The 144,179-nt window shown below is 43.8% G+C and overlaps 2 protein-coding genes and 1 long non-coding RNA gene across 5 annotated transcripts; 1 reads left to right on the top strand and 2 right to left on the bottom strand.

The window, feature by feature from the left end:
• Nucleotides 1–33,486: 33,486 nt before the first annotated feature.
• patl1 (PAT1 homolog 1, processing body mRNA decay factor) lies at nucleotides 33,487–68,389 on the bottom strand. Of its 3 annotated transcripts, none has more exons than XM_011620067.2 (21): nucleotides 67,927–68,389; nucleotides 64,313–64,418; nucleotides 62,152–62,361; nucleotides 61,693–61,959; nucleotides 51,649–51,737; nucleotides 49,394–49,474; nucleotides 46,345–46,542; nucleotides 45,632–45,733; nucleotides 45,141–45,227; nucleotides 44,770–44,790; nucleotides 43,971–44,185; nucleotides 43,690–43,834; nucleotides 43,452–43,569; nucleotides 43,268–43,365; nucleotides 40,766–40,825; nucleotides 40,504–40,649; nucleotides 35,824–35,983; nucleotides 35,034–35,159; nucleotides 34,710–34,801; nucleotides 33,751–33,944; nucleotides 33,487–33,660 (listed from the first exon to the last, which is right to left on the bottom strand). In XM_011620067.2, the coding sequence occupies exons 1-20, from the start codon at nucleotides 67,939–67,941 to the stop codon at nucleotides 33,791–33,793; spliced, it is 2,490 nt and encodes an 829-aa protein (XP_011618369.1). In that variant the 5' UTR covers nucleotides 67,942–68,389; the 3' UTR covers nucleotides 33,487–33,660; nucleotides 33,751–33,790. The 3 variants fall into 3 exon arrangements, with proteins under 3 accessions (XP_011618369.1, XP_011618368.1, XP_011618370.1); XM_011620066.2 differs by having other exon boundaries at nucleotides 33,795–33,944; nucleotides 67,927–68,388; XM_011620068.2 differs by lacking the exon at nucleotides 44,770–44,790 and having other exon boundaries at nucleotides 33,795–33,944; nucleotides 67,927–68,387.
• Nucleotides 68,390–69,773: 1,384 nt separating this feature from the next.
• Nucleotides 69,774–83,094, top strand: suclg1 (succinate-CoA ligase GDP/ADP-forming subunit alph). The gene is made up of 9 exons (XM_003978700.3): nucleotides 69,774–69,928; nucleotides 71,380–71,480; nucleotides 72,241–72,357; nucleotides 72,447–72,659; nucleotides 72,965–73,022; nucleotides 73,349–73,432; nucleotides 76,922–77,073; nucleotides 79,753–79,941; nucleotides 82,874–83,094. Exons 1-9 carry the CDS (start codon nucleotides 69,895–69,897, stop codon nucleotides 82,898–82,900), a joined length of 975 nt encoding a protein of 324 aa, XP_003978749.1. The 5' UTR covers nucleotides 69,774–69,894; the 3' UTR covers nucleotides 82,901–83,094.
• A 57,432-nt stretch (nucleotides 83,095–140,526) lies between these two features.
• On the bottom strand, nucleotides 140,527–141,844 carry LOC105418909 (uncharacterized). Its single transcript, XR_965905.2, has 2 exons — nucleotides 140,994–141,844; nucleotides 140,527–140,906 (listed from the first exon to the last, which is right to left on the bottom strand). It is a non-coding gene; the product is annotated as an uncharacterized lncRNA (long non-coding RNA).
• Between the last annotated feature and the right edge of the window lie 2,335 nt (nucleotides 141,845–144,179).

The raw sequence follows: 144,179 nt of genomic DNA, 5'->3' as shown, positions 1-144,179 counted from the left end.
ATGTGACTGCAGCATAAGTTTTCAGATGATCATGTTGCATTTACCTCTGTTTTGAGAAAAATGTGTCTCCTGACCAAAAGTGACGTTTTATAGATGAGCAAACGTCAAATATGCATAATGTGACTGCAGCATAAGTTTTCAGATGATCATGTTGCATTCACCTCTGTTTTAGAAAAATGTGTCTCCTGACCAAAAGTGACGTTTTCTCCACGAGCAAACGTTAAAATAGGCATAATGTGACTGCAGCATAGGTTTTCAGATTATCATGTTGCATTCACCTCTGTTTTGAGAAAAATGTGTCTCCTGACCAAAAGTGACGTTTTTCTCCACGAGCAAACGTCAAAATAGGCATAATGTGACTGCAGCATAGGTTTTCAGATGATCATGTTGCATTCACCTCTGTTTTGAGAAAAATGTGTCTCCTGACCAAAAGTGACGTTTTCTCCATGAGTAAACGTCAAAATAGGCATAGTGTGACTGCAGCATAAGTTTTCAGATGATAAATTGCATTCATCTGTTTTGAGAAAAATGTGTCTCCTGACCAAAAGTGACGTTTTCTCCACGAGCAAACGTCAAAATAGGCATAATGTGACTGCAGCATAGGTTTTCAGATGATCATGTTGCATTCACCTCTGTTTTGAGAAAAATGTGTCTCCTGACCAAAAGTGACGTTTTCTCCATGAGCAAACGTCAAAATAGGCATAATGTGACTGCAGCATAAGTTTTCAGATGATCATGTTGCATTTACCTCTGTTTTGAGAAAAAATGTGTCTCCTGACCAAAAGTGACGTTTTCTCCATGAGCAAACGTCAAAATATGCATAAAGTGACTGCAGCATAAGTTTTCAGATGATCATGTTGCATTCACCTCTGTTTTTAGAAAAATGTGTCTCCTGACCAAAAGTGACGTTTTCTCCACGGGCAAACGTTAAAATAGGCATAATGTGACTGCAGCATAGGTTTTCAGATGATCATGTTGCATTCACCTCTGTTTGAGAAAAATGTGTCTCCTGACCAAAAGTGACGTTTTCTCCATGAGCAAACGTCAAAATAGGCATAATGTGACTGCAGCATAAGTTTTCAGATGATCAATGTTGCATTCACTCTGTTTTGAGAAAAATGTGTCTCCTGACCAAAAGTGACGTTTTCTCCATGAGCAAACGTTCAAAATAGGCATAATGTGACTGCAGCATAAGTTTTCAGATGATCATGTTGCATTCACCTCTGTTTTTAGAAAAATGTGTCTCCTGACCAAAAGTGACGTTTTCTCCATGAGCAAACGTCAAAATAGGCATAATGTGACTGCAGCATAAGTTTTCAGATGATCATGTTGCATTCACCTCTGTTTTGAGAAAAATGTGTCTCCTGACCAAAAGTGACGTTTTCTCCATGAGCAAACGTCTAAAATAGGCATAATGTGACTGCAGCATAGGTTTTCAGATGATCATGTTGCATTCACCTCTGTTTTGAGAAAAATGTGTCTCCTGACCAAAAGTGACGTTTTCTCCACTGAGCAAACGTTAAAATAGGCATAATGTGACTGCAGCATAAGTTTTCAGATGATCATGTTGCATTTACCTCTGTTTTGAGAAAAATGTGTCTCCTGACCAAAAGTGACGTTTTCTCCATGAGCAAACGTCAAAATATGCATAAATGTGACTGCAGCATAAGTTTTCAGATGATCATGTTGCATTCACCTCTGTTTTTAGAAAAATGTGTCTCCTGACCAAAAGTGACGTTTTCTCCACGAGCAAACGTTAAAATAGGCATAATGTGACTGCAGCATAGGTTTTCAGATGATCATGTTGCATTCACCTCTGTTTTGAGAAAAATGTGTCTCCTGACCAAAAGTGACGTTTTCTCCATGAGCAAACGTTAAAATAGGCATAATGTGACTGCAGCATAGGTTTTCAGATGATCATGTTGCATTCACCTCTGTTTTGAGAAAAATGTGTCTCCTGACCAAAAGTGACGTTTTCTCCACGAGCAAACGTTAAAATAGGCATAATGTGACTGCAGCATAGGTTTTCAGATGATCATGTTGCATTCACCTCTGTTTTGAGAAAAATGTGTCTCCTGACCAAAAGTGACGTTTTCTCCATGAGCAAACGTCAAAATAGGCATAATGTGACTGCAGCATAAGTTTTCAGATGATCATGTTGCATTTACCTCTGTTTTGAGAAAAATGTGTCTCCTGACCAAAAGTGACGTTTTCTCCATGAGCAAACGTCAAAATATGTATAACGTGACTGCAGCATAAGTTTTCACATGATCATGTTGCATTCACCTCTGTTTTTAGAAAAATGTGTCTCCTGACCAAAAGTGACGTTTTCTCCACGGGCAAACGTTAAAATAGGCATAATGTGACTGCAGCATAGGTTTTCAGATGATCATGTTGCATTCACCTCTGTTTTGAGAAAAATGTGTCTCCTGACCAAAAGTGACGTTTTCTCCATGAGCAAACGTCAAAATAGGCATAATGTGACTGCAGCATAAGTTTTCAGATGATCATGTTGCATTTACCTCTGTTTTGAGAAAAATGTGTCTCCTGACCAAAAGTGACGTTTTATAGATGAGCAAACGTCAAAATATGCATAATGTGACTGCAGCATAAGTTTTCAGATGATCATGTTGCATTCACCTCTGTTTTTAGAAAAATGTGTCTCCTGACCAAAAGTGACGTTTTCTCCATGAGCAAACGTCAAAATAGGCATAATGTGACTGCAGCATAAGTTTTCAGATGATCATGTTGCATTTACCTCTGTTTTGAGAAAAATGTGTCTCCTGACCAAAAGTGACGTTTTCTCCATGAGCAAACGTCAAAATATGCATAATGTGACTGCAGCATAAGTTTTCAGATGATCATGTTGCATTCACCTCTGTTTTTAGAAAAATGTGTCTCCTGACCAAAAGTGACGTTTTCTCCACTGAGCAAACGTTAAAATAGGCATAATGTGACTGCAGCATAGGTTTTCAGATGATCATGTTGCATTCACCTCTGTTTTGAGAAAAATGTGTCTCCTGACCAAAAGTGACGTTTTCTCCACGAGCAAACGTCAAAATAGGCATAATGTGACTGCAGCATAGGTTTTCAGATGATCATGTTGCATTCACCTCTGTTTTGAGAAAAATGTGTCTCCTGACCAAAAGTGACGTTTTCTCCATGAGTAAACGTCAAAATAGGCATAATGTGACTGCAGCATAAGTTTTCAGATGATAAATTGCATTCATCTGTTTTGAGAAAAATGTGTCTCCTGACCAAAAGTGACGTTTTCTCCATGAGCAAACGTCAAAATAGGCATAATGTGACTGCAGCATAAGTTTTCAGATGATAAATTGCATTCATCTGTTTTGAGAAAAATGTGTCTCCTGACCAAAAGTGACGTTTTCTCCACGAGCAAACGTCAAAATAGGCATAATGTGACTGCAGCATAAGTTTTCAAATGATCATGTTGCATTCACCTCTGTTTTGAGAAAAATGTGTCTCCTGACCAAAAGTGACGTTTTCTCCACGAGCAAACGTTAAAATAGGCATAATGTGACTGCAGCATAAGTTTTCAAATGATCATGTTGCATTCACCTCTGTTTTGAGAAAAATGTGTCTCCTGACCAAAAGTGACGTTTTCTCCATGAGCAAACGTCAAAATATGCATAATGTGACTGCAGCATAAGTTTTCAGATGATAAATTGCATTCATCTGTTTTGAGAAAAATGTGTCTCCTGACCAAAAGTGACGTTTTCTCCATGAGCAAACGTCAAAATATGCATAATGTGACTGCAGCATAAGTTTTCAGATGATCATGTTGCATTCACCTCTGTTTTTAGAAAAATGTGTCTCCTGACCAAAAGTGACGTTTTCTCCATGAGCAAACGTCAAAATAGGCATAATGTGACTGCAGCATAAGTTTTCAGATGATAAATTGCATTCATCTGTTTTGAGAAAAATGTGTCTCCTGACCAAAAGTGACATTTTCTCCATGAGCAAACGTCAAAATATGCATAATGTGACTGCACCATAAGTTTTCAGATGATCATGTTGCATTCACCTGTGTTTTGAGAAAAATGTGTCTCCTGACCAAAAGTGACGTTTTCTCCACTGGCAAACGTTAAAATAGGCATAATGTGACTGCAGCATAAGTTTTCAGATGATCATGTTGCATTTACCTCTGTTTTGAGAAAAATGTGTCTCCTGACCAAAAGTGACGTTTTCTCCATGAGCAAACGTCAAAATATGCATAAAGTGACTGCAGCATAAGTTTTCAGATGATCATGTTGCATTCACCTCTGTTTTTAGAAAAATGTGTCTCCTGACCAAAAGTGACGTTTTCTCCACGGGCAAACGTTAAAATAGGCATAATGTGACTGCAGCATAGGTTTTCAGATGATCATGTTGCATTCACCTCTGTTTTGAGAAAAATGTGTCTCCTGACCAAAAGTGACGTTTTCTCCATGAGCAAACGTTAAAATAGGCATAATGTGACTGCAGCATAGGTTTTCAGATGATCATGTTGCATTCACCTCTGTTTTGAGAAAAATGTGTCTCCTGACCAAAAGTGACGTTTTCTCCACGAGCAAACGTTAAAATAGGCATAATGTGACTGCAGCATAGGTTTTCAGATGATCATGTTGCATTCACCTCTGTTTTGAGAAAAATGTGTCTCCTGACCAAAAGTGACGTTTTCTCCATGAGCAAACGTCAAAATAGGCATAATGTGACTGCAGCATAAGTTTTCAGATGATCATGTTGCATTTACCTCTGTTTTGAGAAAAATGTGTCTCCTGACCAAAAGTGACGTTTTCTCCATGAGCAAACGTCAAAATATGTATAATGTGACTGCAGCATAAGTTTTCAGATGATCATGTTGCATTCACCTCTGTTTTGAGAAAAATGTGTCTCCTGACCAAAAGTGACGTTTTCTCCACGAGCAAACGTTAAAATAGGCATAATGTGACTGCAGCATAGGTTTTCAGATGATCATGTTGCATTCACCTCTGTTTTGAGAAAAATGTGTCTCCTGACCAAAAGTGACGTTTTCTCCACGAGCAAACGTCAAAATAGGCATAATGTGACTGCAGCATAAGTTTTCAGATGATCATGTTGCATTCACCTCTGTTTTGAGAAAAATGTGTCTCCTGACCAAAAGTGACGTTTTCTCCATGAGCAAACGTCAAAATAGGCATAATGTGACTGCAGCATAAGTTTTCAGATGATCATGTTGCATTCACCTCTGTTTTGAGAAAAATGTGTCTCCTGACCAAAAGTGACGTTTTCTCCATGAGCAAACGTCAAAATAGGCATAATGTGACTGCAGCATAAGTTTTCAGATGATCAATGTTGCATTCACCTCTGTTTTGAGAAAAATGTGTCTCCTGACCAAAAGTGACGTTTTCTCCACGAGCAAACGTCAAAATAGGCATAATGTGACTGCAGCATAAGTTTTCAGATGATCATGTTGCATTCACCTCTGTTTTGAGAAAAATGTGTCTCCTGACCAAAAGTGACGTTTTCTCCATGAGCAAACGTCAAAATAGGCATAATGTGACTGCAGCATAAGTTTTCAGATGATCATGTTGCATTCACCTCTGTTTTGAGAAAAATGTGTCTCCTGACCAAAAGTGACGTTTTCTCCATGAGCAAACGTCAAAATATGCATAATGTGACTGCAGCATAAGTTTTCAGATGATCATGTTGCATTCACCTCTGTTTTGAGAAAAATGTGTCTCCTGACCAAAAGTGACGTTTTCTCCACTGAGCAAACGTCAAAATAGGCATAATGTGACTGCAGCATAAGTTTTCAGATGATCATGTTGCATTCACCTCTGTTTTGAGAAAAATGTGTCTCCTGACCAAAAGTGACGTTTTCTCCATGAGCAAACGTCAAAATAGGCATAATGTGACTGCAGCATAAGTTTTCAGATGATCATGTTGCATTCACCTCTGTTTTGAGAAAAATGTGTCTCCTGACCAAAAGTGACGTTTTCTCCATGAGCAAACGTCAAAATATGCATAATGTGACTGCAGCATAAGTTTTCAGATGATCATGTTGCATTCACCTCTGTTTTGAGAAAAATGTGTCTCCTGACCAAAAGTGACGTTTTCTCCACTGAGCAAACGTCAAAATAGGCATAATGTGACTGCAGCATAAGTTTTCAGATGATCATGTTGCATTCACCTCTGTTTTGAGAAAAATGTGTCTCCTGACCAAAAGTGACGTTTTCTCCATGAGCAAACGTCAAAATAGGCATAATGTGACTGCAGCATAAGTTTTCAGATGATCATGTTGCATTCACCTCTGTTTTGAGAAAAATGTGTCTCCTGACCAAAAGTGACGTTTTCTCCACGAGCAAACGTTAAAATAGGCATAATGTGACTGCAGCATAGGTTTTCAGATGATCATGTTGCATTCACCTCTGTTTTGAGAAAAATGTGTCTCCTGACCAAAAGTGACGTTTTCTCCATGAGCAAACGTCAAAATAGGCATAATGTGACTGCAGCATAAGTTTTCAGATGATCATGTTGCATTCACCTCTGTTTTGAGAAAAATGTGTCTCCTGACCAAAAGTGACGTTTTCTCCACGAGCAAACGTTAAAATAGGCATAATGTGACTGCAGCATAGGTTTTCAGATGATCATGTTGCATTCACCTCTGTTTTGAGAAAAATGTGTCTCCTGACCAAAAGTGACGTTTTCTCCATGAGCAAACGTCAAAATAGGCATAATGTGACTGCAGCATAAGTTTTCAGATGATCATGTTGCATTCACCTCTGTTTTGAGAAAAATGTGTCTCCTGACCAAAAGTGACGTTTTCTCCATGAGCAAACGTCAAAATATGCATAATGTGACTGCAGCATAAGTTTTCAGATGATCATGTTGCATTCACCTCTGTTTTTAGAAAAATGTGTCTCCTGACCAAAAGTGACGTTTTCTCCACGGGCAAACGTTAAAATAGGCATAATGTGACTGCAGCATAGGTTTTCAGATGATCATGTTGCATTCACCTCTGTTTTGAGAAAAATGTGTCTCCTGACCAAAAGTGACGTTTTCTCCACTGGCAAACGTCAAAATAGGCATAATGTGACTGCAGCATAGTTTTCAGATGATCATGTTGCATTCACCTCTGTTTTGAGAAAAATGTGTCTCCTGACCAAAAGTGACGTTTTCTCCACGAGCAAACGTCAAAATAGGCATAATGTGACTGCAGCATAGGTTTTCAGATGATCATGTTGCATTCACCTCTGTTTTGAGAAAAATGTGTCTCCTGACCAAAAGTGACGTTTTCTCCATGAGCAAACGTCAAAATAGGCATAATGTGACTGCAGCATAAGTTTTCAGATGATCATGTTGCATTCACCTCTGTTTTGAGAAAAATGTGTCTCCTGACCAAAAGTGACGTTTTCTCCACGAGCAAACGTTCAAAATAGGCATAATGTGACTGCAGCATAAGTTTTCAGATGATCATGTTGCATTCACCTCTGTTTTGAGAAAAATGTGTCTCCTGACCAAAAGTGACGTTTTCTCCATGAGCAAACGTCAAAATAGGCATAATGTGACTGCAGCATAGGTTTTCAGATGATCATGTTGCATTCACCTCTGTTTTGAGAAAAATGTGTCTCCTGACCAAAAGTGACGTTTTCTCCACTGAGCAAACGTCAAAATATGCATAATGTGACTGCAGCATAAGTTTTCAGATGATCATGTTGCATTCACCTCTGTTTTTAGAAAAATGTGTCTCCTGACCAAAAGTGACGTTTTCTCCACTGGCAAACGTTAAAATAGGCATAATGTGACTGCAGCATAGGTTTTCAGATGATCATGTTGCATTCACCTCTGTTTTGAGAAAAATGTGTCTCCTGACCAAAAGTGACGTTTTCTCCATGAGCAAACGTCAAAATATGCATAATGTGACTGCAGCATAAGTTTTCAGATGATCATGTTGCATTCACCTCTGTTTTTAGAAAAATGTGTCTCCTGACCAAAAGTGACGTTTTCTCCACGGGCAAACGTTAAAATAGGCATAATGTGACTGCAGCATAGGTTTTCAGATGATCATGTTGCATTCACCTCTGTTTTGAGAAAAATGTGTCTCCTGACCAAAAGTGACGTTTTCTCCATGAGCAAACGTCAAAATAGGCATAATGTGACTGCAGCATAAGTTTTCAGATGATAAATTGCATTCATCTGTTTTGAGAAAAATGTGTCTCCTGACCAAAAGTGACGTTTTCTCCACGAGCAAACGTCAAAATAGGCATAATGTGACTGCAGCATAAGTTTTCAAATGATCATGTTGCATTCACCTCTGTTTTGAGAAAAATGTGTCTCCTGACCAAAAGTGACGTTTTCTCCACGAGCAAACGTTAAAATAGGCATAATGTGACTGCAGCATAGGTTTTCAGATGATCATGTTGCATTCACCTCTGTTTTGAGAAAAATGTGTCTCCTGACCAAAAGTGACATTTTCTCCATGAGCAAACGTCAAAATATGCATAATGTGACTGCACCATAAGTTTTCAGATGATCATGTTGCATTCACCTCTGTTTTTAGAAAAATGTGTCTCCTGACCAAAAGTGACGTTTTCTCCACTGGCAAACGTTAAAATAGGCATAATGTGACTGCAGCATAGGTTTTCAGATGATCATGTTGCATTCACCTCTGTTTTGAGAAAAATGTGTCTCCTGACCAAAAGTGACGTTTTCTCCATGAGCAAACGTCAAAATAGGCATAATGTGACTGCAGCATAGGTTTTCAGATGATCATGTTGCATTCACCTCTGTTTTGAGAAAAATGTGTCTCCTGACCAAAAGTGACGTTTTCTCCACGAGCAAACGTTAAAATAGGCATAATGTGACTGCAGCATAGGTTTTCAGATGATCATGTTGCATTCACCTCTGTTTTTAGAAAAATGTGTCTCCTGACCAAAAGTGACGTTTTCTCCACGGGCAAACGTTAAAATAGGCATAATGTGACTGCAGCATAGGTTTTCAGATTATCATGTTGCATTCACCTCTGTTTTGAGAAAAATGTGTCTCCTGACCAAAAGTGACGTTTTCTCCACGAGCAAACGTCAAAATAGGCATAATGTGACTGCAGCATAAGTTTTCAAATGATCATGTTGCATTCACCTCTGTTTTGAGAAAAATGTGTCTCCTGACCAAAAGTGACGTTTTCTCCACGAGCAAACGTTAAAATAGGCATAATGTGACTGCAGCATAGGTTTTCAGATGATCATGTTGCATTCACCTCTGTTTTGAGAAAAATGTGTCTCCTGACCAAAAGTGACATTTTCTCCATGAGCAAACGTCAAAATATGCATAATGTGACTGCACCATAAGTTTTCAGATGATCATGTTGCATTCACCTCTGTTTTTAGAAAAATGTGTCTCCTGACCAAAAGTGACGTTTTCTCCACTGGCAAACGTTAAAATAGGCATAATGTGACTGCAGCATAGGTTTTCAGATGATCATGTTGCATTCACCTCTGTTTTGAGAAAAATGTGTCTCCTGACCAAAAGTGACGTTTTCTCCATGAGCAAACGTCAAAATAGGCATAATGTGACTGCAGCATAGGTTTTCAGATGATCATGTTGCGTTCACCTCTGTTTTGAGAAAATTATGTCTCCTGACCAAAAGTGACGTTTTCTACACGGGCAAACGTTAAAATAGGCATAATGTGACTGCACCATAGGTTTTCAGATTATCATGTTGCATTCACCTCTGTTTTGAGAAAAATGTGTCTCCTGACCAAAAGTGATGTTTTCTCCACGAGCAAACGTCAAAATAGGCATAATGTGACTGCAGCATAGGTTTTCAGATGATCATGTTGCATTCACCTCTGTTTTGAGAAAAATGTGTCTCCTGACCAAAAGTGACGTTTTCTCCATGAGCAAACGTCAAAATAGGCATAATGTGACTGCAGCATAAGTTTTCAGATGATAAATTGCATTCATCTGTTTTGAGAAAAATGTGTCTCCTGACCAAAAGTGACGTTTTCTCCACTGGCAAACGTTAAAATAGGCATAATGTGACTGCAGCATAAGTTTTCAGATGATCATGTTGCATTCACCTCTGTTTTGAGAAAAATGTGTCTCCTGACCAAAAGTGACGTTTTCTCCATGAGCAAACGTCAAAATAGGCATAATGTGACTGCAGCATAAGTTTTCAGATGATCATGTTGCATTCACCTCTGTTTTGAGAAAAATGTGTCTCCTGACCAAAAGTGACGTTTTCTCCATGAGCAAACGTCAAAATAGGCATAATGTGACTGCAGCATAAGTTTTCAGATGATCATGTTGCATTCACCTCTGTTTTGAGAAAAATGTGTCTCCTGACCAAAAGTGACGTTTTCTCCATGAGCAAACGTCAAAATAGGCATAATGTGACTGCAGCATAAGTTTTCAGATGATCATGTTGCATTCACCTCTGTTTTGAGAAAAATGTGTCTCCTGACCAAAAGTGACGTTTTCTCCATGAGCAAACGTCAAAATAGGCATAATGTGACTGCAGCATAAGTTTTCAGATGATCATGTTGCATTCACCTCTGTTTTGAGAAAAATGTGTCTCCTGACCAAAAGTGACGTTTTCTCCACGAGCAAACGTCAAAATAGGCATAATGTGACTGCAGCATAAGTTTTCAGATGATCATGTTGCATTCACCTCTGTTTTGAGAAAAATGTGTCTCCTGACCAAAAGTGACGTTTTCTCCACGAGCAAACGTTAAAATAGGCATAATGTGACTGCAGCATAAGTTTTCAGATGATCATGTTGCATTCACCTCTGTTTTGAGAAAAATGTGTCTCCTGACCAAAAGTGACGTTTTCTCCACTGGCAAACGTTAAAATAGGCATAATGTGACTGCAGCATAGGTTTTCAGATGATCATGTTGCATTCACCTCTGTTTTGAGAAAAATGTGTCTCCTGACCAAAAGTGACGTTTTCTCCATGAGCAAACGTCAAAATATGCATAATGTGACTGCAGCATAAGTTTTCAGATGATCATGTTGCATTCACCTCTGTTTTTAGAAAAATGTGTCTCCTGACCAAAAGTGACGTTTTCTCCACGGGCAAACGTTAAAATAGGCATAATGTGACTGCAGCATAGGTTTTCAGATGATCATGTTGCATTCACCTGTTTTGAGAAAAATGTGTCTCCTGACCAAAAGTGACGTTTTCTCCATGAGCAAACGTCAAAATAGGCATAATGTGACTGCAGCATAAGTTTTCAGATGATAAATTGCATTCATCTGTTTTGAGAAAAATGTGTCTCCTGACCAAAAGTGACGTTTTCTCCACGAGCAAACGTCAAAATAGGCATAATGTGACTGCAGCATAAGTTTTCAAATGATCATGTTGCATTCACCTCTGTTTTGAGAAAAATGTGTCTCCTGACCAAAAGTGACGTTTTCTCCACGAGCAAACGTTAAAATAGGCATAATGTGACTGCAGCATAGGTTTTCAGATGATCATGTTGCATTCACCTCTGTTTTGAAAAAAATGTGTCTCCTGACCAAAAGTGACATTTTCTCCATGAGCAAACGTCAAAATATGCATAATGTGACTGCACCATAAGTTTTCAGATGATCATGTTGCATTCACCTCTGTTTTTAGAAAAATGTGTCTCCTGACCAAAAGTGACGTTTTCTCCACTGGCAAACGTTAAAATAGGCATAATGTGACTGCAGCATAGGTTTTCAGATGATCATGTTGCATTCACCTCTGTTTTGAGAAAAATGTGTCTCCTGACCAAAAGTGACGTTTTCTCCATGAGCAAACGTCAAAATAGGCATAATGTGACTGCAGCATAGGTTTTCAGATGATCATGTTGCATTCACCTCTGTTTTGAGAAAATTATGTCTCCTGACCAAAAGTGACGTTTTCTCCACGAGCAAACGTTAAAATAGGCATAATGTGACTGCAGCATAGGTTTTCAGATGATCATGTTGCATTCACCTCTGTTTTTAGAAAAATGTGTCTCCTGACCAAAAGTGACGTTTTCTCCACGGGCAAACGTTAAAATAGGCATAATGTGACTGCAGCATAGGTTTTCAGATTATCATGTTGCATTCACCTCTGTTTTGAGAAAAATGTGTCTCCTGACCAAAAGTGACGTTTTCTCCACGAGCAAACGTCAAAATAGGCATAATGTGACTGCAGCATAAGTTTTCAAATGATCATGTTGCATTCACCTCTGTTTTGAGAAAAATGTGTCTCCTGACCAAAAGTGACGTTTTCTCCACGAGCAAACGTTAAAATAGGCATAATGTGACTGCAGCATAGGTTTTCAGATTATCATGTTGCATTCACCTCTGTTTTGAGAAAAATGTGTCTCCTGACCAAAAGTGACATTTTCTCCATGAGCAAACGTCAAAATATGCATAATGTGACTGCACCATAAGTTTTCAGATGATCATGTTGCATTCACCTCTGTTTTTAGAAAAATGTGTCTCCTGACCAAAAGTGACGTTTTCTCCACTGGCAAATGTTAAAATAGGCATAATGTGACTGCAGCATAGGTTTTCAGATGATCATGTTGCATTCACCTCTGTTTTGAGAAAAATGTGTCTCCTGACCAAAAGTGACGTTTTCTCCATGAGCAAACGTCAAAATAGGCATAATGTGACTGCAGCATAGGTTTTCAGATGATCATGTTGCGTTCACCTCTGTTTTGAGAAAATTATGTCTCCTGACCAAAAGTGACGTTTTCTACACGGGCAAACGTTAAAATAGGCATAATGTGACTGCACCATAGGTTTTCAGATTATCATGTTGCATTCACCTCTGTTTTGAGAAAAATGTGTCTCCTGACCAAAAGTGATGTTTTCTCCACGAGCAAACGTCAAAATAGGCATAATGTGACTGCAGCATAGGTTTTCAGATGATCATGTTGCATTCACCTCTGTTTTGAGAAAAATGTGTCTCCTGACCAAAAGTGACGTTTTCTCCATGAGCAAACGTCAAAATAGGCATAATGTGACTGCAGCATAAGTTTTCAGATGATAAATTGCATTCATCTGTTTTGAGAAAAATGTGTCTCCTGACCAAAAGTGACGTTTTCTCCACGAGCAAACGTTAAAATAGGCATAATGTGACTGCAGCATAAGTTTTCAGATGATCATGTTGCATTTACCTCTGTTTTGAGAAAAATGTGTCTCCTGACCAAAAGTGACGTTTTCTCCATGAGCAAACGTCAAAATATGTATAATGTGACTGCAGCATAAGTTTTCACATGATCATGTTGCATTCACCTCTGTTTTTAGAAAAATGTGTCTCCTGACCAAAAGTGACGTTTTCTCCACGGGCAAACGTTAAAATAGGCATAATGTGACTGCAGCATAGGTTTTCAGATGATCATGTTGCATTCACCTCTGTTTTGAGAAAAATGTGTCTCCTGACCAAAAGTGACGTTTTCTCCATGAGCAAACGTCAAAATAGGCATAATGTGACTGCAGCATAAGTTTTCAGATGATCATGTTGCATTTACCTCTGTTTTGAGAAAAATGTGTCTCCTGACCAAAAGTGACGTTTTATAGATGAGCAAACGTCAAAATATGCATAATGTGACTGCAGCATAAGTTTTCAGATGATCATGTTGCATTCACCTCTGTTTTTAGAAAAATGTGTCTCCTGACCAAAAGTGACGTTTTCTCCACGAGCAAACGTTAAAATAGGCATAATGTGACTGCAGCATAGGTTTTCAGATTATCATGTTGCATTCACCTCTGTTTTGAGAAAAATGTGTCTCCTGACCAAAAGTGACGTTTTCTCCACGAGCAAACGTTAAAATAGGCATAATGTGACTGCAGCATAAGTTTTCAGATGATCATGTTGCATTTACCTCTGTTTTGAGAAAAATGTGTCTCCTGACCAAAAGTGACGTTTTATAGATGAGCAAACGTCAAAATATGCATAAAGTGACTGCAGCATAAGTTTTCAGATGATCATGTTGCATTCACCTCTGTTTTTAGAAAAATGTGTCTCCTGACCAAAAGTGACGTTTTCTCCACGGGCAAACGTTAAAATAGGCATAATGTGACTGCAGCATAGGTTTTCAGATTATCATGTTGCATTCACCTCTGTTTTGAGAAAAATGTGTCTCCTGACCAAAAGTGACGTTTTCTCCATGAGCAAACGTCAAAATAGGCATAATGTGACTGCAGCATAGGTTTTCAGATGATCATGTTGCATTCACCTCTGTTTTGAGAAAAATGTGTCTCCTGACCAAAAGTGACGTTTTCTCCATGAGCAAACGTCAAAATATGCATAAGGTGACTGCAGCATAAGTTTTCAGATGATCATGTTGCATTCACCTCTGTTTTTAGAAAAATGTGTCTCCTGACCAAAAGTGACGTTTTCTCCACGGGCAAACGTTAAAATAGGCATAATGTGACTGCAGCATAGGTTTTCAGATGATCATGTTGCATTCACCTCTGTTTTGAGAAAAATGTGTCTCCTGACCAAAAGTGACGTTTTCTCCACGAGCAAACGTCAAAATATGCATAATGTGACTGCACCATAAGTTTTCAGATGATCATGTTGCATTCACCTCTGTTTTTAGAAAAATGTGTCTCCTGACCAAAAGTGACGTTTTCTCCACGAGCAAACGTTAAAATAGGCATAATGTGACTGCAGCATAAGTTTTCAGATGATCATGTTGCATTTACCTCTGTTTTGAGAAAAATGTGTCTCCTGACCAAAAGTGACGTTTTATAGATGAGCAAACGTCAAAATAGGCATAATGTGACTGCAGCATAAGTTTTCAGATGATCATGTTGCATTCACCTCTGTTTTTAGAAAAATGTGTCTCCTGACCAAAAGTGACGTTTTCTCCACGGGCAAACGTTAAAATAGGCATAATGTGACTGCAGCATAGGTTTTCAGATTATCATGTTGCATTCACCTCTGTTTTGAGAAAAATGTGTCTCCTGACCAAAAGTGACGTTTTCTCCATGAGTAAACGTCAAAATAGGCATAATGTGACTGCAGCATAAGTTTTCAGATGATAAATTGCATTCATCTGTTTTGAGAAAAATGTGTCTCCTGACCAAAAGTGACGTTTTCTCCATGAGTAAACGTCAAAATAGGCATAGTGTGACTGCAGCATAAGTTTTCAGATGATCATGTTGCATTCACCTCTGTTTTGAACTAAATGTGTCTCCTGACCAAAAGTGATGTTTCCTCCATGAGCAAACGTCAAAATATGCATAAGGTGACTGCAGCATAAGGTTTCAGATGATCATGTTGCATTCACCTCTGTTTTTAGAAAAATGTGTCTCCTGACCAAAAGTGACGTTTTCTCCACGAGCAAACGTTAAAATAGGCATAATGTGACTGCAGCATAGGTTTTCAGATGATCATGTTGCATTCACCTCTGTTTTGAGAAAAATGTGTCTCCTGACCAAAAGTGACGTTTTCTCATGAGCAAACGTCAAAATAGGCATAATGTGACTGCAGCATAAGTTTTCAGATGATCATGTTGCATTTACCTCTGTTTTGAGAAAAATGTGTCTCCTGACCAAAAGTGACGTTTTCTCCACGAGCAAACGTTAAAATAGGCATAATGTGACTGCAGCATAGGTTTTCAGATGATCATGTTGCATTCACCTCTGTTTTGAGAAAAATGTGTCTCCTGACCAAAAGTGACGTTTTCTCATGAGCAAACGTCAAAATAGGCATAATGTGACTGCAGCATAAGTTTTCAGATGATCATGTTGCATTTACCTCTGTTTTGAGAAAAATGTGTCTCCTGACCAAAAGTGACGTTTTATAGATGAGCAAACGTCAAAATATGCATAATGTGACTGCAGCATAAGTTTTCAGATGATCATGTTGCATTCACCTCTGTTTTTAGAAAAATGTGTCTCCTGACCAAAAGTGACGTTTTCTCCACGAGCAAACGTTAAAATAGGCATAATGTGACTGCAGCATAGGTTTTCAGATTATCATGTTGCATTCACCTCTGTTTTGAGAAAAATGTGTCTCCTGACCAAAAGTGACGTTTTCTCCACGAGCAAACGTTAAAATAGGCATAATGTGACTGCAGCATAAGTTTTCAGATGATCATGTTGCATTTACCTCTGTTTTGAGAAAAATGTGTCTCCTGACCAAAAGTGACGTTTTATAGATGAGCAAACGTCAAAATATGCATAAAGTGACTGCAGCATAAGTTTTCAGATGATCATGTTGCATTCACCTCTGTTTTTAGAAAAATGTGTCTCCTGACCAAAAGTGACGTTTTCTCCACGGGCAAACGTTAAAATAGGCATAATGTGACTGCAGCATAGGTTTTCAGATTATCATGTTGCATTCACCTCTGTTTTGAGAAAAATGTGTCTCCTGACCAAAAGTGACGTTTTCTCCATGAGCAAACGTCAAAATAGGCATAATGTGACTGCAGCATAGGTTTTCAGATGATCATGTTGCATTCACCTCTGTTTTGAGAAAAATGTGTCTCCTGACCAAAAGTGACGTTTTCTCCATGAGCAAACGTCAAAATATGCATAAGGTGACTGCAGCATAAGTTTTCAGATGATCATGTTGCATTCACCTCTGTTTTTAGAAAAATGTGTCTCCTGACCAAAAGTGACGTTTTCTCCACGGGCAAACGTTAAAATAGGCATAATGTGACTGCAGCATAGGTTTTCAGATGATCATGTTGCATTCACCTCTGTTTTGAGAAAAATGTGTCTCCTGACCAAAAGTGACGTTTTCTCCACGAGCAAACGTCAAAATATGCATAATGTGACTGCAGCATAAGTTTTCAGATGATCATGTTGCATTCACCTCTGTTTTTAGAAAAATGTGTCTCCTGACCAAAAGTGACGTTTTCTCCACGAGCAAACGTTAAAATAGGCATAATGTGACTACAGCATAAGCTTTCAGATGATCATGTTGCATTTACCTCTGTTTTGAGAAAAATGTGTCTCCTGACCAAAAGTGACGTTTTATAGATGAGGAAACGTCAAAATAGGCATAATGTGACTGCAGCATAAGTTTTCAGATGATCATGTTGCATTCACCTCTGTTTTTAGAAAAATGTGTCTCCTGACCAAAAGTGACGTTTTCTCCACGGGCAAACGTTAAAATAGGCATAATGTGACTGCAGCATAGGTTTTCAGATTATCATGTTGCATTCACCTCTGTTTTGAGAAAAATGTGTCTCCTGACCAAAAGTGACGTTTTCTCCATGAGTAAACGTCAAAATAGGCATAATGTGACTGCAGCATAAGTTTTCAGATGATAAATTGCATTCATCTGTTTTGAGAAAAATGTGTCTCCTGACCAAAAGTGACGTTTTCTCCATGAGTAAACGTCAAAATAGGCATAGTGTGACTGCAGCATAAGTTTTCAGATGATCATGTTGCATTCACCTCTGTTTTGAACTAAATGTGTCTCCTGACCAAAAGTGATGTTTCCTCCATGAGCAAACGTCAAAATATGCATAAGGTGACTGCAGCATAAGGTTTCAGATGATCATGTTGCATTCACCTCTGTTTTTAGAAAAATGTGTCTCCTGACCAAAAGTGACGTTTTCTCCACGGGCAAACGTTAAAATAGGCATAATGTGACTGCAGCATAGGTTTTCAGATTATCATGTTGCATTCACCTCTGTTTTGAGAAAAATGTGTCTCCTGACCAAAAGTGACGTTTTCTCCACGAGCAAACGTCAAAATAGGCATAATGTGACTGCAGCATAGGTTTTCAGATGATCATGTTGCATTCACCTCTGTTTTGAGAAAAATGTGTCTCCTGACCAAAAGTGACGTTTTCTCCACGAGCAAACGTCAAAATAGGCATAATGTGACTGCAGCATAAGTTTTCAAATGATCATGTTGCATTCACCTCTGTTTTGAGAAAAATGTGTCTCCTGACCAAAAGTGACGTTTTCTCCACGAGCAAATGTTAAAATAGGCATAATGTGACTGCAGCATAGGTTTTCAGATGATCATGTTGCATTCACCTGTTTTGAGAAAAATGTGTCTCCTGACCAAAAGTGACGTTTTCTCCACGGGCAAACGTTAAAATAGGCATAATGTGACTGCAGCATAGGTTTTCAGATGATCATGTTGCATTCACCTCTGTTTTGAGAAAAATGTGTCTCCTGACCAACAGTGACGTTTTCTCCATGAGCAAACGTCAAAATAGGCATAATGTGACTGCAGCATAAGTTTTCAGATGATCATGTTGCATTCACCTCTGTTTTTAGAAAAATGTGTCTCCTGACCAAAAGTGACGTTTTCTCCACGAGCAAACGTTAAAATAGGCATAATGTGACTGCAGCATAGGTTTTCAGATGATCATGTTGCATTCACCTCTGTTTTGAGAAAAATGTGTCTCCTGACCAACAGTGACGTTTTCTCCATGAGCAAACGTCAACATATGTGTAATGTGACTGCAGCATAAGTTTTCAGATGATCATGTTGCATTCACCTCTGTTTTGAGAAAAATGTGTCTCCTGACCAAAAGTGACGTTTTCTCCACGAGCAAACGTTAAAATAGGCATAATGTGACTGCAGCATAGGTTTTCAGATGATCATGTTGCATTCACCTCTGTTTTGAGAAAAATGTGTCTCCTGACCAACAGTGACGTTTTCTCCATGAGCAAACGTCAACATATGTGTAATGTGACTGCAGCATAAGTTTTCAGATGATCATGTTGCATTCATCTCTGTTTTGAGAAAAATGTGTCGCTTGACCAAAATTGACGTTTTGTCCACGAGCAAACGTCATAAAAGTCATAATGTGACTGGAGCATACGTTTTCAGATGATCATGTTGCATTCACCTCTGTTTTGAGAAAAATGTGTCTCCTGACCAAAAGCGACGTTTTCATGTCGCCCCATGCCTCCTCTCCAAATCATTGATGTCCCTGGCCAGCCTCAGCTGACAAGCACTTCATCCGGCCAACATCAACCACACACGTCTGCTTCATCAACACTGCCTGTCTCCAGTTCTCAGTCTACTGAACCTGCAGTTCTGCAGATGGCCGACATGTCTGTTAGAGCCCTGTCTCTGTGCACTGCATCTCTCACCACGGGCCGTGGATATCAGCAGCGTTCTGGCCGTCCACAAAGCCGTCAGAGCCTTCAGCATGCCGCATGCATAGTCTGTGGATCTAGTGATCACACAACCCACGCACACTGTAGACTGTTTAAATTGTGTCTCATCTGTTTTGGCTCTGGACACATGAAACGTGACTGCACACAGACTTCTGAGCACGCACAGACGTCTGCCCCTGTTCCCTCTAGCGCTGGTTTAAACTAGTCAGCCCATGTGGCGAGAGGGGTAACATGGGCAACGCAGACAATACCTTCACCAATGAACCTGATGTATGCTCTGTGTATACAAATTGCTGTGAAAAATTAAGTGACGATAAGACTGTGATCTTAGTGGGGTCACAGAGGGTTGAAGAGGCTACTGAGCTGTTTTATACACCCGTCCTGATTGGTGACCAGGTCACACTGAGGGGGATGCTTGATTCAGGTAGCATGTCTTGCACATTAAGCGAGGAAGCGGAGTGGAGGCTAAGGGAAAATGGTGTTGTTCTTAACCCTGTGCCTGTCCCAGAGAGTGTGGTCCTTGTGGGTTGTGGTGGCCTTCTCACACAACCAAGATGCATCTATGGATGGGTTGGGTGCAGTTTTATCCCAAGTTCCGGCCGGTGAGGAGAGAGTGAGACCACTGGCCTTCGCAAGCAAATCTCTCAGCCGCAGCCAAGCCAAGTACCCTGCCCATAGACTTGAATTCTTAGCGCTAAAGTTGGCTGTGTGTGATAAGTTCAGTCATTGGCTGAAAGGTCATAAGTTTACTGTCTGGACTGATAACAATCCTCTCACATACATCCTGACTAAGCCAAAGCTGGATACCTTTGAGCAGCGCTGGGTTTCCAAGCTTGCACCATACTGCTTCGAGATCAAGTATGTTCCTGGCAAGCTGAATGTTGTTGCAGATGCCTTAAGCAGGAGTCCGTTTGTGAAGCCACTGGTCCAATGTCTCCTGTCAGAACCTTACCCTGAGCTGTTGGAGCGGGCATGTGGCATGAAGGATGATGCTGTGCAGGATGTTTTCCGGTTGACATGTCAGCCCCAGTTGTTGGATGGTCCCCCCCTCTCCACTGCTGCCAATGTGTCTATGTCAGAAGAGGATGTCTCCTCAGTCCTGTCCTCCATCAGTGACTGGGACTCAGCTCCCCAACTGCGTGCAGCATCTCTGGTTGACCACCTCCCAGACATGGCCATTCCGAGCTTAGATGCTTTCACCGCTCTGTCTGCTGCAGGGTCCCACCAAACACAGGACCCTGCTGTCTCTAGGGTGCTGTGTTTTGTTGAGCGGAAGCGCCGGCCATCTAGGCGTGAGCGTTGCCATGAGAGTCGGGAGACCCTGCACCTTTTGAGGCACTGTGACAAACTAATTCTTCTGGATGGCATCCTCTATCGGGTCTCAAAGGACCCTCTGAGTAAACGCAAGAGGTTCCAGTTTGTTGTCCCCAGGTCTCTGAAGTCTGTGGTGTTGTCTGGTGTTCATGACAATGCAGGTCATCAGGGTCAGCCACGCACCCTCTCATTGGCTCGACAGAGCTTCTTCTGGCACGATATGGAGAAGGATGTACGCAGTCACGTCAAGAACTGTCACAGATGTGTCCTCAGTAAAACCGCGGAACCAGCCGTTAGAGCCCCTTTGGAGAGCATCAAGACCACTGCGCCATTGGAGCTTGTATGCATAGACTTTTGGTCAGCTGAGAACAACAACAACAAATCTGTGGATGTCCTTGTGATCACTGATCATTTTACCAAGCTGGCCCATGCTTTCCAGTGTCAGGACCAGACTGCGAAGAGAGTGGCTAAGAAACTCTGGGATGGATTCTTCTGCGTTTATGGATTTCCCCAGCGCATCCACACTGACCAGGGAGCAAATTTTGAGAGTGAGCTGCTGGCTGAACTTTTGATGCTGAGTGGTGTCAGCAAGTCCCACACCTCCCCTTATCACCCGATGGGTAATGGGGCCGCAGAGAGGTTTAACTGCACTCTGGGGAACATGTTGAGATCTTTACCCCCACAATCAAAACAGAAATGGCCGCAGATGATTCAATCACTGACATTTGCATATAACTAAACTGTCCATGAAACCACAGGGTTTGCGCCTTTCTATTTAATGTTTGGGAGGGTCCCCAGGCTGCCAGTTGACCGCATGTTCAAGAGTGTTCTCCAGGACGACACTGTTTGTGATTATGCCACTTACGTCAAGTCTCTGGTGGATGACCTGAGCTCGGCCATGCTTCAAGCTCAGCGTAGTAGCACCAAGGAGCGGAAACATCAGTCAGATCAGTATAACAAGAGAGCAAAAGGCCTGCCTCTGTGTGTTGGGGATCAGGTACTTGTGGCGAATAAAGGTGCCAGGGGAAAACGGAAGCTTGCTGACAAATAGAGGCCGGTTGTCTACACAGTGGTGGCTTCAAAACCTGCCCTGCACATCTACCGAATCAGAGATACGGATGGGAATGAGCGTGTGGTACACCGCAACCTCCTCCTCGAGGTGAACTTCTTGCCACTGGATGTGGCTTTGGATGGTGCGGCTGAACCTGTGGACTCTCTGCCTGGTGTTGCTTCTGGGCCTGATCTGCATGTAGCTAATGCATCAGTTGCTGACATGGATGCTGCATCAATGTGTCCCTCTTTGGCTGGGTCCGGCACTTCTTCCAGTAGCTCTGATCGCACATCAGCGTGGGTCCAGCAACTACCCCCGCCTGTGTTGGAATGTGATGCAGGAGGTGGATTTCCTGATGTCAGTGTCCCCCAGCATTCCCCCACTGAGCCCACTGTCCTCTCCCCTGCTGTCCCTGTAGAGTCACTTAGGGATAACCAACGTATTACACGATTTGGCAGGGTCATTAGGCCAGTTCCTCGCCTTATTGAATCTATGCCTCAGGTTACCTCACTTTTTGGCCTGTTCCATCTCCTGTCATGATTATGTAGTTTTCTGTTGTGAATTGTGTACTTTCATTGCATTTGGGCGACTGCCGTCTATGGCTGTATTGTTTGTTTGTTTTGCAACTGTACCTTGTATTATTGGTATGATGTGCACTGCCATGCCTTAAACCCCAGCCGCCTGTGGTTGGGCAGTCATATTTTCCCCTTGAGATGTAAAAGGCATCTCTATTGTGTCTATGGAGTTTTCTGAAGAGGTAGCTGTCTAGCTGATTGTGTGATTATGGCTGATCTTGTATTATGGTGCTGGGTGCTGGGGTGTTTTATTTTTTTACTACTCTTTTGGTTTTGTGATTTTGTGTAATTCTGAGGGGGTGAGTGTAACAGGGCCTTTGTGTCATGATATGTTATGGGGCGTTTAATTACACAAAATATGGTCCATACAGAATTTCCGGTGTCCTGCATTTCTTCTTCTGTGGTGTCCCCTATAAAAGTGATGGTGATCCTTCCGCCTCTCCCCTTTTGCAATATACTCTTGTGGGAGAGGTGGGTGTCTCATTTTCCATCACATCAATTTGGATTAGTTACGTTTGGTTCTCTGTTCATACATTTATGTATTCTAATTGATCGTTTAATGTGTTTGTTTATTCATGTTATAAATACAATAGAACATACCAGCACTTAAATATGAAGTTTAAACAGTTTTGACCGGAAGCGGGCTGTTAACTGTTTATTCGTATTTTTATTTGTTGCTGTCAGGTATGTAACTAGTTGTATTGCCCCTTTTGCAATATACTCTTGTGGGAGAGGAACGGAAGCGGGCTGTTAACTGTTTATTCGTATTTTTATTTGTTGCTGTCAGAATAAAAAGATAATCCTGGACACGAGAGTCTCATTAAAACACAACGCGGAGTTCCACCAGTTACACATGCAGGGATATAAAACTGCTTTACAAGGTGCGGCAAAAACATAAGAAATTTACGCTATTCCACCAAGGGCACGCACGAACAGGACAGCCAACGAGATTGAGATTTAATTTTGGAATTTCACTTGGATTGTTATTCCAGAAACGTTACGCAGACGTCGACGACTTTTAAGAGCTAATTGTTCGAGCAAGGAAAACACACACCTCCATCGCCTGTATTATGCATTTTGGGCATTGCTTTGCCGTAGAAAATATACTTACAATAATGTTGCGAAATTAAACTTAATCTTAATTCATTCAATTGAGTGTCAAATTTCAAATGGCCAGGAACTGTTAACGTTTAAGTGTAAATTATACTAGATTTTAATTTTTAAGTCTTTGTTTTAATAATTACTTATATTAAACCACTGTCTAACATGATTGTTCTGTTATCTGTACAACTAGTAAGCAGGGTGTTATTAAATGGCAGCAATATTCATTATATTATTTCCAACAAAATGTATTGCAAGAAATATCTTGTATATTTTTGCACAACCACAGTTATCCAATCCAAAAAGAAAACATTGTATTGTATTGAGTGTATTTAAAATAACAGAAGTTTTTGATGTCTATACATAGATTTCTAAAAGAAATGGTACCGGTAATTGTAATGAATCATGTATCCACAGATGGCGGGCTCAAAGATAACTTCATCCTTGTCGTCGTATCTCACAACAGTAAGTGATAAGAAGAGTAAAGGACGGTCCGGTTGGCCTCAACATGTCTGGGCTCTAGAACTCAATCAATAGTGTGGCCCTGAAAGCCTGTTTAATTGGACAATAATGATACACTGCTGCTAACTTCAGCTTGCTTCAGTGCTTTGCTGAAAATATCCTTTACTATTCACTTTTTTTCTTTCACTAAATGACTGTTTATATTTGTTTTGCTTTGTTTGCTTGTGTGCTTATTGATCCTAACTTCTCATTTATAACAGTGGCATTTAAAGGCCCACCCCCATATACCTGTGTATATGGATCTTTTGTCACACACATATATTGAAAGCATGCCTGCGCACTGTTTGTAACTATCCCCTTTTTCCCCTCCATGTTGGGAGTATATTATTATGTTTTGACCTTGCACAAAACTATTACATATAATTCAGTGTACAAAATATTTTTATAAGATATTTTTCTTATAGTGTTTATGTTATATACATTATTGTGAATTTTTGACTTTAACAGAAGTGCTAATATTGTTAAATCTTAATGTGCTCAAAGTAATGTTAACATACTGCATTTAAAATCAGAGGAAAGTTTGGGATAGGATAATACCCATAAAAAACTGCTAGTAGTAGTATTCAAACATATGTGTGTATCAAAATATTATTCCGAGAAACATAGACAGAATGGCTTTTTTGATCCTCCAAATCTCACTTGTTTTCTCATCTTTTTGTTTTAATGCTCTTTTGTCTGATTTCTATTCTTAAAGCAATTGTTTGAAGCCATGTGATTTACCAACTTGAAGGGTAACAAAAAATATTTATTTTTATGTATTTTGCCATAATTTGGAGTCACAATAATTTTGTGCCAGTATTGATAAATGTATTTTTTCTACAGCAATACTAAAATGTATTTCAACAACAAATAGTGTAATTGGAGAAGTTAATCTGACAGAAATGTTATGCAAATATATTTTGAAATTATTGTAATACGTATAGGTAAAGGTTAATGGAGCATCTGGATCATGTTCTGTTGTGGCCAGAGAGATATTTAGCCAACTGCAGGTTGTAAGGCTAGGCTATGACAATATCGTGAAATGATTAAAAAAAATGTGAAATAAGAGAGAGAAAACAAACAAGTGAATGCTAGCTTAAGAAGTCCAGCAAGCTAGCAGATTTTATCCATGGTCTATATGTTTCATCTTCTCAGGGTGTTCTGCCTGCCTGCCTGCCTGCCTGCCTGGATAAAAGTAGTCTATATTGAACAACATGTTTTTTAGCACAAACTGTTCCACAAATAGTTTAATTACTAACTTTGATGAAGAATTCAAACATTAACTTATGTTTGCATGACTTCAACATTCCAAAATTTCAATTTTTCTTTCCAGTCTCCTGGTGGTACAGCCAATGTTAATTTTCTTAAATGAAAGATAAAGAAATTGGAAATAAATAAATAAATATTTAAAAGAAGTCAACTGGGATACTCACCTTTGCCCATATTTCTTTGTTTCTGTTGCAGTCTCGATAAACATGACAGATGCCTATAGCTGAAATCAAATTTTCTGCAATAATAACAAAACATCTGGAAACCTTTACTTCTAGCGTCTAGCAGACCCCGCCCTCCTCTCCCCACTCACTCTCTTCCTGCTTTTTCTTCTTTCACCTCCACCACTAAGTGGTGCTGGTGTACTTTCCCTCTAGCAGGGGTTCCTATTATTTCTGAGGGGAATGAGGTAGGAGGAAGGCATAAACATCAAAAACTCTGACACAGTGATAAAAACGCCAATGCCAGAAAAATGTGTACCTCTGACATCCTTAATACGTGGAAGTATTGTCAAACTGGCCACTGGGATAAAATTCAGTGACAGTTTATGCAACTACAAACCAGACTTTTTTATTTTTCACTTCCCTTCTCCTCCTCCGTGAACCATCACCTTATGAAGAAGTTTGCGTACCCTAATGAGCCTGGGAGCTATGCTGTCCAGGGCAGTTTGCCCCTGGTAGGGTCTCACTAGGCAGATTGGTCCTAGGTGAAGGGTCAGACAAAGAATGGTTCATAAGACCCATCATGGAACAGCAAAGAGAGAAGCCGCTTACCCGGCCTGGAGGGTTACCGGGGCCCCACCCTGGAGCCAGGCCTGGGGCTGGGCCTCAATTGTGAGTGCCTGGTGGCCGTGCCTACGTCCATGGGGCTCGGCCAGGCCCAGCCCGAACCGGCTATGTGGACACTCCTGTCCCCAGTGGACCCACCACCCACAGGAGGAGCATGAAGGGTCCGGTGCAGTGTGGATTGGGCGGTAGACCTAGGCAGGGGCCTTGGCGGTCCGATCCTCGGTTATGGAAATTGGCTTTCGGAACATGGAACGTCACCTCTCTGGCGGGGAAAGAGCTGGAGCTTGTGGGGGAGGTTGAGCGCTACCGACTAGATATGGTCGGCCTCACCTCCACGCATAGCGTTGGCTCGGGAACCCAAGTCCTTGAGGGGGGTTGGACACTCTTCTATACTGGAGTTGCTCAGGGTGAGAGACGGAGAGCTGGGGGCGGGCTTTTTGCTTGCCCCTAGACTCTCTAGTTTGACGTTGGAGTTCTTGCGGTCGAGTGAAAGGGTCGCTTCCCTGTGCCTTCGGGTCGGGGAACGTGTTCTGACTGTTGTTTGTGCTTATGCACCGAACAATAGTTTGGAGTACTCGCCCTTTTTCGAGTACCTAGGACGGATGCTGGACAGTGTCCCGACTGGAGACTCCATCGTTCTGCTGGGAGACTTCAACACTCACGCGGGTAATGTCAGCATGACCTGGAAAGGCGTGATTGGGAGGAACAGTCTGCCCAATCAAAACCAGAGTGAGGTGCAGTTATTGGACTTCTGTGCTAGTCGCAGTTTGGTCATAACACCATGTTCGAGCATAAGGTTGTTCATCGGTACTCCTGGCACCATGACGGCCTGGGCCGTAGGTCAATGATTGACTTTATAGTCGTGTCATCTGATCTGCCATATGTTTTGGACACTCGGGTGAAGAGAGAAGCAGAGCTGTCAACTGATCACTACCTGGTGGTGAGTTGGATCAGGTGGGGGGGAAGCCACCGCAAAGACATGGCAGGCCCAAACGCTTAGTGAGGGTCTGTTGGGAACGCTTGGTGGAGGAACCCGTCAGGCTGGTCTTTACCTCCCACCTCCGACAGAGCTTTAATCGCCTTCTGGTGGCGTTCCGCCATTATCGAGGCGGCTGTTATGAGTTGCGGCTGGTGCTGGTCGTGGCGGTAATCCCCATACCCAATGGTGGACACCAGAGGTGAGGGGAGCCGTCAGGCTAAAGAAAGGCCTACATGGCTGGTCTATGGGTCTCATGGCTGGTCTGTGGGAAGCAGCTGACCAGTACAGGTTGGCTAAGCGGGCTGCAGCCGAGACGGTCACGGAGGCAAAAACTCGGGTGTGAGAGGAGTTCAGTGAGGCTATGGAGGAAGACTTTCGGTCGGCACTGAGAAGATTCTGGCAAACTGTCTGGCGTCTTAGGGGCGGCAGGCGGCAACTTGCTCACACCGTGCTAGGTGTGCGTGGGGAGCTGCTGACGTCTCCTGGGGCGATTATGCGGCGGTGGAAGAAATACTTTCGGGAGCTCCTCAATCCTACCAACACGTATCCAAAAGGAGGAACAGAGTCGGGAGACCAGGATGTGGACCATCCAATTTCCGGAGCTGAAGTTGCCGAGGTAGTGAAACAGCTGCCTGGCGGCAGAGCTCCAGGAGCAGCTGAGATCCGCCCGGGGTACCTTAAGGCTCTGGATGTTGTAGGGCTGTCCTGGCTGACACGCCTCTGCAACATTGCGTGGACATCGGGGGCAGTGCCCCTGGACTGGCAGACCGGGGTGGTGGTCTCTATTTTTAAGAGTGGGACCAGAGGGTGTGTTCACACTCCTCAGCCTTCCTGGGAAAGTCAGGGTGCTGGAAAAGAGGATCAGATCGATAGTCTAACCTCTGATCGAGGAGGAACAATGCGGGTTACGCCCTGGTCTTGGAACCACAAATTAGCTCTTTACCCTTGCTGGGGTGCTTGAGGAGAGTTGGGAGTTTGCCCAACCAGTCCACATGTGCTTTGTGGACTTGGAAAAGGCCTATGACTGGGTCCCAGGAGCATCCTGTCGAGGGTGCTCTAAGAGTATGGGATGGACAGAATTTCTAGGCGCAGCCGGGTGTTGAGTTTGGTGGGCAGAAGATCTCGTTGCTGCTTTTTGCGGATGACGTGGTTCTTCTGGCACCATTGAGCAAGGACCTCCAACAAATACTGGGATGGTTCGCGACCGAGTGTGAAGCGGCAGGGATGCGGATCAGCACCTCCAAGTCAGAGTCCATAGTCCTCGCTTGGAAAAAGGTACAGTGCCTTCTCCAGGTTGGGGAGGAGGTCCTGCCCCAGGTGGAGGAGTTCAAGTATCTCGGGATCTTGTTCACGAGGGTGAGGGTAGATCAACAGGCGGATCGGAGCGGCGTCAGCAGTGATGCGGGTGCTTAACCGATCCGTCGTGGTGAAGAAGGAGCTGAGCCGGAAGGCAAGGCTCTCGATTTACCGGTCGATCCACGTCCCAATCCTCACCTATGGCCATCAACGTTGGGTGATGACCGAAAGAACGAGATCACGGATACAAGCAGCTGAAATGAGTTTCCTCCTTAGAGATAGGGTGAGAAGCTCGGACATCTGGGAGGAGCTTGGAGTAGAACCGCTGCTTCTCCACATCAAGAGGAGTCAGCTGGGGTGGCTTGGGCATCTGGCTAGGATGCCTTCTGGATGCCTCCCTTTAGAGGTGTTCCGGACATGTCCCGCCGGGAGGCGGCCTTGTGGCTGGCCAAGGACTAGGTGGAGAGATTACTGTATTGGCCCGAATATAAGACAGTGTTTTTTGCGTTGAAATAAGACTGAAAAAGTGGGGGTCGTCTTACATTCGCGGTCTAGACGTTATACTCATTCGCAACGCTAGATGGCGCCAGATATCTTTAAAGCGAATGCTGAACTTAACTCCCCAGGCCAAAGCAACCCCTGTCACGAAGAAGAAAAATAGAAATAGCGGTAGCATGAAGAAGAAAAATAAAAAAATAGCGGTAAGAAAGAAAAGAGAAGACAATAAGAGAAGAGATAACAGAAAATAGAGAAACATAGTGACAATCTGGAGAAAAGCAGGTCGAAGATATAATCATTTGTTTCAGATGTACTGTAATTATTTTCTGTATAAAAATTAAATTTGGTGTTCAAAAAGTCTTTTTTCAAACTTGAGTCTTGAAAAAGAGGGGCCTGAAGCTGCTGTGGGAGAGTGGGAGAAAACGAGACGAGACAAGACTTCCCTTCTCATCCAATATAATAGAGTGCACATTTAGATAGCTCTACTAAAATGTTACATGCTATAACAGAAAAAATCTTTAATCTTTATGTCTGGAAAAATTACAAATGTGTAATTGGTAACCAGCAGTCAGGGTTTTGCCTCTCGTCTTTTGTTGGTCATGATGGTGTTGTTTGCTTTTAAATGCAAAAAAAAAATAAATCTAGTTCTTAGTTCAGTAGAAATAGAAAAAAATATTTAATTTCTGAAATAATCTTGAAAGTTTTAACTATTATATACACATGGCTGAGCAAAATAGACTGTGTGTGTGTGTGTGTGTGTAAGTGTGTGTGTGTGTGTGTTTGTGTTGAATCAGGACTGTATGTGACATAATATTCCAAGCCTAATCATTTTGATTTCAACTTTTAGTGATCTTTATTGTGATTGTTACTTTTACACAAGTTAAGGCACACTGAACAGTTGTTGTGCAAGGTGCCAGACATTACTTACACACTTGAAAATTACAATAAAACTATGATACTTAATCTCTCCCACTTTAGGCAATGGTGTTGATACAGTATGATCTAATATTACTTGTCTGTACCTACTGAAAAATGAAGTTATTTCCTCACTTACTAGGAGGCCAGTGATGACAAGGTCCTGCAATTATTTTTTTGTGTATTTCACCCTAAGGCAGCACACAAAAGTGCAAAGTGTAATTGTGTGGACTAGTGAGCATTGGAGTCACTACCCAGGATGAAACAGCCAAGATTGATGGATATTTTCTGCATTAATTTTACAGCTCCATGGTAGGGGAGTAAATGTTTGTTATAGGCATTCTACATCTAAGTGCATAGTAGTACATTAAAGTCAACTTTAAATGTTGGGGGGAAAAAAGAGAGAACCGAGCAGGCATTACATTTCAGCATATCTTATGTTTGCAATGTTGAAATGTTTTCTTTTAAACTTGTGAGATGTGAGACCTCAATCTGGACTAAACCAAGACTAGTCACCTCAGATTTAGCACAGAAAGGTAATTTTTGAAGATTTCTCAACAGTTTTTGTTTTTTACTATAGCGGAGGCTAAGATAATCCATCTTGTGTACATTTAGTTTTGGAAAATTATTGCTCTCCAATGTATTTACTGATGGCAGTTGGTCAACGATGGAACATCACTTAGTTCAGCAGAGATGTATAACTGTATGTCAGCTGTATGGAAGCTAAAATCATCAAAAAACATTACCCACCCACAGGACAGTAGATGAGTGGCAGTTGTGTCTGCAGGTAAACCTTATTGAGATGGCATCCTGATGTTGCACATTTGGGCTTTGTTTTCTCAATTGTCAGTGTCAGCTTTCTCATGCGTTACAATGTGCTTTGTGCTTGTTGAGTGGAAGACAGAATTTATTTTTGAGACATACCTTTATTGTAAGGTTTTACCAGCCCTTGTACTGTGTTTTAATTAGACATTAAAATTCTTTGATTTAATTTATTTATCCAGATGTAGCAATTGAGCAACAAATGTAATGATCAATGTCAAGGACCAGATGAGAACCCAAATGCGACACAGGAGTTTGGCTGAACACCGCTTTATTGTCAGACACAGACAACAGACAGGATTCACCGGGGAGCGAGCAGAATAAAATAGTAGGGGACAGGCAAGGTCAAGATCGGGCAGAAGGCAGACAGGGTTTACCCGGGAGCAGGCAAAACAGAATAGTCAGGAACAGGCAAGGTCGGAACCGGGCAGGCAGGCAAACAGGAATACGCTGGAAAGTCATCGGAACACGAATAACGATCTGGCAGGGAGCAGGGGTGCCTCGGTGTGCCTTAAGAAAGGGGCTCATTAAGTGTCCAGATGCACAACAGGTGTGCGGGGCGAAGTGACTCACGGGCATGATTGCCCACAGCTGTGACAGATCAACGCAGAATGGCCTAGTGCAGTCAGGGAACAAATCCACAGCTTTCTTGCAATAACACTAAATACTACACCACAGTGCCAAATACTCACACAGCTCGCAAATCTCTTTTGGAGCAGAGTGCAATGTAGACTGTAGACTGGGGGCGGTCTTGGCTCGTGATTGGCTCAGAGTCTACACTTGTGGGCAGGATGTAGACAGCCGGGCCCTCTGATTTGTCCGGAGTCTACACCTACGAGGCGAGGTGTAGACGGGGAAGTCTTCTGATTGGTCCCGAAGGCAGAAGGCGGGCCCCCGATCATCCGAGCCCAATAAGAGAGCCGCGCGCAAAGGCGTCTGGAATCGACCTGCGAAAATTTGGATTGAGGTAAGTCAGCCCATCTTTCCTACAGTGCATTCAATATTTGCGTGCTCGAAGCATATCTTTGCAATAGTATCTAGGGGTGGGCAAGTGTAGCCTCATGAAGCACTGAGGCTTTCCTAACAATTGTGTCAAAAGATTCAAAGCTTCGAGACTTCAGTGACGGTGACATCTGGTGGACAGCTGAAGCCACAGCAACCTCCAAAGAGCAGGACTGAAGCACTGGCACTGTTTCAATCCAATGACACTAATAAAACTTAATTGTGTGCTCATCCAGGGGTTTTGTTCATTCATACCAAATAATGATTATATCGTCTTTACAATAAAATATGCAGATGCTCTCCCCCTTACTCTAAAACACATTCAAGATTAACCCAATGAATAAATGCAAATTATATTAAGGGTTCAGTGTTGGTTAAGGGTTCATTGAACACTTTTTGAATTTATTTAAAAACTACTAAAAGTCCCTAACAGGATTAGAGATCCTTCCTACTTTGCAAATGATCATGGTGTTTGAATTCAGAAACATTATTTTTGTGTGTGTGAAGTGTTTTTTAAGGAAAACCTTTAAAGATAATGGTTTGTCATATGTTTGATTTGGAATGATTATTCACAGAAGCAGAAAAGTTATTTGTCTTCACAAACTCTAGAACGTCGATTATTGGTGGTACTCGCCATGAAACTTGCCAAAATACTCTCACTCTCCAAATCTCTATCTCCTCACGACCAAACAATTTTGAAGCAAAATAATGCATCTTCTATAGCTGGTATGCCATCAAACCACTCAAATCTGACTCAGAATGCACTGAAACGCCACGAGCCAATGACACACACTGAGAGGCTGAGCCAATGAAAAGCTTTGAAACATTTTGAAGCAATGAAGCGCGAAGCGAAACAGCGAAACATCGGTCACGTGACACTGGTGTTCCAAGCCGAGCCACAAAACGCAGCTATCATGCCCGAGAGCAGCAGTGTTTCGAATCACTCCGCTTCGGGAAGAGTGACACAAGCTCCGAAGCCTCGGTATCATTTGCCCATCACTAATAGTACCTGTAAATGTGCTCGAAAGCTAACGTTTGCCGTGAAAAGCAACTTTCTGCTAACTGGATAATGTCGCTAATCGCATCTATAGAAATTGTGTTATTGAGGTGCCTCCATACTCGAATTGCTTGTTTGCCTTCTTTGTTTCCGAATTAAATGTTTACGTTCAATGTTGTGACCTACATGCCTATTGAGTATTACAAACAAAAGAATGTCCATGAGTGTGCAGGGACAGTAGTGGGGAGTGAGGGGACAATACAGCCAAGAAAGGTGTGGGCAGCAAGTACCTGGGAAGTGCCTTGCTTGGTGACAGTAGTAATCTCTGGTTAGTTGTTTGCCTGCACATGACACTTTGCTTTGTTTGTTTGTTTTTTCCAGATAAACTTTCTGCAATAGACCCATTGATGCCATTGCTGTGTATTCTGCTGCATGGAACGGGCTCCATCTCCACAACCGATGCAGTCACCAGTTTGACAGCCTGTACTCTGCACGCTGGGGCAACGCTCTCTTCGGCCGCACCAACGGAGACCCCGCTGAATCGACTTTGGTGCAAAAGCTCAAGTTCAGTAAATGACATTCGGCTGCCCACCTGCTGGACTCCAGGAAGAACAGGCTGATGTACTGCTTCGTCAAACCGCTGTGGCTGCACCCGCACTGCCGCACAAACATCTCTTGACCAGATTATACCAGCGTGTCCAACAGAGAGTCACTGTGGATGATGCCGAGCTCAGCAAGCTGGGGATTCCTCTACTGAAAATAAACAGTAAATCCATTGCACACTTTCAGGCGACAGGAGGCCTTGTCATTTTGATGCAGGTTTGAGCTTCAGCAAGTCTTAATCATATCTACAGGTGTAGCAATGTGATTGGCTTGTTAGCTATTTGTGTGAACAGGTGTACCTAAATAAAGTGGTAATAGGTTCTCTTCATCCAGGTCATATCAATCCATATAGGTCTAATGAGTCAACTGGAGAGTTTAAAAGAACTGGAAGCCTTTCTGCATCTCATCTTAATCTGAAATGTTTAATTCTGTTTGTGGAGAGTTGAAAGCTAATGCAGTATGGAAGGCCTGAATGCCCCTCATAGGTGTTAAGAACATCTCTTGGTAAAACCTATCAGCGCTATGTAAGGTTAGGTATAATTTGTCCAATGAAGACTTCATGACTGGGTGCTTGACTTTGCACATCTGTGGCATGACTGAATAATCTGAATGTAAAAATATTTACAAATTAAAAATATTTGTTAAATGCCCATATTTCTATGCAAGATGTAGCCAGTAACATCTGTAATGCAAAACAGGAGTAATAGAAAGTCAAAGAGGCTGCAGTTTTTTTTTTTTTTTAATAGAAATACCTTTTAATTAGAATATTCAGATCACTTACACACACCCACACATATTCACAAAGCAGTATTATACATTTAAATGAATTATGATTCAGAAATGCAAAGACTGGTGAGAGATGTATTGTGATGTCTCTTCTACCTGGAGAAAGGAGTGATCCTGAGAAAAACAAAGACCATATTTACTTACTGTGCTATGAGAGCAGATTCTTGGTACATATTTCTATGACCTAATATGTATAACAAGTACCTAAAACACAATGCTTCGAATGACCATGTGCTCATGTAGCTTACTGTAACTTGTCATGCAAATACTCCAGGCTTTGCTGATCAACATAGCGAGAGAGGAGAGACTGCAGGTTGGGAGGGACGAAGAGAGGAGAGGAAAGAGAGGAGGATGGAATGCTCAGCAGCTCCCTTGACACAGAGAACACCAATTCAGTCCTGGGTAGCACACACAAAAAAGGAAAAGAAAATGTTACTTTTTTTTTTTTTAAATTGCTGGAAAGGTGTCAAATGCAAGGAGAATGAAAAAAGTTTGGATAATATGAACTACAAAAATTTCAAATAGGATTTTAGTCATTCCTTCTGTCTGGCCCCTTTACTCAGTACTACTTTGACATGCAGCATGATGTCTGGTTTAAAAATTAGATATGACTGCAGCACCAAATAATATATTAAAAACGTAATCTGAACTATGAAGTATGATGCATCATAAATTGGGTTCTGCTTTGCTGCATCAGATCCTAGCCTACAATGACTGAGGAGAGACTGGAGTTCCAAGTTTATGTCAGATTAATAAGTAATGGTCTGGACGTCAATTCATGCTCTGTAGAAGTTGCATGATGCAGGACAGGACAATGGCCTAAAATCCAACCCTAACCCTAAGTCAACAACAGAATGGACTCAGAGAAAGAAAATCCACCTATTATATTAGAGGTGCTTTTCATTATAAAAAGGACAGAGTACAGTAGTTCAGCTATGGCAAACGTTCCCTCTGAACTATGTGGTTGTTGAATCAATTTTCTTGTAGAGATGGTGGAAATAACACTAATAAAAATGTTTTTACTGAGAAATCAGTGACATGGTCATTACTTATTTTGCCTGTTGGCAGGAGAAGAAAGTATTTACTAGACAGGGTGGAAATAGAACAGAACCTAAAAATTTAGGTGGAGTTAAGATAAAAGTAATATGGGTGATGTAGCTTACCATCTGTTGTCCTCCATAAGCTGACAGTTTGGGTCCAAGGTTTGCATCCTCTCTCCTTCACTCAGGATCAGGTACAACAGAGTCACACCAAACTGAACAGAAGAAAGGTTTGTGTTTTGAGTTGGTTTTAGTACCTATAATATAATCAGCACTTCAGCAGAAGCCTAATGACAGCTCAGAGATTTAACTCAGTTGATTAGCTCTGTCGAAAACATGCAAATAGTAGTATATTTTCTTTTGATTTTACTCATGGACAAAACCTATAAATATGATGTGGCATGTATTGGGTTTCATATTGGTGTGTAGGTTTTATTGTTTTCATACCTTGTTGTGCAGTATAGATTCCAACTGTCCATCACTGCTCTGGAGCTCCTGGAGGAGGCCTATGAGGGCAGAGCTTGAGAGTGATGGGATCACTGCAGCGACTGGCTCCACCAAGGAACAAAGCACCTTAAAAAACAGAGAACAGGAAATATTTGCTAAGTGCGTTTCATTATAAAAACACAGAACAGCTATGTAAATAACCTTTAGTCATTTCCACAACCTTATTTACGCCTTTAAAATACCTTTTAATAAACTGTCTATCATAGTTTCAGTCTCCAGCAGACAAGGAATGAATTCTTTTAGAAAATATATAATGATCTTGTTCAGGAGGAACAACCTCCCCGTTCTGAAACCGAGAGGTGTTCTGTAACTGGACTTCTGTGCTCTTTACACCTTGTCTGTAACAAACTCCATATTTGAACATGAAGCTGGAAAATGCAACAGGCTCTAAAAGCTGCACAAGAAGAGCAACATCTTCCTCAGCATAAACTGAATTGCCAAGATGATGTATGTCTTGCATGTGGCCTGTTCCTAACCTGTGCAATCTTTTATTAGCAAGGTGAACTTTGTAACATGGTCAGTGAGCGTATATGTTCTTACTTGCTTATTATTTCATCTACCTGCTTTTATATTCCTACTGTTTTGTGTTTGCCTCTTTATCCTGCTTTGTGACCAGACTGTTATTGTAAATGACTGCAACTGATCAGTCTAGTATTGTCTGTGTAATGCAACCAAACCAAGAAAGGGGTACTTCCTGTACTTTATCTTAAGTAGAAGGGCTGGTGGGTACCTGGTCCTGTTTGTCCTTCTTGGCCAGGACAGGAAGGTTGCGGGCAATTGCCATGATAACTGCACCAGCTTGTTGTGATGGCAAAAAGGGGAGGAGCCTGGAGATAAGTCGCTTGCCCTTTCTCACCGACATAATCATCAAACACTGCTCATCACTAACTCTGAGGGAAAGAAAATGTAAAAATAAATACATTTATTTAAAAGCCTAAATTATAGTTCAAATTCATGTCATGGCTTTTTTGTTTCAGAAGAAACACCCCCAAATAATCTGAATCCCTCAAAAAGTTATGGATTTGTATCTGAGCTGACTTTCTTTTTGTTCAAAAAAAAATATAAAAATCTCTTCCTTCCCCCCTTGAGCTCCTTCAGACTTGGGTCCTCTACCAGAGGCCTGGGAGTCAAAGGGTTCTCCACAGGATCTTAGCTGTTCCTTGGCATGTGCTCTTCTGGACAGAGATCTCTGATGTGGTACCTGGTATCTGTTGGAGCAATCTACTCAGCAGGATATCTGATTACTGGCAGAGCGTAGGTGTTTATGGCCTGGACCTGATTCTTACCATTCAGCTGACTTTTCAGGACCTGCCTTAACCTCTGTAGGTATTTGGCTGTGGCTGACCTCCTACCTGCCTCCTCATGGTTACCATTTGGTTGCGGAATCGTCAAGTATCGTTCCCTTCAGGTAGGTCAACCCCATCAGTTGCGATCACCTTTCCTCTTCTAGATATCATCCATCCACATTTATCTAGTCCTAATCACATCCCGATGTCTTTGCTATAGATCCAAGTGAGGTGAATCAGGGAGTCAATGTCACGCTCATTCTTGGCATACAGCTTGATGTCATCCATGTAGAAGAGGTGGCTGATGGTTGTTCCACTTCGGAACTGGTACCTATAGCCACTCTTTTTGATGATCTGGCTGAGGGGGTTTAGGCTATGCAGAGCAGCAGGGGGCCAGGGCATCTCCTTGATATATGCCGCATCTGATGCTCACACATGCGATTGGCTTTGAGTTGGCCTCCAGAGTTGTGTTCCACAGCTTCATGGAGTTCTGGATGAACTCTCTTAGTGTCCTGTTGATGGTTTACAGCTTTAGGCACTCCAGTATTCAGGTGTGCTGCATTGAGTCATAGGCCTTCTTGTAATCAATCCAGGCACTGCACAGTTTGGTGTGCCGTGTCCTAGAGTCCTGGGCTACTTGCTCTGACAAATAGCTGGTGCTTGGCACCTCTGGTGTTGTTGCCTATACCTTTTTGTGCTTTGCTCATATATTGATCCATGTTCCTACAGATCTTAGTCACTATAACGCCTGATAGGACCTTCCATGTGGTGCTGAGGCAAGTTATGGGCTGGTTGATGGATCGTATTGTGCCCTTCTGGAGTCCATCATTATGAGGACTGTCTGTCCCTGGGTTAGCCACTCTGGGTGGTTCCCTGATGTTAGCAGTTCATTTGTTTGGATGTCTGCTAAGGTGATGACAACTGGGTTTTGTTCTGGACGTTGGCTGTGCTCTATCTGTAGGTCTTGCAGCCATTGGGCATTAGTGTTGTGCCTTTCCTCTTTCTCCCAGATACTCTTCCAGTATTGCTCAGTGACGGTAGGGGTTGATAGTGCCGCGTTCAAGTCCTCCAGTAGAGATTGGTCTGGCACTTTGTTTGTTAACCTTGTCAGGGAGGTAGTTGATTTGCCCCAGAACTTCATGATTCTCTCTCTCAGGTCAGCTGCCTTTGTGTTGAGTCTGTCTGACATAGGGGCTTTGTACCCAATCTCAATATTTGGGGGTGATGATGAAACCACCCCCAAGCTGACCTGGCTCCCCCTTGCCGTAGCATATTTGTACCGTGGATGAGGCACATCGCTGTACCTCATCAATCTCTAGCTGTGCAACTTCTTATTGCGGATATTCGAACACTGAGCTAAGAGCTGCTTCTTAGTCAGTGAGGATGTGGGGTTTCGAAGCACCCATTTCTCCCATGTCCTCTGCATGTACCCTCTCTCACTGGGGTTACTCTCATAGTAACACACACACACACACACACACACACACACATGTATGTGTTTTTACACTGCTCAAAAGAATTAAAAAACACTTCGAAAACACATCAAATCTAAACGGGGGGGGGGGGAAATGATCTTAAATATCTTTCCTGATAAAAAGTAGGTGATGTATTAGTAACAAAATGATGCCACATAATTTGATAGAAATGAAAATGATCACCCTATAGAGGGGGGAAATCAAAGACACCCCAAAAATGAAAGTGAAAAAATGATGCAGCAGACTGGTCCATTTTGCCAAAATGTCATTGTAGCAACTCAAAATGATTCTCAGTAGTTTGTGTGGCCCCCATGTGCTTGTACGCATGCCTGACAATGTCGGGGCATGCTCCTAATGAGACGATGAATGGTGTCCTGGGGGATCTCCTCCCAGATCTGGACTAGGGCATCACTGAGCTCCTGGACAGTCTGAGGATCAACCTGGCAGCGCTGAATGGACCTAAACATAATGAGATGTTATGTCCCCACGCTTTGAAACATGCGGCTTATGCCGCATTTCTGTGAATTTTTCTTCTGCCCTCAGGGATGCTCTAGCAGGAAGTGCAAAAATGAGACAGGCAGCGAAAGTCAGTGCAAACTAGAAAGCGCCAGTTTTTCTTCTTAGCACATGCAACCCAAGACTCACAACAGCAAAATATGGTAATAGTTTTACATCCTCACGCCCCTCCTAATAGAAAACACACAAAGAAATTCCTGTGATGCAGCTTTTAAGTAGAAGGCCATCGATCTGGCTTGGCATTAATGAATCTACGGTGAGACGTTCGAGGCGGCAGCAGGAAGAATTGAGTCAATGCCAAAAGACAAGAAAGGCTTTCAGAGGACACAAAAGCAGGTGGCCTGAACTTGAAGATATTCTTGAGGACTGGGCGAACACACAGAGAGCAGGTGGTTGATGTGTATCCACTGTGCAGATCCGGTTGTGGTTTCGGTGCACGGGAGAATTAAGCGACTTTAATAATTGCGCAGTTGCGCTTTAACAGTGATCAGAAAGAAAAAGTGACAGTGGTTTAGTGTTCAGTGGATTCAGTATGCAGGAGGAAGAAAAATAAAGCATCTTGGTTATAAAGCACAGGGAGGAAGATGAATAAAGCCATCAATTACGTTTCTGTTTTGTTTGATCAGCATTTTTACTGCCGTGACCTGACCTACCGTAATTTCCGGACTATAAGCCGCTACTTTTCTTCTACACTTTAAACACTGCGGCTTTTTCTACGGTGCGGCTTATTTATGTTTTTTTTCGTGGCGCACTATCACAACTATTGTGAATCATTCATTTTTAATAACCCTCATCAACATGGAAAATACTAGAAGAAAAGCATATGATGTGGCTTTTAAGTTAAAAGCGATCACTCTGGCGGTTGAAGAAGGAAATCGAACTGGCGCACGTAATCTTGGCATAAATTACTGTTATTGTTTCCGCTGTACAAATCAGACTAAAGGCAAAAGCAATCGCCACCGCGATGAAAATAGAAGATTTTAGAGGTGGGCCATTGGGGAGTTTTAGATTGTTCCTTGTTTGAGTAAAAAAGCATAAACAACGTAATTTGTGTGTAGCTGATACAAACGTATATTTCAAGGTAGCTGCATTACAGACACCGTTAGAAAAAAAAGCATTTACCGGTACAATATATTTATGTTGCTAAGCGGATTAAATTAAAAGAAAAGTTAAAAAACCCTGACGTGATGAAAATTGGATTTAAGGTCTCTGTATAAACATACAAGTGAAAAGAGTGGCTGTTGTTTCTTACCTGTCTGTCACTCGTCAGTGACTCGTCTCTTACGGTAATAAAAACATATACCGGTACTGAGTGTTTTCGATCTAATTTTTCATATTACTACGTGGGATACCTGCGGCTTAAAATCCGGTGCGGTTTATATAAATACAAGATTGATTTTCTTTCTAAAATTAGATTATGCGGCTTTTAATCAGGTGCGCTCTGCAGTCCAGAAATTCAGTTCAGACATATGAGTAAACACTTATGGTAAAAAACCTTTCTATACAAATATCTTATTTCTCAGCCTGGATATCAGCAGCTTATAGTCCAGTGCGGCTTGTATGTGAAAAAATATACATTTCTTTTAAATTTTAGTGGGTGCTGGTTATATGTCCTCTATAGTCTGGAAAATACTGTACACACACACACACACACACACACACACACACACACAGACACACACACAAACACATTTGTGTGTGCACACAATAGTGTTGAAAATTGAAGAAAATATTCAACCAATCAGTTAAAAGGTTCAGTCTGTTTTGCCAGCTGTAGAATTTATGAAAGGAGCCTAAAACAGTACTAAAACAGTACTGCAAGAAGCAGTTACTCTATAATTAAACCCCTAGCTTTTGGCTGACGTACATCTCAGCTGGAAATTAAAAAAATACACTGATTATAGGTGGGGCTCCAGGAGCAGTTAAGACACGCCAAGCCACTCTCCAACAGACTGAAATGTCAAGAGTTGAACCAAAATCAATCAACCTCTCTACTTTACTTCAGCCCCAATTACATTTGTTTTTAGACAGAAAAAAAAAACCCTAAATGTTTTTGGGGTTTAGTTACACTTTAAGTGTCACTAATGTACTGAAGTAATTACAGTTACTTTCAAATGTATCGACAAGGTTTACCTGTTTTCCCACTCTTTTTCCAACAGTGAGTTGCACAGCTGCGAAGTGTTTGCTTTATGCTGTTCAAGCAAAGCCTCCCGGTCCTCCTCTGAAGTTTGTACAAAATGCTTCTCGAAGTCTTGTACCTCCAGCAACAAGCTGTAGATCTAAAGGATGTCAGTGGTGGACAGAAGGAGCCAAACATGTATTAAGGATTCATCATGTAGGGTTCATATACTTTGATTTAGCTTGTTTTCAGAATGCATAGTGCTCTTATTCCAACCTTTTCAACTGTGTAAAGGATTTGTCTTCTCTTATTCCACACTTGCTTCTCTCGTTTCTCCTGCAAATAGGTGGAAAATCAATCACAAATACACCAACCTGACTTTTTTAAAATAAATGCTCAACAACAATGAGACAATAACACTGGACAGACGTTGGCTGAAAATATTTCCACCAAAGATGAGGGCAAGGAAAAGCAAAATCAGTGGCTACCTGCAGCAGCAGTCTTGGCAAAAAAAAACACCACCAAAACATGGTCTTCCCATACAGGTGCTGGTCATATAATTAGAATACTGTATCGTGAAAAAGTTGACTTATTTCAGAAATTCTATTCAAAATGTGGAATTCGTTTGTTATATTCATTCATTACAACCAGACTGATATATTTCAAGTGTTTATTTCTTTTAATTTTGATGATTATAACTGAAAACTAATGAAAAACCAAAATTCAGTACCTCGGAAAATTATAATACTTCAGAAAGGTTCAATATTGAAGAGACCTGGTGTCACATTCTAATCAGCTAATGAACTCAAAACACCTGTGAAGGCCTTTAAATGGTCTCTAAGTCTAGCTCTGAAGGCTACACAATCATGGGGAAGACTGCTGACCTGACAGTTGTCCAAAAAGATGACCATTGCAAGGACGGCGAAAAGTTCATTGCTAAAGAGGCTGGCTGTTCACAGAGCTCTGTGTTCAAGCACATTAATAGAGAGGTGAAGAGAAGGAAAAAATGCAGTAGAAAAAAAGTGTACAAGCAATAGGAATAACTGCAACCGTGAGAGGATAGTCAAAACAAAACACACTCAAAATTTTTGGGGAGATTCACAAAGAGTGGACTGCAGTTGGAGGTGCTTCAAGAATGACCACACCGATGTATGCAAGACATGAGTTTCAGCTGTCGCTTTTCTTGTGTCAAGCCACTCTTGAACATGAAACAGCTTCAGAAGCATCTCGCCTGGACTAGACACAAATGACTGGAGTGCTGATGAAAGGTCCAAGGTTATTTTCTCTGAAAGTAAATTTTGCATGTCACAGTGTCTGGAGGAAGAGATGAGAGGCACAGAATGTTTGTTGGTTGAGGTCAAGCGCTGTTTCCACAGTCACTGATGGTTTGGGGTGCCATGTCATTTGTCATCTGGTGTTGATCCACTGTGTTTTCTTAGGTCCAAGGTCAATGCAGCCATCTACTAGGACGTTTGAGAGCACTTCATGCTTCCTGCTGCTGACCAACTTTATGGAGATGCAGAATTCCTTTTCCAACAGAACTTGGCACCTGCACACAGTGCAAAATCTACCAGTACCTGGTTCAAGGACCACGGTATCCGTATGGAGTAATTCAGCCCCAAGGAGCCAACTAGTGCTGTACATTCTCATACTTTTCATGTCCATACCTTTCAGTTGGCCAACAAATGAAATCTAGAAATCTTTTTTGTATCAGTCTTAAGTAATATTCCAATTTTCTGAGACACTGAAATTGGGATTTTTATTAGTTGTCAGTTATAATCATAAGAATTAAAAGAAAAACACTTGAAATATATCAGCCTGTGTGTAATTAATGAATATAATATACAAATTTAAATTTTTGAATGGAATTACTGAAATAAATCAAGTTTTTCATGATATTCTAATTCTATGACCAGCAACTGTACATTACTGGTGTTTCTGAAAACACCCATAAAGAAATAGAACAATGTTGTGTATGCTGTAAAAGTAAATAAATAATCACTCCACAATTATCCAACACAGGAGCACCAACTCATCTGGACAGGATACAGTTGTTCACCTGCACCCAAAGTTTAAGTTCACTCATTCTAAAAGAACCATTCTCAAACAGAGCAGGAGGCCCAAGGTGCAACCTTGAGCTCTCGCCAACACTAACCAAAACAGCAAAAGTATGACTTACGAATAATCTCCCAAAAAGGAAAAGGGTTTAACGTATAAGAATGTAGAGTGCTTTTCACACAATCACATTTTATTTGATAATGAAATTATGTGAAGTTTTTAAATGCAAAAATAGAAAAGGTTCTTGCCACTGGAAAGATTGAATTTCTATGTTTTTAACTCAAACACTTCAGTACGTGCCCTCTGACTTTAGCTGCATTTTTGCAGTGTAATCCAAAATATTGTATATGTAAAATTCACAACAGTATATGTACCAATATATCTTTACCATTTTTAAGTGGATATGTATATATATATAATAGTAAGGTAGCAATAAATGTATTCAAAACTTTCAATTAGCAAATACAATACTATATAAAAGACAGAAATATGTTATATTCTACAAGTCAGAGCAACACCCTTTGTCAGAAAGGTTATTTGGCTTGTATCCATGATGTGATATGTTGGGCGGCAGTAGCTCAACATATCAACATGGAAAGTGTTCTGGTAGTAGTGAAAAATGCTCACTTATGGCCCTGCGATGAACTGCTGACTCTGTGTGTGTGTGTGTGTGTGCGTGCGTGTGTGTGTGTGTGTGCGGGGGGTGGGGGGGATACCAACCTCATCATCTGAGCGAGCTGTCACTACGGCATCAATCATCTTACGGGGGTTGTTGACGCTGGAGACTGTCAGCTTACCAAGAGAACCTGCAAACTGAACTGTTGACAAACATTCATCAACTTTCAAATTATGAACTTAGTGTAAGGGGTTGTTGATGTTGTGGTACAAAATTCTTGTCACTTGCCAGGTCTATAGGAATGTTCAACCTTGGCAATTTGGGGTGTTATTAGCTTGGTGGTATGCTCCTTCTTGCTGCTGTCCGTTTGTCTTTCCTGACGTTTTTCCATTTTTTCATAGTAGTTCTACATGTGGAAACATAGAGGTCAGTGAAAATATTATAATAAAGTAAAAAATGAAAGGATTGTAAAAACAATGTTTAATGTAGAGTGTGTGTGCACATGTACAAATACACACAAAAATACCTGATAATAGTAGTCATCCAGATAAGGATCTGTGCTCTGCAGCTGCATCATTTGGACTTTGGTCACCCACTCCTTTTCTTTTTGAGTCATCAAGTTACTGTAGGGATCTCTACTTCTGCGGTCCCCTCCAGTCCTGCTATGATTCCTGTGGAGCAGATGAATGTGACCTTTCTTTGATCAGGAGATATTTAAATAGAGCTCTAGTTATGGAAATTTTTCAGTCAACAACCAGTGAATTACTGCCCCACACAGTAGTCGCTTACAAATACGAATTAATTTACCCAGCCTGGTTCTGCATGCGCTGGGTGAGCATTCGATGGTGTTGTGGATGAAGATGAGTAGTATTGTGTCTAATCGCTGCTCCATGGCTTGTGAGGCCACGGGGGGGCAGTGATGCCATGCGCTGGCCAGATGGCACAGAGCCACCAAAAAACTGCCTGAAACCACCACCTGGTAATAAAGGGGGGGCTGGTCCAGTGCAGGGAAAACGAGCCACCTAACATCAGGAAGCAAGAAAATAGACCAAAGTTAAAGATGAACCTGTGGTACAGAAGTGAACTATTAAAACAGTAAAGCAGATTGGTTAGCACTTTATATGAACCAATTCCTGCCTTCTTTATCTATCTGCTCTTATCTCCATTTCTATTATGGACTTATTATTTTCTTCTTTAGAGTGAATTAATATATTTTCATTTACAGGATGGGGGTACTCCTGATAGAAAATAAAACTATAATTCACTATATTCATAGTGCTATCCACCACCTGGTGTTTAACCGGTGCTGTTTGGGTCGGATAAAATAAGTGTAATAGTATGGGATGATGCTTGTTAACAGAGTGTGTCTCACTATATCGCAAAAGAAATATGGTTACGTAACAGTTCTAAAAATGCTCCAAGACTTTGACAAATAACATGTATGGCCAAAATAACATGCATTTTAAAAACTGCAATCCAAAACACATTTAGCAAAGAGGTTGACTGTCAAGAAACTAAAATAATTTGGGTTTTACTCAGCCACAACTGATATGTGGTCAAGGTCAAACATGAGCCAAAACATGAGCTTATCAATACAGGAACTCACCACTGATGAGACCCCAAGTCCCTAGAAACAAGATATATGATGCTCTTATTCATTTTCAACGTGTATATATTATTAAACATGGCAATTACATATAAACAATTAATTAGCTAGGAAAAAATTACACAAATGTGACAGCTTTATTCCCTGCCATCATGGAGGAGTGTCATAAGCTGAGCACCTTCTGTAGGCTGCATGTAGCACCTCAAACTCAAGATGAAGGCTATGAAAAAATGCCAAGCTAGAAAAGAATTTTACAGAAATAATGTGGAGAAAGAATTTCTCTGTGGCCACCATTTACATACCTTCACAAGTGCATGATGTATGTGTGTGTGTGTATGTGCACACGTATGAGCGAAGAGCAAGTAACTCACCTGAGGGTTAAGAATCTGGGCTCGTTGAATCTGGGACAGCACTGGACCAACTCTGGGAGGGAAAGGACCACGACACAGTGGGGAATTCTGAAATACAAATAGACAGAAAAAACAAAAATCAACAAAAAAAGAGTAAACAGAGAAAACAAAAAAAAAGATTAAAAAGTAAAAGCAAAAAGTGTGCCACCAATGTAGGGTTGAAAAAAATGCTATTTGTTTATGCACGGTCCAACTCAACCCTTACACCAGCAGTTTGTTATAATTAATGTATTTCTCTGATCTCTGCCTATTCTCTCCTCTACCTGTCCTCCCCCTTCTCCTCAATCTCTACCCAGACGGCCATCAGCAGAAGGGTCCTCCTACCCAGTATATATGAGCCCAGTCCTGCTCAAGGTTTCTTCCTGTCAAATGGGAGTTTTTCCTTGCCACTGTTGCTTGTTGGGGATCAGGAACAGGGGGCATATAAACAATCAACTTTTCTAAAAACTCACAGCTATGTTGAGGAGGGTGTTTGGTGACAGACGCTCAGTGTAAGGAGGTGGGAATCTGTGCTGGCCCGGGGCTCTCACGTGAACTGCCAATGGATGTTGGATCTACACATGCACACAAAGATGGGAAAAATTTAAAATGTTACATGTTAAACAAGACTACACAGTATTTGTTCTGTAATTGTCTATTAGTACAACTGATGAATTAAGGTATATAAAAAAAACATGAACTCAACTGCTTAATATTATGTAAAAGTACAACAAAAATTACAACTATTAGTGCTTGATTACAGTATTAGGTGTAAAATGTTGATGGCAATAAGTGTGTTTACATGCACATTGAAATAGGACAACACTTGTTGCTTGACTAGCGAGCATAATTTATGCAATGAGACTTTGTTTACAAAGGAGTTTGCAGTAGCGTAATTATGGATCAGTCAAGCCACCTCCTCCTGTTTAGGTGGCAATTTGTTTGAATTTGTTGATGATGGGCCACACCGGCAAACCTATCTTGCAACAGGCTCAAAGGGAGTCCACCGGAATATTGGCCGATATAAAACTTAACTTAAAACTGTACTTTTCTAAGTCTTTTTGCATAGAATTTGGGCGTAATTGTATAGGAATGATACTATATAAGAACATTTATAATAACAATAGAAATAAATTAAGGAACCACAAAAATTGAATAATGGTTTGAAGATTTGTGTGCTCTTCACCTGATGATTTATGGTATGGCTCACTGGCTGTTTTGGTGGGGTCCCAATAGGTACGACCCTCACTGGAGGGGACCCAATCACCGGAGAGGAAGAGCGTGGAGGTGGGACTCTCTCTGATAAATCCTGACCATCATTACCAGCCTGAAGAAGTCGTTTAGGAAGTCCTGTTTCCTTGAAACCCGACAGGGGAGAACTATCCTGCAGAGGTGAAAGATAAACAGAATTATAAGTGGAAGATAACCTGTGTTTAACATGCTCTGTGAGGTTAATAAACATTGTAAGACACTATTTTTGAGATAAAGGAGAGAAGTAAGCGATGTGGCAACACAGAAACAATAATGAACAGCATTAAGTTTCCTTTCTCCTACTTTGCATGTCAAATGCTGAAAATGACACTACTTATGGATCTCCAGTCTCAAGAAAGTTCTTTATTCTTTAAGAGTCATAATTAGTTTAATATAGGCACTGTGTTTAGTGTTATCACATGAGGAATCAACATATATTGTACTGTATATCAGCGGTCCCCCAACCACTGGGTCATTTGGTGCCGGGCCGCACAGAAAGAATAAATAACTTACACTATTTCCATTTTATTTATAGTCTATCTCTGAACAATTTTTTATTTTGAAAAAATGACAGAATTCTCTCCGTTACATCCGTCTATAACTCACTCTCGACGCACGTCAAGATGCTTGCCTCGGTCATGTGTCACGGTAATATTAAACCCACAAGCTGGCAAAATGAGTGAAAAACAGATGGAAAGTTTCTTTACAAAAGGCCCAGTGAAGACAGAAGAAGGGCCTATGACCACTAAGACAAAGAAAGCTGCATTTAACAGACAATACCAGGAGAACTACTTAAAATATGGATTTACCATGACTGGTAATTCACACGCACCAAGCATAATATGCATAATATGCATAATATGCGGCGACCGGTTCTCCAGTGAGAAACAAAACAGCTTTGACACTTGGAGACCATGCCAGGAGGATGCTGCTAATAAAGTTACCTACCGTATTTTCACGACTATAAGGCGCACCTAAAAGCCTAGCATTTTCTAAAAAATCTACGGTGCGCCTTTTAACCCGGAGCGCCTTTTGTATGGATTACGGTAATATTGGTTAATCGCGGCTACCGTAGTCAGTAGGCGTGGCCGAGGTAACAGCAGTAAATTCAGTCCCAAACCATTTCTGTCTGTAAAGACCCCAAAATGGCTCCTTGCAAGAGACGCGCTTTTGACGCAGAGTTCAAACTGAAGGCTATCAGTCACGCAGTTAAACACGGAAATAGAGCAGCGGCAAGAGAATTTAACGTGAACGAATCAATGGTGCGGAAGTGGAGGAAGCAACAAGACGACCTGCGCCAGGTAAAGAAGACTCAACGGAGCTTCCGAGGAAACAAAGCAAGAAGTGGATTAACAAAGGAACTCCAGCCGCTAGATATTGGTGTTAACGGGGCATTCAAAACTAGACTGCGAACTGCGTGGGACCGGTGGATGACGAACGGCGAACACACGTTCAACAAGACGGGGAGACGGCCCCGAGCGTCATACGTCACTATCTGCCAGTGGATCGTAAATGCCTGGGCATCGACCGTGGTCCGAGCTTTCGGGAAGGCAGGGCTTGTCACTGAAATGCCAGACAACACCAGCGACACCGACCCTGATGACGACTTTGACGAGACGGAGCCGGCCATGTTGGACGCCGTATTCGCACAACTGTTCAATTCGGACACCGAAGAAGAAGAATTCGAGGGATTCCTGGATGAGGAATGAACTGATAAAGTGATCTTTACGTGTTTCTTTTGTGTGTTTACAACTTAACAAGGCTGGTCATACTGTGAATATGGAAATTACCGTTTGAACAACGTTGTTATATTGCTATTGTTATATTGCTATTGCTATCGCTTTGCACTACTTCGAGAGTTCGAGTTACCGTATATTGTGTTTGCACTAACGTTTGATTTACCGCAACGGTACTACGTGATAAAAATGTTGCACTAAATCGAATATTTATTAAACTCCACTATCCACTTGTGATAAAAATGTTGCGCTGCCTGTTATAACTCGCTGTTATTAAACAAACTGTGTTACGCGAAAACACTACGTCACTCGGGAAAAATAATAAAACAGCTGTTTATTCGTTTTGGGAGTGAATAGAGTTGTGAGAACGACGGTTTGTATTCTATTAATAAAGTTTGACTGACTTATCTGGCTGTTTTATTGACATTCCTTTTAGCGCAGCTCGATCTAGTGAACGCGTCATGAAACCACAGGCACTACGCAGTTTCTATGCTATGCGCCTTATAACACGGTGCGCCCTGTATATGAAAATATTTCTAAAATAGGCTGTTAATTGAAGGTGCGCCCTATAATACGGCACGCCTTATGGTTGTGAAAATACGGTACAAATACTACACAGTGGACTGACTTTTTTTAAAAAAAAATCATATATACAAAATACCCCAATTTTTAGTGTTGGATGTATTATTTTATTTTGTTGTATTTATCCGCCACACCTTAGTCTGACATTAATCCAGTCCCTGGTGCAAAAGAGGTTGGGGACCACTGCTATAAATGACATTGCCCAGCTTCTTGTCTATGTAGGACTCTACTGTGACTTTTGTTATTCACGGCTCATCTTTTTCGTGTAAGTTTGTGACTGAGCAGGAAATATTTCAGGCCTATTTTTAGTTATTGATGTACAGCAGGCATAGTAGCAGTTCTGAAATAATTAAATTGGACGATGAAGTTTGCAGACAATGCAATCTGGAGTGACAGCATAAACAAGTAAAGGAAAATCTGGAAAGGAGGTGTGAAGCTGAGAGGAATGAAGGTTAGTTGATGTGAGACATAAACAGATGAGTTGATTAAAATATCACAACCTGCAAGAATGAATTGAAAAGTGGACAAGACAGGGGTGTGCCCAAAGATTCTGCGTGACGGTGCGAATGAACACAAGGCAGAAAGCAGGGCTGGAGCTCTTGAGGTTCTCTTTGGGAATGAAACAGTTGGGCAGAATTTAATTTTATTACTAAATGAGTTCCCTACCTCCACGCATGAACCCAACCCAACAGTGATGCTCGCAGGACAAAAAGCCATGCTGTTCTCCCAGATACTGTGAGAATTCACCTGAAACAGATGATACATTTAGACATTAGACATTTTAGATACAATTAGACTTTCCAAATGCCATGAACAAAAATGTTTAAAATAAATCAGTTTCAAATGAATGCACTAAATGCATTAATTAATGCATCTAAATGTTATTTAAAAAAATGTAGATATGCTAGCAAGTGAAGGGAAAACCTTTCCCTTCCCTTGTGATTTTCTGTATTCATTTATCATAAAATGTAATCTGATAATCTTTACAGGAGCCATATGTAGGAAATGTATCTAAATATATAAAATTGCCCTGATATGTTACCAGACATTAGGGAATTATGATAATTTCCAACATTTACTGTATATCATTCACAACAGTAGTCCACCCAGAATATTCTCATTTTCAAAAGACCCTAAATAACATTGACGTTTACATTTAGTCTTTTGGTCTGCTGCTCCGCCCTCCACCAATCTACCAATCAAGAAGTCATCAGTGCATTGGTATCCAGGTTGCCAGTTAAGACATATCGTCCACATGAACACTTCAGATCACAATGGTCACAACGTTATTAAACCTTAAAGGTTTCATTTCAATTTCCAACCACATCATGTCAATTCATGAACAAAACAAAGATCTGTATGTTCAGGCGTTGACGATAACCAGGAAAAGAGATCACGTTAGTCCAGTATTGGCTTCTCCACATTGGCTCCCTGTGAAATTTAGCCGTAATTTTAAAAACCTCCTCCTTTGGAAGAAGCTGCCAGACTGGATCTGGGAGGCAGACTCAGTGTTTAAAGTCAGACTGAAAACCTTCAGTCTGACTTCCTGACCTTCCTTTTTGAAGGCTCATAATTAAGGTGAAGACAGAACTGTTCTTAGTTCTGCTGCTATAATAACACACCTGCATCTATACCCTCTTATCTATACAATCATGTCACATAAATGCTCATTTTCCTCAAGTCTGGCTGATCCTGGATATGGTCCATCAAGGCCTGAAGGTCTAGTGGCCCAGAGCTCCATATGAGGACATCTGAAGCTGCACCGAAGCAGAGATGCCCAGACTTCTATCTCCTCAGACACTTCCTCTGGCTCTTACTGAAAGATTTCAAGGTGTCCACAGGCCAGACAAGTGACAAAGTTACTTCAGCTTGTCTTGGATCTTCCCCAGGGGGACATTGCAGGAAAACTTCCTGAGGGAGGCATCCAGGGGGCTTCTAGGGGCATCTGTATCAGATGCCCAAGCCACCTCAGCTGGCTCCTCTTGATTTGGAGGAGTAACGACTCTACTCTGACCTCCTCCTGGGTGACAGAGCTTCTCACCAAATCTCTAAGAGAGTGCCCTGCAGAGGAAGCTCAGTTTGGCCGTGTATAGCTGCCACCTTCGTTCTTTTGGTCATGACAATAGGTGAGGCTCTCTGCAGTCATGGAGGGGTAAAGCCAGCTTAAGCTTACATAATCAACAAATGATAAACTTAAAGTGTATGACTCATTGCTTGCCATGGAAGCTCATTGGAGTAGACATTTTGGGTGGATCCAGCAACTTAACTGGCAACCTTTACTCTGGGGGAGGTGGAGGGAATATCATACTCTACAGCATTTTGAATTTTAAAACAATAACAAAAAAATATATTAATGCTATTTAATGCAGTAAGAGACTTGCTAGTGTACTATAACATACCAACAGATTACATGGAATGACTGACAAATTTTCAGTTTTAACCTGCAAGTGTTCATTCAATTTGATCAAATAATTGTAAAAAATTATTCATTTTCTGAACATTTCTGTCAATATAGATGATTATTAACTGCTTTCCAAAGGACTGGAATCTGTTTGTGGCAGTGAGTAGCAGGTGGGAGCTTCCAGCTATGTTACTATAGAGACAACTTCATATAACATGCTAAGTTAAAAGTTGTGCTGATTAAATTAACCCAGGTGTGTAAAAAAGTGAAGTTATGATGCATACCGAGTTTTCACAACAGGGTACCTTCTCGGACACTCCCATTATGTCTTTATTTATTGCAGGCCACCTTACACTCCATAATAGTAATAGTAATAATGCAAACCTAGACACAAACATTCTAAAACGTGTTGACTTTATGTATAGTATAATTCCTGACAGTATTCCAAAATTTTTTGCACACAGATTTTGAGATAGCAAATTTTGCCCAGTAAAAAAATGTGTGTAGCGATAAAACTCACCTGGCTCATATGACCACTCCCTCTGTGCATCACATGCTCCTGCGGGTAGAAGCCAAGTCTGGACGAGGGTTGTGAGAGAGATGAAAGGCCTGTAGCGGTGCACAGTAGATTAGAGCACAACACACTTGAGTCGATCAACCATGTTTTAATGTGACAGAAAGCACCGAAATGTAGTCTCAAAGGCCTAAATATAGATCTCATAGCCCAAAGAAGAGGACTATCTAAGGGCTAAAAATCCATCAAGACTCCGAGTTTTGTCACAACTGTAAACCCTAGGGCTAGGTACAGTGAGAGTAAAAAGTATTTGATCCCTTGCTGATTTTGTTGGTTTGTCCACTAATAAAGACATGATCATTCCATACTTTTAATGGTAGATGTATTCTAACATGGAGAGACATAATATCAAAAAGAAAATCAAGAAAATAACTTTAAAGAATTTATTTTAATTTATTTGTTTTTCATTGAGGGAAATAAGTATTTGATCCCCTAGTATGCATTAGGAGTTCTGGCTTTCACAGAACAGTTAGACGCTCCCAAACAACTTGTTACCTGAATTGAAGACACCAGGTCTAACTAATCACCTGTATGTAAGACAACTGTTCACAGAATCAGACAATCAGACAGATTCCAAACTCTCCACCATGGGTAAGACCAAAGAACTCTCTCAGGACCTCAGAGACAGGATTGTTGACCTGCATAAATCGGGAATGGGCTACAAAAACATTAGCAAATTGCTGGGTATTAAAGTAACAACTATTGGTGCAATTGTGAGAAAATTTAAGAAGTATAACATGACCATCAATAGACCTTGGTCTGGTGCTCCACATAAGATTTCACCTCGTGGGGTGGCAATTATCATGAGAACAGTGAGAAATCGGCCTGCAACCACACAGCAGGAGTTAGTGAATGACCTCCAGGCAGCTGGGACCAAAGTCACCAGGAAAACAATTGGCAACACTTTGCGCCGCAATGGATTAAAATCCTGCAGTGCCTGAAAGATACCCCTGCTTAAGAAGGCACATGTGGAGGCTCGCCTAAAGTATGCCAATGATCACCTCAAAGATGTACAAAGTGATTGGAAGAAGGTTCTGTGGTCAGACGAGACCAAAATTGAACTATTTGGCCTCAACTCTACTCATCATGTGTGGAGGAAGAAAAATGCTGCCTATGATCCCAGGAACACTGTGCCCACCGTCAAGCATGGAGGTGGAAACATTATGTTTTGGGGGTGTTTCTCTGCCAAGGGCACAGGGCTACTTCACCGCATCACTGGGAAGATGGACGGAGCCATGTACCGTGCAGTGCTGAGGGACAACCTCCTCCCCTCTGCTAGGAAGCTGAAAATGGGCCGTGGCTGGGTCTTCCAACATGACAACGACCCAAAGCATACAGCAAAGGCAACAAAGGAGTGGCTCAAGAAGAACCATATTAAGGTCATGGAGTGGCCCAGCCAGTCTTCGGACCTCAATCCAATTGAAAATCTATGGAGAGAGCTGAAGGTCCGAGTTGCCAAGCGACAGCCCACCAACCTTAATGATTTAGAGAGGATCTGCAAAGAAGAGTGGGCCAAAATTCCCCCTGATATGTGTGCTAACCTTGTGGTTAACTACAACAAACGTTTGACCGCTGTGCTTGCAAACAATGGCTTTGCCACCAAATATTAAGTGCTTTTGGAGGGATTCCGAGGGATTCCAGCTGTTCCGTGCCGACCGCGACCTGGCGCTCTCTGGCAAGAGACCAGGCAGTGGAGTCTGCTTCTACATCAACAGCGACTGGTGCACTGATGTGACTGATCTCTCAGCACTGTTCTCCTGCTTTGGAATACCTCTTCATCAACTGCAGACCCTTCTATTCTCCGCGTGAGTTTGCTTCATTCATTCTGGCCTCTGTTTACATCTCGACAGATGCGGACTGTATTCAACAAGTGGAGCGGACCTATCCCGACGCTCTGGTTATCGTGCTTGGCGACTTTAATCCGAGCAACCTGAGTTACGAGCTCCCCGGGTACAAACAGTTTATCAAATGCCCCACCAGAGCAGAGAACACGCTGGATTACTGTTACACCACAGTGAAGGACGCGTATTGGGCTATCCCCCGTGCTGCGCTAGGACTGTCTGATCACGTGATGGTCCACCTGATCCCCACATACAGACAGAAACTTAAACTAATAAAGCCATCCGTGAGCACCACGAAGAGATGGACCAGTGAGGCTGTGGAGGAGCTGCGCACGTGTTTGGATACAACTGACTGGGACATGTTTAAAGGGGCCACACATGATCTGGATGAGTACACGGACACTTGGACCTCATATATCCACTTTTGTGAGGAGCGCATTCTACCAACGCGCACTAGGGTGAGTTATTCCAATGACAAGCCCTGGTTCACACCGAAACTCAGACAGATCAGGAAAGAAAAGGAAGCAGCGCTGAAAAGTGGAGACAGAGACTGCTACAGAGAGGCCAAATACCGGTTTAGCAAGGAACTGAGGAGAGCTAAATCTGTGTATTCGGAGAAACTTCAGCAGCAGTTTACTGCTAACGACTCTGCTTCTGTGTGGAGAGGCCTGAGGCAGATTACCGACTACAGGCCTCAGGCTTCAAAGGGTCAGGACGACAAAGCCCTTTGTCAGAGTCTGTCCCTCCACTATGCCCGCTTTGACACCTCGTCAGCCATGCCCAACACCTCCCCTCCCCCCAGTGTCACTGCCCCCATGGACCTCACTCCATCAAAGGCAGTTCCCTCCCCCCCCCCCTCCACATCACTCACCATCAGTCCCCCCCTCCACATCACTTACCACCAGTTCCCCCCTCCTCCCCCCCTCCATTCACCAACAGTGAACAGGATGTGCGAAGGCAGTTCGCCAGGTTGAATCCGCGCAAGGCCCCTGGCCCAGACGGCGTGTCTCCTTCCACCCTGAGGCACTGCGCAGAGGAGCTGACTCCTGTCTTCACAGACATCTTCAACTCCTCCCTGGAGTCGTGCCAGGTGCCAGCCTGCCTCAAAACTTCAACCATCGTCCCTGTCCCCAAGAAGCCACGAATCACTGGGCTTAACGACTACAGACCTGTGGCGCTCACCTCTGTAGTCATGAAGTCCTTAGAGCGCCTGATCCTGCCACACCTCAAGTCCATCACCACCCCCCTCCTGGATCCACTGCAGTTCGCCTACAGAGCTAACAGATCTGTGGACGATGCGGTCAACCTGGCCCTTCATTCCATCCTGCAGCATCTGGACTCCCCGGGAACCTACGCGAGGATCCTGTTCGTGGACTTCAGCTCTGCATTCAACACCATCCGCCCCGCTCTGCTACAGGACAAGCTGTCCCAGCTAAGTGTGCCTGACTCCCTCTGCAGGTGGATCACTCACTTCCTGACGGATCGGAGGCAGTATGTGCGGCTGGGGAAGACTGTCTCGGACTCTGTCTCCATCAGCACTGGATCACCCCAGGGCTGTGTACTTTCCCCCCTCCTCTTCTCCCTGTATACAAACTGCTGCACCTCAAGCCACCAGTCTGTCAAGCTGATCAAGTTTGCGGATGACACCACCCTCATCGGGCTCATCTCCAATGGCGATGAGACTGCCTACAGGAGGGAGGTGGCTCGACTGGTGTCCTGGTGCGGACACAACAACCTGCAGCTGAACGCTCAGAAGACAGTGGAGATGATTGTGGACTTCAGGAAAGTCACAGCCCCTTTGCCCCCCCTTGCCCTCATGGACTCCCCCATCACCATCGCGGACTCCTTCCGCTTCCTGGGCACCACCATCACCCGGGACCTTAAGTGGGAGCCAACCATCAGCTCCCTCATCAAGAAGGCCCAGCAAAGGATGTTCTTCCTACGGAAGCTGAGGAAGCTCAAACTGCCTCCCAGGATGTTGGCGCAGTTTTATACGGCCATCATCGAGTCCATCCTCACCTCCTCCATCACCATGTGGTATGCTGACGCCACTGTCAGGGACAGACTAAGGCTGCAGCGCGTCGTGCGCGCTGCCGAGAAGGTGATCGGCTGCAGGCTTCCATCCATCCAGGACCTGTATATCTCCAGGACCCGGAGGCGTGCAGGTCGGATCACGGCCGACCCTTCCCACCCTGGTCACGGACTGTTTTCCCCCCTCCCCTCAGGCAGGAGACTACGGTCCATTCGGACCAAAACCTCCCGCTACACGAACAGCTTCTTCCCCTCTGCCATCAGGCTGCTGAACACCAAGTGACTTATCACTTAAGCACCATGTACAGCAGCCAGTCGGACTCACGAACAATACATCACATTACTCCTGCATTGACCTGCACTATTTCTTACTATTTATGTATATACTGTATATATGTCTTATTTTATTTTATTTATCTTATTCTAGTGTTGTCTTCTTTATGTTGAATGTCGCAGCGTCACACCAAGACAAATTCCTAGCTTGTGTAATTCTGTGTATTACATGAACAATGGCAATAAATCTGATTCTGATAGAGGGATCAAATACTTATTACCCTAAATGAAAAACAAATAAATTAAAATGAATTCTTTAAAGTTATTTTCTGGATTTTCTTTTTGATATTCTGTCTCTCCATGTTAGAATACATATACCATTAAAAGTATAGAATGATCATGTCTTTATTAGTGGACAAACCAACAAAATCAGTGTGATCAAGTGATCAAATACTTTTTACTCTCACTGTATATGGATGTGGGTTACACACCCAAAATTATGAGGGATGGAGCTACAGCCATGACAAGCAAGAACAATGGAACAGCATCTGTGATATGTGCCAAGGTAAAAGAAAGTGGAAATAAGGCTGATAAAATGCAGTTTTATCCACCACAATAGTCCTTGAAATAATTAGACCATGGCAGCTCTACCAATGAGAATTTGAAACTAGTGTTGCTTCTCATTACACCAAGTGTCAAGCTAATACTCTTGTAACATCCACAGCAACATCCATGTTATATCATCTTCATCAGTTGTGAGTTAATTTGATAACGCCTCACCTTCCCTTTATTGTTATTATCGTCAATACCACGACTAGTGTTATTTGAAGTTTTTTTTCTTGTTTTTTTTTAATATTTGTATCACTGTTTCTGTGCTTTCCTAGTTCCCTCCTTCCTTATTTCATTTCCAGCACATATTTGAACCTCCCACACAGAACACTGGGTGTTCAGACAAATTGATGCAACTGCCCAAATAGATCTAATAAAATTGCAGGATTAAAATATTGTCAAGGACAGTGGAATTGCCAAAGTTCTGTAGGTTGCAAATCAAGATTCAAGATTATCATTACTTTTTTATTTATTTAGATACAAAATCTGTTCAATTGAAACACATTTTGAGTTCATATATTGCCTGTCAATAAGCCTTTTTCCCAACAAAATTAAATGCAAACAAAGAAACGGGTTTATTACCCTATAATTGGTAATCTAAATTAATCCACAGTAGTCCTGTGATTAATTTGATAATCAAAATTAACCCAAAATTAACCTATAATTGTTTTGAAATAGTTTTAGTTTAGAAAATTATTCCTAATCACAATCCCTTTAAATGACCTAAATTTCATTTAAAACTGCACAAAAGTTAATTTCAGAGCATTTCTCCATTTTATCAGATCAGTGAAATCCAGTTATACTTGTCAGTGTTATGAATGCTAGGGTGGCATCTTGTGTATGTGCCATAGAAATTGGTGCTGCTCAATTATTTTTAGTTATTTCCAGTGTATCTGTAAAAAATATGAATATTCTTCCTATTGGTCAACTTTATCAGAGTTAAGGTGGCTTTTTTTCCCCTCTCCACTGACAAGAGGATCAATTTACCGTATTTTCACGACTATAAGGCGCACCTAAAACACTGAGATTTTCTCAAAAACCGACGGTGCGCCTTATAATATGGTGCGCCTTGTGTGTGGACTGAGTTCCAAAATCTGCTGTGCGCCTTTGGTGGGTGCACTACGGTAAACACTCCACAATCAATTAGCGGCACACCTACGTGTAAGGATGATTAAGAAGAGGAATTTGGGATGTTGGACATTGAAATAGTGCAGCTGTTTAATTCAGATACAGAAGATTTAAACTTTGATGGTTTTGTGGCGGAAGAATGAATATTTTGTTCAATAAATGTGTCGAAACTCACCGTTTTACTTCCGTTGTCACTTTTTACTGTATGTTTCAGCATGCGCCTAATAATAAGATGCGCCTTATGTATGTTTTAAATACAGAAATAGCACCCATAACTGAGATTGCGCCTTTTAATACAGTGCGCCTTATGGTCGTGAAAATACGGTATGTACATAAGTTTAGGAAGTAAGATGCTTAGAGAGGAGTATTCTAAGAGATTTGGTTGACAACATGGTTAGTAGGGTTTTATTGAGCTTTAAACAATGCATGGAATTTCAAACAGCGGGCTCTGATATCTAAAAGCGGTAGTTGCTATATTACCATCATCCATCATCATCAAGTTTGCCACTGTCTTTCTGTGAATATGATAGTGTGTGATCATTTTTGGGTGTAAAAAAATTAATGTTATCCTTCCTAAATAAATTTAATACAGAACATGAAATATAGTACACATGATATATTTCATGCTGTGCAAGAAATGTAAATTTTGCAATGAATAAGCTTAAGCAGGCTTTTAACTACGTACTTTTTGATAAGATTTGACTAAATTAATCTACTCCTCCCTGGGCTACCACCTTATCGTGGTGGAGGGGTTTGCCCTGGTAGGGCCACCCATGGCAAACAGGTCCTAGGTGAGGGATCAGACGAAGCGTAGCCCAGACCTCCTTATGATGAAGAACAGCATTGGTCCTACGTTTCCCTTGCCCGGATGCGGGTCACCGGGGCCCCCTCCTGGAGCCAGGCCTGGGGGTGGGGCACATTGGCGAGCGCCTGGTGGCCGGACCTCTGCCCATGGAGTCCGGCCGGGCACAGCCCGAAGAGGCAACATGGGACCCCCTTCCCGTGGGCTCACCACCTGCAGGAGCGGCCAAGGGGGTCGGGTGCATTGTATTTTGGGTAGCGGCCGGAGGCAGGGACCTTGGCGGTCTGATCCCCGGCTGCATAAACTGGCTCTAGGGACATGGAATGTCACCTCTCTGGTGGGAAAGGAGCCTGAGTTGGTGCGCGAGGTTGAGAAGTTCCGACTAGATATCTAGTTGGCCTCACCTCGACGCACAGCAAGGGCTCTGGAACCAGTCTTCTCGAGAGGGGTTGAACTCTCTACCACTCTGGAGTTGCCGATGGTGAGAGGCGACGGGCAGGGGTGGCAATTCTCGTTGCTCCCCAGCTCAGTGCCTGTATATTGGAGTTTACCCCGGTGGATGAGAGGGTAGCCTCCCTTCGCCTTCGGGTGGGGGGACGGATCCTGACTGTTGTTTGTGCCTATGGTCCAAACAGCAGTTCAGCGTATCCACCCTTTTTAGAGTCCTTAGAGGGAGTGCTGGAGAGTGCTCCTTCTGGGGGCTCCCTCGTCCTCCTGGGTGACTTCAATGCTCACGTTGGCAATGACAGTGTGACCTGGAGAGGGGTGATTGGGAAGAACGGCCCCCCTGATCTGAACCCGAGTGGTGTTTTGTTACTGGACTTCTGTGCTCGTCTCAGATTGTCCATAACAAACACCTTGTTCAGACATAAAGGCGTCCACATACTCTCGGAGAACCCCCCACAGGACCCACCGAGGGACACGGTCGAATGCCTTCTCCAAGTCCACAAAACACATGTGGACTGGTTGGGCAAACTCCCATGCACCCTCGAAGAACCTGCTGAGGGTGTAGAGCTGGTCCACTGTTCCACGCCCAGATGCCGTCAAGCTGAAAAAGGAGTCGTATCGGGCCTTACTGGCCTGTGGGACTCCTGAGGCAGCAGATGGGTACCAGCGTGCCAAGCGGAGTGCAGCTACGGCCGTTGCCGAGGCAAAGACCCGGGCATGGGAAGAGTTCGGTGAGGCCATGGAGAACGACTTTCGGACGGCCTCGAAAAGGTTCTGGACCACAATCCGGCGTCTGAGGAAGGGGAAGCAGTGCACTGTCAACACTGTGTATAGTGGTGATGGTGTGCTGCTGACCTCAACTCGGGATGTTGTGGATTGGTGGAAGGAATACTCCGAGGACCTCCTCAATCCCACCAACACGCCTTCCAGTGAGGAAGTAGGGCCTGGGGACCTGGAGATGGGCTCTCATATCTCCGGGGCTGAAGTTGCCGAGGTAGTCAAAACACTCCTCGGTGGCATGGCCCCGGGCGTGGATGAGATCCGCCCGGAGTTCCTTAAGGCTCTGGATGTTGTAGGGCTGTCATGGTTGACTCGACTGTGCAACATCGCGTGGACATCGGGGGCAGTGCCGCTGGATTGGCAAACCGGGGTGGTAGTCCCTCTTTTTAAGAAGGGGGACCGGAGGGTGTGTTCCAACTATATGGGGATCACACTCCTCAGCCTCCCTGGTAAGGTCTATTCAGGGGTACTGGAGAGGAGGATCCGCCGGACAGTCGAACCTCGGATTCAGGAGGAGCAATGTGGTTTTCGTCCTGGGCGTGGAACAGTGGACCAGCTCTACACCCTCAGCAGGTTCTTCGAGGGTGCATGGGAGTTTGCCCAACCAGTCCACATGTGTTTTGTGGACTTGGAGAAGGCATTCGACCGTGTCCCTCGGTGGGTCCTGTGGGGGGTTCTCCGAGAGTATGGGGTGTCGGGCCCGCTGATACAGGCCGTCCGCTCCCTGTACGATCAGTGCCAGAGTTTGGTCCGAATTGCTGGCAGTAAGTCGAACTCGTTTCCGGTGAGGGTTGGTCTCCGCCAGGGCTGCCCTTTGTCACCGATTCTGTTCATAATTTTTATTTCTAGGTGCAGTCATGGTGTTGAGGGGATCCGGTTTGGTGACCTCAGGATCGGGTCTCTGCTTTTTGCGGATGATGTGGTCCTGTTGGCGTCATCGGCCCGTGACCTCCAACTATCACTGGATCGGTTCGCCGCCGCATGTGAAGTGGCTGGGATGAAAATCAGCACCTCCAAATCCGAGGCCATGGTTCTCAACCGGAAAAAGGTGGAGTGCCTTCTCCGGGTCAAGGAGGAGATCCTGCCCCAAGTGGAGGAGTTCAAGTACCTCGGGGTCTTGTTCACGAGTGAGGGAAGAATGGAGCGGGAGATCAACAGGCGGATCGGTGCGGCGTCCGCAGTAATGCGGACTCTGCACCGGTCTGTAGTGGTGAAGAGAGAGCTGAGCCGAAAGGCGAAGCTCTCGATTTACAGGTCGATCTTCGTTCCTACCCTCACCTATGGTCATGAGCTTTGGGTAATGACCGAAAGAACAAGATCACGGGTACAAGCGGCTGAAATGAGCTTCCTCCGTAGGGTGGAGCTCGGAGTAGAGTCGCTGCTCCTCCGCGTTGAGAGGAGCCAGATGAGGTGGCTTGGGCATCTAGTTAGGATGCCCCCTGGACGCCTCCCTGGTGAGGTGTTCAGGGCATGTCCCTCCGGTAGGAGACCCCTGGGAAGACCCAGGACACGTTGGAGAGACTATGTCTCTCGACTGGCCTGGGGATCCCTCCAGATGAGCTGGAAGAAGTAGCTGGGGAGAGGGGAGTCTGGGCTTCTCTCCTTAGGCTGCTGCCCCCGCGACCCGACCCCGGATAAGCAGTAGAGAATGGATGGATGGATGGATAAATTAATCTAACAACTTTTTTTGATAGTCAATTAATCATAAGGTGACCAGAATGAAAAAGATATTTGTACAATGGGAGGACCCATCAGCAGGTGTGTGACTACTTTGTGAATGACATGATTAAACATGTTTGATGCTGTAATGTTTTCAATAAGAGGACAATTGCAGACAACAGAGAATGTCTAGTCACCCTAGAAAACACCATGAGCATAATTGATTGGCCCAAAAGTTCGTTTAGTTGCCAGTCAGCAAACTGCTGGTACGGAGCAAGTGACTGTCAGAAACAGTGTTGTAACAGAAACATGTTTTGCCTGGTGATAATTATGGGACAAAAAGGTCAACAATGGAAAATGTTGGCACACATTTTGTGATGTCGACGAATCGTCTCTGCCTAAAGCTTTAGCCATACTGACCTGTATTGTGTGACCTTGGAGACAGCGAGTGCTGGGGGTTATGGTGATAATGCACTTGAGTAGAATGTTCATTAGAGCAAGTCTGAACCATGACTTTGGGTTGCCCTGGACCTTGCAGGATTGCCCCAGTCAGGCTGGAGACTGAGGATCTGGGCGATAGGAAAGGCCTTTCTGCTGCCCCAACACCAGCAATGGCTGGGTCAGTCTCCTGAATGATTCTTGCAAGGGAATCAGCCAATTGTGAATCCCCTCCTCGAGCCTCTACATCTGAAACAAATATTTGTGTTTGTATTCTTTGTTATTCATAACATGGATGAGACAAGAAAATCAGTACATAAAGCAGTGATACAATGAATGTAATTAAGTGTCAAATTATTAAACTGACAGGAATATATCAAGCATTATTGTCATTATAATTCCACTGTATTTTACACTAACAATCCACTAAAAACAACTGACCTAGAGGCGGTGAGTCAAGGCAAATGGTGGAGAAATTTGGTAATGGAAGTGATGAAGGAAGAGGATGTCGTTTGGCAGAGGAAGGAAGATTTGAGGAGTTCTCAACATTCCCTAATTCAGACTCAGCTCTTATCCCTGCTCCTCCCAAACTCAATCCATCCTTCTCATCAAGCTCAGTGAGACGCTTGTGTTCCTCCTGCCAGTCATCATCTGGAAAAAGATAATAAACTTATCTGACAAAGTTACCATTTTGGATAGACCATGGCATCAACAATGCGTTCAAATCAAATCAATCTTTATTTATATAGCGTCTTATACAATCAAAATTGTTTCAAGGTGCTTTCCAGGATCCCAGGGCCTAACCCCAGACAAGCAACAGTGGCAAGGAAAAACTCCCCTTTAACAGGAAGAAACCTTGAGCAGGACCAGGCTCATGTAGGGGGGCCCTCCTGCTGATGGCCGGCTGGGGGGGGGGGGGGAGGAGAGGAGAGGAGAGGAGAGGAGAGGAGAGGAGAGGAGCACAGAAATACACACAAAAATACGCTATACAGCGGGTCAGCGGGGCCGGAGGTCATCATGCATCATGCGTTTGCGGAATGAGATGAACAAACAAAATAAAAACAGTCAAATGAATTAAACAAGCAGATCAACAGCAAACCTTTTAGCTGAGCTGCTTTATTTATTAATTATAATTATTGTAATTGCAGAGTTTTCTGAAGCCTTTTCCACAGTCATTGTGGTAATAACTGTCCAAGTAAAGTAATTAGAGATGTACAGATAAATTAAAACTGCACCATCTCTACCTTCTCTCCTAAAGATGATGTGTGTGCTCCAGTTCCTAAAATCTAAGACCAGTTATTTGGGTTTCTTGTGTGAAAATTATTTGCACTGCACCATCCTGTCAGTCTCCGAACCTCAGCACTATATATGCATTCCTTCTGAGATCAGTCTGGTAGTACAATGCGTACAATGTATGCACAGTGGGCTCTGCACAGAGCCCTGTGTACCACTTTTCTTGAGAATGATGGGGGAGATGTGGGGTCCAACCCTGAGTGAGGTTAGTCAGGGAGTTTTATAGGCAAACTGTATTAACTAAACGTTGTAGTAGTGTGGGCAAGAGGTATTTTAAGACTACTTTCTGTAAAATACTGAATAAATAGCACGTTTAAGCAGCTTTGGCAGCACTCGCAAATTCAATTTCAGTAGTGTATAAATAATTTTCTGGTCTCTTCAGAGATGAGATTGGTTCAAGTCAGAACTTGCTGGGCCATTCAAGGACATTTGCCGAGTTGTCCCTAAGCCACTCCCTTAGCATTGTCTTGGCTGTCTGCCTACACTGGATTCACACCGGATGGAAAAGCACCACAAAGCTCAGCACATTGAAAATCATGTGATCAAAATCATTGTGAACCCAGTGATCATTTCTTGTTGGAAGGTGAATCTTCAGTGCAGTCTGATGTCCTGAACACCCTAAATTGGGTTTTCAGTTAGTGTACTTTATTCCATCCAGCATTCAGCTTTAATGTGTTTTGCACTGACAAAAGGTTTCCTTCTGGCCAGCTATGGAAATAACTAAAGTTAAAGTGCCTGTCACTGTATTTTCTATTCATTCATTTTATCAGTCCTTCTGGAAATCAAGTGAATGTAAGATGGCAGAAATTGACAATGAACAAAAAAAAGACCACATTTAACAAGGTAACATGAGAACCCTATAAGACAAGAACTGATATTAGAACTGTAGTATTGATTGTTTTTAGAGCCAGAGCCATCAAATTGCTGGAATGTAACCATAGTCACTTAATTTGCTATGTCAATGGTGTGGCTTGAAAGATATTGGAGTGCTTAATTTGTGGGATCTTTTTTTAGGCATAATTTGATATTAGACACACAAATTTAATTTTTTTTTGGATAAAAACACTTACACACTATTTAAGAGGTAATTTTGGTGTGTTATTAGACTATGTTATGTGTGTCACATGTTAAATGGCCACCCAATGCATAACGACCAAACTATGTAGGCAGATTATAGAGCCGTTCTGTGGTTCAGTATCTTCAGGAAACTTTGAAATGTAGTTTGCAAATGTAACATAACTTGGAAAAGTATTATATAATGTCAATGTAAATAAGTAACAAATCAATGGTGATTTTCAGCAAAACTCACCAATAGCCCCAGCTCCAAAGGTGTCATCATTGTACTGATCAATTTCATCTTCATCCTCTACTGGTCCATCCTCCTCCTCCTCCAAAGTACAGTCTTCATCAATGAACTGAGACAACAGCAAAGGAAAATAAAGGACAAATTTCACTACATAAAATGGAAATAGGCAAGACAGTGAAATATTTGGTGCTTTATAATTCTACTGTGGAAAAAATACATTTAAAAATCTGAATTAAGTATAAATTAAATATATAAATAATAAATCAAATAAATATATTTTAAAAAATAAAAAAATATTTTTAAAAAAATCTCTTCCTCGCCCCTACTGGGCGGTGCCTCCTTCCTTCGGACTCAGGTCCTCTACCAGAGGCCTGGGAGTCTGAGGGTTCTGTGCAGGATCTTAGCTGTTCCTAGGACTGCGCTCTTCTGGACAGAGATCTCTGATGTGGTTCCTGGTATCTGTTGGAGCCATCTACTTAGCTTGGGCGCTACTGCCCCTAGTGTTCCAATCACTACTGGGACCACTGTTGCCTTCATACCCCACATTCTCTCTATCTCCTCTTTCAGCCCTTGGTATTTCTCCAGCTTCTCATGTTCCTTCTTTCTGATGTTGCTATCACTTGGGATTGCTACATCTATCACCACCACTGTCTTCTGGTCCTGACCCACAATAATCAACAGTGGCAAGGAAAAACTCCACTTTAACAGGAAGAAACCTTGAGCAGGACCAGGCTCATATGGGAAGACCCTCCTACTGGTGGCCAGCTTGGCAGAGCAAGAGAAAAAGGGGGAGGACAGGTAGAAGAGAGAATAGACATAAATCATGCAAAATACATTAATTACAACTATCAGTGTAAGAGCTGAGCAGGCCAATGGGGTCAGAGGTCAGCAGATCAGTGCATAGCTATGAAGTCGGTAATACCTGTAGATGGATACAAAGAAAGGGAGAGGTAGGAGGATGGAGTGAAGCACAAAAACTACACAAGAACATGCGTTAATGCCATCATCCAGTCAAGTCAAGGAGAGGAGAGAATCAGCAGGGTGCCTGCATGTTTACCGTATTTTCACGACTATAAGGCGCACCTAAAACACTGAGATTTTCTCAAAAATCGACAGTGCGGCTTATAATATGGTGCGCCTTATGTGTGGACTGAGTTCCAAAATCTGCTGTGCGCCTTTGGTGGGTGCACTAAATGCTCCGCCAATCGATTAGCGGCACACCTACGCGTAAGGATCCCCTAAAATGGCGCTGGTCAAGCGGGACGCGTATGAATGAGGCTTACTTTAAACTGTAGGCCATCGAATATGTGGCTGAAAATGGCAATCGAGCAATCTTAGTGTTTTCGCTTTATGAGGAGGAGGCATCTCTCCATACGCGCGAGGACAACTGTTGCGCAGCGGCTGCCAGCGGACTACCAGGAGAGGGTGGCCATCTTCCGCACCGACTGCCGCGACAAGATAACCGCACAAAGTGACCCACAAAGTGGAGAAAAAGGGACCAGCACGGTGGCGATACGCACAACGGGGCACGAGAAGTCGTCGTTCACCATGGTTCTCGGCTGCCACGGAAACGGACAGAGGATGACGGAACGCTGGATGATGGAAGGTGAACACTCCTTCACAAAGACTATGAGGCAGCGGCGGGCAGGTTATGCTACCATATGCGGGTGGATTGTAGACGCATGGGATATGATACCATCTTCATCTATTGTAAGAGCTTTCACCAAATCAACGCTGAACCAGAACCGGTCGGTGAGTCCGATTCAGATGATTAAGAAGAGGAATTCGGGATGTTGGACATTGAAATAGCTGTTTATTTCAGATACAGAAGATGAAAACTTTGGTTTTGTGGCGGAAGAATGAATATTTTGTTCAATAAATGTGTCGAACCTCACTGTTACTTCCTGTCATTTTTACTGTATGTTTCAGCATGCACCACATAATACGGTGCTCCTTATAATATGGTGCGCCTTATGTATGTTTTAAATACAGAAATAGCACCCATAACTGAGACTGCGTCTTTTAATACAGTGCGCCTTATGGTCGTGAAAATACGGTATATGTTTGTTTGTTTTTTGGGCGGGGGTGTTAGGGGTTTGTTTGTTTTTTTAAATGTCTTTGTGGCATTTATGTTTTCAGCTTGCCACTATATGATGCGCAATAAAGTTGTTTGAAACCTGAATCATTCTCTGGCAACATCGTCCCAAACAAACATGTCAGTGCAATGAAACTTCCTCGGAGTAAATGAAACAGATAAAACCCAAGCTGTCTCTCTATGCAACAGGAGCACTTGTAAAACACTTTCAAAATGACAAAGATGTCAAGTATTGGATTGAAGAAATAAAACATTACGGCTTAACGTACAAATTACATAAAATGCCAGATATCGGTTGATCCAACATAGACAATCGGATAGGCAGAAAGCCTAAAATGAACTGGTCTTCATACCCCCTCAGGACGTGATGATTTACTCTGGCGTCACACCACGGCACCACCATCTTCTCAAAAAGCATGACTCGACATAAGTTGGGTTTTTTTTTGCTTGGTAAATTGAAGTAATAAATATGCAAACTGAAGATGGTAAAGATTCTTAGACTCCAGGGAAAATGTATCTATTAGGTTCAAAACATATCCTAGAACAGCCAATTCTGTCCTCTGCAACCAGACACCCTACATGAGCACCTGTTGTAATGTATTATATAATAATCTCACATTGTTTTGTGAAAGCCTGTTCACACTGTACTATAATTTTAATGACATGTGTAATAATTTCACAAATATGAAATGACTGCTCAAAGGTTAAACAACACTGGACCTGTATTCAATGTAGGATCACTTTATGAACATGTCCAAATCTAAATGAAGATTGCCCGATCTTGTGCAGTTCAGATCACCATTAAAGGAATTGAACATTTGGGTTTGACTCTAATGACAAAATAGACCATTAAGCTACTGCGTTGTTACAACCTTTCCCCATGCAGTTAACCTAATTGGCAGATTAAGAGAGTTGTGTTTGTTTTTTTTAAATCTACTTTTGGCAAAATATGATTAAAATATTGATTGAGGCAGGATACTGTTAATTGCAGTACTTATTTTACTTGCCCCTCAGGATCACAACAATGACCATGATTCTGTATGTCATGTATAAGAGCGTATTATGCTTGCTCATTAATAGCCTCGATCTGACTTGCCAGAGTTAAATGGTAAACACAAATTAAAGGCAGGACGATGGTTCCTTGTAACGCTAGGTCGTAGTAGCCTTCGTTAAGCACTGTGCTAATGATGACGTTGTGTATATTTTACTGTATAGGGGGAAACTGTAAATCGGACCAATGCTTTTTAGAAAAGGGTCAACACACAGTCGTGTTCGTATTTAAGACCCGAATGTGAGGCTGTAAACTCATTTTAAGGAAAGAGCATGTCCATCGCCACTAAGCTCATATCACAGGCAAGCTGGCCGCGTAACAGGCCGCCAATCGTTCTGTGAGTGTAGCATAAACACACTTTAAATTTTCTCTACGAACCAATCACGAACCGTGATTTACAAACAGCTTCTTTCGAACCATTCAGAATTGTTTCCAAAAACGGTGTCTGAAATGTGAGGCCTGCATACTCACCTGAAATCGAAACATTTCTCTTTATCCTTTCGGAAGAATAGGCGTTGATGACGACATACAAACGTCCCCCAGAACGTGCGCGGAAGTCCGTACCCTACCCGACACGCCTCATCCTCCTCGCAACTTGGCGATTTTTATTTTCGTAAAAGACCGGAAACCTCTTAAAAATTCACAAGGAGCCGTCATCCGTGTGAGACGATGGCATCATAGGATGGAATTAGCAATACAACCTCGAACAAAAGCCTTAACGGGGAAGAGATCCCGCCTTTGACAGAAGAGTGCCAGAGTTGGATAGAAACAAAACAAAAAAAAAAAACAGTTTACACCAAGGCGCTACTGTGTATCAAACCATATCTAACTTTATCTTCGTTGGTGATGATAGTAATAAATGAACTTGCTAGTTTTAGTCAATAACTTATACTGATGGATATATTAATAAGCCAATGCTGCATCTATCAACTTGCAAGGAAAAGCTACAGCAGATAATTACGTAGCGCCTTAATCAGCCAATCAGATAACGGCTTCTCGTGAATATGTATGCGATTCCCGGATGTATACGAATAAATATTACCTCCCACTTGCGTCCGATTGTGACGCGTTCACTACAAGCGCCGCCATGTTAATGGTCACCCAACAATGCATTCGGTGGTAGACCAATTCACCCCAGACACTGCACGTCTTCTGGAAAGATCCTGAAACCCTCCCTCCACTATGTCCTGGACCTTTATTGGGAAGAGAAAACTCGTTTTGGCCACTTGTATCAGCAATCTTGTATTCTTGGTCATTGCCAAATGTTGTGGCCTTAGGTTTAAAACTGCTTTAAAAAGTTCAAGAATAAAAAAATATACATATAAATACAAAAAACAGATTAGGCTATAAACGAATAGCCAGACATTCCAAGACATACGAAGTAAGAACCCAAGAAAAGAAGTGGCATCAAATATAACAACTTATTAAATAAATGTCATGGCAAACATTTAAAACTAAAGAATTGGTAAGGATTTTTTTTAAATCTTATTTTCTATATATTTCAGCAACTCAAATAAAAATCAAAATTCAGTTGAAAATAACAAAAATGATGAAGTGACTCTGGATGTTTTTACTTTGTCGCTAAGTTTACTTAATTGAGTAAATCTCACCTACATCCTGTTTAATTCATTACCATCAGAGAAAACCCAAACATGTAATTTTTGGTTTAACAGTAAATTCCCATCTATGGAATTTCTAATTTATCGAATAAATATGTTTTTCTCTTTCAAAAAAAAATATAAAGGGGACATGTTTTTTTTAAAATAATAATCATTAAAAAGTTATGACTAGTACATTTATGCAGCTACAAAAAAAAAATAAAAAAATTGGCTGAGTTATAGTAATCTCTTCCACCATTTTAGGTTTAGGGTTACCCCATGGAAAAAAGTATTTTTGAGCTCAATGGATGCGCCTGACCGACGCCATCGTTGCAGTACTGCGGTATGACCAGCAGGGTTTTTGCTTCAAAATCAGAGGGGGAGGGGGTCAGTATACAGTACTCTTTATAGATCTATAGCGTACAGTACACAGTTCTATGCAAGCCTGTGTACACTGTATGCACGGGGATACTGAAACTGCCATTGTCTGTTCTTGCAATACTGAGTTGGTGAAGCACATTCCTTTGTAACCAATTGGCAACCGCCATCTGGAAACGTTTCCATCACGTCTCTGAAAAAAGAAAATACAGTACCCATAGTTCATTGTGAGTTGAATCTTTCCAACTATTTGCCTGTAGATATTTCAATAACCCATATAATTTATTATCTTCAGTGGACACAAAATAATTTACGAGGCAAACAATCAGAAATGCAAGAGAATAACAAGTGTGCGTTCCGAAACGTTACATGTTTTCGATGACTGATGTCGAGGGAGAATTTAGTCACCTAAACCGAGCGTGTCAGGACCCAAATCTCCGGTGTCATTGGTGAATGACCGAAGATGTCACACAGCAGATTCTTCGCTAGGCTGCTTTGTAAGTTGTATGATCTTTTAGCTATATGAAATGAATAGCCTTGGTGTATATAAATTAGGTAATGCTGTACACGGCACACTGCCCGATCCCCCATCGTCTTACATTAGCTATGTAGACGTCTATAGTCTGTGGCTTCTAGTCGTTAGCTTAATGTTCGCCAGCGTAACACACTAGGTCAGTGATACCTTCACAGTTAGTTAGCCCTAATGTGCTTCTGACGTATCTTAAATTCGATGAAATTTTGCAGACTAACACAAATAATACTATTTGCTCGTTGCTTTTTCCCGTTAGTGCAAAGTACGATGACGCTTTCGTAGTTTACGACTAAACCAAAGTGTGCAGCTGAACTTTGTACAAATGATTGATAAGGGAGTTTTTCTTTAGTTTTGAGACGTGGCTAATGTTCAGGCCTTGAGGGTCAGTTGTTTTAAAGTTTTAAAAATAAAAGATCCTACAGCTTAACTTTGTTTTTAATGTGATTGCTTTGATGCCATATGTTTGATGTATTTTCCTATTCACAATTTGTTAAAGAAAATTATTTTAAACTATTATTTGGTTGTAGGAACAACTAAAACTTGTAGGTGTTTTAACTGGTCTCTATTTTCAAGGTGCCTTTGACTGCAGTATTTTACTTGTTTGAACTTACTCCTTTTATTGTTGATAACAGCCATTGTAAAAACCTAATTTATTGCACCCACAACTGCATTTCATTTTAAATTGGATAGGACAAAATATATATATATATATTTTTTATTAGTGGAGATTTAAATATGAGTTGCCAAATTGATTTCTGCATTTTTATCTTTTAACCCATATATAACATAATGTCATTTCAACCCCTAGAGTCTTTTCCCTGATATGTAGATGGGGATTTCCACTGGTCCTTTGCAGGAAAAAAAAAACACAGAGCCACACGCAGGATGAATAATTGATTTGATAATTCTAAGGTCGATCTGTACACTTTCGTTTTTCAGCTTAAAATCATGAACAGCAGTCACATTTTTACACCCCTGCCATCGAAGTTCCTCTGATCATTTCCCCTGAGCTGTTTGGCCCACTAAAGTAGTGGTCCCTGCACTGTGAAATAGTTACCGTCTGACCTTATGCCCTGAAACATGAGTCGGCACCGTTAGGGTGCACTCACATATGGTCCACTTGTTTTGTTCAATTTGAATGCAGAAAGGCCCTGTTACCCTGTTCCTCATTGCCTTACATTTACATAAACCTAAGTGAATGCCCCTGTTCCTCATTGCCTTACAGTTACATAAACCTAAGTGAATGCACAGTTGCCCCCAACACCTACATTTACACATCGATATACATCATTAAAACTTGTGTATATATACAGTATGTAGTTGCAGCAGCATATAACATTTTACTTCATCCTGTTGTGAATATGAACAGTCACCTGTGAGGATATGTATACCCCTAAAAGTGAATCTGTTGTTCAGTTCAGCAGAGTGGAGTGAGGCACTGTTATACTGGAACTCGAAAAAATCTCTGTATCAACAAGAACACAAAGGTCATCTGCCAAGGGTTCACAGGGAAGCAGGTTGGTACAGACGTATATATATATATATATATTTGTTAAAAATTGCTTAAATCCAATTTGGTTCTGACACAAACACTTCTTCCTTAGTTGTTTCCTAAAAATGAATTGCTGTAAAAAAATGTTTTTGTCTCAGTCCATATTTCAGTCCATCAAAACATGTATTGAAAATATATCTTTTGTGTTTTTTTAACGAGAAAGAAAAAGCTCGTTTTCTGGCTAAAATCATGAAACAGAAAAACAGCATCAGTTTTTAATTGTAATACCATCCAAATAAGAGTAAATATAATAGATTTAGCCATCAGAAAGTTCCCCTTATCCCCTTAGTGATGGCATGCTTTTCTTTTCTGTTGTCTTTTTGTTTTAATAGGCATGCCAATTTTAAAATTTAATGTCCAGTGTTTGCCTTAAGGATTGGTAAATGCATTAGAGGTCTGATAAAAATGCTGATGAAATTCTTGATCTACATTCTGTGGTCTAAATTGTCACATGAATCCCAAGACACCATTAAGGGTCCTTTTTTGTGAACATACGGTCTTTGGCACATGCAGTTATGCTTTCCTTAATGACCTGCATTTTAACCATTGCAACAGCTATAACAACACTCTAATGCATTGGCTAATTGATATTTTCATTACACATTGTACTCGCTTTAATGATTGTAAGGCCTTTTTAATGGTCAAAAAGCACCTGGAAACATATTATTCACTATTGGAGACTATTGGTTGCACATGAACATTTTCACTGGCTTGTCTTCTCACAGGGAACATTTCACAGCCAGCAGTCTCTGGACTATGGCTCTCAGCTAGTTGGAGGTGTTTCTCCAGGCAAAGGTGGGAAGACTCACCTTGGCCTGCCTGTCTTTAATTCAGTCAAAGAGGTGTGTCCAACTTCATACTCACCTTAACATCTGTTGGAAACTACCTATTGTCATTTTTTAAGTAACATATACCATTTTTCTCTTTTCAGGCAAAGGAGAGCACAGGGGCAGATGCCACTGTCATTTATGTACCCCCTCCATTCGCTGCAGCGGCCATCATCGAGGCTATTGATGCAGAGGTGCCTCTGGTGGTGTGCATCACCGAAGGAATACCCCAGCAGGACATGGTGAGGGTAAAACACAGGCTCTTGCGCCAGAGCACCACCCGGCTCATTGGCCCCAACTGCCCAGGAGTCATCAATGTAAGTAGAGACACTCCCAATATGTTTATTTGACATATTACAGTGCAATTAATTTTACTGCAGTGATTTTCATCCCATGACCCCGAAAGGGATAAAGCGGTCAAGAAGATGAGACAAACAATACAATCTGATTTTGTTGTTTAGTGAACAACTGAGGACAGAGTAAGCAGGCCAGACATCTATCTGAATATTAACTTAAGTCCCTTTCAGACAAACTTAATGGAGCAGTGTTGTAAATATTAAAATCACTCTTTTCAACATTATGGTTGAAGTCTTTAATCTTTACTCAATTGAACGTTTTGCAGCCTGGAGAGTGCAAGATTGGGATCATGCCAGGCCACATTCATAAGAAAGGAAGAATTGGTGAGGCAACCCTAATTTGACTTTGAAAATGATTCGGTCGTGATTGCAGTGATTCTTTTTAATGCTGTGTATTTAAAGAGTTTGTGGTTACTGTGTTTTTATTCCATATTTAGTTGAGCTTTTGCATTTGTGAGCTTGATTAGCCTTGATTTGTGTTCACTGCAGGCCAGTAAACATTTACTGGAAAGGTTATGCTTCCATTATTCATAAAGGAAAATAAACAACTATTGTATCTGTGATCTCAAGTGTATGAATTTACAAGCTGTACCACTTTGTTAGAGAATTCTGCTGTGAAATTTATCATTTTTATTCATTTATCTTTTTAGGTATCGTTTCTCGATCAGGTACCCTCACATATGAAGCTGTGCACCAAACTACACAAGTGGGTCTGGGCCAGTCACTTTGCATTGGTAAGTTGCCCAGGGGTGCAATAACATCTATTATAGGTTGGGATAGTGGAAAAAATCAATACAGCATAATATATCAGTATTATGTATGGAAATATTGTATTGCTCTTTTATTTAATCATTTGCAAATGTAAATTTGACTGCCTGGCACTCTTAAATTGCTTGTTTAGCCCTCTAGATGGTGGTGTTTTTTCCCAAATCAGGTTGGCAAACATGACGTTGGTTTTAATTTTCCATTTATCATGTACTGTATATTTTAATATGAAATTGCAGATTGTACAGTGATCCCTCGTTTATTGCGGGAGTTGCGTTCCAAAAATAACACGCGAAAAGTGAAATCCATGAAGTAGTCAGCTTTATTTTTTTTTATTATTTTACAATGCAATACTGAACTACAGAATGAAACCAAAAACCAAAACCTGTTTTAAAGCCCAAAATTTGTTTAAAACAATAATTTTAATCTAGTAATACAAGGTTGGAAACATTGTCACTCGCGTATTTCCCAGTCCCAGCTGTGCCTCTTCGTCCTGACTCCGCTCCGCTGTAGCGTCTGTTTCTACTGAAGGCGCAGGAGTCTTTCTCCGAGAGAAGAACATTGTTATGGGTAGTTGTTGGCGCTCTTTCTTTTTCTGAGCAAGAAGATTTTTATAAACGGATATGCCACCTTCGATTATATTTGAGAACTGCAATGAACGACTCGCAAAAAAAATCCGTGAAGCAGCGAAGCCGTGAAAGATGAAACGCGATATAGCGAGGGATCACTGTATTCAATTTGATTTAAAATGAGCAATAATTTACTTTCACATAGACCACTTGTTAAAGGGCCTGCGCCACATTTTTTGCAAGTTGCATTGTATCTAAAACAGTTCCATTAGACGCATACATGATCAAATGAAGATACATTCATGTTCAACTATTCAGTAATTACAAATGTGCAATTGTCAACAACTGAAGGCTGTCCAGCTATGTTAAGTGGCACAATGGCATCATTGTAAACTGCTAAGCAGACCTTTTCCAGTTTAGCACTGTCCTCCAAGAGTTAGCAATACGTTACGGCAACTTGAGAAAATATTAGACTTGACCAAAATCACTAGCAAGCATGTCAGTAAGTAGAAGTTGCTGCAATTCACTTCACTGACTGACTGACTGACTGAGAACCTGTGAGGGTGAAGTTTTGATCACCCGCGCTGTTCGTTCACTAGACTCAGATCAACCACGCAAACAACAGGAGTTCCTTGCAAGGGAGAGCTGAGCAGCAGTTCAAGCTTCCTCTCTCAACTCCGCTCTTCTGCTGCTCACTCACCTCTTTTATTTGGTGCATACAAGATTTATGTCCATCAGGACCTCACGATTCCTTGTTTCCTATCTACTTTTCCCATCTTTACGACTTCCTCGTCTTCTCGAACATGGTACCTCCAAGTGCTGGTTATATAACAGCTCCAACACTTGATTTAAACATTTACACATTCCTTTTCTTAAACACTCCCTAAACACTCTAAATCTACTCATCCTAGCATTTAAACGATAACAACAATAATTCTTCTCACAAACCCTTTTGGATTACTAGGGTTTTTGCATAAGTTGGTCATAAAATGTCTTATAATCTTGAACTAAATCTCAACAATCAATCAACAAAGTCTGCTTAAACTAACACAGCACTAAAATTGTTTTCAGATTTGATTTTTCATATATCAAACACAACATGAAAAGATTTAAGTGCAGGGTGGAAAAAGTATAACTCCTAGGCTAATGATTTCTCCAAAAGCTAATTGGAGCCAGGAGTCGGCCAAACAGGAGTCCAATCAATGTGAGGAGATCAGAGGTGTTGGTAAAAGCTGATGTGCCCTATAAAAAGCATACACCAGTTTTGAGATTGTTGCTCTCAAGAAGCAGCAGCTGATGTGAAATGTGCCTCACAGAAGACCTACGTTCACAAATTGTTGACTTGCAGTTCGTGCATCAACGATAAGAGAGATTGTCTAAAAATGGAGAAAGTCCAGTACCATTGCTACTCTCTTTAGGCACGATCATCCTGTAAAGATGACTGCAAGACCACAGCACCTAGTGCTCAATGAGGTGAAGAAGAATCCACCTAGTGCCACCTAAAGACTTGCAGATCGCTCTGGTACTTGCTAACAGTTTTGTTGAGGAATCTACAAAAACAAGAAATAGAGTTGATGGGATAACTCCACGGAAAACACACTGCTGTTCAAAAAAACATTGTTGCAAAAGATCACCTGGATGTTCCTCAGCAATACTGTAAAGAAATATTCTGTAAAGAACACATCAAACATAAAAACCTCATCATAACTGTAAAATATGGTGGGCTGGGCATTGTTGTATGGGGCCACTTTGATGCCTTAGTATGAATTCACTTAAACTTTAAACTTAGCATGGATTCCTGTCATCGATGGAAATATGAAGTCTCAAGTTTATCACGACCCTTTGCAGGAAAATTGAAGACCAAGTGAAGCTCAACAGAGGATAGGTGAAGCAACAGGACAGACCCAAAGCAAAGAAGTAAATCAACAACAGGATGGATCCAGCCAGAGTCTTGACCTCAAACTCAAATTGAGATGCTGTGGCCTGACATTAAAGGAGCCATTCACACCAGATATCCCAAGAATATTGCTGAACTGAAATAGTTTTGCAAAGAGAAATGGTTTAAAACTCCTCCTTGACCTTGGTACAAGACTGACCTGTAACTGCAGGGAACATTTGTTTGAGATTATTGCTGCCAAGGAAGGTCAAACACTTATTGAATGTTTCACATACTTTTTCTACCTTGCATGTGAGTGCATTGCCATTTGTATTTCTTCTGCTCAATAGACCATTGTTAGGCTGGGAAGAAAAATTCAGATAGAAAGTGAATTAGTTAGGACTGGACAAAACAACAGTTTGATTTCTAAGAACAAAAGAGCACATCAGTGAGCTGGATGTCTACGCAAGACAACAGTGGAGAATGATCACAGGATCCTTCCCAGGGTGAACAACATTTTGAGGAAGTAGGTGTTTCAGCATCTAAACTCACCATGAAGACTTCATGAGACATGGTTAGGGCTAGGCCATCCCAGTTCTCAGACAGCATTCTTTGGAGTGATAAATTAACCAAAACCTAGTGACCCAAAACTTCCTGTGAAAATCAATGAGGAGTTTTTAAAGCAAAGAAGTGAAGTATTTACTTCTATACTTACTATACTAGGTTTGCTACTGGCTGCAGATACAAAAAATAGATTTCATTGTCCATTTTACGTTGCATACGGCTCATATTCACTTGAAAGTTGCTTCGGTTAAAAAGAGATTAATATTAATAATGGCTGGAAGCAAATCAAGTGAAAATTAATGTTCCCTCATCAGGAAATTAGGCGGTGCAGAATAATTTCTATGAAAACTATATAACATTGGGACCATCAGCCATTGTCAAGCTTAAAACTGCTTACATTTAAGCCTTTACTAAAAAATCTACCTTTTTATGTCTGTGTTTTGTATTAGGTATTGGAGGAGATCCTTTTAATGGCACAAACTTCATAGATTGTCTGGAGGTGTTTCTGCAGGATTCAAAGACTGAAGGCATCATCCTCATTGGAGAAATTGGAGGCAGTGCTGAGGAGAATGCAGCGGAGTATCTGAAAGAACACAACTCTGTAAGGAAAAATAATAGCATTTTACTCCACATCATTTTATTTACACTGGTTACATTTTACTTACACATTTACACCAGTGGCCAAAATTACTAAGGGACATGACATAGATAGATGCCGTAATCAAGAATAAAGAAGACTTTATTGTTCCCAAACTGGGAAATTGGCAATATCGTCCTCTGAACTATTGCTAAAACTGCTTACAACAGAAGTAATATACTGGACTACTGAAAATGGTGGACTGGCCCACTCACAGTGCAGACCTCTACCTTATTTAGCAAATTTGAGCCAAAGTTGGAAAATAAACCGAACAATCTCTTTTGCATTCAAAGGAGGTCTTTGGCTTGAGTTGCTGAGGACATGAGATAACTCTGAAGTCTTATGTTGATGTTCTTAGAAAATATATTGACACTCTACCAGGGAGATGTGCTGCTGTAATTTCTGCTGCTGTAAAAAGTTGGACATGACAAATATTAAACCTGAAAATGGCAAAATTGCCTATTCTTAAGTTATATTCTTATATCTTTATCTTTACATTATCTTCTTAGTGATAGATGATACATTTGGTCAAGTAGTAAGAAGAATCGGAAATTAATGTCGTTACAACTGACGATAGGGCTGCAGAAATGTAAAATATACGATATGGAAAGACATTTGACTTGATCTTGTGTGTTTTTTTCCCTGAAAAGATCCAATATATCAATTTAGTCCTTAAAATAATATCTTGGTCATATACTGGTAATTTTCATCAGCAATAAATGGCAGAAAATGTGTTTGCAGGAAGGACTTAATTTATTGGATTCAAAACCTAGTAGTTTTAATGGTGTAGTAATTGTGTCATTACTTGTTTTGATTGAGGAGACTTGTAGTTAAGGATTACCTTAACGACAAGACCAAGATCAAACATATTAATGTTTGATCAAAGGAGGACAACAATCAGTGATTATATTAGAATCTAGGTAGGGAGCGATTAAATGTATTTTGTTTGAAGTTTAGTCCAAGCTGCTTTGTTCACTGCCTGGGATAAACCAGGTCTTAAATATACCTGCTTATAGTATGTAATAATTATAAAAATGCCACAACTGGGTCTGCTCTCTCCAACATTTTGATAATGAATGTATTTTGATGTCTATCCTTGATTGATGTATGTCGAGTGAGCCTTCTTGAAATTAATCTTTAACTTGCATAGTGCATGCGAGCATTCCTCATATGATTACGTTTTTAATTATGAAATATGAGTATGTGCTCACCTGCTGAAAATCAATGGCTGCCTGTAGCTGCTTGCAGTGTTATTCTTAAATATCAAATTTTAGCTCTTTCACACTGAAATTGATCCAAACCAGAGGTGTCAAACTCAAATACCCTGTGGGCCAAAATTCAAAACTGGGGCCAACAAAGTCACGGGCCAACATTGATATTTATTGAAAAAAATCTTCCTCTAGCTATAACACGGAACCTTTTGGTATGGACCCAAACTAGTTTTGCTCAACAACTGAACATGGAACAAGCAAAGCTTAACACAATACAATATATAATTTATTATTGCACACATGCAAAATCGAAATTCAAATTAAAAAAAAAATCACTGGCATTCATTTCTTCTCTTTTAAATTTCAACAGTAATCTTTTGCCATTGTAAGTTAATGTAATGTAAATGTAATGCCTTTTCATCTCTTCTTTCTGGCACCTTTCAGTCATTTCCAGGTGTTTGTGCTTGTCTTGGTGTTGTGTTTTATATTGTCATCTGTTGTTGTTCGCCTTGTAATGCACATTGGCTCCACATACAAAACAGACAGGTCAGTCTTTTACATATCTAAACAGATATTCTGCCTCCTACCTGTTCAGAAAGGTCTTATTTTCTGCCTTTCTATTTATTTTTTTAGAGGGTAGTGCGGTGCCAGAATTATCATTAGCATATAAGGTCACTATGACTACTTCCTCTTTCTTGGTGGTTGGCAAGCCACATATTGATGAATTACCACCATCAACTGATGTGTAGTGTGGATTTTCACACCAAAACTCTAGCAGAGCATTCTGCATTTGTAGTATTGGCAAATGCGCTTTAAGCGATAATACCAGCGTGCCAGCTCTAATAGTCAATTGGTATGGCTTCACAGGCCAATAATAATTACATTACGGGCCAAATTTGGCCCACGGGCCAGAGTTTGACACCTCTCAATTAATCAATCAATCAATCTTTATTAATATAGCGTCTGTTACAATCAAAATTGTTTCTAGGCACTTTACAGAATCCCAAGGCCTGACTCCGTCAAGCAACAGTGACAAGGAAAACCTCCCCAGGAGGGGGAGAACAGGAAGAAACCTTGAGCAGGACCAGGCTCATATAGGGCGACCCTCCTGCTGATGGCCCTGAGCCTAAACCAGCCCATTCAATTAAATAGCTCAGTTGGCTCTTTTTTTAAGGATGCAGGCTTAGATCGACATTGCAACTTAGACATGCTTGCTACTGTTGGTGTTTTGAAATAAGAGAACAACTGAGTGTCTCATTTCTAATAACTGACAAAGGTGCAAAAATTGTTTGTTCTAATGCATTACTTCTTTGTCTTTTGCTTTGCTGTTTGCTGACCTTTTGCTGGCTCTACTTGTGTGCTCACCTGGACCTGACCTTTGGTTTCTGCTTTTTTCATTTCTAATTAACTTTTTGCAAACCTTTATGTCTAGGGTCCTAATGGAAAACCGGTGGTGTCCTTCATCGCTGGCTTAACTGCTCCCCCTGGCCGCAGAATGGGCCATGCTGGTGCCATCATTGCTGGTGGGAAGGGTGGGGCCAAAGAGAAGATCTCAGCCCTCCAGTCAGCTGGAGTTGTAGTCAGTATGTCCCCTGCCCAGCTGGGCAGCACTATTTTCAAGGTTAGTTCTTTGTAAAGTATTACATCAGAATTCAGAGTAACGCTAAAAGAAACTTTTGCCACAATTGTTGATCTCGTTTCCCTTTATTTACAGGGTATATATACTTAAAAATCAACATATCAATACACATTGAAAATACACATTTAAATATCCTTTACAGCTGGGGTCCCTATACAGTATTTGCTGCACTGGCATGGATAGAATGTACCAGTGGACCCACATTATAAATGACAAGAAGATTTAAGATCACAAATCTTAACTAATGGAGGAAAAGACCAAACACATTAAATGTATGCACAGATGCTGCCCATGTTTGTTACATTAGAAAATTAGTTGCTTCATTCAGTAACAACAATGTGTCAGATCACTCCATCAAAACGTGCTGGCATATGTGTGTTTTCAGAGTGAGAGAAAATGTCTTTTACAAACACATTTATAGTCGCTTTACGAAAGAGGTTATTTTTTGTTTTTTTGAAAAAGGATTTATTTATTTGGTAAAGTTATCAAAGTTTACTTTTGTGTTTGTCTGACTGAATTTTTGATGAGTATCTTAAAGACAATTGAGTTTTTTTCTAACATTCTCTTTGTTTCCCAGTGAAATAAATAACAAAACATAATGCAATCACAAAGATAAACAATACAGTTGCTATCATAGATATCAGTTTCTGGCCTATCTCTTATTTCAAAAATTGGTATCTGTATTGGCCCACATTTTCAAAATCCTTGCATCTTTCCAAACATCTTGTGATCAAGAGACCAAAGCAAATGTTTCTATTTCACAGAATAAACACAAAGGTCATATATTCACTATACAATGAATAAACAACCTATTTAAAGGAGACACCAAACTAATTAACATGTTTAGTAAAGAAATGCAGTTACCATTTGAGTTTCTTAATGAAATATCTTCTGGAACTACTTTAAAGGAAGACTTGACTGAGCATAACTGACTACCATATTTTCCGGACTATAAGCTGCTACTTTTTTTCCTACACTTTAAACACTGCGGCTTATTCTACGGTGCGGTTTATTTATTATTATTTATTTATTTATTTTATTGATGTATTTAATCACTGTTTTAATTACTGTTTGCACCTGCACACCATAAACCAGGTTATGTGTGTGATTGAAGACCTCCCTTCGTTGATGTATCTTCGGTTCAGTGTTTAATAGAGTGGCTCTTTCTGCAGTCAAACTGCAGAATAAGCTTGCAGAAGTCTGCGTCTGAGTTCTTCAGCGTCCTATGTTTCAATGCGGCTTATAGACAGGTGTGGCTTGTATAAGTACAAAATTGATTTTCTTTCTAAAATTAGATTATGCGGTTTATATACAGGTGCGGCTTATAGTCCAGACAATACGGTATTTGTCCTTATCACATAATTAAAATGACCAGTGCACAATTTCAATCTTGAATTCTTGTTTACCTACATCTGAATCAATGTAAAGAGAGTTGTACCATGGCTAACGCATTAAATGAATGAATGAATGAAGATTCCTATTCAATGACAGTTCTGTCCCTGTAGTTGTTTTGAAGGTCATTATAATTTAAAGTTTTTGTGATTTATTTGCACCTTCACCCCACCCAACAATAGACCCCTGCCATGGATTTTTTTGCTGCGGGGGGAGTTGTAATTCAACTCTATGCAGTTTCCAGATTTACTAAAAGAGCTGAAAAGTAACTTTTAATGAGGTTAAAAGGGAAGAGGTTAAAGAAAGAAATGAATAAACATTGACAGCACAAACACTGACTGTCTCACACAAGTGAGTGTCACTGTAACTTTATTTTAGTTTATGTTGGGGATAACACTTTTGGCAAGATAAAAATAGAATTGCATCCTGCCATCATTTATCATTTCAGACTTTGATTAGCAATACTGACACAGCTAATACTGACAAAGTTAATAAAGATTCAAACATGCACCGGGTTTAATGCATAATTATTCTATGTAATAATGAAAAAAACGAATTTGCTTGCAGAAGCAAATATCTGTTATAAATTCTAATGTGCTGTTTGAGGCGGCTCATGCACACATTTTGAACCTGAGTCCTGGTCCCCAGTGTCCTGAAGTCTTCACGTGTGTCTGGAAATGTGTCTCGCTTTTCTTTTCACATTCTTCACACACCCATTAAGCATGCAATTGTGCTCACTGTAGCTATTCCAAACTGCGGGGGGGAAAAACATTACACATGAAAGCTGAGTGAGTTGAGAGGCAACATGTGCATTTTGATTAAGTTCATGCCTTCGTTTTATGGTTTTCGTTAGCTGTATTTGCACCATTGCCCATTTTTTAATGTTTAAACGCTAAATTCAAAGACCATATCCAAAGGGTGTCCCATCTTGTCTCATATCTTTGGAGTTATTTCGGTCTCTTGAGAGCTGCTGTCCATGTTTCCTCCTGAAGGGGGCAGCAAAGCGTCATGCATCCGCAGTCACAGAGTACCGGTAACAGTGCTGTGTGTTCGTCTAATGGTATTTGAATTGTTATTTTTGCATCTAGACTTAGATAAAACAGCATCAGCATTGTCATCCTACATTTTGCAATATGAACTTGTTTTATATATGTTAAAAGCTATCTTTTTTAAATGAGGATGCATTTAATGCTCATTTGTAGTCTTTTGGTTGTGCTAGGAAACACCCCAGCTACAAAATAAACCACAAATTCATATGTAGAACTAAACTTTCAGGCAGTCAATCAAAAAAAAACTGTTTTCAAGCTTATAATCAGAAATTGGTGTCGTGGACAGTATCACACAGTTTTGAACTCTCAAGGAACCTCTCCAGGAAAACCAACTGGTTTTCTCCACTTATACAGCAGCAGCTCTGATACACAGGATCAACACAGAACACTGCTAATTCTACATGAATAAATCATTCTTTTATTTGACCTGTGGCTTGTTCATTTGCACCTTCTTCTCTCTTGTCAATCTGCAGGAGTTTGAGAAGAGGAAGATGTTGTAAACTGGCACCCAGTCTCTTGCCTCTCCTTTGTCCTGAAATTGAAATCAGCCGCTAAATTCTGGAAGTGGATAAACCCTACAGTGTCTGTAAAGTTAGATTATGTCATCCCTGGAACACACATCCACTGTTTATATTGTTATTTCTGCCATGAACATGTAACTTGCACATACAGAATAAAAGACTAAATCACAATATGCCAATGATTTCTCCTACTGCAATGCGTTTCTACGGTTAAACTTGCAAACATGTTTCCCCAGGGATCAGTCATTATAATCTTAGCCCTGCTGAGGTTGACTCTATTGCTGAAGGTGCAGCAACCTCACTGAGAATCACGCTTGATTCTGTTGCCCCCCTGAAAAAGAAAATAGTAAATCAGAGGAGGTGTGCCCCCTGGTATAATTCACATATCAGGACCCTCAAGCAGAAAGTGCGAAGACTGGAAAGGAAGTGGCATTCTTGTAAAATAGACAGCTACCATGTAGCCTGGAAAGACTGTCTATTAGTTTACAAAAAGGCCCTTCGCAAAGCTAGAACAGCTTATTTTTCTTCTTTGATTGAGGAAAATAAGAGCAACCCCAGGTTTCTTTTCAGCACTGTGGCCAAATTAACTAAGAGTCACAGTGTTTTAGATCCACGTATCCCTTCTTCCCTGAGTGGTGAAGACTTCATGAGCTTCTTCACTGATAAAGTTCTAGCTATCAGAGAGAAAGCTAACCAGGCCATCCCAACAACTGGACCATCACCAGATGTGCCAACTGTGGGAACATACAGGTTCTCCAAAGAGCCCTTAAACTCCTTCAGCCCTATATATTTTTCTGAGGCGTCGTCGCTAATTCAGAAATCCAAGACCACCACGTGTCTTTTAGATCCCATCCCAACACACCGGTTGAAGGATGTTCTACCACTGATAGGCAGTTCTATCCTGGACCAGATCAATGGTTCTTTAGTGTCAGGTTATGTACCCCGGTCCTACAAGGTGGCAGTGATTAAGCCGTTGCTTAAAAAAACATCACTGGATCCTGATGTCTTAGCAAATTATAGGCCAATATCCAACCTTCCTTTTATCTCTAAAGTTCTAGAGAAGGTGGTGGTGACTCAGTTACTGGAGCACATGCAGAGGAACAGCCTGTTTGAGATGTTTCAGTCAGGCTTTAGAGCTCACCACAGCACAGAAACAGCACTTCTTAAAGTCACTAATGATCTTCTCATAGCTTCCGATCATGGACTGGTCTCTATGCTGGTTCTGCTGGACCTCAGTGCTGCTTTTGATACAGTTGATCACAGCATCCTGTTACATAGACTGGAACATGTGATTGGGATTAAAGGGACAGCACTAGACTGGTTTAGATCATACTTATCTGATAGATACCAGTTTGCTTATGTCCATGGTGTTCCCTCCTCATACAGTAGGGTTAGCCATGGAGTTCCTCAAGGTTCTGTACTCGGACCAATCCTCTTCACATTGTACATGCTTCCCTTAGGGAACATTATTCGGCAGCATGGGATACATTTTCATTGTTATGCTGATGACACTCAGCTCTATTTATCCATGAAACCCGAGGAGACAGAGAAGTTAGTGAAGCTCCAGACCTGTCTTAAAGACATAAAGTCCTGGATGTCTTCAAATTTCCTCCTCCTTGACCCAGGAAAAACTGAGGTCATGGTGTTTGGTCCTGAACCTCTCTGGTATAGATTAGATCACATGATCACTCTAGATGGTATCTCATTAACATCTAGTCTCTCTGTGAGGAATCTAGGAGTAACTTTTGATCAAAATCTCTCCTTCAACTCACACATTAAATTAGTCTCTAGAAGTGCCTTTTTTCACTTGAGGAACATCACAAAGATCAGGAAGCTGCTGACACGGCATGATGCTGAAAAGTTAGTCCATGCATTTGCTACTTCCAGGCTGGACTACTGTAACTCTTTATTATCAGGGTGTCCAAACAACTCTTTAAGAGGCCTCCAGTTGATCCAAAATGCTGCAGCCAGAGTTCTGACAGGTATTGACAAAAGAGATCACATTACTCCTGTACTGGCGTCGCTTCATTGGCCGCCCGTTAAATTTAGAATAATTTTTAAAACCCTTCTTTTGACCTACAAGGTCCTCAGAGGCCTAGCTCCATCCTACCTGGAGGAGCTAGTGATACCTTATCAGCCCAATAGACCGCTCTGCTCTCAGAATGCTGGTCTACTTGTGGTTCCCAGAGTTTCTAGGAGTAGAATGGGGGGCCGAGCATTTAGCTACCAGGCGCCCCTGCTATGGAACCAGCTCCCTGTCCAGGTACGGGAGGCTGACTCCATCGCTACTTTTAAGATCAGACTCAAAACCTACCTCTTTGAAAAAGCTTATTGTTACTAATTCAGTAGTTCCAGTAACTATCATAGATAGCCAAATTATCATACTTAGGGGGTCGTCTAATCGTTAGGTCACATCTTAGTTATGCTGTTATAGGCCAAGGCTGCCGGGGTCCGGAAACATGATCACCTGACAGGCCTCTGTCACTCCACTGGGTCATGGTTTCCTCTCCTCTCCTCTCCTTTCCTCTCCTCATCAAGCAGACTAGTTCTTGTGTAGTTTTTCTGCTTCTGCCCCCCCCCCCCTCTAATTATTTACAGGTATCGCCGCCCTCGGAGCTGCATAATGACCTCCGGCCCCGCTGAAGTGATTGTATATCATATTTTTTGTGTGTGTTTCTGTGCTCAGTGCCTCTCCTCTCCTCTCCTCTCCTCTCCTCTCCTCTCCTCTCCTCTCCTCTCCCCCTCCTTCTCCTTCTCCTTCTCCTTTTCCTCTCCCTCTCCTCTCCCTTCCTCTCCTCTTTCCCCTCCTCCTCCTCCTCCTTCTCCTCTCCTCTACCTCCCCTTCACTCTACTTCTCCTCTCCTCTCCTCTACCCCTCCCCTCTCCTCTCCTCTCCTACCTATCCTATCCTATCTTCTACCTGTCCTCCCCCTTCTCCTCTCTCTTTACCCAGCCGGCCATCAGCAGGAGGGTCCCCCTACATGAGCCTGGTCCTGCTCAAGGTTTCTTCCTGTTAAAGGGAAGTTTTTCCTTGCCACTGTTGCTTGTCTGGGGTCAGGCCCTGGGATTCTGGAAAGCACCTTGAAACAATTTTGATTGTATAAGACGCTATATAGATAAAGATTGATTTGATTTTGATTTGATATGAATTATTTCTCCCTGTTGTTATCGAGTAACTAGAATTTCACGAGTATTCAATTTTAATAAAGTGATTCCAACACACACCGTGCCCAGTGCACCAACAAACTCTATTGAGAAGACAGGAAGTGATGTAATATGTTCCCCAACGGAAGTTCCTGTTGCTACGAGCACTATGTTTATTGTGCAGTCTGACAGAAGCCAGCAGGAAAGATCTGCAATATCGCTCCTTCACACAGCGAGGTTGGAGCAGCCGCTCACTGAAAGAGGTGTCCAGTGCTGTCAGAGTGTCCTGTAGGGGGTGGGACGTGTTGTTCAACATGGATGACAGCTTAGTCATCATCCTCCCATTTCCCATCACCTCGACTGAGTCCAGGGGGCATCCCAGGACAGAGCTGGCCCTCCTCACCAGTCTGTCCATCCTCCTCCTGTCCTCGTCCATGATGCTGCTGGACCAGCAGACTATTTATTTATGCCATTTTCAATGGACAGAGATACCACAAGGAGATTCTAAGGCCCATTGTTGTGCTATTTGTCCATGACCATTACCTCATGTTACAGCAAGATAATGCATGGCCCCATATTGCAAGGATCACTGCACAATTCATAGAAGCTGAAAACTTCCCAGTTTTTGCAAAGTGAGCAGAATCACCAAACATGAAGCAGAGTCAACTCTACTGTGGACCTTTTATCTTTATTCTGAAAGTCTTCCTCAGTACTCAACAGCTTGGTGAGAGTTTAGACTGTTAATGCCAGTCAAGGAAGAGAACAGACTAACATAATTCCTACTGTATATTACCAGTGTTTCTGATCTAACCTGAACAACCAACTACTCTTTAACCCTTGTGTGGTGTTCAGGTCTGTGGGATCCAGCTTGTGTTGTGCACCTGAATGGGTTAAATTTCAAGTTCAAAGAAATAAAAGTCAGTAGTTTTGAAAAACCTTGCTTCACTTGTAAATTTGTTTCCACTCATATCTTGATTTTAATTGATTTTCTTTATTATGTTTTAAATAATACAGTAAGTTACAAATGTGACCTAAAGGGCAAATATTAACCATATATATTGTTTATATTGCTTGTAATTGGGATAAGGTAAACATCTGTTCAGTATTTTAACATAAAAGTGTTTGATTGTGAGGCATTAAAAGCCACAAAATGCAACAGGTCCATCAGACCCACAAACGCTGGCTGAGTAACAACAATATGAAAATTACACAAGGGTTAAGTGCATGGCTCAACACAGGACAGTCAAGTCCTCTGGACAGGAATCACCCTGTTGCATCCACCCCAAGGAAACTGGTCAATCAATCAAGGACAGTAACATGAACATTTAGCCAAGGGAAATAAATATGGTTTAAATAGGATAAAAGTGTTATTTAAAAACATCCTTAAGCTAGGGGCAACCTAAGACATAACCTTTGTTCCACCTACAACATTGTGCTACCGTATTTTCACGACCACAAGGCGCACCGTATTATAGGGCGTTTTATTATTTTTCCCGAGTGACATAGTGTTTTCCTGTAACACAGTTCTTTTAATAACAGCAAGTTATAACAGGTAGTGCAACATTTTTATCACGTAGTGGATAGTGGAGTCTTCGATTTAGATTTAGAATCTTCGATTTAGTGCAACATTTCTATCAGTCCGATACCGTTGTGGTAAATCAAACGTGCAAACACAATATACAGTACAGTAACTCGAACTCTCGTAACTCTCGAAGTAGTGCAAAGCAATAGCAATATAACAACGTTGTTCAAACGTTAATGTCCATATTCACAGTATGACCAGCCTTGTTAAGTTGTAAACACACAAAAGAAACACGTAAAGCTCACTTTATCAGTTCATTCCTCATCCAGGAATCCCTCGAATTCCTCTTCTTCGGTGTCCGAATTGAACAGTTGTGCGAATACGGCATCCAACATGGCCGACTCCGTCTCTTCAAAGTCGTCATCAGGGTCAGTGTCGCTGGTGTTGTCTGGCATTTCAGTGACAATCCCTGCCTTCCTGAAAGCTCGGACCACGGTTGAGACTGATATATCAGCCCAGGCATTTACGATCCACAGGCAGATAATGGTGTATGTCGCTCAACGCTGTCTCCCTGTCTTGGTGAATGTGTGTTCGCCTTCCGTCATCCACCGCTCCACGCAGTTCGCAGTCTAGCTTTGAATGCCCTGTTGACACCAATATCTAGCGGCTGGAGTTCCTTTGTTAATCCACTTCTTGCTTTGTTTCCTCAGAAGCTCCGTTGAGTCTTCTTTACCTGGTGCAGGTCGTCTTGTTGCTTCCTCCACTTCCGCACCATTGATTCGTTCACGTTAAATTCTCTTGCCGCTGCTCTATTTCCGTGTTCAACTGCGTGACTGATAGCCTTCAGTTTGAACTCTGCATCGTAAGCGTGTCTCTTGTAAGGAGCCATTTTGGGGTCTTTACAGACAGAAATGGTTTGGGACTGAACTAGAATTCCTATTTATCGCTCTTACTGCTGTTACTTCGGCCACGCCTACTGACTACGGTAGCCGCGATTAACCAATATTAACGTAATCCATACAAAAGGCGCACCGGGTTAAAAGGCACACCGTTGTTTTTTTTTAGAAAATTCTAGGCTTTTGGGTGCGCCTTATAGTCGTGAAAATACGGTATGTTTAAAATACATTTGGTCGCAGTGACCTTGATTCATCATCTCTATTCCTCCCCAGTTCAACCCTGACTATTCTCTCAAGAAATTCTCTCAAGCCACTTCCGCGATATCAGGATCCTGAAATGAGGGGTGACAGTGACCTTTAACAACCAAAATTTAATCAGATCATCATCATTATGTCAAAATGTGGGTTTGTGCCAAACTTGACAAAAATCACTTCAGACATGATCACAGGCATAAGTTTGTTTGTTGTAGGGACAGAAATGAAAAGGTTAATTTAATAGCGTAGGTGGAGATTTAAAAACATATGTGCAGCTAGATTAGCAGTAGAACCCTCAGTCATTTTGTGCTTCCTTTTTGTACTTCCTACCTCTGTCTCTATGACTGAATCAGATTTTTTTTTTTTTTTTTTATATTTTGCCTTGTGTCTTGCTTTTGACCCCTGCTGGTCTCTCTTGTGTGAATGTTAAAACTTTTGAACACAATTTCAATTGCATGAGTTAGGTTGCCTGTACATTGTGATTAAAAAGATTAATTCAAAACTTCTTTGATTTTTTAACAATATTTTTGTTGTTCTATGGAGCATACTCTACTCTACTTAAAAAACTCAAAGTCTGACTGGTCCCCCTCGGGGCTGATAGCTTACAGGATATTCATATGCATTTATCATATTCAAACCTAGTCTAAGTTCTAATGTTCACAAGTCCAAATATGTATTTTAGTCCATTGTTAATGTATAAAATGACACCAAGAACATGCAATTCATTTCAATCAAATGGACAGGTGATATTTAGGATGCTTTGAACAGCAGTGTAAAAATTCATTAGAATATGTGTGAAGAATCAAAGCTTTTTCAGCTGCCTGAATGGTGGAGACATAGCCTGTCATATTTGGACAAGATTTGTATGTGTACGTTCCAGGTCAGATCCTTGGAGATTGCAGATACTTCGGGGTTCAACAGGGCAAATAGGATCCGCTGTGATCCATCACACCTCAGTCATAGCCTCTTTAACTTGCTGCCTCGAACAAAATTCATTCTATTCAAAATCTGAAGGTCTTTTAGTGTAAACAGTTAATTTATGTGTGGCTAAGTAGATTCAATCTGACGTACATGCAGTGGCTTGAAAGTTTGAATGAGATAATTAATTGGAATGACAAGTTAAGTATGTCATCTGCATATGAAATTACCAAAGTTTTGTGAATCAGAGGGGGAAACAGGAAAGCTTTAGTAAACAAAAAAATCAACTATGTCATAAGGTGGCAGGAAACCAAGAACAGCTTGAAGTTTACTTGGTGACCTAGTCACAGATTTTTTAACTTCTTGATTTTTTCTTTTTGAGTTTTTAAACTATATTTACTTTTTCAGATGAATGAGAAACACTGATGATGCATGTCAAATACATGTGGATGGGACTGGAGCTAAAGGGATGCAAAATTGTCAAAATTACCAAAGTCATTATACCCTAAAGCAGGGGTCACAAACACATTGCCCGCGGGCACCCGATCGCCCATAAGAACCACATGAGTCGCCCACCGGCCTGTTCTAAAAATAGCTTAAATAGCACCACTTACCAATGAGCTGCATCTAATTTATTTTGTTTGCTATTCTTGTTTAAATTACACTTACACATAAACTGGAAATAACAATATATTTTAAAAAAAATGCTTTGTTTTTTGTCATTTTTGAGTGAAATAAAAGAGTTCATGCAGTCCAGAGGGGAAGACACCACGCTGCTGGAGGACACTGACTGGACACTTGACCTTGCATTTTTAACGGACATTACTGGGAAACTGAACAGTTTGAACTGTGAGCTGCAAGGCAAAGGTAAGACTGTTGCTGATATGATAAGTGCTTTAAATGCATTTAAAGCCAAGATGAACATTTTCTCTATGCATTTACAGACATAAAAGGTGCTGCACTTTCCCTCTGTGCAGATGGTGCTGAAAGACAATACTTCTGCATGTGAGGCTTTTGACAAAAGTGCAGAAAAGTACTCTCAGGTCATAAAAAGACTTGGGCAACAGTTTGAGAACAGGTTTTGTGACCTGGATCAGCTTGAGCCATGTGTCTCATTCATTTCTAATCCTTTCATGAACGTGGATTTCTGAGCAGTTCATAATTTGTTAAATGTGTTTGTAAAATGTAACAATTGTTTATGTTAAAATGTTAATGTAAAAAATCTGCAGACTTACATAAAAAACGTAATCAGATTTATTTTAAAATCTGAGTTTATTTTTGTATTTTACATGATTTATTATTTGTACAAACGTGGTGCAAAGTAATTCACGATTTGTTAAAAACATGTTAGTGGCTAGTAAAAATGGGACATGATTTCCTAGGACTGTTGTAGAAGTGATCATTTTAAAATGTTTTTGAACATTTTTTTTTTCCAATATGAAAAACACTTGCACTAAGACAAAATATAGAAATAAAGTGTTGCATATTGATATTTATCTGTTCCCGATCTTGTTAAATCAATGTTGATATTCATTGTGAGAAATCATTAAAATGATCAGTGTCTTAGCAGAGATGAATATCATTAACTATTAATAATGACATTTAGTTAAAGGTAAATTGAGCAAATTGGCTATTTCAGAAGTGTGTATCAAACTGGTAGCCCTTCACATTATTCAGTACCCAGGAAGTAGCTCTTGGTTTCAAAAAGCTTGGTGACCCCTGATCTACAGCAAGGACATCGGGATGTCATTCGGTGCTAGACAAATGTGGGTGGATGGTATCTAGAAGAGGAAAGGTGATCGCAACTGATGGGGTTGACCTACCTGATGGGAACATCACAGATGTGCAGGACAGTTACAAATACCTGGGGATCCCGCAGGCAAATGGTAACCATCAGGAGGCAGCTAGGAGGTCAGCCTAAATACCTACAGAGGTTAAGGCAGGTCCTGAAAAGTCAGCAGAATGGTAAGCATAAGATCCAGGCCATAAACACCTATGCCCTGCCAGTAATCAGGTACCCTGCTGGTATAATACCCTGGCCACTGGAAGGAAGGACAAGGAAGCTCCTCACCATTCATGGAGGGTTTCACCCTAAGTCCAGTGTCCTGAGGCTGTACACAAAGCAAAAGGAAGGGGGGCGAGGACTAGTAAGTGTCTGAACTACTGTCCAGGAGGAAACAACAAGAGTACATCAAGAAGATGGCCCTGTGGTAAATTTTCTGGTTTGAGGACTAGCAGTTGTAATTGATATTATTAGCAAATTACTCCAATGTCGATCGTGACTGACTCACAGGGGGTTGTATCCCAATACAGCAACAGTGAAAGACCTCAGTACTGTCCAAACAGTCAAGCTTGCATTAAGCACCCAGTGTTATCCTAAAATTTCTCTTTATCTCTTCCTGCCAGCTGGCACCATATTTGTTTTACTGTTGTTTTAGAGATCTCGGGACTTACTGAATGAGCAGTTATGTTCTGATCTCCTTGCCAACGTAATAGCAGCAGCAAAGTTACAGTCTTGCTGGAATAAATTACCGAGAGAATCACAACGGAAGCTGGTCAGCAGAAGGTGACTGGGCAGCTACCTCTGGTGGTTTTGATTTTTATTACAATTTAAAAAAAAACAACCTCTCACTGATGTTTAAAGTAAGTGTGTGTGTGATTAGGTGATAGCACAGTCTGTTGGGGACTGAGCTGAGAAGCGGAGGGTTCTTGTCTCAAGCCCCAGGGCAGACAAAACATGGAAGGTGTTCTGTAGTAGGGGAAGGTGCCAGAACACCTTTGGAACACTGCCGAGGTACCCTTGAGCAAGGTACTGAATCCACAAATGCTCTATAGGGCCCTGCGATGAACTGCAACTGAGGTGGCCCCTGCCTTTGTCCTTACCTGTGACCCCAAAAGGGATAAAGTGGTTAAGAAGATGAGATGAAATGCAAGTTAAAAAATTGCAACATATCAGCTATGAAAAACTTCACTGACTATTAGCATTAGCATGGCCTCACCGTCTGTTTCACCCTGTGTCTTTGTTCAGCGTGTGAAATGTTTAGTTACTCTTCTGCCTCCCTTAGTGAAGGGAATAGGTGCAGAAAGTGAAGTTTATTTACGGCTATGGAGGCGAAACTTAGCGAGCTTGAGACGCGGTTCCGCAGCTTGGAGTTAGCTGGAGTTGCGCCAGGTAGCCAGGAGAAGCTAGCTGCTGCGGAGCCGCCTAGCGTAGCTTCAGCCAGCGGTCCCCCGGCAGAAGCCGAGCAGCTGGCTAGCCAGGGTGGCTGGGTGACGGTTCGCAGGAAGCATAGCCCAAAACAAAGGCCCACGGTGCACCACCAACCGCTTCCCGTGGCTAACCGTTTTTCCCCACTCGGCGACACACCCGCTGAGAAACCGACCCTGGTAATTGGCGACTCTGTTTTGCGCTACGTAAAGCCGACTCCAGCAACCATAGTCAAGTGCATTCTGGGGGCCAGAGCGGGCGACATAGAAGCAAATTTATGGCTGCTGGCGAGACGTAAACGTAAATTTGGTAAAGTTATTATTCACGTTGGAGCCAACGACACCCGGCTTCGTCAGTCGGAGGTCACCAAAATTAACATAGAGTCGGTGTTCAACTACGCAAAAACGATGTCGGACTCCGTAGCATTCTCTGGTCCCCTCCCCAATCTGGCCAGCGATGAGATGTTTAGCCGCATGTCGTCGCTTCGTCGCTGGCTGTCACGGTGGTGCCCCGAAAACCAGGTGGCCTTTATAGACAATTGGAACACTTTTTGGGGAAAACCTGGTCTGATTAGGAGAGACGGTGTCCATCCCACACGGGATGGTGCCTCTCTCATTTCTAGTAATTTGGCTAATTTTATTAGACCCAAAGTGACCTGACAATCCAGGATCCAGACCAGGATGCAGAGTTGTAGTCTTACACACCTCTCTGCTGCTTCCATAGAACCCTCATCCACCAACAATAACATATTTAACACTATAGAGGTAGTGTCTGTTCCACGGTTAAAAGTTCACCAAGCACAGAGCAGGGGAGCGGTCAATCACCAAAATCGTATTAAAAATAATACTAAAGCACAAGTTAGAGAAACTAATATCACAATTAAATGTGGACTGTTAAATATTAGATCTCTTTTGTGTAAATCCCTGTTAGTAAACGACCTGATAGCGGATCATCACATTGATTTATTTTGTCTTACTGAGACCTGGCTTCAGGAGGAGTATGTTAGCTTAAATGAATCTACTCCTCCTACCCATCTTAATTATCATATTCCTCGTGTTACTGGTCGAGGAAGGGGAGTGGCAGCAATCCAATGGCAGCATTGTGTTGTGGCTCAGCAGCACCTGTCCTTCCCACTCCTTCTCCCAGTCTGCTTCTATGCCGCAGTCGAGCTTGAGGGGTACAGGTCAATTTCCTGCCCGTCTGGCATTGTGCCGGACAGTTCGCTGCCGTCCGATATAGACTCGCAGTCGCTGGTTTCTGTGTCTTGATGAGAATTGTCTTTATCTTGTATTATGTGTTTTGCCATATGTTCCTGTCTTCTCTTAGAAGTTAGGCAAGGTAGATTCATTAGCAACGACTGTATAACAAGGATCAGAGACATTCCTTTCACAGGATTGTTGTTGTTGTTCCATTGTAATCTCAGGAGTCAGTCAGGCAGGGGGTGTTAAACACCCATCATAAATGGGGCATCAGGGTGGGGTTGATGATCTTATTTGCATAAAGAATGGGAACTTTGATCTGGCCACCGGGGAAGATAATGGAGAAGAAGGACTGTACCAACACCAAATGGGATTGGAAGAAGAGGACGAGGTCATCCCAGCAGGGGATCTGGATTGGATTGCATGAACATTGTGAATTTGCATGTGTGTTACTATAAAAGACTAGGCCAAGGGATAGTAAGTTTGTCAGACTTCATGCCCTGGCAATGGACTTTGTTATTGTAGGCTTATGAACTGGCCCGGAGCTTTGTAATATTTGTATCTCGAATTGGTTCTATTATAAATACATTTTGAAATTGGTATTTTCTGAAGTCTTCATTCAAAGAACACGCGGATTAGCAGCTACACTCAAGAGGTATTGCGAGCCAACAATTTGGTGACCCCGACGTGATGAAGACAGAGAAGTCATCTGAGGCAAAGAATTAAACAACGGTCACTTCAGAGGACAACTGACGACAAAGGGATCCCTAATAAAAAAGTAAGCAGACACCTGTTTAATCAAAGTTCTGCATATTGGCAATTTCCAAACATTTGTCGTCACTGTCAGTTGAAGTGTCCTAGTTGTAAATTCCAGATACAAATATAGTAAATATTGAAACGACTGCAGTAAGTACGGTTCGAGTCCGTAAATAAGTACGGTTCGAGTCCGTAGATAAGTACGGTTCGAGTCCGTAAATAAGTACGTTCGAGTCCGTTAGCAAGAACAGTTAGAGTCCGTAAATTCGGTTAGAGTAAACTGGAACTAGTACAGTGCTGTATCGCTGTATACACAGCACTGTGTATGAAAAAGATTTGGGTTGGGACTCGGAGTGCAGTTGACGGGACGGACACTCCCAACGCCCGAGATGTGTGTTTGTGTGTGGGTTGGAAAAGTGCCAGAGTGAATGTGAATTAAAAGGCTCTTTGTCCTTGGGAATTAACCCCCAGAGTGGAACCGGATCAACAAAGTTTGATCTAGAAGCTTGTTTCACTGAGGCATTGAGTTGACTGTTGGAGTCATTCACATTCAATCTCACTTGGGAGCATAGTTAGAGATGGAACTAGAATGTGGCAAAACGTGTTGAGATCAGGGAGAATGTTCTTCCTATCCTTGGTCTGTGGAAGAACAGTGGAAGTGGACTCTTGATCAGGTGGTGAGTGGAATGAAAGAAGAGGACAGGGAAAGAGAATTGCATGCAATAAAAAAGTTGTGGAAGGAAGCTCAGAAGCAAAAGATACTTCCCTCTCCAGAGGTGAAGGTTAACTTAGCTGAAGCATTGTGTAAGTGGGAGTCAGAAATTCACACCATATTACAGGATCATCTTGATAATCCAAAATTAGGTTTTATAGCAGGAAAATCATGGAAAAAACAGGGTAAGGAGTTGGAAGATAAGCGTCGAAGGATACATGTTGTGGCGGTGGCATGTGCAGCGGTGCACAATTGCAGATCTAGGGGGGTGACACGAGTGCCTAATGTCGAGAAGCCTCCATTAGAAGATCCAAATCAGACACTGACACTTAACACCACTCTTTATCCATCAATACCTACTACCACTTCCCCATCCCCATATCAATTGCCAGTTTTGACTATTAACAGTGGTCAGTTAGATGTGGAAAAGGATGAAGAACTGCAGGAGTTACGTGAGACAGTGTGGGAACTTCGGAGACAGGTCAGCAGGATTAAACAGGGACAGGAAGAGGATGGAGATAAGTTAAGAAAAAATTAATTTAGACAGGAAGCTCAGGTGGTTCGCCCTAAAATCTCCCAACAAACTACATTTAAAAAACAGGATAGTCAAAAATCTACATTAGATATTTTTAAAACACCTAGCAATCAAATAAAACAAGTAAAAAGAGTTGATCCCTCAGGAGGATTTGCCAGGGCTGAGCGCAGGGAGGAGAAGGCAAGATTAATTTATGGCAGTGATAAAGAGGAGAGTGAGTGTGAGGGATTTAGTGCAAATTATGAGAATTCCTCTCATAATTTGCCAGTCTCATCTGCAGTGGGCGCTCCGGTCAGAGAGTCACAGGACAGCAGGAGAGTGCACTCAATGGCTTTATTCAAGAACAAAGGCAGTCAAGTTTGGGTGTGGTATCTGAGATAACAAAGAATGTAGATTCAGGTTTACAGAATGGTTAAACTATACATTAAATGCAAACAAATCACCAACTGAACTCAAAAGGAAATTACTTACATACCGCATGGGCATCAACGCATCGCTGGCTGCCTTCTTCAGAAGTTCACAATACAACAGACCAAGAAGAAACAATGGCCGCCAAACATATTTATAGGGCCTGAGGACCTCCCCAGCTGCCCAAGCACTGCCCGAATAAAATAAAGATAAAAATAAGACAGAACGGGAAAAACAAGGAGGAATTCTGTACAGCCGCCCCCAGGATAGCAGGGCTATTCTGTAATGTGGAGGAATTCCTAAGGTGTTGCTGTAGTTGCCTCTTCCTGCTGATGGTCATCTTGTAGCGGTGGCAGTCGAACCAGTCGTGCTACAGGACGTAGATATGTTTGATTGTTGACCTTCACCTCCGCAGCCCGAATTCTTCGCTGACATTTAAATTCACAATCTTCCCGACCGGCCATTGGGCTCGTTGCAGTTGAGGATCCATAATCATCACCACAGTTCCTATTTCCAGATTGCTTGTAGGTATGCGCCACTTCTGACGTACTTGCAGGGTTGGCAGATATCCTTTGATGAAACTTGACCAGAAATGGTCTGCGATCATCTGGCTTTGTCGCCATCTTCTTCTGGTGAGGGCATCTGGGACATAGGACACTTGGGGTAATGACGCATCCCGCCGCCCCATCAGCAACATACTTGGCGTCACTGGATCAGGATCTGCTACATCAGAAGAGGACCCAAGTGGTTTGGCATTGAGGATTCCTTCAACTTCAATCAGAACGGTAAGTAGCACGTCTTCAGGCACTGCCTGGGCCCCAATCACCACTTGTAAGGCCCTCTTGAGCGAATCTCCCGCTCCCAGATCCCACCAAAGTGTGGGGATGCAGGTGGGTTGAATCTGAATATAATAAGTTGGTTCCTTGATCGGAATAAATTTCTGATGGGGTTCCTCGGCGAGCGATGAATCTCCTCAGAGCCTAAAGAAAGGCGTCTGTGTCCAGGCTATTTATTAGATCTAGATGCACACACTTCGTCGTCAGGCACTTGAAGATCAAGCCCCAGCGCTTCTCGTTACGGCGTCCAACCTTCACTTGATAAGGTCCGAAACAGTCGACTCCCGTGGAGTAGAATGGCGGTTTGAACAGTCGCAAGCGTGCTGCTGGAAGATCAGCCATAAGAGGTACGGTTGGCTTTCCTCTCCATTTCTTGCACTCTGTGCAGGTTCTCTGGATGTGTTTGACCGCCTGTCGTCCTCGCAACACCCAGTACTGTCGTCGGAGCTCTGCAAACACTCGATCAGACCCCGGATGCAACAGCCGATTGTCCACTTCTCTAATAAGGAGTTTCACCCACTTGTGATGAGGTTCCAGAACAATGGGATGAATGTCAACTGGGTGTGGTTCTTCCATGCGTCGGAAGCGGCCTCCAGCTCTAATCAATTCGGTTGCCAAGTCCCACTCCGGTGAGAGACAGCTTAGTCGGCTGTTACAAGACACCTGTTTCCCCTTCCGAAGAGCCTTGACCTCATCAGGGAAGCTGTCCGCTTGGCAGGTTCTCAAGACTTGTAGTCTTGAGAACTTGCAGAAGGTGCCATTGGGTCTTGCGAGACTGACCCAAGCATGGACTGTTGTGTGACATTCACCACTTCCGCCCAGGTCGTGAACTGAGTTGCCTCTGAAGTGGTAATTACTTCTGCTGTCCGAGTGAGGCCACAGAATGTGCTTCGCTTGAGTTCTTCAGTACCCTCTTTCTCCAAGTTCATTGAAGCTGACGGCCAATGTTTGGAAGACTGGCGGAGAAAAACTGGACCCTCTATCCACCAGTTTGGGAGAATAAGTTCAGCCACTGTCTTCCCGCATGTGACATCATCTGCTGGGTTGCTAGGGGAGTCGACATATCTCCACTCATAATTTTGGGTGAGCTCCTGGATTTCCGAGACTCTTGTGCCGACGAAAACCTTGAATCGACAGGACTCGGATCTCAGCCAGTTCAGGACCGTGGTGGAATCCGTCCAGAGAGAGGTGCTTGAGATGCTGACAGTGAGCTCTTTTAGAATCAGGGCTGCCAGTTGTGCTCCTGCTAAGGCCGCACATAGCTCAAGACGGGGCATGGATATCTGTCTTTTGGGGGCTACCCAAGATCTCGCCATCACAAAGGACACATGCTTGTGGTCTGAGCTCTCAGTGGTCACGTAAGCAACTGATCCATATGCTTGCTCCGAGGCGTCGCAAAAGACATGCAGATTGTAGGCCTCGGCCTGGCATGATAGCTCTGGTGGGAAATAAGCTCTGGGCAGGGATAATTCGGCTAGCCTTGGTAGCTCTTGTTCCCAACTTGTCCAAGCCTCAAGGAGGTCTGGAGGAAGGTTTGGGTCGTCTCCAACTTCTGCCTTTCACCCACAGTCTCTGGATGAGCACCTTTGCTCGCGTAGTGAAGGGGACAATTATGCCTAATGGGTCATACTGACTCGACATTACTCTGTAAATATTGCGCATTGTAGGAAGTTGACTCTGTACTGGTCTTAACCTGTAACTTAACCTGTCTGAGCGGCAGTGCCAGCTCAGTCCCAATGCATGCTCTTGTGGGTCTGGATGTTTTTGTGTTATCCATAATTCCGTGGTCTCAGCCTTGGCACTTGAGGGTAGATGAGCGACGGCGTCTGGATCATTGCTCGCCCACTGCCGAATCTCGAATCCTCCTTCCTGGAGGACCTGCCTCAGCTTATCTACCAACCGTCTGGCTGATGTTACCGTTGGGAGGCTCTGAAGACAATTATCAATATAGAATGACTGCTCCAGAGACTGAAGGATTTCTTCGCTGCCTCTCTTGTAATCCTTGACATGCTTCTGCATTGCAAAGGTTGCACAGCACGGGCTGCTTGTAGTGCCAAATGGTAAAACTTGCCATTCGTATACGTCAGGTGGTTCGTCTCGTCTCAGGTTCCGCCAGATGAATCTCAGCAGAGGCTGGTCCTCCGGTAACAGGCGCACCTGATGGAACATTGCGCGAATGTCTCCACTCACCGCTACAGGATGCTGTCGGAATCTCAGTAAAACTCCGTTACGTGTCAGGGGAGTTGTTGGTGTTTCTTTTTGTGTTCTTTGTTGCTGGTGACCTCCCAGAGTGGCGCCATCCAGAGGCTGAGAACTGGTGGAACACCGAAAGGCAGGCAGTGCTGGTGACGAGGAAGATAGACACCACCTGTGGACTCCGGGGGTATCTTAGGATTGGCTCCCCTGTGTTTATCTGACCAATCACCAGCGGAGTCCCGCTTTAAAGGCTCTCCCCTCTAATTTCATGGGGGCTCGCTCTCTCGCTCAGTGTTGGACAGGGAGAGTTTGTGGAGGGCAGGTGGGACGAGGTAAGGACGGGGTACCCCATACATTGCTGCACGTAGGTTTTGATTGTCAGTTACACTAGGTTATGGGCTGTGGCCACCATTGTGTTTTTGATGTTTTAAGATGCCCTGTTTTTTTACTTTTGTTTTGGCACAAACCTGTTTGTTCCACCTCTCCCTCCACTCTTGATGTATGCACGTGTGTTAAGAAATAAAGCACAATCTTGACAAACTGTTTCGGTCCTTCCCTGGTGGTTTGTTAGTCTCTACGTTAACCCCCTCAAAAGGGTTAAACGTAACAAGTGGGGGCTCGTCCGGGATACTTAAACTGACGGCCAGCAGGGAAGTTCTTGTTTCGGTTGTAAAACCTCAAAAAGAAATGAGTTTTAACCTGCAACAGTTTTTGGAGAATCCATCATATGAAAAAGTTCAGGCATGTCGTAAAAATGATTTATTGTCAATTGCAGAACACTTTGACATCTCTGTTCGAAAGAGTTCGCTTAAAAAGGAAATAAGGCAATGTGTTCTTGAAAAATTAATTAACTTAAAGGTCCTCAGCCCTCCTCGTCAGCAGAACCAGCTACCCCCCCGTGGATCGTGGTGTGGAGTTAGCTCCAGCAACGTTACCTCGCGTTGACCCCCTTTCTCCTCAGCCCTCCTTGGGGTCCAGCCTGAGTGCAAAGCTCAAGGTTCGCTTAACTCGCCTACAGCTGGAGGTCCAGGAGAAGGAGTCCGTTCGTAAAGCAGAGTATGACCTTCGCCTACAGGTACGGAAGTTGGAAATTGAAGCGGAGAAGGAAATAAAACTAAAAGAGCTTGAAGTCGAGGCTCTGAAAATAAACTCAAATCAAACACAGGCCTCCTCGGAAGGGTCCACTTCTCTTCATGCCAGATCCCACCAACAAGGTTTCGATGTGAGTAAAAATGTTTCCCTGGTGCCAGCATTCCGCGCTGAAGTACGAATCCACTTCAGCGCCTTCGAGCGAATAGCTTCAGCGCTTAAGTGGCCAAGGGACATGTGGCCTGTCCTCCTCCAGTGTAAGCTGGTGGGAAAAGCACAGGAGGTTGTGTCTGCTCTTTCGTTGGAGGATAGCCTACAATATGATGTTTTGAAGGAAGCAATTCTTCGTGCCTATGAGCTTGTTCCTGAGGCCTACAGACAAAAATTTTGGAGCCATAGAAAGTCGGCGGGACAAACCTTTGTTGAGTTTGCACGTGAAAAGGGCAATCTCTTCGATAAATGGAGTGCAGCTAATGGGATCAGGAATGACTTTGAGTTGCTTCGCCAGCTTGTTCTCTTAGAGGACTTTAAAGGTTCCTTGCCAGAGAAGGTGGTAATGTTTTTGAATGAACAAAAGGTGTCTACGTTGTCCAGGGCTGCTGTCCTTGCAGATGAGTTTGTGTTAACCCACAAGAATGTTTTCTCCTCTCCCCTCCGCTCTGACAGATTTTCCGCTTCTCGAGCCACCAGCGCCGAGCCCAGCCTCCCCCCCCTTGAGAAGGCTAGAGGGCCCCCGTTGTCCCAGCCAGGGAGTCGTGAGTGTGGTTATTGCCACAAAAGGGGCCACGTCATCGCTGACTGTCTGTCGTTGAAACGAAAACAGCAAGCTCCCGCAGCTGCTCAGCAAAGGAATGTGTGCCTGGTTAAAAGGGTTCGTAAACGGACTACTGAACGAGCTAACGCCAGAAGTGATAAACCAAATCCTTGCTTCACCCCTTTTGCTTCAAAAGGCTTCGTCTCATTGTCTGCGGGGATGACAGACCGTAAGGAAATTACCCTGCTGAGAGACTCAGCCGGTTCCCAGTTAATCATCAAGGCTAACATCTTACCGTTGTCGTCAGCTACATCTTGCCACTCTAGTGTTAAAATTCGGGGAGTGGGGATGGTTAACATGCTCGTGCCACTGCACAGAATCCATCTTCAGTGTCCTCTTCTTAGTGGATGGTTTGAGGTTGCAGTTCTCCCAGACTTGCCTGTCCCCGGTGTTGATTTCCTTCTCTGTAACGACATTGCTGGAGGACAGGTGAGCCCAACACCAATAGTTGTGGATGTCCCTGTTGTAATCAATGCCTCTAGTGAAAACCAAGAGTCTCCTGAGGTTTTTCCAGCCTGTGCAGTCACGAGGGCCCAGGCTAAGGAATACGGAGAGGATCTGGCAGACGTCTTCTTCTTCACAGATCGACCAACCAGTTCTGAAGCTACCGAGTCACAGATTGGTCATCAGCACGCAGCCAGCCTCAGCACCAAAGCTATGGAGCTGCCGGCCACGAGAGAGGAGTTCATCAAGGCCCAGCAAAATGATGAAACCCTGCAAAACTGCTTGTCCTCTGTCCTTGGTGTTGAGCAGGAAAAAGGACAGAAAGTGGTCTACTTCATGGATCGTGGGCTACTTGTTCGCTGTTGGAGACAGGATGCCTCGGGTGATGGGGACTGGAGTACAGCCTACCAAGTTGTGGTCCCAACGGCGTACCGACCTCAGGTACTTTCTCTCGCCCATGATAACCTGTGGGCTGGACATCTGGGGATCACAAAGACATATGATAAGATCCTTAGGCATTTTTTCTGGCCTGGACTGAAAGCCGATGTGGTGCGCCATTGCCGTCCCTGCCATGTGTGTCAGGTAACTGGGAAGCCCAACCAAGTGGTTCCTCCAGCCCCACTCTGTCCTATACCCATGATGGGGGAGCCATTTGAGAGAGTGATGGTCGACTGTGTGGGACCTCTGCCAAAAACCAAATCTGGCAACCAGTTTTTGTTAACTATCATGTGTGCTTCCACTAGGTTCCCTGAGGCCATTCCTTTGCGGAGGGTCACTGCTCCAGTCATCAGTAAGGCACTTGTGAAGTTCTTCACAGTGTTTGGCCTTCCTACGGTGGTCCAGACTGATCAGGGGACTAATTTCATGTCCCGTGTGTTTGCTCAGGTACTGAAATCCTTGGGCATTAAGCATATAACTTCCAGCCCCTATCATCCTGAAAGCCAAGGGGCATTAGAAAGGTTTCACCAGACCATGAAGACAATGCTCAAGAAATGCTGCTTTGAGAGCCAGAAGGACTGGGATGATGCTGTGCCATTTGTTCTGTTTGCGGCTCGGGAAGCTGTACAAGAGTCACTGGGATTCAGCCCAGGCATGAAGTCCGTGGTCCCTTGAAGCTCTTAAAGGAGCAGTTTCTTCTTCCAAGGGGTGGGGAAGGTTGCAGCATTCCAGAGTATGTTCTGAGACTCAGAGAACGTCTTCAGAGGGCCTGCACCTTAGCCAAAAGCTCACTCGCCTCTTCACAGAAGAAGATGAAAAGCAGTACCACCCTCATTTCAGCCTGGCGATAGGGTTCTAATCCTCTCCCCTGTCCCTGGTTCAGCCTTGTCTGCCAAGTTTTCAGGTCCCTATGTCGTGGAGAAGAAGGTGAATGACACCAACTTCATCATTCAAACCCTGGACCGCAGGCGCAGAAATAGGTTATGTCATGTGAACATGATGAAACCTTACTACTCGCCTGGAAAGGATGGGGGAAGCGACCCGGTTTCAACTACAAGTGATGTGGGCTTGCCGGTATCATCGGTTGACACGGTGAGCTGCCCTGAAGAAGATGGGTTGGTTATGCGTGGTGCTACACCCCCAGGGGTCCGACTAAAGAATTCAGAGTTGCTTTCTGATTTGTCTCACTTTTTGTCCCATCTCTCAAGTGACCATAGTAATGATATTAGAGAGCTGATATCCGATTTCTCCAGTTTATTTAATGATGTAGTATCTGACCCGTTCTATGCAGGCTTTACGTCTGTAAGGCCGCAATGTGTTTAACAGCCAGCCTAAGCACCATATTAGGACATGCTCCACATGTGTGTCCTGTGTCTTCTTCCTTTATGTAAAAGGAGCTGCTAAAAGATGACACTGGAGCCTGTGGGCCCCTGGTTGTTCTCCATATGAGGATGTATAGCATGAAGCATCTTCAGTATTCCCTTCTTTGGTAATAACTGAACGCTATACCATTGGGTTGGCCATATTGTATAGCGTGAGGTCATCAGAGAAGAATGTGTTTACTTGACTGTATAAGAAGGTGTCGATGTAGACACCTCGGAGTTCTTCACCATCAGGACCGTGAAACCTCCCTCGGGCATGCTGCAGCGTCCGATTGATACCTGACTGTTCTCTCCAATAAACATCTTTGATAACCAAGTCGGTGTCTGCGAAGATTCCTTCCTCATCAACACATCTCGGCTATCACCAGGAGAAAATTCACAACAATGACATTCCTACTCAGACTACCGCCATTACTCACGACATTGTCTTGACTAATTCAAGACCTATTAAGCAACGTGCCTATCGAGTAAGTCCTCTAAAGGAAGGAGGTGGACTACCTTTTGCAACATGGGTTCGCTGTGCCCAGCTCCAGTTCGTGGAGTTCACCTTGTTTGCTGGACAAGAAGTCAGATGGCAGCCCAAGGTTCTGCACAGACTTCCGAAAGGTGAACTCCGTCACAGTCTCTGATGCACATCCCTTGCCACTTATTGATGACTGCATTGACGAGATTGGTCCGGCTCGGTACGTCAGCAAACTGGATCTACTGAAAGGCTACTGTCAAGTTCCATTGACCCCTCGGGCATCTGAGATCTCGGCATTTGTGACACAAGACAGCTTCCTTCAATATACTGTTATGCCTTTTGGTCTCTGCAACGCCCCTGCTACCTTTCAGAGGCTTGTGAACAAGGTCCTGGGTGATGTTCCACACTGCAAAGCCTATTTGGATGACATCGTTGTGTACTCGGATGACTGGACGTCTCACATGGCCACATTGAGGAATGTTTTTGCACGTCTGGCAAGTGCTTCGCTAACCCTTAACCTTCCTAAATGTGAGTTTGGGAGAGGTTCTGTCTTGTACCTTGGTCAGCAGGTTGGCGGAGGACAGGTGCGCCCTGCAGATCTAAAGATTGCAGCCATTACTGCGTTTCCTGCCCCAACAACCAGGCGGGAGTTGCGCCGATTCCTTGGTATGGCTGGATTCTACCGTAGGTTCTGCAAGACTTTTTCCATCGTGGCAGCCCCATTGACTGCACTAACCAGTCCTCAAAAGCCATTTGCTTGGTCCAGGGAGTGCCAACAGTCCTTTGAGGATCTCAAGAGTCTCCTCAGCTGTAACCCCGTCGTGTCTGCTCCCAATTTTTCATTGCCATTTAAGTTGGAAGTAGATGCCAGTGCTGTCGGGGCTGGAGCCGTCCTTCTACAAGAGGATCCCCAAGGTGTCGACCATCCTGTAGCCTACCTCAAGGAAGTTCGACAAACATCAGCTCCGGTACTCGACAATCGAAAAGGAGACGCTTGCACTGTTGTATGCTCTGCAACATTTTGAGGTCTATCTTGTCTCTAGCGCAAAGCCTATAAAAGGTTTTTACAGACCATAACCCTCTTGTTTTTCTCTCAAGGATATATAATAATAACCATCGATTAATGCGTTGGTCTTTAATCGCCCAGAATTACAATTTAGAAATTAAGCACAAAAAGGGGGTCCGAAAACATTCTTGCGGATGCGCTGTCTCGGGCACTGTAGGCAGGAATATAACATTGTCCAAACCTTGGGTTGGACTTATATGGGAGGGGGTGTTACGTGTCAAGGGAGTTGTTGGTGTTTCTTTTTGTGTTCTTTGTTGCTGGTGACCTCCCAGAGTGGCGCCATCCAGAGGCTGAGAACTGGTGGAACACCGAAAGGCAGGCAGTGCTGGTGACGAGGAAGATAGACACCACCTGTGGACTCCAGGGGTATCTTAGGATTGGCTCCCCTGTGTTTATCTGACCAATCACCAGCGGAGTCCCGCTTTAAAGGCTCTCCCCTCTAATTTCATGGGGGCTCGCTCTCTCGCTCAGTGTTGGACAGGGAGAGTTTGTGGAGGGCAGGTGGGACGAGGTAAGGACGGGGTACCCCATACATTGCTGCACGTAGGTTTTGATTGTTAGTTACACTAGGTTATGGGCTGTGGCCACCATTGTGTTTTTGATGTTTTAAGATGCCCTGTTTTTTGACTTTTGTTTTGGCACAGACCCGTTTGTTCCACCTCTCCCTCCACTCTTGATGTATGCACGTGTGTTAAGAAATAAAGCACAGTCTTGACAAACTGTTTCGGTCCTTCCCTGGTGGTTTGTTAGTCTCTACGTTAAACCCCCTCAAAAGGGTTAAACGTAACACTCCCAATAGAGACGGCCCAAGGGCCGGGCCTGCGAGCAGTTGTTCATTCAAAGACAAACCTTGGTAGGAAAATAAACAGTTAAAAACAAGGCGATGTTTTCCATTGTGCTCCACGAGATGGTGGGGAATGAACCATGACTCCTCTGACTGGTTTACTTCTTTCGGGTGCAATTTCGCAACACATCCTGCATGGATGAGCTTCTGGATCTCGTCCTCATAAATCTGGGCCTTTACTGGGTCTCTTTTCAGCCGACGTTCAATGCTCCGTAGTGATGCCATCACGGCCTCCATCGTAGCACGTAGTGGTGGTGCATCCTTCTTGCGAGGCAGAGGCGTGGCATATCTACGTGTGTCACCAACCTTCACTCGAACTGTACCTGACTCCAAGGTTTTGATTGCCTCTTGGTCCTGTCGGGAGCGCACTACCAACTTCTCACTTCGGAAAGGCAAGACATCAACCTGCCACAGTCGTTCCACCTGGCGGTACAGGTCATCGGTGAGTGATTGGACGTTGGTGAAGTAGAGGGCCTGTGTTTGAACCTGGTGGGGTGTGAGACCATCTGGTCCTTGCAGCGCCTATCCCATCTCGGTATTGACGGCAGCTGGTCCTCCACGTAGGCCTAAGCGGACCTGCTCCTTCGCTGCGATTAGACCTGTATTGTCTGCACCAATCAGGAGAAGGGGATACACCTTGCAAAGGACTGAATTGGAAGTCCTTGAAGATGGTCGTAGCGCTTCTGCAGGGCTGCCACTGGGTAGGACTGTTCTGTCAAGGACAGGCGACCAGCTGTGAAGGCACCTTGAACTTTGTGTTTCACTTCGGGTTTGGTGGCAGACGATATATGGAAGTCCACTGAGGAGCCTGAAAGGTGTGCCACGTCATGGCGTATCATTCTCAACGCCATGGACTCTGCTTCACCACTCAGGCCGAGGTAGTGTAGGGAGTATAATTGTGCCCTCAGCACCGTCGTCCAGGATTGCCTAAGTATGTAGGGTTTTATTGCCATGGCTCACAATGACTGGGACGACCTTTAAGTAAACTTTGCTCGACTGCTTGGCAGGGATAAGAGTGGTCCCAACTGTGGGAGTCGTGAGATACACTTTGGAGCTCGGATTGGCGATTACATGCAGGACCTTGAGGTGTACTTCTTGACACTCGCTGCATGCCTTCTTCAAGGTGCACGATTCCATTCCATGGTTACTACGACCACACCGTCTGCATTGCTTTCCTTCGGTGATCCACCTCTCCACCTGATCCGGTGTACATGTGGCAATCCTGGGACACTGCGAAAGGTAGTGGTCGGCACCCTTGCAGAAGAGGCAGATCCGCTTGTCTCTGGTCTCTTTCTTCTCAGGCTGGCTAATGCTAGGGGTGGAACCTTGTTCCCAACCGTGGTACACTGCCACTGTTCCTCGGTTTGATGGTCTCTCTCTTCATCCCGGAGGACTCCTTACGCTGGTGCCGTTGTGCCATCTTGTCCGACAGTCATTGCACTTCTGCCTTGCCTTTGAGCCACTCAGAGAGGTCTTGCAAGCTGTAGGGGTTCAAACTGTTCATACGGAGCCGTCCCTGGGTGTGTAAATATTCCACAAAGGAGTCTCTTAAGAATCTTGGAAGTTTGCTGAGGAGGCGATCTACATGCCCTGACGACATGAGCTCTCTACCCTCAATTGATATCAGCATTCCCACCAACAGCTGGACCTGCAGAGCAAAGTTCTGGAATGACTTAGTGTCACCTGACCTAACATCAGGTGAGTTCAGCAGGGCAGCGATCTCACTCTGGGCCAGTTGATGGGGTTGCCCGTACTGTTGTTGCAAAGCTTGCATTGCTGCTGAGTATGGTTGGGCATGATGTCGACATGACTGGGCGATTAGTCAGGCCTCTTCAAGGACAAGCTGTTCCATGAGTACTCGGTATTTATAATACTCCGATAGCTGTGGATGGGGACCAAGGAGATAGTCAAGGGCCATCTTGAGATCTGTAAACTCTCGTTCGCTGTCATGCTCCAGTTTAGGGAGTCTGGGCACGGGGACAGGTTGGGTTGGAGGCTAATGCACAAATGGTGGTGCTTGTGGCGTACTTGGGTAGCCTGGTTAAATGGGAAAGGCTCATGCGGTTGGTTGTGGTTGGTGCTGATATGGATGATACTGTTGAGGTAGCTGGAGGGTGGACGGTTGCTGACTAATGCTGCCGTACTGATGAGGAACTGGTGGTAAATAATCTGAAGATGAAGGGTATCCATTTGCCCCTGTTGAAACCTGGAGCACAGGTGGTGTGAATGCTGGTTGATTTTGAGAGATGATTGGAGATTGAGATACTTGCTGTGGGGACAGCTGAGGTATCGTCTGGGTGATGGAGGCACCTATGTTGCCTGGTTGCAAAGTGGCTAACGCTGGTGCGGGGAGCCCGGGCATTAGTTGGGTTGGAGGCTGAGATATGGGCTGAGGAGTCAACTGCAATATCTGGGTGATGGAGGCACCCATTCGGCTAGGTGGCCATGTAGACGAAACGGCAAGAGGGAGTGCTGGCGTCAATGTGCAGCCATACGCATTGATTGGGACGCTGGAGTAATCGCCAACCTCTCTATGCCCCTCACTAAGGGTGACAGGGGAACAGGTGCATGGCTTCTCGCTGATTGTATCAGCGGTGCTGATATGAGGGCACAAGGGGGTGCAGGTACTGCACTGGGGGTGGTGGACGACTGATGCAAGGCGATGTACCTGTGGCCGTGGTCACGGGTTGGATGAGGTGACTCCGGCGTGCTTTATCCACTGCTGCCGCTGTGCTGCTCCACTTCATATTCATCTTGGCTGTCTGCAGGAGAAGACTTGTCTCCCTTCACAGTTTTAGGCAACTGTTCTGGTGGAGGTGGCCTTCTTTGTCCCACTCCTTGAATGGTGGACCCCATCTGATGCCCGAACACTGGCTCTGGCTGCCTCATTGTCCAAGTGGTATCGACCGGCGGACTTGATTGCTGCAGCCATTCAGGGTTGGCATTAATTGTCTGGGTTTCCACCAAGGACGGTGGCAGCATTACTTCAAAACCTTGAAGATATGCTGGAGGGCGCCTCCTTCTGGTCGTCTTTGGTAAATCTTCTGAGGCCACTCTCTGCTCTGCCATGTTTTAGCTACTGCAGGTGGGGCTGATCCGGCTCGAAGGACCAAATGTGAGGGATTTAGTGCAAATTATGAGAATCCCTCTAATAATTTGCCAGTCTCCTCATCTGCAGTGGGCGCTCCGGTCAGAGAGTCACAGGACAGCAGGAGAGTGCACTCAATGGCTTTATTCAAGAACAAAGGCAGTCAAGTTTGGGTGTGGTATCTGAGATAACAAAGAATGTAGATTCAGGTTTACAGAATGGTTAAACTATACATTTAATGCAAACAAATCACCATCTGAACTCAGAGGAAATTACTTACATGCCGCATGGGCATCAATGCATCGCTGGCTGCCTTCTTCAGAAGTTCACAATACAACAGACCAAGAAGAAACAATGGCCGCCAAACATATTTATTGGGCCCGAGGACCTCCCCAGCTGCCCAAGCACTGCCCGAATAAAATAAAGATAAAAATAAGACAGAACAGGAAAAACAAGGAGGAATTATGTACAGTGAGAATAAGACAGATACCTACAAAATTCCGGCTACATTTATTGGAGAATTGGAGCTTCAGGAGCCTGTTGAACCTCAGACAGAATTATATGAAAAGGATCCAGGTTCAAGTATGGGAAATTATGAATTAGAACCATGGGGAGAGATTGAGTGTGAGTATAGAGCTTTACCGTTGACAAGGGCCATAAACAATGAGGAGGCGGGTCAAATAGGAATACACACGCGGAGTAAGGGGCCCGTTTCAGGAATGCCGCAGCTACAGGCCCCTCTGATACAGAAAAGAGGAGGACAGGAAACAGTATATTTTCCGTTTGCTATTACATATATCAATTGTTTAGTTGACAAGATGCCCCCAACCGCAGAGGGAGGCGGCAAGTGGATGTCCAGCCTTTTTAGCTGAACACAGAACATGCAGCTGGCGATAGGAGACTTTAGAGGAATTTTAGGGAGACAAGTATCTCTCTGGGATTTGGATAAAGTTGAAGTAGCAGCAGGCATTAAAGACAGACCTAATGCTGCACGTTTTGGACCTTGTGCAAACAGGGTTGGTGAAGCTATGAGACAGATATTTCCAATATCTCCAGGAGCAATGCAGAACTTAAGATTTAAGTGGGAGGAAAGTGAGTTGGCACATGGATTCCTTATGAGGTGTAAAGAGGAATGGATGTGTGCCACAGGGTGCCATCCTGGCTCAGATAATCTACACACCACTTTGTTCCGTCAGGCAATAATTTTAGGACTTCCACAATTAGTGAAAGAAGCCATGGAAGGAAATCCTGACCTTCCAGGTGTGGCGGGGTGGGAGGTGTATCGGTTGACGACAACGCCACCTAGGGAATTTCACCCCAGGAATTAACCGGAGAACAGGCACACGCAGATAAGGTTCTATTCCAGAGGCCGAGACAGGATTGAGGGTTATGCACTACAATTTTATTAAATCCAATACTCAACAAAAAAAATGACGCAGCTATACAAAAGTTAAATTAACAAAAGGGGTGGACAGGGCTGGGGCCCCACCAGCAGGTTAAACTCAATTAGGGGAGATAAACAAACTAAAAACACCTGTGCTACTGCAAGCAAAACCACACACGAGGAGGGTGATGAAAACGCCCTCCACCAGGGGTTGGGTCCCTGCCGTGGCCCGCAGCACCTGTCCACAAAGAAAAGGAACAATTAAATTTACAATGATAAAAAATCAGACGCGACGAGCACACACGTGCACACACACACAGACAGGCAAATAAATGGTGACCAGGTCGTCTAAAAGAACACAACGTCAACCAAGAAACGAAAAGCAACAAAACCTAAAAAAAGTAAATATAAACTGATACAATTTACACACTGTTAAGAGTCTAAAATTTAGGCAAAAGCCCTGTGGTCGCCTCGGCGGCACCACCACGTCTCAGCGCCGTTTCTCTGAGCGAAGGGGAGCGAGCGAGAAAGAGAGAGAGAGAGAACGAGAGAGAATCCCGAACCAAAGGACCGAGTCAAAGCAGCAGTGGGTCCAGTAAGCAAGGTAGTCCGTGCCGACTGTGTTTGGTGGCGCCACCACTCTGTGAGGGGTTCCCGCTGGGGCAACGCGACCCACTGACGCCAGCCGGCAGCCAACTGCAGCAAGAACAGCCCCATTAACATTTATCAACTGAGTGGGGGAAGTCAGTGATGCGCATTGCTGCGCCTTACCTGCCCAGTGCAAACTAGCGCGCGTGCCCTTACGGCAAAGCGTTCTAGGTGGAAGGATGGCGGGAGGAAGCACCAACCTTGTTGGCGCTGCCAAACAGCATGCTCGCTCTGTGAAACAGTTTCTGTTGGTCGAACCGCCCAGATAAGCCGCAACCCCGCCGTACCGTCGAAGGGGGAAAACAACTAAAGCCAGCTGGAGGCAGTGCCTTATATAAACCTTTTCTCCCCACCCACCAATTAAGGCACTACCTCCATATGGCACCTGTTTGGAGGGCAGGCCACGCCCTGCCACACAGGCAGTACGGCGGAAGTCTGGGAGAGACATCTTTCACACCATATCAACACATTTAAGCTAAACAACAGGGAAAGAAAGAGGGGGTGATGACAGCGCAGGAACAGCTCCTAAAAATGCAGTTAGATGAGGCACTGAAAAAGCTTAATGATAAACAAAAGGAAGAGAAACAGATGGTTCAGCAGTTTCCTCGGCAGGTGCAGCCAGATCAGTTAGATCCGAGAGATTTTGCTCCGATAAACCCGTATTGGGTCAGTCCAAGGGGAGGCATGTGTGGGAGACACGGCGGGCAGGGATACGGCTTGATAGGCGGGTACTTAGGCCGAGATCAGTGTCATGCCTGCAAAGGGTATGGTCATTGGCAAAGGGACTGTCCATATCACAACTACCCGGAGGTACCAGGCAGTGTTCCACCATCTCATGGAATTTATCACCGGAGCCGATCTCATCTGACATCGTCGAGCTTGTGGGGTTCTCAGGAAGCCCGGAGAGACTGCCGTTTTCTGTGCCATTAGTGACTCATTTTGCTGGACAGACTGTATTGCACCCCTTTGTGATTTCACCACATTGCCCTATCAACCTGTTGGGACGACATCTCCTGGTGAGGACAGGAGCAGCTATTCTGTGTGGAGATCAAGGTCTTGTGGTGCAATTTCCTAATGGAATGAAACTGAATTGCTGTATTCCACACCAAGGTGTGAAGGGACAAATGCTGATGAGTCCGACACCCTCTCCAGAACAGGGGGTGTGGGCGGATATTTATTGGGGAGAACTTGAGCCTGAGACCTCACCTGGTGTCGGTGTTGTGGCATTGTTTCAGAGCTGGGGGCCCTGGTTGTCGATGCTAAGTCCTTTTGCCCCGCCACTTGATCCCTATCATGTCACCCTGTTTTACGACCGTGAGAATAATGAAGTGTATCAGGATGCGTTTAGAGAAAACTTACAGGGAAGTTTCTGGATGATTACATTACCGTGTGCAGGTCGACTTTGCTGAACAGAATAAGTGGTATGAGAGACTGTAAAGGAACTGACCTATAGTAGACATTTTATTCCTATATATTCAGAAAAGACTACACCCCTACGTGCAATGGTGAATGAACAGGGAATACGTAATTTGACAGCCCGGCTAACATGGACAACTGAGGGAGAGAAAGTGTTCATTGCTCTTAAACAGGCACTCATGACATCTGCATGTTTTGGCAGTACCAGAATATAAATATACTTTCTTCTTGGATGTTTCTGAAGGAGAACATAGAGTAAATGGTGTTCTCTTTCACAAAAAAGGGGGTGAAAGGAAAGTATTAATGTGTGCAAGGATAATACTGGACCCCATTGAAAACATGCAGCCACCATGTGTAAGGCATGTAGCAGGGGTAGTAAAACTTTTACAAAAAACAGCACATTTAGTGATGGGTCATGCTCTGACAGTTCTTACAACACATAGTGTGGTATCACTGGTCAGCTCAGCAGCATTCATCATGACCTCACTTAGGCAGACCAGGATGGACAAGATTTTAACTGCACCACACATAACATACACACATGAAGGGATCAATATGGCAGATGGTATAGGAGAGGGTGAACCACACAGATGTGAGAAGAAAGTGAAGAAAGATGAAAAAATCAGAGTAGATCTTAAAGCGGAGCCGTTAAAGGATCCAGATGAAATATTATTTACAGACGGCTGTTGTTTCAGACACCCACAAGAGGGGCTGAAAGCTGCCTATGCAATAGTTAGAAAATTAGAAGAGGATTTTGAGGAAGTAGAAACAGGAAAGATAACAGGTAAAGAGTCAGCACAACTTGCAGAATTGAAGGCAGTTATTAGAGCGTTAGAAATATCAAAAGGAAAGAAAGTCACTATTTATACAGATTCAGCATATGTAGTGGGAGCTATACACTTAGAACTTTGTCAATGGTTGCGGGCAGGGTTTAACACAGCATCAGGCTCTCCTATAATACATGAAGCAGAGATGAGACAATTGGCATGGGCACTCATGGAGCCAGCGGAGGTCGCAGTTGTAAAGTGCAAAGGTCACAGCAAGGAGAACTCTTTAGAGGGAAAAGGTAATGAGGCGGCAGATCAGGCAGCAAAGAAGGCGGCAGGTTATAAACCAAGTTACAATTTGTTGTTGGTAGAGAAAACGGTTCATGAAATGCTTCCAAGATACGACAGGGAAAGACTTGGTTGTGATCAAGAAGAAGCTTCTCCACATGAAAAAACAGTTTGGAAGGTGTTGGATCGCAATACCTTTGTGTGTAGCTGCCGATCCGCGTGTTCTTTGAATGAAGACTTCGAGAAGAAAAGTACCAATTTCAAAATGTATTTAACAATAGAACCAATTCGAGATACAAATATTACAGAGCTCCGGGCCAGTTCATAACCATAGCAACAACAGAGTCAATTGCCAGGGCACGAAGTCTGACAACCTAACTATCCCTTGGCCCAGTCTTTTATAGAAACACACATGCAAATTCTCAATGTTCATGCAATCCAATCCAGATCCCCTGCTGGGATGGCCTCGTCCAATTCCTCCAGTCCCATTTGGTGTTGGTAGAGTTCTTCTTTTCCATTGTTTTCCCAGGTAGCCAGATCCCATTCTTCATGCAAATGTGATCATCAACCCCCCTGATGTCGCATTTACAATGAGTGTTTGACACCCCCTGCCTGACTGGCTCCTGAGATAACAATAGAACAAACAACAATCCTGCAAATGGAATGTCTCTGTTCTTTATTACATTTACCAATGAGTCTACCTTGCCTAACTTCTAAGAGAAGACAGAAACATATGGTGAAACACATAACAAGATAAAGACAATTCTCAACAATCCCCCTTTTGGCCTAGCCTAAGCTAGGCCAATACAAACAATTCATTGACAACTCCTCTTGATGTAATGAAGAATAATAGACGTTTAATCATGGTGCCATCTTCTTTAGATGTTCCTCGATCTGTCCAAGCGTTCTCTGTGAATTACCTGCTGGGGTACATTGATTCCAGTAATACCAATGTTAGGGTTAAGGTGTTAGGGTGTTAGTATGTTAGGGTTAGGGTTAAAATTTAATGTTCACTCTGCAACTTCAAAGTGGCCCGTCCACCTGTGCTCTGACCACTTTTACTTGATGACTCTCAGAAGAACCCACTCAGCTATATGTGGAATTCCTGGATCCTCACTGACTGGTTACAGAGGTTGCCTGTTGGGAGAAAACTGAGAGAGTCGTTTTTAGTTGAACAAAATAAAATCTACATTTCATAAAAGTGCTGGGCTGGCCTATGGATTGTAAATCTCTATTCTTAAAATGAGTTCCATTGTCAGATCTAATTTGTTTGGGAAACCATGTGCCGGATTAATCAAAAATTTAATAACGCTTTTTGCCTCTTCTACTTTTACGGGAACCGCCTCTGGCCAGCCAGTGTATGCATCCACTGCGACCAAGAGGTATCGGAACCTATTGACCCTATCTAACATATCAGTGAAATCTATAATTATTTCTTGCCCGGCCATGGGCAACTGGAAACTTTCCCTCATGTGGTCGAATTGTTAATTTTACGTTAAAGTGTGTACATATTGAACATTCTCTGCATCATTCGTGGTTTCCCGCAGTGTGTCAGGCCGTGGGCCTCTTCCAGAACGGCATCTGACAGACCGGGCGGGAGAACAGGTCTGCCGTCTGGGACCCGCCAAATTCCTTCAACTTTCATTGCCCCCCTTTTCCTTTCAAACTGTTTTTTCATGTGGAGAAGCTTCTTCTTGATCACAACCAAGTCTTTCCCTGTCGTATCTTGGAAGAATTTCATGAACTGTTTTCTCTACCAACAACAAACTGTAACTTGGTTTATAACCTGCAGCCTTCCTTGCTGCCTGATCTGCCGCCTTTTCCCTCTAAAGTGTTCTCCTTGCTGTGACCTTTGCACTTTACAACTGCGACCTCTGCTGGTTCCACGAGTGCCCGTGCCAATTGCCTCATCTCTACTTCATGTTTTATAGATGAGCCTGATGCTGTGTTAAACCCTGCCATATTTATCCCTTCATGTGTGTATGTTATGTGTGGTGCAGTTAAAATCTTGTCCATCCTGGTCTGTCTAAGTGAGGTCATGGTGTATGCTGCTGAGCTGACCAGTGATACCACGCTATGTGTTGTAAGTACCGTCAGAGCATGACCCATCAATAAATGTGCTGTTTTTTGTAAAAAAAATTGCTACCCCTGCCAAATTGCTACCCCTGCCACATGCCTTACACATGGTGGCTGCCTGTTTTCAATGGGGTCCAGTATTATACTTGCATACATTAATACTTTCCTGTCACCCCCTTTTTTCTGAAAGAGAACACCATTTGCTGTATGTTCTCCTTCAGAAACATCCAAAAAGAAAGTATCTTTATAATCTGGAACTGCCAAATGTGCAGCTGTGGTGAATGCCTGTTTAAGTGCAATGAACGCTTTCCCTCCCTCAGTTGTCCATGTTAGCCGGGCCGTCAAATTACGCATTCCCTGTTCATTCACCATTGCACGTAGGGGTGTAGCCTTTTCCGAATATGCAGGAATGAAATGTCTACTATAGCCCGCAAGACCCAGAAATGACAACATTTCCTTTACAGTCTCTCATACCACTCATTCTGTTCAGCAGTCAAGTCAACCTGTGCAGCCACACCTTCAGGCCCGACACACAAACACGGTGATGTAATCATCCAGAAATGTCCTTATAACTTTTCTCTAAACGCATCCTGATAGACCTCATTATTCCCACGGTCGTAAAATAGGGTGACATGATAGGGATCAACTGGCGGGACAAAGGGACTTAGCATCGACAACCAGGGCCTCCAGCTCTGAAACAATCCCACAACCCCGACACCAGGTGAGGTCTCTGGCCCAATAAATGTCCGCCCACACCCCCTGTTCTGGAGAGGGTGTCGGACTCATCAGCATTTGTCCCTTCACACCTTGGTGTGAAATACAGCAGTTCAGTTTCAGTCCATTAGGAAATTGCACCACAAGACCTTTGTCTCCACACAGAATTGCTGCTCCTGTCCTCACCAGGAGATGTCGTCCCAACAGGTTGATAGGGCAATGTGGTGAAGTCAAAAAAGGATGCAACACAGTCTGTCTGGCAAAACGAGTCACTAATGGCACCAAAAACGGCAGTCTCTCCGGTCTCCCTGAGAGCCCCACAAGCTCGACGGTGTCAGATGAGATCGGCTCCGGTGATAAATTCCATGAGATGGTGGAACACTGCCTGGTACCTCCGGGTAGTTGTGATATGGACAGTCCCTTTGCCAATGACCATACCCTTTGCAGGCGTGACACTGATCTCGGCCTAAGTACCCGCCTATCAAGCCGTATCCCTGCCCGCCGCATCTCCCATACATGCCTCCTCTTGGACTGACCCAATACGGGTTTATCAGAGCAAAATCTTGTTGCGGACATAACTGATCTGGCTGCACCTGCCGAGGAAACTGCTGAACCATCTGTTTCTCTTTTTGTTTATCCTTAAGCTTTTTCAGTGCTTCATCTAACTGTATTTTTAGGAGCTGTTCCTGCGCTGTCATCACCTCCTCTTTCTTTCCCTGTTGTTTAGCTTTAAATGTGTTGATGTGGTGTGAAAGATGTCTCTCCCAGACATCCGCCGTACTGCCTGGAAGGTCAGGATTTCCTTCCATCGCCAACTGCATGCTCTGTGTTAAACTAAAAAGGCTGGACATCCACTTGCCGCCTCCCTCTGCGGGTGGGGGCATCTTATCCACTAAACAATTGATGTCTGTAATTGCAAATGGAACATATACCGGTTCCTGTCCTCCTCTTTTCTGTATCAGAGGGGCCTGGAACTGCAGCAATCATGAAACGGGCCCCTTACTCTGCGTGTGTATTTGACCCACCTCCTCATTATTTATGGCCCTTGTCAGTGGTAAACCTCTGTACTCACACTCACTCTCTTCCCCTGATTCTGATTCATAATTTTCCATACTTGAACCTGGATCTTTTTCATATAATTCTGTCCGAGATTCAACAGGCTCCTGATGCTCCAATTCCCCAATAAATGTAGCCGGAAGTTTGAGGGTGTCTGTCTTATTCTCACTCTCCTCTTTATCACTGCCATAAATCAGTCTTGCCTTCTCCTCCCTGCGCTCAGCCCTGGCAAATCCTCCTGAGGGATCAACTCTTTTCACTTGTTTTATATGATTGCTAAGTGTTTTAAAGATATTTAATGTAGATTTTTGACTGTCCTGTTTTTTAAATATAGTTTGTTGGGAGATTTTAGGGCAACCCACCTGAACTTCCTCTCTAAATTCATTTTTTCCTAACTTATCTCCAACCTCTTTCTGTCTCTGTTTGATCCTTCTAACCTGTCTCCAAAGTTCACACACTGTCTCACGTAACTCCTGCAGTTATTCATCCCTGTCCACATCTAACTGACCACTATTAATAGTCAAAACTGGCAATTGATATGGGGGTGGGGAAGAGGTAGTAGGTAATGATGGGTAAAGAGTGGTGTTAAGTGTCAGTGTCTGGTTTAGATCTTTTAATAAAGGCTTCTCTACATTGGGCACTCGTGTGACCCCCCTAGATCTGCAATAGTGCACCGCTGCACCTGCCACAGCCACAACATGTATCCTTCGACGCTTATCTTCTAACTCCTTACCCTGTTTTTTCCATGATTTTCCTGCTATAAAACCTAATTTTGGATTATCCAAATGATCTTGTAATCTAGTGTGAATTTCTGACTCCCACTTACACAATGCTTCAGCTAAATTAACCTTCACCTCTGGAGGGGGAAGTATCTTTTGCTTCTGAGCTTCCTTCCACAACTTTTTTATTGCATCCAATTCTCTTTCCCTGTCCTCTTCTTTCATGCCACTCACCACCTGATCAAGAGTCCACTTCCACTGTTCTTCCACAGACCGAGGATAGGGAGAACATTCTCCCTTATCCCAGCACGATTTACCACATTCTAGTTTCATCTTTAACTATGCTCCCAAGTGAGATTGAATGTGAATGACTCCAACGGTCAACTCAATGCCTCAGTGAAACAAGCTTCTAGATCAAACGTCTTTGATCCGGTTCCACTCTGGGGGTTAATTCCCAAGGACAAAGAGCCTTTTAATTCACGTTCACTCTGGCACTTTTCCAACCCACACAAAAACACAAATCTCGGGCGTCGGGAGTGTCCGTCCCGTCAACTGCGCTCCAAGTCCCAACCCAAATCTTTTTCATATACAGTGCACTGCATACAGCAATACAGCACTGTACTAGTTCCGGTTTACTCTAACCGTACTTACGGACTCTAACCATACTTACTAACGGACTCGAACTGTTCTTATTTACGGACTCGAACCGTAATTCTTAACGGACTCGAACCGTTCTTATTTACGGACTCGAACCGTAATTCTTAACGGACTCGAACCGTTCTTATTTACGGACTCGAACCGTAATTCCTGCAGTCATTTCAATATTTTTTATATTTGTATCTGGAATTTATAACTAGGACACTTCAATTGACAGTGACGACAATTTTTGGAAATTGCCAATATGCAGAGCTTTGATTAAACAGGTGTCTGCTTACCTTTTATTAGGGATCCCTTTGTCGTCAGTTGTCCTCCGAAGTGACCGTTGTTGAATTCTTTGCCTCAGATGACTTCTCTGTCTTCATCACGTCGGGGTCACCAAATTGTTGGATCGCAATACGTTTGTGTGTAGCTGCCGATCCGTGTGTTCTTTGAATGAAGACTTCGAGAAGAAAAGTACCAATTTCAAAATGTATTTAACAATAGAACCAATTCGAGATACAAATATTACAGAGCTCCGGGCCAGTTCATAACCCTAGCAACAACAGAGTCAATTGCCAGGGCACGAAGTCTGACAACCTAACTATCCCTTGGCCCAGTCTTTTATAGAAACACACATGCAAATTCTCAATGTTCATGCAATCCAATCCAGATCCCCTGCTGGGATGGCCTCGTCCTCTTCCTCCAGTCCCATTTGGTGTTGGTAGAGTTCTTCTTTTCCATTGTTTTCCCAGGTAGCCAGATCCCATTCTTCATGCAAATGTGATCATCAACCCCCCTGATGTCGCATTTACAATGAGTGTTTGACACCCCCTGCCTGACTGGCTCCTGAGATAACAATAGAACAAACAACAATCCTGCAAATGGAATGTCTCTGTTCTTTATTACATTTACCAATGAGTCTACCTTGCCTAACTTCTAAGAGAAGACAGAAACATATGGTGAAACACATAACAAGATAAAGACAATTCTCAACAAAGGAAAGGGGGGCTGTGAATGTTGAAGGAATTTGGCCGGGCCCAGACGGAAGACCTGTTCTCCCGCCCGGTCTGGTAGATGCCGCTCTGGAAGAGGCCCACGGCCTGACACACTGCGGGAAACCACAAATGATGCGGTATTTAACACATTGGTGGCATCCATTCTTGCCAGCCATTGTAGAAAATTATATCAGAGAATGTTCAATATGCACACACTTTAATGTAAAATCAACAATTCGACCACATGAGGGAAAGTTTCCAGTTGCCCCTATGGCAGGGCAAGAAATAATTATAGATTTTACTGATATGATAGATAGAGTCAATGGGTTCCGATACCTCTTGGTGGCAGCGGATGCATACACTGGCTGGCCAGAGGCGGTTCCTGTAAAAGCAGAAGATGAAAAAGTGTTATTAAATTTTTGATTAATCAATATATTCCAACACATGGTTTCCCCAAACGAATTAGGTCTGATAATGGAACTCATTTTAAGAATAAAGATTTACAAGAAGTAGAGAAGGCTAGAGATGACTCTCCTCCTGAGAGTCATCAAGCAAAAGTGGTCAGAGCACAGGTGGACTGGTCCCTTTGAAGTTGCAGAGTGAACATCACATGTTAACCCTAACCCTAACATCCTAACATACTAACACCCTAACACATTAACCCTAACTCTGGTATCACTGGAATCAATGTACCCCAGCAGGTAATTCACAGAGAATGCTTGGACAGATCCAGGAACATCTAAAGAAGACGGCACCATGATTGAACTTCTATTATCATTGATTACATCAAGGGGATTTGTTAATGAATTGTTTGTATTGGCCTAGCTTAGGCTAGGCCAAAAGCGGGATTGATGAGAATTGTCTTTATTTTAGATTAGATTAGAGTAGATTAGATTAGATTCAACTTTATTGTTATTGCACATGTACAGGTACAGAGGATAATAACTTAATAAATACAGTATGTGCGGTTATTTTTACAATCGTTTACCGGGTTGTGCTATAAACATATTTTACAGATGGTGTTTACATTAAATGCCTTAGACTATAAGTGCAGGAGCTATTTAGCTATTTACATAAGATAGAGGAGATGTGCAAATTATAAATTACGTGTACAGTGATCCCTCGCTATATCGCGTTTCATCTTTCACGGCTTCGCTGCTTCACGGATTTTTTTTACAGTGCGGATATTTTTGAATGGCCACTGAACTTCAGCGCACGGCACAAGAATGGGACCCTTTGATGAGTCGTTCATTGCAGTTCTCAAATATAATCGAAGGTGGCATATCCGTTTATAAAAATCTTCTTGCTCAGAAAAAGAAAGAGCGCCAACAACTACCCATAACAATGTTCTTCTCTCGGAGAAAGACTCCTGCGCCTTCAGTAGAAACAGACGCTCCAGCGGAGTGGAGTCAGGGTGAAGAGGCACAGCTGGGACTGTGAAATACGCGAGTGACAATGTTTCCAACCTTGTATTACTATATTAAAATTATTGTTTTAAACAAATTTTGGGCTTTAAAACAGGTTTTGATTTTTGGTTTCATTCTATAGTTCAGTATTGCATTGTAAAATAATAAAAAAAAATAAAGCTGACTACTTCACGGATTTCACTTTTCGCGTGTTATTTTTGGAACGGAACTCCCGCGATAAACGAGGGATCACTGTATACAGATACAGATGATAAAGTGCATGAGTGCGCAGGACAGGTTTAAACAGTAGCTACATTGGTTACTAAGGTAGTGAGTTGTTGTGTAAACTGCTGTAGTGTAGTGAGGTGTGGAGTGTGTAAGGGTCAGCAGGAGTTCAACAGGGACACCGCTCTGGGGAAGAAGCTGTTCCTCAGTCTACTGGTCCGAGTCCTGAGGGTTCTGTAGCGCCTCCCAGAGGGCAGGAGGGAAAATAGTCTGTGGGCGGAGTGAGAGGAGTCCTTGAGTATGCTGCGTGCTCGATGCAGGCAGCGCTTCCTCTGGACATCTCCGATGGCAGGGAGTGTAGTCCTTGTGATACGTTGGGCAGTTTTCACCACCCTCTGCAAGGCCTTGTGCTCAGCGATAGTGCAGCTTCCATACCAGACTGACACGCAGTTGGTCAGGATGCTTTCTATCGCACAGCGATAGAAGTTCACCAGGACAGCCGAGGATAGCTGGTTCTTCCTCAGTGTCCTCAGGAAGAAGAGGCGCTGGTGAGCCTTCTTGATGATGCTGGAGGTGTTTGTGGTCCAGGACAGGTCCTCTGAGATGTGGGTCCCCAGGAACTTGAAGCTGGAGACACGCTTGACGGCCATCCCGTTGATGTGGATGGGGTCCTGTGTGCCTCCTCTTGCCTTCCTGAAGTCCACGATGAGCTCCTTGGTCTTGCTGGTGTTGAGGACCAAGTTATTGTTAGCGCACCATGTGGTCAGGCGCTCTACCTCCTCTCTGTAGGCTGTCTCGTCGTTGTTGCTGACGAGACCGATCACCGTTGTGTCGTCTGCAAACTTGATGATGGAGTTGGATCCATGTACAGGTCTGCAGTCGTAGGTGAATAGAGAGTAGAGGAACGGGCTCAGCACACAGCCTTGTGGCACACCGGTGCTGAGTGTGATGGTGGTGGAGCGGCTGTGACCTGACCTAACATGCTGTGGTCTGTCGGTCAGGAAGTCCAGAGTCCAGTTGCAGAGGGAGGGGTTGATGCCCAGGTCTCCAAGTTTGGTGATCAGCTTGGAGGGGATGACGGTGTTGAAAGCTGAGCTGAAGTCAGCAAACAGCAATCGTGCATAAGTGTTCGTGTTGTCCAGGTGTGTGAGCACAGAGTGCAGTGCTATGGAGACTGCATCATCTATGCTCCTGTTGCTGCGGTAGGCAAACTGGTGTGGATCGAGTGTGGTTGGGAGGCAGTCCTTCAGGTGAGCCAGGACCAGCCGCTCGAAGCACATAATGATGGGGGTGAGTGCTACCGGGCGGTAGTCATTGAGGCAGGTTGGTCTGGAATGCTTCAGAACTGGGACGATAGTTGTGGCCTTGAAGCAAGACGGGACCACTGCGTGGGCGAGGGACAGATTGAAGATGTCCGTAAAAATCCCGGCGAGCTGTTCTGCGCATGCCCTGAGCACACGTCCAGGGATGCCATCAGGACCAGCAGCCTTGCGTGGGTTGATCCGGCTGAGGGCTGTGTAGACGGCGGTAGATGATAATGTGATGGGTTGGTGGTCTGCTGGGAGAGGGGTCCTAGTGGCAGTGTCCTTGTCGTCCTTTTCGAAGCGAGCATAGAAGGTATTAAGCTCGTTCAGGAAGGTGGTGTCCATGACTGTGGGGCTGGAGTTGTTGGGTTTGTAGTCGGTGATGGCCTGGATGCCTTGCCACATACGCCTGGGGTCAGAGCTGGAAAAGTGACCCTCAATCTTGCGTTTGTAGGTGTGCTTGGCCTTTTTGATGCCCCTCCTCAGGTTAGCCCTGGCTGTGCTGTAGGCCTGGGCTTCTCCTGATCTGAAGGCAGATCAGGAGAAGTGTTCATCCATGGCTTCTGATTGGGGTATGTGGTGATCCGCTTCGTGGTGGTTATGCTGTCGATGGTGGTGGTGATGTGGTCCAGAACAGTGGAGGTGAAATTGTCAATGTCGGTGTGTGTGTGTGAGCCACAGCTGCCCTGGGGCGTAAACATACTCCAGTCCGTGTGTTGAAACCTGTCCTGGAGTACGGAGTCTGCTCCCGCCGGCCACACCTTGATGGTCTTCATTGATGGCCTGACGCGGTTGATGAGGGGTGAATACTTGGGGGTGAGGAACAAAGAAAGGTGGTCTGATTGTCCTAGGTGGGGGAGGGGTGTTGCCGTATAGGCACCAGCCATGTTTGTGTAGACATGGTCCAGAGTTTTGTTTCCTCTTGTATTGCAGGAAACATGTTGGTGGAATTTTGGAAGCACAGTTTTTAAGTTTGAATGATTGAGGTCACCCGCAACAATAAATGCAGCCTCCGGGTGGGCGGACTGTTGTTGGCTAATAGCCGCATGAAGTTCATTCATCGCAAGAGTGGCATTAGCATCCGGGGGAATGTAAGCTGCTGTTATGATGACGGATGTGAATTCCCGAGGTAGATAAAACGAACTTCTTGTATTATGTGTTTTGCCATGTGTTCCTGTCTTCTCTTAGAAGTTAGGCAAGGTAGATTCATTAGCAACTATAACAAGGATCAGAGACATTCCTTTCACAGGATTGTTGTTGTTCCATTGTAATCTCAGGAGTCAGTCAGGCAGGGGGTGTTAAACACCCATCATAAACGGGGCATCAGGGTGGGGTTGATGATCTTAATTGCATAAAGAATGGGAACTTTGATCTGGCCACCTGGGAAGATAATGGAGAAGAAGGACTGTACCAACACCAAATGGGACTGGAAGAAGAGGACGAGGTCATCCCAGCAGGGATTGGATTGCATGAACATTGTGAATTTGCATGTGTGTTACTATAAAAGACTGGGCCAAGGGATAGTAAGTTTGTCAGACTTCATGCCCTGGCAATGGACTCTGTTATTGTAGGGTTATGAACTGGCCCGGAGCTCTGTAATATTTGTATCTCGAATTGATTCTATTGTAAATACATTTTGAAATTGGTATTTTTCTTCTTGAAGTCTTCATTCAAAGAACACGCGGATTAGCAGCTACACTCGAGAGGTATTGCGATCCAACAGTCTGCTGCTGTATTCTCCAGCTTTCCGGTCTTGCACCCCTTGTCCTTCATGGCGCTTTTCCGCTTGTTCCACCGCTTTGCGGGAACAAGCCACCACTCGGACGCACCACTCGTGCCCTCACCTGCGCTCACTGCTTCCTCACCACGCTCCCCTGTTCTCACTCCTCCCTCACCCTGCTCACCTGTGCTCACTCCCCCCTCACCCTGCTCACCTGTGCTCACTGCTCCCTCACCCCGCTCACCTGTGCTCACTTCTCCTTCACCCCGTTCACCAGCTGCTAACCCTGGCCCATCGAGTCCACCCATCACCTGACCCACTGTACCCTGCTCACCCGTTTGGATCCTGTCTCCAGTCTCTCCTGCCTCACCCAGTTCAACTGTTTCACCCATCACCTCACCATTTTCCCCCAGTTCATTTGAATCACACACCACCTCACTCATCACACCACTCAGATCACTCACCTCCCCAGTTAAATCCACCTTCCCCCCTGATTCACCACTCTCACCATTCATTTCTACCACCATCTCCACAATCTCGCTCTCTCCACTCACCTCACTCTCACGCACACACTCGTCCCGCTTCTCCTCTATCTGCGACTCTGCTGTCGCTCTGTCCAGGGCAGCGGAGCTTACCTCCGCGCTGAGCCACCGACGCCTCGCCGCCGGAACGGGCCGCGGGGCCGGGGGCACCACGGGCGCGGTAGCGGCAGGCTCCGCTGCCGGCGCGTCCGAGGCCACACAGCTCGGACAAGCCCTGGCGAGATGACCCTCCTCATTATAATTAAAGCACTTGAGGGCGGAGGAAGTTGCCAAAAGGGTATAATCAAAATCATCTACCCGAACGATGAAACGATAATTAAATTCCTCCGCCCTATTGTTGAGGATCATGTGCACCTGCCTGCGGTGAGACACTACGTGTCTCAGCAGCGGTGACTTACAGCCCGACAACATTTTCCTGATGGGAGACACCACTTTTCCATGCCGAGACAGTTCCCGTACCAGGAACTCGTCGCTAATGAACGACGGCACATTGGACAGGATAATCCGTGCCACCGGCTGTGTTAGCGGAGTTACCTGGACGAACTGTCCACCCACCGTGATCCGTGTTCCACTAACATGTTCACCTGATCCACCTTGGCCAGGAACAACACCACCGCCCTATTCATGCGGGTGGCGGATTTGATTGAGCTGTGGCCAATTTTTTGGCCCACAGCCAGCGCCACCTCCTCCACACTAAGCACGGAGCCCACATCCACCTTGACTCCATGCTTCCGACTCAAGCCGGTTAAACCGGCGTTGGCCGCCATGACGGCCGCACGCGGTCGGCCGCCCCACACACTCACACAAACACTTGATAAACTAATATAAACTTGCAAACACCACAATAAATTAAACTATATTATCCAGCATTCACTCACACACAAAGAAAGAACAGGAAAAAAAGCTCTTTCACACAGTTTTCGCTCGCTCGCTCGCTCCTCCACTCTCACACGTCTCACCCAGAGAAGAGAAGAGAAGAGAAGAGAAGAGATTTTACAAAATACTTTAATTTACAAATTTACACAGGGCCACAAAACGCCCTGTTTAGAAAACCCACAGAACAACAATAATAGTAATAATAATAGTAATCATAATAACAATAACAATAGTTATAATAGTAATGATACCACCAACCACAATAAAAATAGCTAAATAAATAAATAAATATTAAGAAATCAACAATACAATTTAACCCACCAGGGGGTGTGCAAAGTGCAAAAGATCCTCTGTCACAGTGCATAAAACATTTTTGTGACACCATATGTCCTGGAATTTGCCGAGGTCGTTCATCATTTTATAAAACCCAAACTCCAACGTCAGCCTGCACCGGACATTACAGCGCCATACAGAGGCGGCCTCACTGTCCCCAGTTTTTGAAATTTTGTTCTTCCTGGAGACATAAATTGCCATTTTTGCCTCACCACAGATAAAATTCAGGAGTTGCCACTTGTTGCGAGCGGCTTTTGAGTTGTAACCTGCACCAAAAATAAAAGTTCTAATAGAAAAGGTTTCCTTAAAACCATTAAAAACACCCTTCATGACATTAAAAAGTACAGTGAGCCTCTCACACTCACTGTACACGTGGAACACAGTCTCTCGCCCGGAACAAAACGGGCACTGGTCCGACACAGCAGCGTTCATTCTGGAGAGGAGAGCATTCAAGGCGACAGCCCCATGTAGGATCCTCCACTGGAGGTCCCCGGTCCTTTTCTTCAGGGGCGGCTTGTAAAGGACCCTCCAGCAGGGGCGGGCGCCATCCCCTCCCAGTCGATCGGCCCACACGCTGGTGCTCTTGTTTGACAGTCCTCTCCTGTTTAATACCCTCACACAGTCGTTGTATAGGGTCTTCTTATCGACTGCTACCAGGGAGAAGGACTTTGCTGGTCTGAGGAGAGGACCGTCTAGATTCCCGAGGTGGGCAACCAGCCTGATCTCCGGGAAGGGGTCCTCGCTGTCGGGTTCGGTCCCCTGGCCGTAGTCCTCAAGAATACGCCTCTCTCTCGTGCTGAGTCTGTTCCTCCATAACCGAAGCACCCCCTCAGCTGCCTGGGTAGAGCGGATGCCTAACAGGGAACCCACTGCTTCCGCACCCGTTAGGTCTGGTCCTGCCACGGCCACTACGTGCTGGAGGAGTAGGGTCCGGGTCCGCCACAGTGCAGCCGTCAGCCTCGGCGGGGCTTCGGCCGAGACATCCAGCCTGGCTCCGTGCACCGTGGGTTCCCTTAGCAGCCAATACAGAGATTCAGAGCTGGTTCTTTTCTCAACTTTAAAAAGGGCCCATGCCTTAACAACACTCTGATAAAATGGAGGTAGCCCATTTAACTTTGCAAATTTAAAGTCAGTTAAAAACAGAGCATCATCCAGCCCCAAGTTACTCACCCGTCTGAAGACACACCTGGCCACATCTCTCCACATTAGGTCCGCCGGCCCTTTTAAAAACCTCTGTACAAACTGTATTCTAAAAGCGGCGGTCCTGCTGGCCAGGTGGATGAGGCCCTGTCCTCCCTCCTCTCTAGGCAAGTACAACACCCCCTGCTGGACCCAATGCATGCCGTCCCAAAAGAAGGCCAGAACTCTTGTCTGCAGTTGCGCTAGTAGCCCCGAGGGTGGCTCCATGCAACTGAGCCGGTGCCAGAGCACAGAGGCCACCAGGTTATTGAGGACAAGAGTTCTGCCTCTGTACGACATGCGGGGGAGGAGCCATTTCCATTTTTGAATTTTTCCGTCTACCTTTTCCAACGTGTCGAGCCAATTTTTCTTTTCAGTTTCTTCATCTCCAATAAAAACACCGAGGTACTGTAGGCCGTCCCTCCGCCAGGCAAGGTCCTGGGGAAGGACCGGCAGACCATTTGTCCACCTGCCCACGGCCAGGGCCTCACTCTTCTGCCAGTTGACCCTGGCCGCGGAGAGGCGGTTGAATAAAACTGTTAAATTAGATAAAACATCTACGTCCCTCTGGCTGCGCACCATTACTATTAGATCATCTGCGTAGGCAGATAAAACAATTTTTCTGTAAAAGGACGGTAGAAACAGGCCATCCACATTTGCACGGACCCTAGAGAGAAGGGGTTCAAGGGAGAGAGTGTAGAGCATTCCAGAGAGGGCACAGCCCTGCCGGACGCCTCTACGCACTCTGAAGGGAGCACACAGACTGCCATTAAACTTCAGCATACTCTCAATGTCACAGTACAGGACGCGGATCATCGCTATAAAGCCAGGGCTGAACCCGAACCTCTCCATCACCTTCCAGAGGAACTGGTGTTCAACCCGGTCAAAAGCCTTTTCCTGGTCTAGCGAAATGAGACCAGTATCAACGTCCAATGATCTGGAGACTTCCAAAACATCTCGAATTAGGTGGACATTATCTACTATGGACCTGCCGGGCACACAGTAAGTCTGGTCCCGGTGGATGACCTGCTCCATAGCTTCCCTCAGCCTGGAGGCCAAGGTCTTGGACAGAATCCTATAATCCACACACAGTAGAGACACAGGGCACCAGTTCTTGATCTCCTGCAGGTTGCCCTTTTTTGGCAGGAGGGTGACCACCACTCTCCTGCAGGACAATGGCAGGGAACCCGAGGCCAGGCTTTCGTTAAAGAACTCCAGCATGTCGTGGGCCACAATGTCCCAGTAGGCTTTAAAGAACTCTACTGTGAGCCCATCGACACCTGGAGACTTCCTTCCCTTCATGCTGAGCAGGGCGGCGTGGAGCTCATCGAGTTGCAACGGCCTGTCCAGCTGCGAGTTTGCCTCCTCAGAGACCCAAGGAAGGTCCCCGCAGAACTCATGGAACAGGCCGTCATCCCTGCGATACTCACTCTCATACAGGGAGGAAAAGAACTCCACCGCCCGCTGCCTTATCTGGCCCGGCTCCACGAGTTCCTGCCCTGTGCTCGAAAGCAGTGAATGGATTATTAGGTTCTGTCCACGCTTTTTCTCCAGCCCAAAGAAGAAACTAGAGGGAGCATCCATCTCAGTGAGGTCTTGAATCCGGGACCTGACCAGTGCACCCTGTACCTGACTGTCCAGCAGACTGGCCAAGGCCATTTTTTTTGGATTGGAGGGTTTCAATACACCCTCGATCTCCTGTGGAGCTGCCAATCGCCTCTAGCTCCACTATCTCCATCTCCAGGTCTTTGATCGACCTGCGTGTGTCCTGCGTGGCATTGAGAGTATACTGCTGGCACAGGAGCTGCATCTCTACTTTTCCACGGTCCCACCACTGTCTTAGGCACGTAAAATCGGACTTTCTCTCTCGAAACCCCAACCAGAAGTGCCGTAAAACATCCCTAAAACTGTTGTCTTGCGCTAAGCTGGAATTAAAATGCCAATATGCACTCTTGGGTAAAATGTTCTTCACGGCGACTTCGCCTAAAACCAACGAGTGATCTGAAAAGCCGACAGGCATGATTCTACAGCTCCTAAAAACACTAAAATTATGTTTAAAACAATAAAATCGGTCAAGTCTGGCCGAGGAGATCCTACCCTCACTCATGCGGGACCAAGTGTATTGCCTGTTGTCTGCGTGCATCCTCCTCCACACATCCACCAGGCCATGAGAATAGGCCAGCTGTCTCAGACAATGTTGCGAGGCTGGATGAGGCTCTGCATGGTTGCGGTCTAAAAAAGACTCGGTGCAATTAAAATCTCCACCCAGAAATAAAAAATCATCCCCACAACCATTTAAAACAGTGCCAACTTTTTCTAAAAAGCTCTTCCTCTCTGTACCGTTGGTGGGAGCATAAATATTAATAAAAACCAAGGAGTGGTTTTGGAGGCGCGCTTTCACCATCAAACACCGTCCCCTCACCACATGCTCCACCTCCAGGGACGATGGATTGAAGCCCCTTGAAAAAAGGAGGCCCACTCCACCACTGAGGGTGGTGTTGTGGCTCAGCAGCACCTGTCCTTCCCACTCCTTCTCCCAGTCCGCTTCTATGCCGCAGTCGCTGTGGGTCTCCTGGAGGAACAGGACATCAATGCGTTTTCTTTTTGCTGTGTCGAACACTAGTGCCCGTTTTTTTGCGTCCCTGGCTCCGTTGACATTCAACGTTCCCATTTTGAATGTGTTCATGCCAAGGGGAAAGATAAAAATCACAGACAGTGAAAAATAAGTACAAGAAACCATGGCAAAATATTTTTCAATTTAGCTGTTTTCGTGCTTTGCCCATGTGCTTCCTGAGCCTATATATTTCGGGGTCGGTGAGGCCTGACGTTGCCTTATTCCTAATTAAAAAGCTCGCTGACCGGATAAAGCAGAGCCAGTCAGGAAAATATTAGATTAGATTAGATTCAACTTTATTGTTATTGCACATGTACAGGTACAGAGCAACAAAATGCAGTTTAGCATCTAACCAGAAGTGCAAAAGAAGCAGCAAGTGAGGATAATAACTTAATAAATACAGTATGGCGGTTATTTTACAATTGTTTACCGGGTTGTGCTATAAACATATTTTACAGATGGTGTTTACATTAAATGCCTTGGACTATAAGTGCAGGAGCTATTTAGCTATTTACATAAGATAGAGGAGATGTGCAAATTATAAATTACGTGTATACAGATACAGATGATAAAGTGCATGAGTGCGCAGGACAGGTTTAAACAGTAGCTACATTGGTTACTAAGCTAGTGAGTTGTTGTGTAAACTGCTGTAGTGTAGTGAGGTGTGGAGTGTGTAAGGGTCAGCAGGAGTTCAACAGGGACACCGCTCTGGGGAAGAAGCTGTTCCTCAGTCTACTGGTCCGAGTCCTGAGGGTTCTGTAGCGCCTCCCAGAGGGCAGGAGGGAAAATAGTCTGTGGGCGGGGTGGGAGGAGTCCTTGAGTATGCTGCGTGCTCGATGCAGGCAGCGCTTCCTCTGGACATCTCCGATGGCAGGGAGTGTAGTCCTTGTGATGCGTTGGGCAGTTTTCACCACCCTCTGCAAGGCCTTGTGCTCAGCGATAGTGCAGCTTCCATACCAGACTGACACGCAGTTGGTCAGGATGCTTTCTATCGCACAGCGATAGAAGTTCACCAGGACAGCCGAGGATAGCTGGTTCTTCCTCAGTGTCCTCAGGAAGAAGAGGCGCTGGTGAGCCTTCTTGATGATGCTGGAGGTGTTTGTGGTCCAGGACAGGTCCTCTGAGATGTGGGTCCCCAGGAACTTGAAGCTGGAGACACGCTCGACGGCCATCCCGTTGATGTGGATGGGGTCCTGTGTGCCCCATAAATATGTTCCCAGATCAAGGCCTTTCATGCCCTTGGTCTGGGTGAGGAACTTTTTAAACAAGCCTGGGGGGTACAGGTCAAAATCCTGCCCGTCTGGCGTTGTGCCGGACAGTTCGCTGCCGTCCGACATCGACTCGCAGTCGCTGGTGTCTGTGTCTGCTACTGTCTCCTCCAGCCTTCCCGTCTTGCCCCCCTTGTCCTTCATGGCGCTTTTCCGCTTGTTCCGCCTCCTTGCGGGAACAAGCCACCACTCGGATGCGCCACTCGTGCCCTCACCTGCATTCACTGCTTCCTCACCACGCTCACCTGTGCTCACTCCTCCCTCACCCCGCTCACCTGTGCTCACTGCTCCCTTACCTTGCTCCCCTGTGCTCACTGCTCCCTCACCCCGCTCACCTGTGCTAACTTCTCCTTCACCCCGTTCACCTGTGCTAACTTCTCCTTCAGCCCGTTCACCAGCCACTATCCCTGGCCCATCGAGTCCACCCATCACCTGACCCACTGTACCCTGCTCACCCGTCTGGATCCTGTCTCCAGTCTCTCCTGTCTCACCCAGTTCAACTGTTTCACCCATCACCTCACCTTTTCCCCCCAGTTCATTTAAATCACACACCACCTCACTCATCACACCACTCAGATCACACACCTCCCCAGTTAAATCCACCTTCCCCCCTGATTCACCACTCTCACCATTCATTTCTACCACCATCTCCACAATCTCGCTCTCTCCACTCACCTCACTCTCACGCACACACTCGTCCCGCTTCTCCTCCATCTGCGACTCTGCTGTCGCTCCGTCCAGGGCAGCGGAGCTTCCCTCTGCGCTGAGCCACCGACGCCTCGCCTCCGGAACGGGCCGCGGGGCCGGAGGCGCCACGGGCGCGGTAGCGGCGGGCTCCGCCGCCTGCGCGTCCGAGGCCACGCGGCTCGGACAAGCCCTGGCGAGATGACCCTCCTCATTACAGTTAAAGCACTTGAGGGCGGAGGAAGTTGCAAAAAGGGTATAATCAAAATCGTCTACCCGAACGATGAAACGATAATTAAATTCCTCCGCCCTATTGTTGAGGATCATGTGCACCTGCCTGCGGTGAGACACTACGTGTCTCAGCAGCGGTGACTTACAGCCCGACAACATTTTTCGGATGGGAGAGACCACTTTCCCATGCCGAGACAGCTCCCGTACCAGGAACTCATCGCTAATGAACGACGGCACATTGGACAGTGTAATCCGTGCCGCCGGCTGTGTTAGCGGAGTTACCTGGACGAACTGTCCGCCCACGGTGAGCCCCGTCTCCACCAACATATTTACCTGCTCCACCTTGGCCAGGAACAACACCACCGCCCTATTCATGCGGGCGGCGGATTTGATTGAGCTGTGGCCAATTTTTTGGCCCACAGCCAGCGCCACCTCCTCCACACTAAGCACGGAGCCCGCACCCACCTTGACTCCGTGCTTCCGACTCAAGCTGGTTAAACCGGCGTTGGCCGCCATGACGGCCGCACGCGGTCGGCCGCCTCACACACTCCCACAAACACTCGATAAACTAATATAAACTTGCAAACACCACAATAAATTAAACTATATTATTTAACATTCACTCGCACACAAGAAAGAATAGGAAAAATAGCGCTTTCGCACGGTTTTCCACTCGCTCGCTCGCTCCTCCGCTCTCACACGTCTCACTCAGAGAAGAGAAGAGAAGAGAAGAGAAGAGAAGAGAAGAGAAGAGAAGAGAAGAGAAGAGAAGAGAAGAGAAGACCATTTCCCAGTGGGGTGAGAGAGGCCTGTCAGGTGATCATGTTTCTTGACCCTGGCAGCATTGGCCTATAACAGCATAGCCAAGATGTTAACCTAATGGTTAGACGACCCCCTAAGTATGATCATTTGTCTGTCTATGATAATAACTGGAACTAGAGAATTAGTAACAATAAGCTTTTTCAAAGAGGTAGGATTTAAGCCTAGTTTTAAAAGTAGAGATGGAGTCAGCCTCCCGTACCTGGACAGGGAGCTGGTTCCATAGCAAGGGGACCTGATAGCTAAATGCTCGGCCCCCCATTCTACTCCTAGAGACTCTGGGAACCACAAGTAGACCAGCATTCTGAGAGCGGAGTGGTCTATTGGGCTGGTAAGGTGTCACTAGCTCCTCCAGGTAGGATGGAGCTAGGCCTCTGAGGACCTTGTAGGTCAAAAGAAGGTTTTTAAAAATTATTCTAAATGTAAAGGGCAGCCAATGAAGAGATGCCATTACAGGAGTTATGTGATCTCTTTTGTCAATACCTGTCAGAACTCTGGCTGCAGCATTTTGGATCAGCTGGAGGCTACTTAAAGAGTTTGGACACCCTGATAATAAAGAATTACAATAGTCCAGCGTGGAAGTAACAAATGCATGGACTAACATTTCAGCATCATGCCGCGTCAGTAGTTTCCTAATCCTTGTGATGTTCCTCAGGTGAAAAAAGGCACTTATAGAGACTAATTTAATGTTTGAGTTGAAGGACAGATTTTACTCCAAGATTCCTCACAGAGAGACTAGATGTTAATGAGATACCATCTAGAGTGATCATGTGATCTAATCTATCCCCGAGAGGTTCAGGACCAAACACCATGACCTCAGTTTTTCCAGAGTTAAGGAGGAGGAAATTTGAAGACATCCAGGACTTTATGTCTTTAAGACAGGTCTGAAGCTTCGCTAACTGCTCTGCAACCAACGGTAAAGACTGTCGATGAAAACCATTTTAAACACAATTTCAAAGGTCATTGGCAATCCTTTTACAACTGTTGTGTGCAACCTTTTTATTGTGAAGGAGGATTGTGTTTTTATTCCCAGGGATAAGGAGAAAGAAGAATAATTGGGATAACAATGTATCTCATTCAAGTTAAATGATATTCAAAATATCTTTGCATCTACGTGTAGTAAATGTTCATAAGAATTCACATCTCAGTGGAATTAATTTATGGTAATAATGCTACCATAAATTACCATTTAATTATCATTTAAATCCTCACTAATGAAAATTTGATTCTAAATATAGATCAAATACCTCTTGTTTGTATGTATGTGACTTGACATCAGTCAATAGATGAAAATGAAAATTAATTGCAAATAGTAGTGTGTGTGTGAGAGAGCGAGACAGAGTGAGAGTATAGTAATGTGTGTGAGAGTATAGTAATGTATGGCAGAGAATATAATAGGGTGTGTGAGAGAGTATAGTTTTTTATGTGTGTGAGTATAGCAGAGTGTGTGCGAGAGTGTATAGTAGTGTGTGTTTTAGAGAGAGTATAGCAGTGTGTGTCAGAGAGTATAATAGTGTGTGTGAGAGTATAGGAGTGTGTGTGTGAGAGAGAGAGTATCACCTGTATTTTTGTGACCATAAGGCGCACTTACCCACTCAACCGGCAGCTTATTCAAGATTCAATATAATGTATTTTTATATGTATTTCTATGCTCTATGCCTAACCTCTCCTCTCCTCTCCTCCCTATTCTATCCTCTACCTGTCCCCCCCTTCTCCTCTCTCTCTACCCAGCCGGCCATCAGCGGAGGGGTCCCCCTACATGAGCCTGGTCCTGCTCAAGGTTTCTTCCTGTTAAAGGCCACTGTTGCTTGTCACTAAAGACGCTATATAAATAAAGATTGACTGATTGATTGACCTGAATGTCCTCCCGCATCATTAATTGTAGAAAATATAAATTAACTACATTTTATCTATAATCTGCACTTCCCATCTTTTGCTGTCAGCATTACAAGCTTATTTATTTTGGTACAGTTTGCAGTTTATGACATTTTTATTAGTGATAGTTGTATTGTGTTATTTTAATGGCTAGATATTAAAATAATTTAAAATTTAAAAAAGTGAAGAAACCATTATTGAAGCTTTCTTCGCTATTTAAGGGTCACAAAGACTTGCAGAGCAATCGGTCAAAATGAATGAACAGATATGTTTAATAGAGCAATCTTCATCTTGGGATGAAGGGATGCCTAGACAGTCCTCTTCTTGGCTACTTTCATCAGTTCCTCCGGGGGGACCCCCAGCCGTTCCCAAGCCAGGCGAGAGATGTAATCCCTGCACCTAGTCCTGGGCTGGCCACAAGGCCTTCTCCCGGTGGGACATTTCCGGAACCCCTCTAAGGGGAGGTGTCCGGAAGGCATCCTGGCCAGATGCCCGATCCACCCCAGCTGACTCCTCTCGATGTGGAGAAGCAGCGGTTCTACTCCGAGCTCCTCCCGGATGTCCGAGCTTCTCACCCTATCTCTAAGGCTGAGCCCGGCCACCCTGCGGAGGAAACTCATTTCAGCCGCTTGTATCTGTGATCTCGTTCTTTCGGTCATCACCAAACGTTGATGGCCATAGGTGAGGATTGGGACGTAGATCAACCGGCAAATCGAGAACTTCGCCTTCCAGCTCAGCTCCTTCTTCACCCTGACAGATCGGTTAAGAGCCTGCATCACTGCTGACGCCGCTCTGATGTACCTGCCATCCTACCCTCACTCATGAACAAGATCCCGAGATACTTGAACTCCTACACCTGAGGCGGGACCTCCTCCCCGACCCGGAGAAGGCACTCTACCTTTTTCCGAGCAAGGACCATGGACTCTGACTTGGAGGTGCTGATCTGCATCCCTGCCGCTTCACACTGAGTCAGAACTGGTGGCAAAGGGCAGCCCTGGCGGAGTCCAACCCTCACTGGGAACAATTCCGACTTACAAATGGCTATCTGGACCAAGCTCCTGCTCCTTTGGTACAGGGACTGGACGGTCCTTATCAAGGGGCCATCCATCCCGTACTCTCGGAGCACCCCTGACAGGATGCTCCGGGGGACCCGGTCATAGGCCTTTTCTAAGTCCACAAAGCACATGTGGACTGGTTGGGCAGTCCCAACTCCCCTCAAGCACCCCAGCAAGGGTAAAGAGCTGATCCATGGTTCCACGACCGGGCGAAACCCGCATTGTTCCTCCTCGATCAGAGGTTCAACTAGCGATCTAATCCTCTTTTCTAGCACCCTGGCATAGACTTTCCCAGGATGGGTGAGGAGTGTGATCCCCCTGTAGTTGGAACACACCCTCTGGTCCCCACTCTTGAAAATAGGGACCACCACCCCGCAATGTCCACGCAATGTTGCAGAGGAGTATCAACCAGGACAGCTCTACAACATCCAGAGCCTTAAGATACCGTGGGTGGATCTCATCCGCTCCCGGAGCTCCGCAGCCAGGCAGCTGTTTCACTACCTCGGCAACTTCTGCTCTGGAAATTGGATGGTCCACCTCCTGGTCTCCCGACTCTGTTCCTCCTTGTGGATACATGTTGGTGGGATTGAGGAGCTCCTGGAAGTATTCCTTCCACCGCCGGATAATTGCCCCATGAGAGCCCCTATGGAGTCTTCCTCCATAGCCTCACGCCCGAGTTTTTGCCTCTGTGACCGTCTCGGCCGCAGCCCGCTTTGCCAACCTGTACCGATCAGCTGCTTCCAGAGACCCACAGACCAGCCATGACCTGTAGGCCTCTTTTTTCAGCCTGACGGCTCCCCTCACCTCTGGTGTCCACCATCAGGTACAGGGATTACCGCCACGACCAGCAATAGCGGCCTTACATCCGCAACTCGTGACAGCCACCTTGACAATGGCAGCAGAACATGGCCCATTCAGACTCCATGACCCCTTCTTCATGTTCTCTGGAAATGAAATTACCTTTAAATCCTCTTTCTTTTGTGTCTTTAATGTGTCATTTTAATATGAGCCTGGGATGAGGAGAAAGGCATTCAAAATAATTACAAGGTCTACTTCTCCATAACCTGCTTTCAAAAGTTGAAAATGAGAGATCTCTCCTGGCCAGAAATGTTTATATCCTAGTCTGAAAGGACTGGCATATTCCTATTCCCTCAAGAGATTCCTTCCATAGAGTCTCTTTCAGTCCAGGCTACCGCAACAGATTAATTAATTCCCATCTTTGTTTCCAGTGTGATGACTTGCACAAAAACGTGGCTGCAGATATGAGGGGAAAGTCAATTGGATGGTCAATTGAATTCCATTCAGCTTTATTTATTCATCTTCTATTACCATAAACATTGCCTCTGGACACTTAAAAGAAACCTAGACTCAGACCCCCAAGCAAGGAACAATGGCTATTTGTCATACTGAAGAACAACCAAAACTGAGCATATCAGAACGTGAGATCTCTCCCTAATAAGATGGATGAGCTGTCGGTGCTAACCAGGCTACAGAGGGAGTACCGGGAGTGTAGCCTCATGTGCTTCACAGAGACCTGGCTGAATGGACTCTCGCCGGATTCACACGTAACCCTGGACGGTTTTCAACTCGTGAGAGCGGACAGGAAAGCTAAGGAGAGCGGTAAGAGGAAAGGAGGGGCCATTGCGATGTTTGTGAACGATAGATGGCGTAACCCAGGGCACATCAGGGTGAAGGAACAGTACTGCAGCAAAGACATTGAACTGCTAGCGGTTAGCATTCGGCCATATTACCTCCCGAGGGAATTCTCGCAAGTTATCGCGATAACCGTGTACATCCCTCCATCGGCCGATGCCGCTGCTGCCTATGAGACTGTACACACCATAATTTCAAAGCTTCAGACATCACACCCCCAGTCCCTCCTCCTCATCTCTGGTGACTTTAATCATGCTTCTCTGTCCTCCACTCTCCCAACCTTCACCCAATATGTGAAATGCCACACAAGAGACAATAGAACTTTGGACTTAATGTATGTAAACACCAAGGATGCATACACCTCCTCCCCCCTCCCCCCGCTGGGCCGTTCTGATCACAACCTGGTTCATCTGTCCCCTGCATACCTATGGTGAATAAACAACCACCCACCAAGAGGTATGTAAGGAGCTGGTCTGAGGAGACCAGCATGGCTCTGAGGAACTGCTTCGACACCACAGACTGGGATGTGTTATGTATACCTCACGGGGAGGACATCGACGGCCTGACAACCTGCATCACGGACTACATCAACTTCTGTGTGGAAAATACCGTGCCTACCAGGAAGGTTCGGTGTTTCCCCAACAACAAACCCTGGGTGACCCCTGATCTAAAAGCCCTGCTGAATGAGAAGAAGAGGGTTTTTAGATCTGGGGACAAGGAGGAGCTGAGGAGAGTCCAGAAAGAGCTGAGAAGGGGGATCAGGAGAGGCAAGGACAGCTACAGGAGGAAGCTGGAGGAGCGCCTCAAGGGGAACAACGCCAGGGAAGTCTGGAGAGGCCTAAAAACCATCTCAGGCCACACAAAGGACAACGGGAGGGGCCCTGAATCTGGGGGCCTGGACTGGGCAAACGAGTTGAATTCCTTTTTCAACAGATTCAACTGTGCTGCCCCTGCCTCTCCCACTCATCAAAGCCCAGACCTGACTGTGCTGTCACATCACCATCCCCCCTCTCCCCCCGTCACACCTCCGGCACCAGCAGCCCTCTCCTCACACCACGCCACCTCCCTCCACCCCCTGCCAGATCGACCCCCACAGTCCAACCCCCGTCCTCACCCACCAGGAGTCACACCTCGCCTCTCCATTATAGCTGATCAGGTGAGGAAGGAGCTGAGGAGGACCAAGACAAGGAAAGCTACTGGCCCTGATGGCATCAACTCCAGACTACTCAAGGACTGTGCAGATCAGCTCTGTGGAGTACTCCTGCACATCTTCAACCTGAGCCTCAGTCTGGAGAGAGTTCCACTACTGTGGAAAACATGTGTGGTTCCGGTTCCTAAGACTGCGCACGCCAGGGAGCCCAACCACTTCAGGCCAGTGGCTTTAACCTCTCACCTGATGAAGACCATGGAGAGGATTGTTCTCACCCACCTCCGACAGCTGGTGGACAGCAAGATGGACCCTCTACAGTTTGCTTATCGACCGGGCATTAGTGTGTATGACGCTGTCATCTACCTGCTGCACCGGTCACTCTCACACCTAGAGAGCACCGGGAGCACTGTGAGAGTCATGTTCTTTGATTTCTCCAGTGCCTTCAACACAATCCAGCCATCTTTGCTGAGAGGGAAGATGGAGGGAGCCAACTGTCACCTGGCTGCCTGGACCACCGACTACCTCACCAACAGACTACAGTACGCGAGGCTCTGTGACTGTGAGTCCGACGTGGTTGTCTGCAGCACGGGGCCCCGCAGGGTACAGTTCTCTCTCCCTTCCTCTTCACTCTCTACACATCGGACTTCAGCCACAACTCGGACAGCTGCCACCTCCAGAAGTTCTCCGACGATACAGCCATCATTGGACGTGTGTCGGAGGGGAACGAACTGGAATACAGGGAGGTCATCACCAACTTTGTCGCCTGGTGTGAACTGAACCATCTGCGCATCAACGCCAGCAAGACAAAGGAGGTGGTGATCGATTTCAGTAGGAAGGCTTCTCACATTGCACCCGTGAACATCCAGGGTTTGGACATTGAGATCGTAGAGGAGTACAAATACCTGGGTGTTCATCTCAACAATAAACTGGACTGGACTCATAACACAGATGCCCTGTACAAGAAGGGCCAAAGTCGTCTTCATCTGTTGAGGAGACTGAGGTCCTTTGGAGTGTGCAGGTCACTGCTTAGGACTTTTTATGACTGTGGTGGCATCGGTGATATTCTACGCTGTGGTCTGCTGGAGCTGTGGAAGTTCAGAGAGGGACAGGAAGAGACTCAACAAGCTGGTCAGAAAGGCTGGCTCAGTCCTGGACTGCTCTCTGGACTCCATTGAGGAGGTGGGTGAGAGGAGGATGTTGGCCAAGCTGACATCAATTATGGACAACCCCTCTCACCCCCTACACGAGACTGTGGGGGCCTTAAGCAGCTCCTTCAGCAGCAGACTGTTACACCCACGGTGTAAAAGGGAACGTTACCGCAGGTCATTCATCCCAACTGCAGTCAGAATGTACAATATTCACAACTCTTAATGTAGCACCAATAACCCAGGGTTGGCATATTTGCACGAACGAATCATCCTACCTCTGGTATGTCTTATTTGCACATCTCATTTGCACCTTATTTTTTTGTCTTCACACTGTCCGACACTCCTCCTGTACATATTTTTTTTATAATTTCTGTATATACTGTACAATGTACATAGCAATGTACATAAGAGTCTTTTATTTTTTCTTTTATTACTTTTCTGTATTGTACACCACGGGCTACCGCTGTAACGTGCAATTTCCCCGATGTGGGATCAATAAAGTCTTTTATCCTTATCCTTATCAGTGGGGCCAGTCAGTAGTTTGTGTGTAATTATGGAGGCAGTGATACCAGTAGACAGGGAGAGAACCCAAAACACAATTTTTTTTCTTAAAAAGTATTTTAAAATCACATTTCACAATAACAGTACAGTAATATAGTAAACACCACAAAATCATAAATTAAAATGTTGTCAATTAAAATTGTAAAAACTAACCACAGAGAGGGACTGCAGATCAGGAGAGCCGTGATTGGTTCATATTATGTGGCAACTTATTTTTACCTAGGGTAAAAGGGTTTTTAACCGTCAGTCCACAGAAGCATATATGCAGAAGCCTGACAGGAAACTGAACCCTCAATGCAGACCACCACCAGAATAGTTCCTTTCCAAAAAGAAGGTTTACTGTAAAAACTGAGCACCAAGCAAAACTTGCAGGTGTGGTCCAAACGAGGCGAGATCCAGGAAACGAGGCTGAGAGTGGCAGGTGAGGCTAGAAGCAAAAATAAAAGACAAGCAGAGAAACTACTGAAAAAGCCTTCTGGATAGAAGGTGAAATGTCTTCAAGACACAAACTTACATTGGAGAGCAGAGAAACAGAAATCCAAACAAACACAGGAGCCAATACACAATTACTGCTCAGCATTTAAGTGACAAACTGGCGAAGCATTAGAGGACAAGCCAGAGATAAATACAGCTGCTCCTGATGACCTGACAACCAGCAGGTGAGGAACTCCAGTGAGGGATTGAGAAATCTGCCTGCCACACCCAGCCTACACAGATATGGGAAACGAGCACAGAAAAACAAATCTGACCTTCATATCCTAATTACGGTCTTGCTTCAGTTTGGTTTGATACTTGACAAGTGTACTTTCCATCAATGAGGACAATAGAACAAGGGGGGCAGTGTAATATCGTTATTGCGGATCAAAGTATGCAAAACATGTACGATTACTCATTTTTGAATTGTTCTGTTAGTCAAAAAGTTTGTCACTGCTAATTATTTTTAATTTTAGCAATACGCATTAATGCCCCCCCCTTTAAGCTGACAGCACCATGCCTTAAAGCCCAGAAGATATTCATAGAAATGATGAGAAGAAAGGCTGGAGAGAAATGTTCACATTACAGTGACTCAGCATGACAAGGGCAATGTCCCTGGAGGTGAAATAAACACATGGGGAATGCAGCGACATGATGTAATGGCATAAATAATTAAACATTCCATTTTTAAGCAATGAAAGAAGCATGTTCCAGGCAAGTGTATCAGTGATTACCACTCACTGAACCTCTAGGACAGCTAGGGGGTAAAAATCATCACAGCCTCTGTGATGTTCTTAATGAGCATCACCCAGCATTTATCTCAAAAATGATCAATTGTGACGGGTGCAGTTTAGGACCCAAAAGCAGCACTCTGGAAAGCGGGACCGTAGTAATGACTTTTATTAACCCACGGGCAAACAGGAACTCAGGCAGACCAGGAAACACAGGTAATAGTCCGTTCTTCTGGGCCCGCACAAAGTCTATGGGTTGCAGGCTCGGGGAGTGGGACGAGCAGCAGCGAAGTCGGGGCCGGGCGGAGAAGTCTAAACCAGGCGAGCAGACAGGAACCAGAGACGCTGAGGCAGAAGTCGTAGTCAGGGGCAGAAAGCAGGTAAGTTGTCCGGGGAACAGGCAAGGCAGGCAGAACGAAGACAGGCAGGGTCGGTAACGGGTAATCCAGCAGGGAAACAACGCTGGAAAGTCTTGCATGAGAGCAGAGGAACAATCTGGCACCGAGTGAGTGTGAGGCTGGAGAATATATACACACTGGTAGGTGAGCTGATTGATGAGTGAGGGCAGGTGTGTGATCAGTGACTGAGAGCAGGTGTGTGATCAGTGACTGAGAGCAGGTGTGTGATCCGTGACTGAGAGCAGGTGTGTGATCCGTGACTGAGAGCAGGTGTGGTGATCAGAGGGTGTGATGTGAGCAGGGCAGTGGAAAAGTACTGGGACAGGAGGGAACTGAAGAAAAGGGGCTGTGACATCAATTGAAGTCATTAATTGTTTGCTTTAAGGTAAAATTCCACAGTCAGAATTATTGAATGCTTTTCCAGCAATCTGTTTACACCTATAACCTTTGCAACAACATTGAGACCTAATATGAAGATTCCTAGAATGCATTCAAATGATCCACAGAATACAAATAAATCAGAGCAATTTAGCCTCCCTCCTTTTCAAGTTGAGTTTAGTCAAGTTAGTTTGTACAGAAGAATCTAGACACCATTCAATTATTTAAAACACGGAATATGATGTTGTGGTCCTTGGTGCTGTGGCCTATGCAAGGCAGGGGCTTCCTTCTTCCTGGGCCACGCTTGTGCCTGGTCTCATACCTGAAATCGGACCAGATGTTAAGGTTGATGTTGGGGTCATCAGGTGGACATCCACTTCTCTTTTTTGTTGAATAGGTCTGACACCAGAGGGATCAACAACCTCCCCTGGCCTCCTCAGCCCTTACTTACAGTCTTGGAATATTTGTACATTTAAGTGTTTATCAGACAGTTTAAAAGGACCTGTTGAGGTACATTTATCAAACAAATAACATTCTGTTACTAAGAATGGGAAAAATTCCCTGGCATAAAAGGTTCCTCCTAGTAGCACAGTAGATAACCTTGGAGGTTGTTCAATTGAGATCTGTCTTTGGAAACCCGCATTCAGCAAATTTCAAGCTCTGTTGTTTATCACCTGCACAACATCACTTAAATCCAGCACAAGTGATGCAGAGAGACTAGTCCATGAGTGTATTTCCTGGGCCCATGGACTTTTTTTCATGTTGTAGATTACTGATCAAATCAAATCAATCTTTATTTATATAGCATCTTTTACAATCAATATTGTTTCAAGGCGCTTTCCAGAATCCCAGGGCCTAACCCCAGACAAGCAACAGTGGCAAGAAAAAACTCCCCTTTAACAGGAAGAAACCTTGAGCTAGGACCAGGCTCATGTAGGGGGGCCCTCCTGCTGATGGCCAGCTAGGTAGAGAGAGAGGAGAAGGGGGAGGACAGGTAGAGGATAGAATAGGTAGGAGATGAGAGGAGAGGAGAGGGTAGGGTAGGGTAGGGTAGGGGATGGGAGAGGAGAGTCGGGGAGGAGAGGAGAGGAGAGGGTAGGGTAGGGGATGGGAGTGGAGAGGAGAGGAGAGGCATAGAGCATTAAAATAGATACAAAAATACATTATATTGAATATTGAATAAGCTGCCGGTTGAGTGGGTCAGTGGGGTTGGAGGGCATAAAAATAATCTGACCAGACTCATTGAGGGAGATTGAGAATCAAAATGTATTCTCAGCATTTAGAGTTCAGTGCCACAGGAGAGGGTAAAATCCTCGACTGAAGTGAGGCTGGAGGTGGTTCCCAGGGCCCGGCAGAACGCTTTCCACACCTGCGAGGTGAACTGAGGTCAGCGGTTTGCCATCTCCAAGGCGGTGGGAAGTTTAGGGAGGGGAACAAAATGTGCCGCCTTGGAGAAACGATCAACCACTGTTAATATAGTAGTGTTACCTTCCGAGGGGGGCAGACCGGTAACGAAGTCCACAGCGATGTGGGACCAGGGACGATGGGGAGTGGGTAGCGGCTGCAGGAGTCCTGCGGGGGGCCTGTGTGAGGATTTGCTGTGCATCCGGAGCAAGGTTGAGGTTGATGCCTCGGACTCCGGGGTAGGGGCCGTCCTCACTCAGCGCCATTCCACCGATAACAAGCTTCACCCTTGCGCCTTCTTCTCACGCAGCAACA

The sequence above is a fragment of the Takifugu rubripes genome, chromosome 17 (genome assembly GCF_901000725.2).
Source record: "Takifugu rubripes chromosome 17, fTakRub1.2, whole genome shotgun sequence".
Lineage (NCBI taxonomy): Eukaryota > Metazoa > Chordata > Actinopteri > Tetraodontiformes > Tetraodontidae > Takifugu > Takifugu rubripes.
Note: the sequence above shows the minus strand (reverse complement) of the source record. Positions and strands in the feature narration are given on the sequence as shown.

What these genes read in the sequence shown, in the direction of transcription:
- patl1 (XM_011620066.2), bottom strand. An exon ending in GCCATACCATAAATCATCAG is followed by an intron (nt 45,734 to 46,344) that starts GTGAAGAGCACA and finishes GTGCATGTGTAG; the next exon opens with ATCCAACATCCATTGGCAGT. An exon ending in ACACCCTCCTCAACATAGCT is followed by an intron (nt 45,228 to 45,631) that starts GTGAGTTTTTAG and finishes TTTGTATTTCAG; the next exon opens with AATTCCCCACTGTGTCGTGG.
- suclg1 (XM_003978700.3), top strand. Translation starts at nt 69,895, where the DNA reads ATGTCACACAGCAGATTCTTCGCTAGGCTGCTTT. An exon ending in AAGGGTTCACAGGGAAGCAG is followed by an intron (nt 71,481 to 72,240) that starts GTTGGTACAGAC and finishes GTCTTCTCACAG; the next exon opens with GGAACATTTCACAGCCAGCA. An exon ending in ATCTGAAAGAACACAACTCT is followed by an intron (nt 77,074 to 79,752) that starts GTAAGGAAAAAT and finishes CTTTATGTCTAG; the next exon opens with GGTCCTAATGGAAAACCGGT.